Here is a 125,881-nt window from a genome sequence, read left to right as displayed (position 1 = left end):
CCCCAGTCACCACTGGACCCAACCTCCCATTTGAGCTATGGTATTCAACCATCCCTTTGGCTAAACAGTACAATCTGGTGTGCCAATTGTAACATTTCAACGGTTATTCAAGTAACCATTAAGTTGTTTACCACATAAGAGGCATTAGCAATATTAACAGATATCATACAAATGGAATAATGAACAAGACATTTGTTGTACTAGCCATTAGTCCACCTACTCCTACAATAGGGTAGTCTCTTGATTTAAATTCACTCTGTCACAGACTCTTCAGCGTGCAGAGCCTAGAACTGCCATTGCCTTTTCCTGGCCCCGCTGCTGCGTTCTTGGGCAGCCCAGTGGGGTCTGTGCTCCAGCTTGTCTCAGCTCCAGCACTTGTTGCATTTGCTGATACTTCTGGCACTGCTGTGGCATCCGCCAGGCTAGGCACCGACTGGGCTGAGGCAATGTGCCGTCCACTACAGCCACCTAGCAAAGCTCTGCTCCAGCTGCCTTCTAGTCCCAGCTGCATTCGTTCTGGGTCCAAACTGGTGCATGAAGTGGAGCAGAACTCAGGGAAGCAGGCTTGCTGCTCTGCAACCACTGAAGGGGCCCCACTTAGGGAATTTGGGCATTGTCAATCTGTCTGGCTACTTCCTGCTGAGCGGGGACGCTGCATTCTTGGGGGTATTTACTGTAACACTTCAGGAGGTCTCCGTGATTCAAACCACATGAATCTCGAATAAATCCTCAGGTTCTCATCGTCTTTGGAGACAAAAAACAGAACCTCTTTTCCAAAGCATCAAATTCTTAAGCCCATATTTTAAAGTCAAAATACCTTTCTTAGTAGTTCCTAGAATCAAATGTCTTTCTCCAGTCCAGAACACAAAAGACAACACAATCAACATATCATACATCTGTACACTTTATCTTTTTTAAAGCTAAATACATTCTATCTTTTCCCAATATATATGTCCCCTCCGGCCAGGGACAACCCTGTTCGTTTACCCCTCTTTCTCCGTTGGAGTTCCACTTGCTGCCAAACCAAGCGAAGGACGTCAGGATTAACACATATACCCCAGTCCACCCTCACCTTCTGAGGGCAACCTCTCAGCGTTCCCTAGTTCCCAATATCTCGGCTGGGACCTCCAATTGCCGAAATCTTGGTGGAGACCTTCAATTGCCGCACACCGCACCCCCGTGTCTGCGCTCCGTGTGCTTGGACCCAGTTACCGAGCTTCGGGCAAGGGGCTGGAGGTTAAAATACAGACACACACAGACCAAGAGACAGCGACACGGGTCATCCTTGAATCCCCAAGAATGCCCCCTTTATTGTGTTCAGGAGCAGATTATACAGAGATAGCCATGCCCCAGCCAAACCCACCAGAAACCACTCTCCTGCCATCAGGAACTCCTGAAGGTCTCGTGCTCAGAGCAGCTGTAGGCACTCAGATCAGGGGAAAACAAGTTGTTAACAAGAAATTCAGGATCTGGGGTCTCACTGCTCCCAACATAGAAAGTCCTCCTGATTGCTAAGGCTGGAGCCCCGGCATCAGGCCGCTGAAGTTTTCCCACCCACAGCGAGATGTAAATCAAGGAAGACTTGAGAGGCTGGGTAAAGGAAGATCAGGAGTTGAAGGCCACCTGGCATGTGGCTGGTTCTGCACTTTGGCTAGTCTGGTCACTCATGGAGGCCACTGTCGTTCTGCGTGTGTCTTGAGTCATAAAGAACAGCAATGTTGATCTTCATTTTGCATCCAGGGACAGAGAGCTGTTCTTGGTAACTAAGTGTGATCTGTAGACACCGTAACACGCCTGAACTTTTCACCTGTTGTAGGTTTCAGAACTAGCCCCAGAACGGACAGGCAGAGAGAGAAGACAGAGACAGAAGCACTGGAGCCCCACACTGGGAGCAACTGCCCTGGGTACAGTGTCTTCTGCTGTTTGTGGTTCAGTCGCATGCCTGCAGTCCCAGGGCTCCCTGTGGTTCAGGATCACCTTTGCACTGTGTGACCTATCAGTGGGTGTGTTCTAGTGTGAGGGGAGACAAAATGAATCTCCATGGTCAGTAAGTCCCATTATCAAAGGCTTCTGATAAGATACACTGATGGCCAGTAAGCACATAAAAAGGGACATATCCTAGCTGGGCATGGTGGCACATGCCCGTAATCCCAGCACCTGAGAGGCTAAGAAAGGAGGATCGTGAGTTCAAGGCTGTCTTGTGCTGCATAGTGAGACCTTGTCCCAAAGAAATTAAAAATAAATAATAAAGTAAAAAGATGTTCCTCTTTAGTCATCATGGAAACCGAATGTAGACTTGATGGAGGAGAGTTATCTGTTTATGTTACTTTCATTGGTTAATTAATAAAGAAAACTGCCTTGGCCCTTTAAGAGACAGAAAATTAGGTAGGTGGAGTAGACAGAACAGAATTCTGGGAAAGAGAGGGGAGACGCTTCAGGCAGTCACCATGATTCTCCTCTCTGAGATGGACGCAGGTTAAGATCTCTCCTGGTAAGCCACACCTCGTGGTACTACACGGATTACTAAATATGGGTTAAAGGAAGATGTGAGAATTAACCAATAAGAGGCTACAGATAATGGGCCAGGCAGTGTTTTAAAAGAATACAGTTTCCGTGTAATTATTTTGGGTAAAGCTAGCCGGGTGGCGGGACACAGCCCCGCTGCTCCCTTCTACATAGACCCACAAGGAAACACTGCGGCAGAAAAATAGCTAAAACCAAGGTCAGACCGTTACAGGTGCTGACAAGGGTGCGCGGAAATCAGTCCTCTTAGGGGCCAGCTGGGAGTGTAAAGTGGTGCTGCCCCTCGCGGAAAGAATCTGGCAGTTCCCTGAGCAATTCAGCATGACGCTACCAGCTACTTACTGCTGGGCACTGGGCTTTTTGAATTAGGAATGCTCGTATAAGAGACTACAACTCAATAATAGGAAATGAAACATGATGAGCCCAGGAAACTATGCCAGTCAAAGAAGACGGCCACCAAAGATCACAGGTTATATAAGGTCACCCCTGTGCAATGTCCAGAATGGAAATCTAGAAGAGGGGCAGTCAGGATGTGGGCAGAGGGAATAGGAAAGTCACAGCTAGTAGACATAGAGATAGCTCAGTTGAGCGTGTTCGCTGGTCTTGAGGTCGCAAGTACAGTTCCCAGCAACCACACTGGGAGGCTCAGACCTGCCTGTATCATTCCAGCTCCGGGAGGTCTGAGGGCCCCCTTTCTTGCCTCTCTGCACACCTGCATACATGCTTGCATATACACAAAGAAACACGCATAATTAAAAATATGTGCAATGGGAATCACATCTCAATAAAGATTGTTTCTTTAAAGGTCACTCTTAGCTAATGCATCCACATTGTTCTGAGCCTCGAGCCTCTGGTCACGTGGCTGTGGGGAGGAAGAGCTACTGCCTGTCTGGTCACAAAGTGTGAGAGGCAAGACTGCTGCCTTGCTTTCAGGCCTGTAGCCAAGCTATTGGGGACCGTGACACTAACAGGAACATGGCTGGAGAAAGAACTTGGATGGGAGATAAGAGACCACTCGTGGCTGACTCTTATGTGGCCTCAAGCAGAGCTTCTGATCCGAGTTTGACAAGTTGAAATGAAGACTGGGCTAGACGCCAAGGCTGGCATGGAAATGCTAATGAAGGTTCGGGGTTTGGTGAGGGAGAGAGTGTGGACACTCCCCTGGAAACACTACAGAGGTGACCATGGAGGCGCCAGGGAGGCAGGATGGAGGCATGCCAGTATGCCCATATGGCAGATGAAAGACTGAACAAGACCAGGAAGCTAAGGAGGTGACCCTGGGCTAAGAAAGCTCCCATAGGTAACGCTGGGGGCATACAACAGAGGAAAACCCGACACTGCCTCCTCACATCCAAGGACAGATGCTGAATTCAACTGAGTCCTGGATTTGCTCTAGGTGGATGAACACTCATCCGTTTTATAGGTTTTCCTTAGCTCCTAGAGCCTGGGACAACAGAACCCAGAGCTCGGGATGAGCCTGCTTTGTCTGCTTGGTACCCCCAAGACCTTAAGAAGCTTGTTTTATCATCATAACACATGGAATTTTGCAGAACCTCCCAGAAGTCCCCAGATAGCCCTGGTACACGCTAAGACAGTTCCCTGTTAACACCGATATGTCACCATTCTTGTTTATAAAGCAAGGTCAGAGATGCCATGGATTCTGCCCAATCATCAAATCCCAAGAGGAGGCTGGGGAAGAGAAGGGGAAACCAGCCCTCCTGAGAAGTACCTGAACATAGTCAGACATCACAAGCCTCGCTGCTACCCGGAAGGGGCATGGTACTGCCCTGCACACCTGCCCTTCACTCCTCCATGTGTCCAGGTGTGGAAGCCTTAGCGTGCATCAAAGAGCAGAGACACTGGTGGGACATGCCAGTTTCCAGTAACCCCAGCCACTGGACAGTGGAAAGGACCTTCAGCCAAGCAGGGCATAACCTGGGGGAGCCTGGAGCTCGGACGCCCTAGAGCTGGGTGGCCGGCAGATATTGGCAGACCCAGCAGGTTTGTGATTAATTTATTATTTTCGAAACATCTGCCTCCTGCCAGCACAGCCCATGGCGTCCTGCTGTTCTGCAGATTCCCTAACTTCCCAGCTGCTGTGCTGAGACATCCTGCTGGCCTCTGCAGGATCAAAACACAAACCAAACAAAAACCTAGGCCTTTCACAAGGCTCCAGAGTGGCATCGACAGCCATATGCTCCTGCAGAACCAGGAGACAGCAGTGGGAACTCTGAGTTCATCCTAACTACGGCCTGGGCCGGGAGTCCCTGGAGAACCAAAGCCAAACTACGTGACCTACAGACACCACTCATAGCGGTGTGGTCAGTGATCAGCCTCCTTTATCTCATTCTGTATCCTGGGTGTTTCCATGCGATTGCATCACCTAGGGACACCGCACCTGTCACGGCTGTGTAAATACACACGCAGTTTGAAAATGGCAAAATCATGTCATGGCTCATTTCTCAGAGCAAACACCTGTTCTTAAGCAGTATCTAACTCTGCACACATACACGCACAAACACATTCATCGAAACTTTTTTCCCCTTATTTACAGTCTCCTATCCATACACAATGTGGGTTTTTTCATTTTTATTTGTGTGTGCATATACATATGTGTATGTGTGAGTGTGTGTACACAAATGTGTGTGTGTCTGTGTGTGTGTGTGTATGCGGTATATGGGCACCTATTGGAAGGTTACATATGTGTATGCGTGAGTGCATGTATACATGTGTGTGTGTGTGTGTACGCTGTATATGGGCACCTAGTGGAAGGTTACATATGTGTATGCGTGAGTGCGTGTATACATGTGTGTGTGTGTGTGTGTGTACGCAGTATATGGACACCTAGTGAAAGATTACGTCCCTGAGCACAAGCAGAAACCAGAGAAGGTCACCAAGTGTCCTGTTCCCTCAGTCTCTGCTCTATTCTCTTGGGACAAGTTCTCTCACTGAACCTTATGCTAGCAGCCAGCAAGCTATAGTGATCCTGCTGTCTCACTCCACACAGCACTGGAGTTACCGGGATGCACAGCCAAGACTGCATGTCGGGGAGGGATGGTTTGAACTTGGGTCTTCATTTTCTGAAGCAAGCCCTCTTGACGCTAAGCCAGCTCCCAGCCCTACATTGTTGGTTTGTTTTTGAGTTTCATATACACAATGTATTGACCAGATTCATCCTATTCCCTGGTCTGTCATTCTTGACCAAACCCTGTCTTCCAACTACACCCTCTCCTACTTTTATGCCTTGTTGTGGTGGTGGTGGTGGTGGAGGTGGTGGTGGTGGTGGTGGTGGTGGAGGATGAGAAGGAGGAGGTGGCAGTGGTAGTGGTGGTTTTAAAACAGTCTGTGTAGGCATGACTGGCCTGCAGTATGCTAAGTAGACCAGGTTGGTTGTGTCTTCTTTAACGCTGGAATTACAAGCATAAATCAGCAGGTGTGGTGGTGCACACCTGTAATCCAGTACTGCAGAGGAAGGGCAGGCAGACCTATGTGAATTCAAGGCCAGCCTAGTCTACAGAGTGCATTCCAACACAGCCAGGGCTATATAGAGGGATCAAGTCTCAAAAACAAACAAGAGTGAGCCTCCATTCTCCGTAGGAAAAAAACTCATAAAAAGAACTGGCTGGTGAACCTACAGAGACTGGCAAGTGCGCTCTGCAGACTCTGCTGGTAGGATGCAGACCTGGGAAAAGCTGAGGTGGCCGCAGGAGCCCAGGGCTTGTCTGTGAGAGACCTCCATGAAGCATCAGCCTTGGAGGGACTGCTGGAGGCTCAGCCACATGACAGAGGACAGTTTGCTTTTGTCAGAGTCCACCAATTTAAACCCCGTTCAGAAGAGCCCACACAGACAGCGTGCATGCCGCTTAACCAAATACCGGGACGCCTGAACACTGCAGCATGTTGACACAGAGAATGAACCCACATGCACTCACCACACTCATGTTTAGCCCGGTCGCAGATCGCTTTGGATGTTTCCTTCTGACAGCACGGACGCGTCTGCAGGTCCTGGCCGCGTTCTGTCTAGCATTGAACTTGCTCTCCAAGCAGGCATTCTAAAATTCGATTAACCACATTCATGACAAGAGAAAATACTATTCCTGCTTCTTCCCCTTTAATCCTAAATATTATGGTAATTCCAACTGTCATGCTTTAAAAAAAATATCCAATTCGTCAACTGGAAAAAACTCAACACCATCTGATAAAATAAACTAATATAATCAGTAGGACTGAGAAGCCCTAAATGAGATTTTTTTTAATTACATTTTAGCACTGTTATTATGTACTGTTGCGGGTCACTTGGAAGAGACAGGCCAGCATTCTAAGGCAGAGGGCTCAGTTTCTCATGCAAATCACAGGAACCCTTCATGGTCTCTTCCAGAGAGATTCTTGAAACTATGGGAATGTGTTTGGAGAATCAGTAAGGACCCTCTTTATCCCAAGAAGGTGGTTGCTACCTAGGAGTGATATCATCCTAACAGGGAACATTTGGCAAAGTCTGGAGACAAATGTGTCACAGCTAGGAAGCTGGGGGAGGGGCTAGTTGGTAGCATCCCCTTGCACAGAGAGGGCCCCACTCAAAAGGTCAGCAATGCCAAGACCATCAAAGTCACATGTGTCTGCCCTATTCTAGAACCCTCTAGTTTATTATAATGTAACCAAACAGCCAAAGGCAATTTTCTCTTGATCTGGAATCTTGGAAACACATAATCCGTGTTTCCATAATGGAGGCACGTTCAGTGGAAGCGGCTGCCACCACCTTCCCAGTCCTGGAAGCGCGGGGAGCAAATTGCCGTGATACAGATTCACTCCTGGATGCTTTAGATAGAGCAAATCTCTTCCTTCTGGGAGAGCGTGCAGCAGTGCTACACTGTAACGGCTGTTTTCTCCGATGCAGATACAAAGAACCGAGATAAATGTCCCCTGGTGGCTTCCTCAGCCAATTCGCAGAGGGCAGGCAGGACAAGCTGAAGAGCTTTTGGCTCAGCTATTTAAATTTTCTCTAAGAAAGGTCTCAAAGCCTCTTTTTGAATGGTTGCCGCCTATTTTCCAACGTGAACGGTATGCACTCAAGATGATTAACCTCAGGGCCATCAGGGCTCACTGCAAAAAGACAAGCAGCTAAAGAACACAGTGTCTCTCTGTAGAACGGGCTGCCCGGAAAGACGCTTGAGTCCCTGCAGATAGAGGGGTCGTTGGCCTTGGCCTGGGTCCTTGTCTTCTAGCAGAGCCCTCGCTTCTGTCCTGAGGAGCAAAGACTATTCAGGAACTGAAGAGATAAGAACGAAAACTTTTCCACCCCCGAGAGGGCACAGGTCACAGACCAAGGACTTGACTTCACCCAAGTCAGCTTGGTGAACTGAGATTCCTGGGCTTCCTCACAAGAGCATGGGTGAGGACTTCCTTACATGAAGTGATATTTCATGTGTCTTTTAATAAGTAAAGCTTGCCTGAAGATCAGAGAGGAGAATAGTTCCATTAGTCAGCCTTACAGACCAGGCAGTGGTGACACATCTTTAATCCCAGTAGCCACACCAGTTTACCACAGAAACCAGGCGGTAGTGGTGCACGCCTTTAATCCCAGTACTAGAGAAGAATATAAGATGGGAGGAGACAGCTCTCAGTCAGTTTCATTCTGAAATTTCTGGAGGCAGGATCACCATTTGAGACTGAGGTAGAGGTAAGAGCCAGTGGCCGGCTGTTTTGCTTTTCTGACCTTCAGACTGAACCCCAATATCTGTCTCTGGGTTTTTATTAGCCCTGCAACACTCACAGGTGTGCAGGTGAGCGCTTCCTCGCAGGTCCATGGGTGAGTTGGCAGCTGTACCACTGACAGCCAACCCCAACGTGGATACCACTCATGAAAACGTCAGCCCAGGAGTCCCCTCCACAGCCTGCAGGTATCACTAAGATTTGCCTCTCTTCTTACATATCCCTGGGGAGGTTTTACCTTTCTCCTGAGTTCTCCTAACTTTCTTTTGTTGTTTGATAAGCCTCCCCTTTCTCCCTCCAGGAGGAGGAATCTAGTAGAGCCAATCTAGCCCACAGAATTCTTGGGGAGAGTGCTCACTTAGCCCCACACCACCTGAAGATGATCATGGAACTCGGCTTCCTTGACAGTGCCCCTGCAATGAAGTATACAGCTGTTCTAGTTTCAGCTGCTAGGTATGTCCGCACAGCCGTAAATGGCAAGTTTCAGAGCACCGGATAAAGCAAACTGTAAAAGCCTACTGTTTTCTCATCAGCTTTACTCCCCACCATGATGCTGCCTCCACCTTCACCTGACAAGACTGGAAGCCAGTGCAGGAAAATTCCCTCCTGAGGCACGCTTCATCTCAGACCCTCAAAGGAAAGAGGATGGCAAAACAAGAACAACTGTGAGAAGCAAGGCGCAGTTCCATGCTGTGTAAGAAGGAGCCCTCTTTGAATGCCTTGCAGTGTCCTTCCAATGATTTGCCGTGCCTTCCTACTCATGTAACACCCCGGGGGTGCCAACATAACTGTGACAGCTGGCTGTCCCCCAGAAACCGGCTGCTTTGATGTCACAGCTTAATACTAACATTCTTCAAGATAGCAAGTTAGACTCGTTAACTCTTCTTAAAGCCATTCTCATCACAAAGGGAAAAATGCCCAGTTTTCCCAGGACGGTTGGAATGATGGCTCGGGGAGTAAAAGTGCTTACTGAACAAGCCCAGCGACCTGATTTCGATCCCCAGATCCCACTTCGAGCTAGAAGGAGAGAATTGACAATACAGAGTTGTCTTCTGACTTCCACGTGTGACCTGTGGCATGCATGTCCACACATACCACACACACATACACACACACACACACACACACACACACACACAGTGTAATTTTTTTAAAAGTTAGCCCAGAAAAGAACAACAAAACCAAAAGACCATGACATTGTGGGCACAAAACAATTAGCATCCTTAAGACCGGGAGCTGGCATCAATTCAGTGAAGAAATTATCTTCTCCAACGACATCTAGTCGACCTAAGCATAAGGAGATGATAAGGAGTGGGCACTTATTTGCTTTGTTTAAACAGCGTAAACATAACACTGTATTTTGTTAATCACAGACACGTTGAACTAGACAGAGCACAGTAAGTCTAGGGGTACACCACCTCTGTGATCAGCCACACAGTGCCACCATCATCGTTAGCGTATCATCAGAACCCTCAGACCACCAACGCTGGCATCTCCGTCTTCATCATCCCCATCTTTATCAACCTTCCCACATTCATTGACCTTACTAAGTGCCAGACCTTCTCAGCAACCCTACTTGCTACACTTTGTCATTTTGCCAATGAGAAAGACAAAGTTTACTGAAGTCAAAGCCTGACTCACACAGTTAGGTAGCAAAGCTTTGGCTAACCTAACACAAAATTCTATGCTTTCTAATGCTAATGCTTCACTCCCCCCCCATCTCTCAAGACAAGAGATCATGCTAGCCCAGGCTAACCTCAAGTTCACAACTTTATTATATAGCCCTAGCTTACCTCTGTCTTACACTGACTCTCTTGGCTCAGGCTCCCCTGTGCTGGCATTATAGGCATGGACCACCACACCCAGCTGTCCAGCACCAAAATACAGGCTTTGAGACTGAACACCGAGCTGCTTCTCAGCATCTCCTTTTATTAGTACCAAGATCTCCTAGGTACTTGTCCTCTTTGTCTTCAGTTCTCCCATCTGTAAGATGAGACTAATAACAGTCCCTGGATTTCAGTATTCTAACATGCCTGGCCAATGGTCTGTGTAGAAGATACTTTTTAACTGTATTGTTGTTATCTTTTACATGGAATTGGCCCTTACCCGACCTGATACAGATGCTCAAAAGGCCCAAGTTTCCTCTTAAAGAATGAGGAGATACTGCTACCTCCTTGCTCCCTTTCAGCTTCTCTATGGAACCACAAGGAAAACCAGCCAGAGGCTCCCTGCAAGGAGGACGCTCTAGTGTGTGACCTGTTTCACCAGATTGCCCAGTTTCACACAAGAGAGGATCTTCAAGGGTGTGTGAGAGAGGAGGAGGAAGAGCCAGGGACGAGGCTGTGGGGAGCCAGGGCCAGTGGAGAACGGCTGGTGGTGTGTCTCTGGGGATGCCTGTCATACACCACACATCCCCATCCCCCTAAGCTTGCACCAGTTCCGCAGCACTGGACGTGAGCGTGGCTCCCAGTTCTGCTTCAGCTTCCTCTGCTCTCTTCCCACATCCTGACCTTAGGGTGTGACTGGAAGGGATCAGACAGCCTCCTACGACTTCTTTCTTTCTTCAGCACGGAGCCTGGTGTATAGCGACATCTCCACCTGCAGGTAAACAGTTCAGAGCCCCTCGCTGACACCAGAGTTCATACAGGGCTGAAACCAAGTGGGTCTAGCCTCTGTCTTCCCTGAGGATTACAATTCAGGAAGCCTTTGAAACACACATCTCTTTCTGCTCCCTGCGGGCCATATTTTGCTACCCAATTCTCCATCAGGTATCACTGGGGCTCTTGAGAGATATCCCCGGTGGTCTGAAAAGCTTGAGAGCTGAGGAGCTTTGGAGACTCCCTGAGCATCCCAAAGACACTGGACACTGAGGCTATGCTCAGAGTCACTCCCAGAAGGCCACTCTCCGGGACTCAAGAATGCGTTCAGGATTCACAGCTTCACTAACAAAACACATATCACAGAGGAAACATATAATCAAGACTGGCCTCCCGTCTGTCTGCCTCCAAAGGCTTCCTCACACAGCTTAGAATATGCGTGGTGTCATCTGGTTTAATTAAGCAAGGCAAGCATCTCCTTCCCCGTATGCCTTTCTGGGAGAAGAGCCAGGCTGGGTCTAATAAAGCTGGGTATTTTCCACATTGTGTCTTCAACTGAGCTGACTTGGCTGGTTTTTATTATTGTCCAACATTCTCCTAGCAAAATGCCAATGCCCTTATTAATATAGTCCAATCTGCAATGTCCAGGCAGGCATTTCATAGGACAGTCACCAAGTCCATGCTACTGTTTGGCGAGCCCCTTCTCTGACTCCTGGGTAGAAGAGGTAGGTAGGCAATGGGAGCCTTCCTATGAGAGTTCACCTCGGGGAATGATGGGAGCTCTCTGCTGGCAATGCTGGGTGCCAGAGAGAGACGCGCAGAAAGAACAGGATGACCAGACAGGGCAGGGCCACGAGGCGGCAGTGAGGTAAGGGGTTCCCATTACGCACACGGGCTAGAGGAGAAGCAAGCCACGTGCTAGATTTCTGGTGTGGGGCTGGGTCTTCCGGCTGAGGTGGAGCCATGAGCATGGTCCAGCTTTTGTCCCGTCTGCCTCCGGGCTCATGGTTTTCAAAGGACTCCGCTCACAGTGCACAGACACAGTGCACACAGTGGGACAACTGCTACTCCTCAAACCCAGGAAGGACAAAGATGTCATCACCCGCTTAGTGGGTATGGGGGGCGGGGGGCAGACGGTAGGGGACATGAGAAGGTAGGGTGTAGGGAAGACTGGTGGGGCCTCTGCTCAGTGGCCAGTGCAAACCAACAGACACTGAGTGAAGGCTGAGTGAGTGACTGACCCGCAAGATCTGAGCGCCGCTGGCTCGGGGACAAAAGATTCCCGTCTACGCGGAAGAAAAACTGTTGCATCCGTATGACGTCATGGGCGCAGGAAGGGCTGGGAGCAGGGGGCAACGGGAGATCTGACTGCCTGTGGAAAGGCTGAGAGATGATAGAGCCTTCAGGAAGTGGGCCCCAGCAACCGGGAGTGCGTCCTTGAATAGGATCTCTCTTACCTTATTGGTTCCCCCTCCCTTCTCCCTCTTCTACAGCTTCCCTACCTTGACGTTCTGCCTCTTCATGGCCCCAACACAACAGAGCAGCTGTACATCGCTCTTCCTTTAAGTTGACTTTCAGGTGTTACTGTGTCTAGTAGCCATACTCCAATCTACCTTTTGTGTTTTATAGTGCTTTGGTTTGGTTTTTTGTATCATTGATTTACTTGTTTTAAGTTTGTTTGTTTTGGTTTTCAGGTTTTGGTTTTTGTAGCTTTCTTTGGGTTTTTTCTTTGAGAGGGAATAAGAATGTGAATTTGGGTGGGTAGGCATGTGGGGGGATCTGGGAGGAGTTGGGGAGAGGACAGAATATGATCAAAATATACTGTATAGAAAAAATTCAATTAAAAAAATTAAAGAGAAAGTAAAATGCCTTATTTCCTTCTACCTAACAAGTACTGTTTCTTTATTCATACAAATACACACACACACACACACACAGAGGATATTTTATTATCTCTAAAGGGTAATATCCAAGAACATTTAACATTCCATCAATGAGGAGATGGCTGGCCAATCATAGTTCACTTCCACTCTGGACTTTTATACAGTAAAGAAAATGGAAAAGATCTAAAATGTTCCCTGCAAACAGTGTGTTCACAAAACAGTGTGACAGGGACCTTGTTTGACAACAAAGGAAAAACACTCCAAGGACACAGTTCTAGGGATGACTTAGTGATTAAGAACACTTACAACCATCTGTAATAGAGTCTGGTGCCCTCCTCTGGCCTGCAGGTATGCACACAGACAGAATATTGTATACATAATAAATAAATAAATATTTTTTTAAAAAAAAGAACACTTGCTAAAAAAAAAAAAAAAAAAAAAAAAGGAAGACACCTTGTTCCTACAGAGGACCTGGACTTGATTCCCAGTACTCACATGGTGGCTCACAGCCATCTGCAACTCCAGTTCCAAGGGATATCATATCATATTCTGACCTCTGAGGGCACCAGGCACACACAGTTCAGATGGACATGCCAGCAAAACACCCTCTCCTAGGGTTTCTATTGCTGTGAGGAGACACCACGACCATGGCAGCTCTTATAAAGGAAAAACATTTTAACTGGGGAGGCTTAGTCCGTTATCATAGTTACAACACACCAGCTGGAGTGTTCTACATCTTGGCTTGCAGGTAACAGGAAGTGATCTCAGACACTGGGCATGGCTTGAGCACGGATGAGACCTCAAAGCCCACCCCCACAGTGACACACTTTCTCCAACAAGGCCACACCTCCTAAGAGTGTCACTCCCTTTGGGGACCATTTTCTTTTAAATAACCACACACCGATACACATAAATAAATCTTTAAAAAATTAAAACCACAGCTCTATACAGTATAAGCCCGTGTCTACATGTAAGGGACAACATTCATCTATATGCATATGTACACACACACATGTATGTATGTATATATGCATATGTATTAACACATATATGTATGTGTGTATGCATATGTATACACACATATATGTATGCATGCATATGTACACACACATACACATTAATCTGTGAGTGTGGGTAAAGTCCCAAAGTTTAGGAAGGACATTGAGAGGATAATAGCAGGAAATGAAGAAGGATGGGGTTCAGGCAGTACACGTGGGACATGAAAGAAGACAGACAGCTAATGTTTTTCTAGTTTCACAGTGCATTTGTGATTTCAACTTTCTGTGCATTGAAGCAGCAAGAACCATTTTGCATTTCAAAAGAATCCAGCATATGTTATTCCTCTGAGCCAGTGAGTGTGGAAGCTAGGCTTCCTTTAATTCCATTGACCGTTCATGAAAGAGGAATTAGACATGACTAGTCACACGGACCCAACTTTGTAAGATGGTTTGTAAAAATTCGCTCTGGGGGAGGGGTTTTGTAACCTGATTTTTTTCTTTTTTTTCTTCTATTCAGAACTGTATCAATGCTATTATAATGTTATTTGACATCTAAGTTGTATTATATGTAAAATACAGTTTTTAAAAATAAAGACACATGGCTGGAGAGACGGTTCAGCTGTTACTGGCTCGTCTTCTAAGGGTCCTAGGTTTGATTCCTAGTACCCACATGGCAGCTGGTAGCCATCTGTAACCCATTCCAGAAGATCTGAGAGCACCAGGCATACAAAACATTCATATACATAAAGTAAAATAATAAATTTTTAATGAGAAGTTAAAATGAAGATCCAGTTCTAGAAGGATCACAGCAGCTGCTCCGGAGCAGCCTCGGGTGCTGAGGAGTCTCTTCCTCACAGACCCTTCACCGTGGTTTCTTGTCCCCCCTCAGGGTGGCTATCTTTGGTTCTGTGAAAACTACTTTTTAAAAATATTTTAAACAAGCTGTGGTAATACATAAAAATAGAACATGCTGAAGGGGCAGAGGCAGGAGGATCGCAAATTTGAGGCCAACCTGAAGTACATCTTTAGACTGGGAAGACAGCTGTGAGCCAAGGGAGCAGCCAAGCCTGGTCACGTGAGTTTGATCTCTAGTAACTGCCTGGTGGAAGGAGAGGTTCAGCTTCCACAATTGTCCTCTAACCCACTACACCAAAGGCAAGTGTGTCACACACGTGCGCACACATACATACACACAAATAAGTCATAAATATAAAACTACATTTCTAAATTACTTTTAAAACTCCACAAAGAAATATTAATGATTTTTAAAAATCCTGAATGATAACACATATGGCGTGCCACTCAGGTAAAGGGAGACAGGAAACCTGGGGTGCCTTCTGTCTGAGGGGTGTGCCTTCTGGAAGGGGTGGACCATGGTCCTTATGAGGTACAAGGAAGCACTCACAAGAAACACCCATGAAAATAACGTGGAAAGCCGGGTGGTGGTGGCGCACGCCTTTAATCCCAGCACTCGGGAGGCAGAGGCAGGCGGATCTCTGTGAGTTCGAGGCCAGCCTGGTCTACAAGAGCTAGTTCCAGGAAAGGCTCTAAAAAAGCTGCAGAGAAACCCTGTCTTGAAAAACCAAAAAAAAAAGAAAAGAAAATAACATGGAAGAATGTGGAAACAAAACGTATAGAACCGCTTCAGCCAAAGCAAATGACAGGAAAATACCATACATTCAATAGTATTTTAAAATAATACATTTATTCAAATATCACAATTTTATACCATAATGTTTATTTTACAGGTGATTTTTAAATTTTTTTACCATTGGTTTATTTTTTTTCTATTGTCTCTTTTTTCTACACTTTTGCAACAGAATTTGTCAGAAGTTGAAAGAGAGAAACACATTCCTCTTACTGAATAATATATCACATTTAACTTCGAGATTATAGAATTGAAGCTGCTGGGGGTGGGGTCACACTTATTAGTGGGTCCCAAGTTCCCTGAGGTCTAAATAGGAAAATATCCCATTATAAACTGTAGCAAAATTCTCATCTCAAAATAAACCACTCTGAAATTTACAATGATATCCACATTCAACATCTGTACAGCATCCAAAAACTCACGGGGGGGGGGGGGGGGGAGTTAGGATGACAAAGGAAATGGCTTCACATTCAGTAAACAGAGCTCAAACCAGAAGGCAGACCCTGAACCCTGGCGGTGCAGAAATCGGCTCCATTCCTCACCGTCCGTCTCCCTCCGCTGAAAGCAGAGACTCTCCCACACCAGCAAATCCTAGGCCCAACTCTCTTCTTGTCGTTGCTTGTTTTTAGAATTATTTGGACCAAGAAAGCTCCGGTCGTCGTCGGCTTTGCCATCACTCGAATGGAGCCCTGGGCTCTAACTCCACAGCAGGCCCCAGGTCGGTGGTAGAGAGGATGACAGTGCCATTTCTGGACATGTGGTGTCCACTCACTCTCCCCGTCGCGTGTACCCAGAGTCACACCGTTGTGAGCTAGTTTCTAGAACCTTCTAACTGGTGTGCGTTAGGTGCCTGATTTACTACTCCTCAAATCCATACAGGGTCAGGTCAGCACAGCCTGCTGCTCTGCCTGGGATGGACAGCTTCACGTCTCAGCCATCTAAACAATGCAAGTCACGTGACAGCCAAGAGAACGTTTTTCCAGAACCAGAGCTAGCCAGCCGATCTAATACCAAGGCAGACTGGAAAATCCCAACCCTTCCTTAGAGTACCGTTCTGTTCTAGGGCTTCACCTGTGTCAAGTCCCACAGAAAATACGCCCCCTCCCCCAAGCAGGACAGCAGCTATGGGAGGCCATGGGAGCTCTCCGGGGGGGTGCTCTTGGGTCTGGGCCCCTCACACAATTGACACGCATCAAAGCCAGAGTTGACCCATACACAACTGAGTTATTTGCTCTTAGCCACCTGGGACAGCATCATTTCCTAGTAGGACAGCCTAGGGTGTAGAAACTCCAGCCAAGTCAGGCTTCACGTTGTTTGGGGAACTCTGGGTAGACCCGCAGGCCTTGCAATCCGCTTGAGTACACACACACCTCAAACAGGTCACAGAGACTCTCCCTGAGGGCCACCGTGAGCCACTGCAGCTAGGACATTTACATGCAGAGTTCTGGCCTCCAGCTTGCATTTTTAAGTGGATGGCATGCACGGACCCCATTAATATAACCTGCTGCTGAGGGCAGCCAGCAGACAACAGGGGTTCACCTTTCATTATGGTCTTACTTCAGGTTGGGGCAGGGTGTGAAAATTGCATGTGCAGCACCTGGCCTCCAGCAGCCACACCTGAAAACCAGCCAAACCCATCCAGCCAGACCAAAGCAGGTAGCATTCCCAATAGCACTGCTAAGTCTTTAAATAATAACAATCAATAAAACAAAGCCTCCGGAGAAATTTTCAGTCATGTATCGAAAATGTTAAGGAATAAACATGTGAAGTTGGGGGCTTAGAATTTAGCTCAGTGGTAGAGCGCTTGCCTAGCAAGCACAAGCCCTGGGTTTAGTTCTCAGCTCAAAAAAATAAATAAAAAAGGTAAATAAACATGTGAATTTAACAGCAAATAGGTGAAATGACTCGGGTTACATAGATGTGCAGAGTTGCCCAGGGTGACTAAGAATTTGGGGCAAACTCCACCCTCACTCTGACAGCCCCAGTAATTCTTCTGTTATGTGTGACTTTGTTGTTTCTTTAAGGATCCATGTGCTCAGTGTTCCTGCCTTCACGCTCTAGAAGCCATGGCCCTCCACACTGTTGCCTGGCTTGAAGGAGCCAAGGGCTAGCAGCACGGATCAGAACCCAGACAGTGACCAGCACTGGAGAATTCACGGAGAACCTGCTGGAATTTCCCAGACGCTAGAAAAGCCCCTCACCGTATGAGAGGAGGGAATTTATGGTGAGACACCATCACTCTGGGGAATAACTATGGATGCTTCCAGACGCCTGGGGACTGGAGCCAGCCTCCTCCCCACAAGCCTCTCTCTTGTCTAACAGCCTTAGTGCCACCCCAGAGACCTGGTTCCAGCTGCCGCCGGGATGGAATGGGCACAGGCCTCCTGGCACACCCTTTCTGAGTCTATAAAACCCAGTTTCTAGCCCACATCATGAATCCTCTCTTTCTTGATATATGAGATGAGTCTGGGGAATCCAAAGCCGAGATGGAAAATACCTTGCCATTCTGACTTTTTCCCCCCGAGGTATCAGGAGTGGCCCAGGAGCCTGGAAGGAGCTGAAGAAGGAGGTGCAAAGTCTCTCCTGCCACCTACTATCCTGCTCCAGCACAGCAAGCACACTGTCCATGGGGGTCATTGGCGGACCAAGGGTACAGAGTGTCCCTCACCCTTCCTTCCTGAGGAGCCCGATCCTTCCTGAGGCACTCTGTGAGCTCCCGTACAATGACTGTGGCCATCTTATCCTAAAAGCAAGGAGAATAGACCAGGGGCTCAGAGAACAGCTCTGGGGGGTGGGTACAGATTGCCCATCTGGGCATCGGTCACCTCTGCCTACCTGGAGGCAACTGTTAACACAACGGTCACAGCTAGAAGCAGCGGCTGAGAGACACAACTGTGGTGTCATATGCACAGCCATTCCTACCGCCGAGGTCCCCATAAATCTCTACAGAGACAAGTCCCAAGATCTCCCTTAGAAACAACAGCTTTGACACTATCTTGGAAATATTTCTTTCATCCAGTTTAACCCTAATCGACTTCACCATCAAAAAGATTTAAACTACACTTCAACTCCTCCCCTAACTATATTTATGTATAAATCCCTGAGAAGACACCTGTCCACTTGGCATTCACTATTTACAATTAATACACACAAGGCCAAGCAGGCCCCCAGGCCTGTGCCTCGGCTCTGCCAAGTCAGGAAAGCAGACCAGGTCTCCTTTCCAAAAGCAGAAGGCAGAGCCAATGTCCTGTTGTCACAGCCCTGCCTTCCGTCCTCTCCTGGGATCTAGAGGTCTCAGCCTCATAGTGCAGTGGGAAAAGCAAGGGCTTTCTCAAGAGCCTTTGTTTCTCTGCCTTTTTAGATCTAAGGTCTGACTGTCCTATTTTATAGTGTTTCGGGGAAGGCTAGTGGGAGAGCTCTCGTTGCCCGATGCCTAATGGCACCAAGTATGAAGGATTAAGTCAGTACCACCCTCATTCTCCCCGCAGTGTAAGACGGACCTCAGCAAAGGGCTTCCATATCAGTCTGTAATATTCTGAATCTATGGCTACCAAGTAGTTACATTAAATATCCAAATAAAGTGCGTGTGTGACTGATATGCTAAGACTCAGCTGGTTTTTTTTTTCCCAATGCTTTGGAGCTAAAAGAAAGAAAGGTATAGAAAGAAACCTTCCACTGAGAGATTGGCACCCAAGGCAAAGCCCATCCTGGCCTGAGTCTCCACATATTGGAAGTTCTACAAAGTTGGCGTGGGGATGAACTGAACATTGGGGCTCATCAAGGGGAAACTAACTCAAAACACATAAGGGACTCCCTGGAGGAGAGGACCACCCGAGTGTAGATCACTGCAGGGAAACCTTCCCCAAACTGCTGTCCAGTATCCAGGGTGTTCCACCTGTCCTAGAAGTCATCTGTCTGCCCTTCAACAGTTTGCAGCATCCCTGCCCTCTGCATCTTGGACATTGTTAAGGATACCCACATTTGTTTCTTCCTGGGCATATATGATTGTGTTTCTACTTCTCATTTGTTAAATCTGCCCCCTGCTAAATAACTGTTTTCCTCAAATCACCTGGAGGATGGTCTGTCTATCCAAGCCTCTTGCTTTAAATGAGTTTGGTCCCAGCAACACACGCACTTCTGCAATGGGCCGTGGTCACTTTCAATGACTGACGGTGATGACGGCGGTCGGAACAAAAGGCTTAAGAAATGAAACGAAAGGAAGACTTCCATCTCACCTGGGCATTTGGAATAGAAGTCAGTGCCCTCAAGTAGGAGCAGGCGTTTGGCCTCACTCAAGCCAATAGGAAAAGCCAGGTGTGTCCATGGGACACAAGAAGGCAAAAGCCAGAATCCAAGGGCGAAAGGGGAGAATCCCAGAGTTCTGTGTGATTCACACAATCATTACAAGTATTTATTGCTAGAGGCAGCATTTTAAACAAAGGGTCTCCAAACACAGGTATCAAAACTGCCTTAATTACAAAGAGCCCATCACTTGTAAAATGCTGCAATTTTTCATAAATAACAAAATACAAAAGTATGCGAAAATGCCCTTTGATAAATTAGGTTTTTTTAATTTTTAATTGGGGTCCTTTAAGGGGTGACTTCTGGTAAACTGCCCTTTGGGTGTATAGACTGCTCAGGGAACTAGTTTTAAGCAAAAGCCATCCATGCTCTTCAATTCTGTCTTGGGGAAACTGCTTCGTGAGTCTAGGGAAAAATGACCCAGAGGTTGTGTAATGCGGCAGAGAGGAGCACCCCTCTCTGTGGTGCTTCTACACCACCCGCAGTCTCCCAGCTGGATCCCTGCGCTGCCTCCCACACCAGGCACACACGCAGTGGGTATCACGGCCCCTTCACGTCCTTTTCCTCCAACGTGGCGCCCGCTTTTCCTTCTGAGCCTCTTCCTGGCGTTTCTTCTCCGCCTCCTCCGCCTTCCTCTTCTCCTCCTTGGCCTCCTTGTACCGCCACTTGGGGATCTGCAGGTGTACACTGTCCTTGGTATTGCCTTTGGGGGCTGGGCGCTCGGGCTGGAAGGTGGGTGCAGGGGCCTTGCTGATGCGTACCCTGGGAACCACCACTCCTGGCCGCACGCTGCTCCTCCGCAGCAGCTGCAAGGGCAGGAGGCTGGCCTTCCGTGAGACAGGGGCAGGGGTGGGTCCTGGGACCCCAGAGGGCTGGGACGACCAGGGATTCACTCTGGGAGTCCCCAAGGTCTGGGATTGCAGTTCAGAGCTATCCTGAGCATAGGTGTCCGGGTTCCCCCTAGCTGCTAGGATTTCCTGCACTGCCGGGCGCCGTTTCCCCACACAGGGAGGGTTCTCGGGGCACACAGTCTGGCATACGACAGCAATGGCGGGGCTATAAAGGCTTGTAGTCATCCTGACCATGTGATCAAGGACACCTCCATCCGCCAGACCCTGGCCTGAGCGGGAGGTCAGAGTGGACCGCAGGAACTCTGTGAATCTCTGAAAGCAGTTTTTGGAACGTGCTGGTTTCAAGACTGCCTCAGCGGGAAGCGGCAATTCTGGCTTGTACTTGTCCCCAAACTGCTCTGGGCAGGGCCGCTCCATCAGCCTCTGCATGACACGAACAGCCTCCACTCGGCCAGTGTATGCAGCCCACTCCTGTGGTGACATCCCACGGCGGGGATCCCTCGCTTGAACATCTGCCCCTGAAAAACAAAAACACACATTGCTCCAGTGGGTCAGGCGGCCAGGAGGCTCTTCCACAGATGAAGAATGGTGGCAGAATCTGGAACAGTTATGCTGGTTAATTTTGCATTCTCTTGGCCAGGCCAGAGTAACCAGTGGTTTGACCAAATCCTGAGCTGGGCTTGTGCCTGGAGAGATTGGACTCAGAGTCACAATGGTTACTTACTTTCCAAAAGAGATGGAGCGTCATCATATCAGCTGCAGGGTGTAAGAGCAACCAGAGGTTTCCTGGAGCGCCGAGCTGGTTGCTCCTGTACACCCCCTATCAATTTCAGACTCCCCAATTCCCACGATTACATAAGACAACTCTTTAAAAGGAACCACTTATGTGCCCTGTTGGCTGTTTCTTTAGAGACAATGGTCACTCCCTGGAAAATCTCTCTTCCATGTCTCCTTCCCCAAAAGATACTGCAGACTTAAACCCCAGCTCAGCTGAGATTCCAACTGTTGCCTACAGAAATGGATGCAGAACCGCAGTTCGGTTCATCTCGGTCCAATCTCAGCTCAGCATAGTTAAAAATCATGCAGGAGTCCAAGTCCCATTACTCTCTGCTGGCAAAGCATCCAGAACTAGGGCAATTATCTAATCTGTGAGCTCCCCAGGGTCCCAGTCAGCATGGGCACCTTCATTTAGATCTCACACAGACCCACGTGTCTAACATGGTGGCTGATCAGTTGCTCTGAGTCAAGAGCATGGGGCTCAACCCCACCCTGCAGGCCCACATCAGCCTCGTGGCTGGAAGACCACCTCCCTAGCTCACCTGCTAAAAGCCTTAGTCCCGCGACACATTAAATACCAGTCTTCGGAAAGTGGCAATTACTTGGAACTGGAATTCAGGAGGAACTCATTAGCTAGAGCACAATTTATAAACTAGGAAAATGGAAAGGGGGCAGTAAAAATGCCACCGCAAAAATAGATGACACATTAAACCTTAATTAATTGCATGTCACTTTAAAAGGGAACAAACTGCGAAATTAAAACTTTAATGAACACTGCATGAAAGAGACATTTTTTAAAGGCTAATGAAAAAATGAAAGGAATGGCTGTCCAGAGCTTAGCCGTCTTCCTCCTACCTTTTAACATGATCAGAAAACAAATGGTATAAATCAAGAAGAGGAGCCAGTCCTACTACAGCAGCAGCCCCGGACACCCTGGTCACAGAGCTCCATGTTAGTGACCCACCTCCTCGGGGAAACTGCTGCTAAGGGTAACAGCAACTAAACCATGAGTGATAGCACAGCTGTCCCTGGCCTCCACGAGGGACTGGACCCGAGACCCCCACTGGATACCAAATTCTAAGGTGGCTCAGTCCCACATATAAAATGTCACCTTTGCATAGAATCTATGCATATCAGCCTATATACCGATACACTGAAACATCTTCTGATTACCCATAATCCTAACTCAATACAAATGCTATGTATCATTGTTACACTGTGTTTAGGGGATGGCAACAAAAGAGGTCTGATCGTGGTGTGTGTGTGTGTGTGTGTGTGTGTGATGTGTGTGATGATGTGATGTGTGCGTGTGTGTGTTCTATCAGAGCCAGCTGAACCCACAGATATAGACTCTAAGACATGGAGCTGGAAGAATGTGTTGCAGTACTGAGGATTGAACCTAGGACCTTGCACATACCAGGCAAATGCTCTATCAACCTAAAAGATGATTCACACTTTACATTGATACCTTTCAAAGAGTAACAGGAACTTGGGAAATGCTGCTGGACCCATCTCCTTACAGTGGCTCACCTGAGTTCCACTCCTAGCCAGCATCATTCCACCCACTGAACAAAACTGGAGACATGACTTGGGCTCTCACTGTGGTGGCTACTGGCTGCCATGCTGTATGCCGTAAGTTACCTGTACAAAATGCTCTACTACACTCAAGAAAGCATTATACTCAAATATACACACTACATCATGATTGGTCTAACCTAGGCTTCCTCAGTGTTGAAATACTGGAATTTTTGGCCAATTACTTCTTTGTTATGGGGTTAGCCTGTGCACTGTGGGAACTCTAACACCACCGCTGGTCTCTGACTAAAAGATGCCAGTAGTAGCTCATTTGCTGTGACAGCCAAACTCTTCTCTGGCCATTGTCAAATATCACCTAGGAGAAAACACTGCCTATCTCAGAATCACCGGTCCAACCTAAGGTCCTGCTTCCCAGCCAGCCAGCCTCCTGTGGCCCAGTACCCAGGAGTGATCAGTAAGTCTTAATGAGTTGTTTGCCTCCTGCTGCTGTTGATTTCTACCTGAAACACAGACCAGGAGCCCAGAGGTCTAGTGACTTCCACAGAGACCAGGTGTTAAATGGGGCTGGTAAGATGGTAGGGTAGATAAACCGTTACCACGTGATCATAAAGACCTGAATGGATTCCCAGCCCATGTAAAAGCCAGGCACTGGGCATGTTGGAGAGCACCTAAAACCCCAGTGCTGGAGAGGCAGAGACAGGGGGATCCCTGGAGCTCATGACTAGTTAATCAAGCTAAATCAGAAAGCTCCAGGTTCAGCAAGAAACCATGCTCAAAAAGCAAGGTGGAGAGCAAAAGAAGACACTAAACACCAACCTCTTACCTCTGCACACATTCACATGTATGCACACCCATGCACGAATGTGCACACATGTGTAAACACACACACACCAATGTATACATATACATACATACATACACACCAACGTACACACATGTATGTATAAACACACACAAGAGCAAGGTGATAAGTCGACAGACTAAGGAGAACTGGTGAACAAAGGAAAAGAAGCAGGGTGTGTGATGTCATGGAACCCAGGTCAACCCTGGGTAGGATCTGCTGACCCATGGCTTCTACTGAGCTGGGAGAAACCGATGTATGCCTTCTTTAAGTCATTCCTAGGATGGGATATCTTGTTACCGGAACCATTGAAAGTGAGCACTATGGAGAACAGGTGGGCCTTCTAATACTCGTCTCAGGGACACTCTCCCCTGGGAGGCGTGAAGACCCAGGCCCAGAGGGCCAATGAGAGGGAGATAGAGCAGGAAGCAGGAATGTGTCACTTCCTCTTTCCTTTTCTGTCCCAGTAGCTACACTCCACGCTATCTGTCCTACAGAAACCCAGCTGAGGCCTCCCTCCTGGCACAGCAGACCAGTCCTTGACATCATTGCCAATGTGCCTGCTCTGACCTATAACTTAGGCCCTGGAAGTACAGTCAATTGTCATGCAAGGGCCACCTGCCAACACAGTGGGGATGGCAAGTCTCCCGTGACACTCAGCAAGTGGGGACCTGGCACTACCGGGAGGTAAGCCGGAGGATGCACCACACAGCTTCCCTGGGCCTTCAGCTGGCATTCCTGGGGGGTCAGAGCCTCTCAGAGTCCAGGCTGCCATCCAGTGGCCCACAAGGGAACCGCCGCTCTCGCCTCCCTCCCCTCAGTGCCTCTTCCTAAGGTCGCATTCTATAAAAACTACTCCAGGGTCTCTTCAGCGCAGAGTCCGTGCCAGCAGGCATCTTCTGGGCTCATAACTTGAATAGGCAATTTCTGTCTTCCTTATAAACTGAAAGCAACTTCTGTGTTGACACAAATCGCCTGGTTTCTGAGAAGCAAGCCATGAGGGTTTGTCTAAGAGGAGAGCACACACACAAGGACTAGTGTCTGCAATATGCTCCTCATCTCCCTTTCAATCTGTTTGGTTGCCAAGAACCACAGGGGGATGCTAGGCTTCACATTCTTCCTCCCGAGGCTGCAGCAATTACATCACACTTCAGGAATAAAGTGAACTCTGTTAAGCGGGTCTGGAACCTGGCAACCTCCATGGGGGGAAGAAATCACATCGTTGACACAGCTCCTCAGAGCCACTTACGGAAATAGACCTGTCACTTCGACGCATTAATATTCCAGCAGGTTAACAAGGTGCCGCATGTCCCTTTCGATGCTTATCAGAATGGCTGACATTATCAGGAAGCCTGTCCAAACAGCCACTGGGTCGGTTTGCAGAATTGGCTGCATCTGTCATTAAATTCAGAGTTCCGATAATCCCAACATTATTTTATCCTACCTGACAATGCAGATAAGGGCTACTGTGTGCCCGTGTGTTGCCGATTGTGGAAAAAGCTAAAGGGTTTAGGAGGTCAGCCAATTCAATCATTCATCATCCTAGGAGAAGTGGTTACAACTGAACGTGATAAAATTGCAAGCCAGAAACTCAAATCTGGTGTTAAAAGCACCCAGGAACCAAAGAATCCTGCATTTAAAAAAAAATGAGATACATGTGTTTTACACTAGTATGTAGTATTGTGTGTGCCTTTAAAAAAAATAACCATGGGCCGGGCGGTGGTGGCGCACGCCTTTAATCCCAGCACTCGGGAGGCAGAGGCAGGCGGATCTCTGAGTTCGAGGCCAGCCTGGTCTACAAGAACTAGTTCCAGGACAGGCTCTAGAAACTACAGGGAAACCCTGTCTCGAAAAACAAAAAAACAAAAAAACAAAAAAAAAAAAACAAAAAAAAAAAAAAACCATGGGCTAATTCTGCTTCTGAGTCACTGTCCTCTCCTGTACTTAAATGCACTCTATGCTGAGGGGTTAATTTCAAGAAAAGCACGGGCAACTGGTTCTTAGGAATGCCTCCATTTTCCTAATATTACTGTATTTAAATGGTAATAAGAAATCAAAATAGTGGTGAATATTTGAAAATATCCCAGCAGGCATCCTTACTGCTGTCTAACAAACCCAGGGAGGCTATACATCTCCTCAAAAAAAAAAAAAAAAAAAAAAAAAAAAGCAAAGCTCAGCTTCCTGATAATTATAAGCTAAGACAGGTGCGAACGAGAACATTCCAGAGGCTAAGCACTCCTATCAGACTTCTCAAGGAGCTCAAATGCACCCTAAGGGAGGTGGAGTCCAGAACGAGCTGGCTGGCCAAGGAGGAGGATGGCAGACAAGAACAGGAAGGTCTCTTCCTCCTTTTTTTTTTTTTTAATTTATCGTATCCCACTTTAATTAATTGTATCTGTGGCTCTTGGTGAGAGACAACCACATCCCTGGGGGTCATCTGCAATATTCGTGGGCATTTTTGGGGTGTCCCAGCTGGGGGGTGCTCCAGTCATCTGGTAAATGGAAGCCCTACATTGGCAAGATGGGCTCCACAAGGACTGAGCTAGTTCCACGTGTCACTAGTGTCAAGAAGCTACGCTCTTCTTAGCATGAACACCTTATCCCAAGGATGATTTTCAAAGAGAAAACTATGCTCTATTTTTCATTCATTCACAAGTAACTCCTGACCGTGTAAATGTACCAACAATGAAAGCTGATTGTATCCAGCATGTATTCACAGCTTGCTCCAAGGTAGGCACCCTGTCCTCACGTGAACAAAATCCTACCTACAACTTCCTGTGATACGGCTGCCGTCAGGCCTCTGTCTTCATCTGAGGCCCGGAGAGGTAAGAGACAGGTCCACGCACAGGTAAGCAGCAGGCTGCACAGGAAGCTGCACTCCTGACAATTATTCTAGACTTCAGTGGAGGGGAGAAGCTCGCGGTGGTTGTGGAGGTCAATGGGGAAGAGTTATGTTTAAAGACCTTATGTCAAATCTGTAAGCAAAGAGCAGGCAGGGGTGGAAAGAGTGATGTTAACATGAAGCCCAAAATGGCCTCATCTTCTAGAGGCTTTGTGAGGCATTTCTGAGAAACTTTAAAGGCTTCAGCTGAGCCTGAAACTGCAGGACAGGAAGAAATGACAGGAATAGTGACTTGACTTCCTGCCAAAAGAGAATCGATAGTTCAAATTAATTAATTGTGGGGAATGCACTTGATGAGATTGACACCCTAACTTTTGGGTTGAAGAACATAAAATCATTAAAGATCTACATCTAGCTATAACTAGATCTTGACACAGTGAAAATGGACAAAGCTTTCATCCAGCACAATAGCCTCAGATAATCACCATTTAATTAGAAATGACTACTTCTCATTGAAATGGGACAGGAGGACCTTACCTCTGCTGACCCTGATATCTAGCTTTTAAAAACTGAACTCAGTTGAATGAAAGGCACAATCGGTGGGATTCATTTTAAAATACCCTTTAACATGTATGTATTTATTGAATGTGTATATGCACATACATCCACACACACCAAGCTTGCATGTGGAGGTCAGAGAACAACTTGCAGGAATTGATTCTCTTCCACCATATGGGTCCTAGGATCTAATCTGTCCCAGGAGTCAATCCTAATTATGATTTTTTTTTCCAAGAGAGTTTTCTATCTTCTAAGCTTCTTTTGCTGTTTATTAAATCTGGGGTGTTTTTCTTAAAGTATTTTCAAAGACATATAGATTAAAGCAGGAGGGAAAAAATCCAAGGTCGTGAACCCCTGGACAACTGCAGATTAATCACAAGAATAAGGTGGAGAGATGCTGCACAAGGCGCAAACAACTGGTACAGACAGAGCAACTGGCACAGACAGAATGGAACAGAGGACATGGGACCCACACGTGGGAGCCAGCCAGGGACACGGAACAGAAATAGGGACCAATGTCTAGAACAATGTCACCACCCTTGGGTAACTAGGGTCAGAGGAGACTTGTGATCTGACCTTGGTGTCCTCAAAAACTCACAGGCTGGGACTTTGTACCCACTGTGATGGTATTAAGAGCTGGGAACCTTAGGACATGCCCTGTCCAGAGAGTGAGGCCCACAAATGGGATTCGTGTCCTTTGGAAAGAATCTTCAGAGGGACAGCTTGACCCTGCTATGTGAAGACACAAGGACTGGATTCCTCGCAGACATCAGATCTGCTGGTGCCTTGATGTCAGGCTTCCCAGCCTCTAGAACTGAGAACAGCACTCAGAGACTGTTAATAAGCCCCAACTCTTCATTAAGTAACAGCAGCACCTTCTGCAGTGTTAGATGTTAACTCCGAACCCACTATTGTGTGCTTTACGTTCTTTTTTTCTCAATTAATTCTCAAAGACACCTGCTCGTGTTGACCTAGCCATGATCTTTTTCAGGTTCGAGTCAGGAAAAGGACTGAAGAGATCAGTCCCAAGGACCTTCTCATGGGGGGTTTATCAAATGTCTACAAAGTGCTATCATATTCTGTCTCAGGGAGAAGGGAGAGAAAGATGAGGACAGGGAAGTCTTTGGGGATCAAGGACAGGTGGCATAAGGGTACAGTCTTGCTGATCCAGCTTGTGGCCTAACGATAGACCCATGGAGGTTCTGCAGGAGCAGCCCCCCCAACCCATCCCCATCACATAGGTCATCTTCCTTAGGACACAGGTGAGGCCAGAATGAACATTTCTTTCCATGTACATGTGTGTTCCGGTGCATGTACACACATGCACATAAGGAGGTATGCATGTGGAGGCCCACTAGACGTCAGGAATCCTCATCCTGGAGCGCCTCCATTCAGCTAGTCTGGCTAACCAGCTTGTTCCTGAGATTCCCTTCCTGTCTTCATCTCCCCAGTGTGGAGTCCCAGTTGGGCTGCCATGTCCATTTATGGGGGTTCTTGGAATCCCAATCCCAGTGCTCAGGCATGTGGCACATCGCTCTGCCCACTGAGCTATCAGCCCAGCCCCCAGAATATTCACTCTTGAGGAATAAACCTGAGCACAGTTAGAAGGCCGATAGACTGGTGAGAGAAGATGTCAGCTGGGAGCAGTGGGGGGGTTCAGGAAACAGCCAGGGCTGTGGTCACCCCTCATTGGCCAGCCCTGACGTCATTTACTTTGGACTCTACCACATGTAGACAAGATCTCAGGTATCTCGGGCTGGCCTTAGACTTGCTTTGTAACAGGATTGCTTTGAACTCCTTATCCTCCCGCCTCTGCATCTTGAGTGCTGGGGTTGCAGGCACCCATCACCACAGCTAGTTTTGTATTGTGCTAGGACTAGATCTCAGGGGTCTGTGTGTGCGGTAAAAACGTGCTGCTGACCGAGCTACATAACCCAGCTTACTTTCGGCTTTTCAAACTCAAAGGATGACAACCATACAGTGTGTGTGTGTGTGTGTGTGTGTGTGTGTGTGTGTGTGTGTGTATATATCACTGTTTCTGTGAATGGCACAGGACTATTGGTCTATTTAAGATGAATTCTTTCAAGGAGCTCCCTTGGTATATCATGAGCCTACTGACCACACTGGACAGGCGGACCTTACCTGCCAACATCAGGGCTCGCACACATTCCGTTCTGCCCTGCATGGCCGCTTTCATAAGGGCTGTGAAGCCGAATATATTCCGTCGCTCTAGGTCCAGACCAGGGTAATAATTCAGCAAGTAGTTGGTGATGGTGGCATGCCCTGAAAAAGAATTAGACACACATGTAGATCCAGGTAACCACAAAGGTAATCACTTCTGTGTGGCAGAGAAAGACAGAAACTGCTCATCGCCAACCGTATTGGCTGTCACCTGTGTGTGTGCTCACTCGATCTCCATCACAAATCTCCAGGTCATAGGGAGCCGAGGAGAGTGGGAGACACTGCTCAGCACACACAGTGTAGGTCACTTGCGGCCCTTCAGTTTCCCTCCCGGGAGGCAGGGGCAGAAGCAGAGGCAGACTGCACAGCCATGTGGGGAGAGGAGTTGACTTCCCCACAGGCACGGTGCAGTCAACTCCCAGTGGGAGTCACCATGGCAAACAGAAGCCAGGCTGAAAGGGAGCCTGGGAAATGTCTCCAAGGATGGAGCTTCAGTGGGAAAATCCATCAAAGCAAGACTGTATCTTAATTCATGCTGGGCACCGCTGGTTACCACCTGTAATAGGGTGTATTTCTGCCTCCCTTTGCTCCTCCTCACCCCTACTACACACTACCGTATGTATGTGCATGTACACACACACACACACACACACACACGTACACATACACGTATACACACAAGCAGGCACGGCCATGAAAATCTTTCTCAGCTTGTTCCTCACAAACAGAATATGGTTTCTGCTCACTCCCCAGAACTTTTGAACACCAGGCACTTGCCAGCAGACCTGCATAGCAGAAATGACTGCTGAATCTCCCACCCCAGCTACTCTCGGCCGGCCAACTCGCCCACCTTCCCTAGTCCTTCCGTGATTTATTCCTCCCTACCCACCCTAAGGGATCAAAATCAGTTACAGTAGCCTTGTCACCGGAGCTGGATAACCACAGGGGCTGACTTACACACTACAATCTGGCTAGCCGTATTCTTGGCCTGCACCCCCAGAACACATGAGCAACCAAACACCACTCCTCCACAACCAAGAAAGTAGACATTACCTCGCGCTCTCTGAAGGGGGCTATGGAAGGTCACTTCCATTGCTATCGCTATTTCAAGACCATCCACATCAGACAAAACGACAGTTTTCTTTGCCTCCCTCCCTGTGTTCAAGGGCTCCCCCTCCCTTTACCTTCTATCTCCATCCTGACCCTGCAGATGGCAGGCAATGAGAGACTGTAGAAGTCCCTCTATCTTGGGGGAGCTTCCGGGTACCCAAAACCACTCCATTCTTGTGCCGCTCAGGCCGTCTGAGTCTCCCTCCTCTACCCCACTCTACCCACGCTCTTTTCAGCTCTACTGTCAGACCCACAGGCACGGGGCCTCAGGGGCATCCCCACCCTCTCTGTACATCACCCTTCCCTAGACCTCTACACTTAGGGAACTCAGACTGCTGGGGCCCAGAGTCCCCTTCCCAGCGTGATTCTGGGGCAGAGGCGGAATGGGTAGTACAGCACAGAACCAAGAAACACCTAGGGGGCTCCCCTGCTTGCCATACACGTCTCAGTCTGCAGTTGGTGGCAGCTCTGAGAATCCGACTCCCTGATCTGGCTGCAATCCCAGCAAAGCGTGTTTCAGGATGGAGGTAGAAGGGAGAGGGGGCACATATGTCCTCAGCCTTCATCCCCTTCCCAGTCCTTCCACTGTGAGCACAATACTAAATCAACCCAATACACCGAGTGCCTTCAGTCAGTCCAACCACACCCAAGTGACACAGATATCCAGACTGGAACATCTGTGACCCCTTGCATAGGACACTGTATACTCCAGGCCACTGTCACGCTGTGCAAACTTAATCCTTGGAGTTGGCCCGTTACCAACTTAAAAGTTAAAACAAACAAGCATGTAAACCAGAGTTTTGATTCTTAGGAAGCAGGGCTATGGCTTACTACCAAACTCAGCCACAGCGTGAAATGGTGGGTCCCAATTACAAAGCCAACAAGACCCAGGCTGTGGCTCCAGGCTATCTAGCACACAGGTTCCTAGTTGACACTGCGCTTTTAGGACTCACTAGTCCCTAGGCCTCCTCTGTGCAAGGGGGTTAGGATGAAGCTGGGGTCACGAGACCACGGTAACGCAATGGCTCTAAAGCCAGTGAAGTAGTAGACAACCTTCGATCTCAAGTTAGCTTGTGTTCCGCGTGAACGCTTGTCACACAACAGTCAGACTTAGACCGAGTCTCAGTGAAACGAATTGCCATTTGTTTCAGTCTTTTTCTATCAAAGTGTGACACTGTCCATCACAATCTGCAGCAGGTGCTGTTTGTGTACACACATACACACCCTTGGCAAGTTGAATGGGCAGAGAGAAGAAAACAAAATCTAGAGCCAAAAGCCCATTATACGGATATTTTATGTATACTGTGTTAAGGTCAGAAAATCTAACATGGGGAGCAGACTGCAGTCTGGAGCTCTGATGGTTCAAGAGTCACTCCCCTGCCCCAGACTTTTCCAGAGAGGAGAACAGCACCTCTGCTGTTCAGTAGAACAGTACTGAACACATGGCTGCGTTCAGTGCGCTGGAACCCTGTTCGTGAGCTTCGGGCAAGGGACTGAAGGTTAAAATACACAAACACATACAGATAGAGAGACAAACAACACGGGTCATCCTTGAATTCCCCAAGAATGCCCCCTTTATTGTGTTCAGGGGCAGCTTATATAGAGATAGCCACGCCCGAGCCAAACCCACCAGAAACCACTCTGCCATCAGGAACTCCTGAAGGTCTTGTGCTCAGAACAGCTGTAGGCACTCAGATCAGGGGATTACAAGAAATTCAGGATCTGGGGTCTCACTGTTCCCAACACACCTACACCTACACACACACACACACACACACACACACACACGGAAGGCAGAGGCAGACGTTCAAGGTCATCTGCAGTTAGTCTGGAACACATAGAGGTCAGCCTCAAAAAAGCAAATAACAAACAAAAACCAAACAAGCAAAAAAAAAAAAAAAAAAAAAAAAAAAAAACCAGGCATAGAAACTGAAGAACCTGAACAGGCCCCCCACTGTCACCAGGCAGAAGTGAATTTTCTTACTCCTGACTTGAGGGCTGAGCCTGGAGTCAGCTCTCCAGAGTTGTATGACACCGGAGGGGGAATGGGAAGAGCAAGCTCACTGTGGAGAAACTGGTCGCTGCTACTGAGCCAGGTGACCCAAGTTGTTATTGTAGTGTGTGTGTGGAGGGGGGGGGACACTTGTCAACTTTAATGGGAATACTACAACAATAACAATGTTTTTTCTTTTCCCAAGCATATTTGTGTGAGACACATGGGTATGTGCAGCTATGTATGTATTGGTATGGTGGTGCAGATATGCAAATGTGCACATGTGTGGGCGTGCATGTAGCTACCCAAGGTTGGCACTGAGGTCTTCCTCAATCACTCTCTACCTTATTTCTCGAGATGGGAATCTCTCAGTTGAATCCAGAGCTCACTGACACAGTGAGCTGATGGCTCCAGGGACCCCATTCTCTGCCTTCTGAGCAGAGACTTACAGGTGGATCACCACACCCACGCAGCACACAGTGAGTTCTGGGGGTCCGAACGCTGGTCCTCACACTTGGACAGCAGACACTTTAACAACTGAGCCATCTCTTCCAGCAAAAATACCATTAATCAAAGATGCCAGCCTCCCAACTCTACAGTAGCAACAACAGCCACGACCATGATGACACGGTTATTAAGATGCCAACCTGTCATCGTACACCTCCTGGGCCTGAGAGCCACCTGTGCCCGCTTTCCTGGAATATTTCACCATCATTTGCCTCTGCTCACCAATCACACCCTCCTTGCAGACACATTCCCACCAGACTGCAGGATGGCCCACAGTTCCTCACCCTGTCCCTTGCTGTGTGACATATTCCCTGGGACACAAGGAACTCAGTCCCATGGGATATTTGCAGGTAGGAATCCAGCAGAAGTTCAGAGGTACTAACCCAGACTCTCCTCATGTTGGGGCCTCAGCTCTTCCCCAAGAAGATCCTTCCCCAGATGGCTCAGTGCTCCCAAAAGGAGCATGAGAAGAAACACTAGAAAAACACCAGCCTTGGATAAAGTGACCAAGAGCAGGGTCCCCAGTTTAACCACAGGTGTGAGTAATAAAATCAAGACCAGTGGATCTCTAGCCTATCCACAGAAGTGTACAACAATAATGTCCCAAACTCAACTCTGTCGGGGCAGTAGCTAGCTGGCACGCATGCTCCAGGCACTCATCTTTCTGTGGCTAGGGAGATGGCTGTGCTGTTAAGAGTGAGTACGGTTCGTATAGAGTTCAGTTCCCAGCACGTATGTCAAGCAACCCACAACCACTTGTAATGGTCTCTGGGATCTACTGCCCCCTTCTGGCGTCCTCGGGCACCTGCACTCACATACACAGATCCATACAGTGGTGAGCCCACAGAATTACACAGTAAATGCACAGCTGACATCTACTGAATTATCTACGAGACGTGTATACGTACACTCTCCATGGACTGACCCACTTTTGCAGAGCTCCGGGAACATCTGTCCTTTAGATAAGTCACTGTCAATTCTGTAAAAATCTTGTGAAATCATGGCTTGCCTTCTCCTGTAGTCTCCCAACAGTGTATAAAACCAACTTTTCCTGTAGGGCAATCCATACCTCCCCCCACACCATGAAGCCGCGGTGTGAAAAGGAGTCAGTCAAGCCTCGGTTCTCATAGCCAACATCTACATAACAATAGCCTCCCACAAACTTTCTTTATGACAGAACTCACCGATAAGAAAGGAACCTCACACAGGAGGCAATGTGTCTGCTCTAACAGCAGATGCAGCAAGGTGTGAGCTACTCCGGCTCTGACTCAAGGGGCTACTAATATTCTGTATCCACCCTTCACCTTGGTTTCAACTAACATAATATCATAGCCCAGGAAATTAACTGTTTATACAGGAAAAAGGCCTGAGTCACTAAAACTAGCTTCAGAGAGAGAGGAATTCTCACCTGGGCACTCCGCTGGAGTCCCCAGAAAGAGATTCCTTTTAACTCAGAACAGCTAGATGCTAATGCAAATCAAGCCCTCAGGTTAGCACAGCTGCCTAGGCTGAGTTCCCAGCCGCAGGGGAGCGTCACAGCCACGCCCCATCTGAGACTGAAGGTGCCTTCTCCTTACCGGATCCACGGGTTTCTTGTGACTCTGGGAAAATGCATGCTTGATATTATTGTTACCACCTACGGGACTGTTAAATTGTCCGTAGCCTATATAAATTGAAAGCTTTGTGGAGACCACCCCCTTTCTTCAGGCCCCCTTTTACCCCTTTCTTTTACCCTCATACCCTTATCACTTCAAACCTTATGCTCTTATTCCTCCAAGGAATAAAGAAACATGCAGGAAAAGCCTGCAGTGAGCTTGTTCTACCCCTCAGATCCCGTGCCCGGGTCAGTCTTCGCTGGTCGGAAAAGTCCTATTCTGACCCCTGAGAGAGTGCTGAGGCTGGAACTCAGCAGCTCTTGATAACATGCATATACGTAATTAATAGTAGAAAACATCTATTTCCACCAATAACCCTGTGGGCCTGTCTTCACACACAGCCACCCACCAACAATTATTTCACTCCTTTCAGTCCTGTGCTCACTTGTGGTAATATTGTTTGTGCTTTAGCAGATAAAGCCTGCCTGAGTATCAGAGCTAAGCCACTAGAGGCCTGGCAGTGGTGGCACACTCCTTTAATACCAGGACTCAGGAGACTGGGAGACAAATCTCTGTGAGTTCAAGGCCACCCTGGGCTACACCAGATTGTCTAAAAAAGAAAGAGCCAGGCAGTGGCGCTGGCTCACACCTTTAATCCCAATACTTGGGATCACATGCCTTTAATCCCAGCACTAGAGAGGTGGAGACAGGAGTACTAAGGCTGGGTGGAGAAAGGAAAGTAAGGTGGGAGGAGACAGGAGCTCCGATGCAGGCTGAGGCAGCAGTCTGAAGCAGTCAGTCTGAGGCAGCAGTCTGAAACCACAAGTCTGAGGACAGGATGGCCCCTTTGGTCTGAACATTGGTAGAGGTAAGAACCAGTGGCTGACCGCTCTGCTTCTCTGTTCCTTCAGCTTTCACCCCTATATCTGTCTCTGGGATTTTACTATAAAGACCAATTAGGATTCAAGCAGCATTCACCTGGTACTGACACCCCTCAAACTCTGTCGGAATCCTCCCAACAACCCTCCAGCGACCCCTTGTGGCGAACTCAATGGCTGTCCATTCTGATACTTGACATTCACAGAACGGTCTCCCCTGAGTACTCCAGGATCGCTCCCTCTGCTCCTGAGACGATGCAGAGGCCCTCTCCTCATCCCACACGCTCTCCTGCCATCAGCCCCACGCTCCATGCACTCAGTTATTATCCCCAAATCTCCAACTCACCCACATCTCCTTCTGTCCTTTCTTAGTTTCGCACCTAAATATCTGTCTACCGGATATTTATCACGGGTGTCCCACGACTAAGCCAAACCCGTTGCATCACATCCCAAACACCTTCCTTTCCGACCCACTCCTCTCCCCCAGCACATCCTCCGTGATGGATAGCACTAGATATCTAAGCCAGAAGTCTGGGCTTCATCCCAAACCTTCCCCATCTCCCACGTGCCACCAGTCAGCAATTCTGCCAACCCCACCCCCATTCCCTGTCTCCCAACACGTCCCATCCTGGCTTCTCTGTGCCCGTGTCTACCCACTGATCTGGGCTACTGTATTTCCTCTGTCTGCAGCCACTCCTCTGACTTGCCGCCCTGGCTTCCCTGCTGCCCATTCTCCACCTATAGCATGTGCAGTCCAGGAAGAAGCCTCTCTGACCACAGCAGCCACTCAGAACCCTCAGAGGCTTGTGCACCTCGGACAACATTCACCTCTGTGGTGAGCGCCTCTTCTTCACCCTCTGTCCCCCAACCACACCCGCCTGGTGACCTCACAGCTCGCTTTTGTGTTACGGTTTGGGTTCTTTCCCAAGTCTACTCTCACTTCTCCCACCCCTCCCCCATTCCGTTAGCTCCCTTAGAGCAGTGGTTCCCAACCTTCCTGAAGCTGCAACCCTTTAATACAGTTCCTCATGCCGTGCTAACCGACCCCCAACCACAAGATTATTCTATTGCTACTTCATAACTGCACACCTGTTACTGTTATAGACACCTGATCGTCGACCCCTGTGAGGTCTCGACCCCCGGGTTGAGAACCACTGTTGTTTATTTCTGCTTTGGTGCTGTGGGTGTGTGCATGGCCGTGTAGCCGCTATACAGAATAAGGAGCCATGACTGAGAAATGCATACAAGATTTGTCTTTCTGGAAATTTGACTCCAGTCGTATCCATTTTCCTACCAAAAATATAACTTCCTTTTTACAGCTGAAAAAGGTCTGTTATGTACATATACCGCATTTCTTTATACAGCCCAGTTGCTGCACGCCTGGGTTTGGTGTATAACTTTGCTACTATGAATAGCGGCCCCATGGGCGCTGATATACAAGCATCTCTGGGGTGTCTACAGCTCCTCTGCTAAGCCCTCAGGAACTCTCTAACCTGTTGTCTCTGTATACACCCCCCACCCCGGGCCACAACACCCAGCCTCCCTTTGCCTGGCTGCCTGCTGGACCGTCCTTCCCAACACTCCTTCTTCCCTGGGTTTGCAACAGGACTTGAACCCACTGGTGACAGGGTGAGCCACAGCCCTCCAACTGGCTGCAGACTCCAAGCTCAGTGAATTCCTGTCCAATAAGAAGGTCAAAACATGCCCACTTCTCCCTCGGGAGGCGCTCCCTCGTCAGACACTTCATGGTCACCAAGCCATGAGTTCCATCATTTAAGATTAAATGGCCACCAACGTAATTAATCACCGTCTCATTCAACATTGTCACAAGCACCAATTATGGCTGGGTCTTGCTGTCACTAAGAACAGGGGCAGGTGAAAAATGTCTTCCTTTATTCAAGGCTGCTTTCAAAATGGAAAAGGCTGTTGGAGAATCTTAGAATCTGGGTGGTCCGTAGTCTTGTCTGGTTTGACTCCCTGCAGTTCTCCACAGCAGGCCAGTAGAGGGAGCTGTTGGCTTTGGAAACGCAGCCTCCTAGCCGGACAGGGATTCCCGGGGAACCCCTACCAGAAAAGGGGAGATACCAGAGCTGGGGCATCAGGGGCTGGAGGAAGACACGCCTCCCGTCCTGTCTTCCAAGGTACAAGAGGAGAGCAAAGTGGCTGGAACTGCCCTCGGGCACAGGGGCAGTATGCCATGGGTATGAAAGCTGGGTTTACAGGAAGCGGCTGGGCAGGGCAGGGCTAGGAAAGCAAAGGCTTGCCAAAATTCTAATCTGTTCTTTAAAACAATAGAAGAGAGAAAGAGGAGAGAGAAGGAGAGAGGTAAAACAAGACCCTGACGACTGGAGGTGATAGGCAGATTATTTTAAAATATTTTAAAATGCATGCATGAACATACACATGCACGCATGCACGCATGCACACACCATTTAAAAATGATAAAAGGAAATCTGCTTTTTAAATAGGGCTGGAAAGATGCTGGATGATCAAGAGTATGTACTGCTCTTGTAGAGGATCCAGGGTTGGTCCTAAGCTCCTATATCGAGTGGTTCTCAATCACCGTAACTCCAGTTCCGGGGAAATATAATGGATGTCTCTGGCCTCCCTGAGTACCTGGGCTTGTAAGCACATTTGATGGAGGAGAGTTATCTGTCTATGTTTCTTTCATTGGTTAATTAATAAAGAAAACTGCCTTGGCCCTTTAAGAACAGAAAATTAGGTAGGTGGAGTAGACAGAACAGAATTGTGGGAACAAGGAAGTAGAGTGGGGGAGACACTTCAGGCAGTCGCGATAGTGAGTCTCCATGCTGCGCCTCTCCGAGATGGACGCAGGTTAAGATCTCTCCTGGTAAGCCACACCTCGTGGTGCTACCCAGATTACTAAATATGGGTTAAAGAAAGATATGAGAATTAGCCAATAAGAGGCTGAAACTATGGGCCAGGCAGTATTTAAAAGAATACAGTTTCCGTGTAATTATTTCGGGTGTAAAGCTAGCCGGTGGCTGGGTGGCCAGACGCAGCCCTGCCGCTTCACACTACAGTTTGGCGCTCCAACGTGGTGACTAAATCCACGTAAAAACCTGAAAAAGCTTCAGTTTAACACAGCTTTCTGCTGTTTGCCTGGACGTGCCGTAGAGAGATTTTCTGTTTCGGCAATAGCAGCAGAGAAAAAGCTGAGTCATTTTAAAACGCGGCTTCCTGGGCACAGCCAGTGCGAACTCTGGCTTTAAAGCATTTCAGTGGCTTTTATGGACTGGATGTTTGTGTGCCTGCTTGGGATCGTAAAGAAAGTGCTCTGAGACCATGCCAATGGCTCGCTGCTCCCCGCCTGCACCTGGGCAGATGGCGGAATCAGGCTTAGGCAAGCGGGAGAGCATGGCGGATTTCTGCCGATGTTTCCAGGCTGCGCGGTACTCTGCGCGTCAGATTTGGCTGTAACTTGGATGAAATGAGTTTCTGTGCCACACACTCAGTCTCAGAATTAAAGTGCTGAGTGTGGCTCCTACCTGGAGGCCCCAGAGCTAGTAGAAAATGGTACATCCTCCATTTTGAAATTGGAGAGAGGTGGAGCCAATATTCAGAACAGCCCAGCGGCTCTGCAGCTCAGAGGTGCAACCGATTCAGAGTCACAAGTGGCTCCGCCATGTTGGACTGGGCGGGGCAAGCCCGCAGTACCTGTTTTTGACCTAGGAATGTCACAGCTTAGAGTCTTAAGCGCTTAGCAATGTAAAGGCTCAAATCAAACAAGTTTCTCGACAGTAAAAAAATTACAGATTCACAATAGGACAGATTCAGACATAAAAGACTTTTAAATGAGTCACAGTGTTGGATGAATGTATGTAGGCTTGAGAGAGAGAAGAAGAAAATATAAAAAAATAAAGTTAATGCCTAAAAAAAGGCTAAAGTCTTTAAAGAGACAGAATAAAGTAAAGTGATAGAATGAAAATAAGCCGCATAAAAATGGAAAATTCACAGAGAGTCTGGATTATGTATTTTGTTGTGTTTTCTTTGATTTTTTTGACTGTAAAGGAGCTAAGTACAGAGAGACATTTCATTATATGGGCTGCCAGTCTAGACCAGAATGGACATTTTAATGGTATGACTTCAGGATTTGGATCTAGGAACATGATGCTTTGGAAAAGAGTTTCTTCTTTTGTTTTCACAGAGGACGAGACTCTGTGGATTGCTTCTATCCCAATATGGTATGATAGACCACGCCCTCCTGAAAGGTTGCTGTGAACATCTTCAAAAAATTACTTCACTCAACTGCCAACTGAGAGGAACCTAGCACACAGGTTACACCATGAAAGACCTAAATAACAGCGCCCCCATTCAGCAGGAAGCAGTTTGGAGAGAAAAAACTGCGCCCATTTTCCCAAATATTGCTTATAATTGTTCTTTTACATTTAAAGGGGGAGATGATATAGATATGAATTTGCATTGGTATAGATTTTAAGGTCAATTTTGTTATATGTATATGTATTTCTGATCTTGATTAAGCTATTGTGATTGTAGTTCATTTTAAAAACTGTAATGTATAATTAGGAAATATAGGTTGTTAATGGTTAATCATTGATAATGGTTAAGCTTGTAGTCATGTTATTAGATTTTCTAGATATGTAGATATATTTCAGTTAGATAGACATTCTTCATATCTTTCAAAGACTACAGAATATGGCATTTAATGTTTTAATAACTTAGGGTTTTTCATGACAATGAGACACGTCTGCTCCTGGCAGCATCAATCTACTTCAAGAGGAAGATGGGCATCGAAGAGGCTACTTATGGAATTTGTTAGCCATTTGGGCAAGAAACTGCTCTTGGCTGGACTGTTCCATAAACTGGACACAAAGAACCCGCAGAGAGAGGACTGCTGAACTTGCCTAAAGGTGAGATGGTCTTTCGGGGTTCCTGATTCATGAAAGAGTCTGCGAGATGTTCTGCAGGACACAGCAGAAAGTGACTGAACTGTCTTTGGAATTTCCTGCTTCATGAAAAAGTCTGCTGGACACTATGGGCCTGAAGGCTGAAGATGGATGCCCCAACGGTACAGAGGAACTTTGGGTGACTGTCCAGGCAGCGAGTTGTCTCTGTCATTTCTAGAGTTTTATAAGTTACTTATTTCTTGTTTACTTAGGTAGCATTATATCCTTCTGGAGTCTTTGATGGAGTTGAAGAATAAATAGATAGTTATAGCTTTCCTTAGTTATGATAAAAGATAAAATAGATTTAAATATTGTAACTGTAATACTTACTTGATAACTGTTTTGTTATATGTAATTTTGCTATGTTAAAGTTGAAGCCTTTCTTTTTTGTTTAAACAGAAAAAGGGGAAATGATGGAGGAGAGTTATCTGTCTATGTTTCTTTCATTGGTTAATTAATAAAGAAAACTGCCTTGGCCCTTTAAGAACAGAAAATTAGGTAGGTGGAGTAGACAGAACAGAATTGTGGGAACAAGGAAGTAGAGTGGGGGAAACGCTTCAGGCAGTCGCGATAGTGAGTCTCCATGCTGCGCCTCTCCGAGATGGACGCAGGTTAAGATCTCTCCTGGTAAGCCACACCTCGTGGTGCTACCCAGATTACTAAATATGGGTTAAAGAAAGATATGAGAATTAGCCAATAAGAGGCTGAAACTATGGGCCAGGCAGTATTTAAAAGAATACAGTTTCCGTGTAATTATTTCGGGTGTAAAGCTAGCCGGTGGCTGGGTAGCCGGACGCAGCCCCGCCGCTTCACACTACACACATTATTACACACACACACACACACAATTTGAAAATAAACCTGTTGTACAAATGAAGCATCTGGCACAGTGGAACAAGCCTGAAGTTTTACTAGGACAGCAGTTAAGTCGAAAGTCAGCTGGCCTATGTAGTGGGACCACGTCTCAAAGGAACAAGAGGGCTGTGGATGTGGTTCAGTGACCTCCGGCTGGTCCTCAGTTCTCCCCTCCTAAGGGCATGGGAGCTGGAGAAACAGCTCAGTGTGACAAGAACTCTGCTCTCCAGAAAACCTAAGCTTGGCCCCCAGCACCCACGTCAGGCAGCTCTCTCCCAACTGCCACCAGGCCACGTGGTCATTTCTTGTCTATGACTGTGGTAAAATGCCCTGACAAAAGGCAATTTGGAGGAGAAAGGGTTTATTCAGCTGACAATTCTGGGTCACAGTCCATCACTAAGGGGAAACTGAGGCAGGAGTTCAAGCGGCTAGTCACATCACATCCACAGTCAAGAGCAGAGAGAATGAATACATACGTGCTTTCTTCTCTCTACATTTCTACGCTCCAGAACCCACACCCAGGGAATGGTGCCACCTGCAATCTTCCTGTATCGATTAATGTAACCAAAACAATTCCCCACAGACATGCTCACGGGTCATCCTGATCTAGACAGTTCTCCGTTGGACTCCTGTCTCAGGTTATTCTGATAATTTGACCCTTTAACACAGTTGCTGCTACTCCCTGACTGCAATTTTGCTGCTGTTATGAAGGGTGATGATGTAAACATCTGATATGCAGGAGATCTGATATGTGACCCTGTGAAAGGGGTCATTTGACCCCGAGGGCTTTGTGACTCACAGGTGGAGGAACCACTGTTCTAGACTGCGTAAAGTTCGCAAAATTAACCACTGCTCTAGTTCCACACTTGACATCTAGGTGAAAACAGACGTGAGCCCAGCGTGCCATGAAGACCACACAATGCTGGGAGCGGTCCATAGAAAGAGCTCAGGGCCAGATCAAGGGGAATGGTTACAATCACAATCGCAAGGGCATTATCCTAGTCATGTATGGTGGTTTGAATGAGAATGGTCTGGTCCCCGTAGGCTCATATGTTTGAATGTTGGACCACAGTTGGTGGAACTGTTTGGGAAGGATTAGGAGGTGTGGCTTTGTTGGAGGGGGTGTGTCACTGGGGGCGGGCTTTGAGGTTGCAAAGGACAGAGAATAAAGGATGATGCTATAAAGCCGAACACTGAATGGCATGGTTACCATGGTTACGGGGGGACATGCTGAGTGCAGATTTGAAGAGTACTAAACGGGGAAAGGAGTTCTCTCCCATACACAATTTGTAGTGACTTTACTGCAAGCAGCAATTTCTAAATAATGGTTGAAATCAAGAAATCAAGCAGACAAGAGGCTCTGGCCTCCCTGGAAAGCCACGGCAGCCTCACTTTCCTGTTTTGCATTTGAAATTACCAACGCCTTTGTGCCCCTCTAAAGTCATGGGGGTCAATGGTGCTGCCACTGAGTGGCTCCCTGGCAGTCCCCCCCCCATGACATCTGCTAGGAGATATCTGAGCGAGCCAGGCCCTCAAAGCGGGTCCCCTAATCAGGACACTAGCATCCCCAACATTGGCAATAGGCCTGGAGTGTTAAAACACAAAGCCCATCTGAGAGGAGGGAGCCTCCACTGAGCTAAGGCCTCCATGGGATCAGGCTGCAAGCAAGCTCCCCTCCGTGGCCTCTGCATCAGCTCCTGCCTCCAGGTTCCTGCCCTGTTTGAGTTCCTGTCCTGACTTCCTTGTGATGCAGTGATGTGGAAGCGTAGGCCAAATATATTAACCCTTTCCTCCCCAAGTTGCTTTGACCGTGGCGTTTCAACACAGCAATGGCAACCCTAAGACACCACCCAAGACCCCCACACCCTTCAGGGCACAGAGGCCTCTTCCTCCTGGCTCAGCCACAGGCAGCTGTGTTCCTTGCCGCTAAGAACCTGACTGATGAAAACAGAAGGACAGGACCAGGACCCTTGTGGATACCAAAGCCCTCAGGTTCTCAAGGCTGGAGAGACGGCTCCCGGGTTATGAGCACTCACTGCTCTTCCAGAGGACCAAGGTTTGTTTCTCAGCACCCACATGGTGGCTCATGACCAACAGTAATTCCAGTCCCAAGGGATCCACCGCCCTCTTCTGGCCTCCACGGGTACTGCATGAGTGTGGCACACAGACATACAAGCAGGCAAAATGCACATAAAATAATTTTTACATTTTTAAAAAGAGCGTTGTACTGGCATATAACCTACGCAATCCTCTTGTGAGCTTGAAACATCCCCACATTACCCACAATAACGAGTGCAGCATAAATATGACATGAATATGTGTTACACTGTATTTTAAGCCGGTAACGACAAGGAAAGCCGTCTGTATGTGTTTAATGCTGACATACTATTTTTATTTGCGTGGGGTTTTGTTATTGCTGCTGTTTGTTTCATTCAGGCCTTATATTTGGTTTGCAAGCGCTTTATCACTAAGCTATCTATAGCCCCTGCTCTGGATCCAGTTAAAACAATGTGTTGTCTATCCATGTTGAATATGCAGACAAAAAAAAATCTCAAAATACAATGGGCTGACTATGATCTATAGAAGCTAAAAATGTAGGAAAGATCAGTTACACAACTGTTTGAGACAGTGTAAGCATTTATGTTAAAGTGATTGGAATATATATATATATATATATATATATGTATACACACACAAATTTTTTTATTTATTTTCTTATTTAGCTATTTGGAGTCAGGGCCTCACATATTCCAAGCTGGTCTCTAACTTCAAATACAGCCAAGGATGACCTTGTGATCCTAAGCTTCGACCCCAGGGCACCCACCTCCTGAGTGCTGGCGTCACAGATAAGCACAGCTGAGCCCTGGCTTGGGCAGCGCCAGGGATCGAGCGCAGGGCATTCAGCCTGCTAGGCAAGCATTCTACCAACTGAGCGACATCCCCACCCCCTGCATGCAGTGCAAGCAAAGCCACGGAAGCCGCAGTGCATTAGGTCCTGGTGGAGACGACCGTGACACGTACTTGGAACCACATTCACACGATTCTAATTTCGTCTCACTCTGGTACCTGAATTCTCTGAAGCTCGGAGAGCTGTCCCTGGTGTTTCTTTATAGGTGAAGCGTAAGGTCACCTTCTCAGTGTACCCAATTACATAACTGTTAGTAAAGCACGTGACTGCGACGCCTGCCCGCCGGCACCATGCCACCCCGTCTTGGAGGGTCAGTGCTCTGAGTGGCAGGCGAGCCTGCCTTCCAGAGTGTGGTGAAGACGCTGGCTGGGGGAAGCTCCATTCTGAATCCTCCCTGAGTGGGTAAACACACTATCCCAGGAGCGTGGGAGAATGGGTGCCCCCTCCTGGTGCCTGCTGCTAGCAGATCAGTTTCCATCTTTCGGGAGCCACGGGCGCCCACACTACCCGGGGAGATGAAGGCCGGCTCTTACCTGCCTGTGCAGCCGTGATGAGAGCTGTGTTCCCTTCGCTGTCCTGCCAGTTGACGTCGACATGGGGGCACTCCGCTAGGGCCACCACAGTGTCCACGAAGCCATGATAGCACGCAACAATAAGGCCAGTCTAGAAAGGAAGAGGGGACATGGGTCAGAGGCACACAGCCCAGGCATGATCAATGAGCTCTGGGGACCCTGAGGGGAAGAGCTGTCCTCCCGGAGCTGGAGAAGAGGCAGCAAGGACCTCAAGTCCCCAGTTCTCAACGTTTTCAACTTTTAGGTCAACCATTTACTTCTCCGCAAATGAGCAGAGACCATCACCATGAGGCACAAGGCTAGATCTCTGCCCTCAAGAGTGTTTCCCCCGATGGGAAAGAAAGCGCGCGCACTACTGGCTTCATGTGTGTTAGACGGCTGTGGGTGCATGGCAGGATCTAGGGGTGCAGCAGACTCACAGGGAGTGTCTGGACCCAGTTTTGAAGGAGGCAAGGGAACACATGTCCCTGGAACAAGGATAGGAAACAACTCAGTCAGAAAAACAGCAGGAGCAAAGCCAGACCTGGGCAGGTCCACCAGAGCATTCCCAGGTGGCCCAGAGGCTGGGGCAACGTGAACTGAGGGAGGGGTACCCAAGCCCTCTGGGCAGCCAAGAGCCCTGCAGCACTTTCGACTGTGGGTGGTCAATCTTCCGCATTAACTCTGAGTGCTGGGCAGAAATTGGCCCCAGGAGACCAGAGAAGCATGTACTATAGAAGCTGAGCAGGTGGCAGTGGCCCAAGCTGGAGATATGTATGGATTCTCTATCGTGAAGACAGATTTGCTGTTAGAATAGACTCAGGGTGTGTGAGAGGACACAGAACCAAGATGACGCCAAAGTCTCATCCTAAACAATTGGGTGTCTCCCAGGAGGAGGCTCTGGGGAGAGCAGCCATGCAGACCACAGCACACAGCATCTGAGAGGAAGAGCTAGTCCCAGGACAATCAGGATTATACAGAAGAACACTGTCTCAAAAACAAAAACAAAAAAAGAATACATAACAGTAAGAAACTTCAACATTGCCAGAGGAGTGCAAACAACTGAAATCACTATGGAAATTGGTGCGAAAGCTCCTCACAAAATCTGAAAACAGATGCCAACTGACTCAGTTATACCTCTCCTGAGCACATGCCCCAGGGACTCAAGGTCAGCCCTTGGCAAAAATCTCTGCACAGCCATGTCATGCAGTGCTATTCATGGTGGCCGAGACAAGGACTCCATTTTTGTAGCTCAGCGATATTCTCTCATGTGTCTGAGGAATTACAAAACCAAGGCTTAGTTAGCTTCATCTGTAGATCAAGTCAGAAGTAGACCAGGGGAGTGGTGATTCCATGCTGCCCTTTGAAAACATGTAAGAGAAATATCCAGGCATGACATCTTACACACACACACACACACACACACACACACTTTTGAGAAAAGTATTGGGTAGATAACTCAAGAAAGTACAAACCCGAGACCCAATGCAAGGAGACACCTCTCTGTCCCCAAAGGCTTTACTGGAGGGCGGGTGCCATAGACAGATGGCTTGTGTCTTCTTTCCAGTCACCTCCGGACTCCTAACCCACCGTGGGATGGCATTAGAAGGTAGGACCTAACATGAGGATGGCACTATCATGAATGGGATTAGTGCCCCCAGAATAGGGACCTCAGACAACTCTCTGGACCCTTTCCCAGCATTCAAGGACATAGAAAGAAGGTGGTCATCTGAGACCTGAAGAGGCCCTCATCAGAACAGAGCCCCCCAAAACGCTGACCTCTGGCCTCCACAGCCTACAAAACTGCAAAGAAACGTCCACTGTCCATAAGTCACATTCCACAGTGTTTTGTTACAGCAACCTCAGCTGACCAAAGCATGTCTAATAGCCAAGACATGGGGTTACCATCTGACACCCAAATTAATAATCTCCTAATATGGGCTCTCGGGAGCCAGATTTGATGATTACAGCTCTTTCAGCCCAGCCAATGCATGTTCTGCTGCATGGAGGTTGTCAAGTTGAAGTTCAGAGCAATCCCACGGTGGCCCGGCACTGTTACAACCAGATTGTCAATCAAAATGTCATCCATACATAAATTAAATTTTTTTTCAGTTCTTTACTTTTAAAGAGAAAGAGCACAGAGCACTGCAGGAAGCCTAGATGAGCAAGCTGCTGGAGTTTGCAGTCTTCCTGCCAGCCCAGTCACTGTACCGACTTCTTCATCCTCCTTGCTCAACTGTTAGTTCACATTTGCACGAATGAGCCAGGATGCTCTCTGCGCCACCTGGGAGCACCCGAACTCTTCCCAAACATCTCTGGGTAGAAGCATTGCTCTAGTATTTGACAGTTTCCTGACTTAGAAATACGATGTACTGAATACACTGTAACTTCCTCTTTATGTACTAAGTGTGTGTGTGCGTGCACATGTGTGAGTGCACGCGTCCGTGTCTGTGTGTGTGTGTGTGTGCGCATGCGTGCGTGTGTGTGTGTGTTCTTCAAAGTAAAAGAAGATTCTTTGCTATATGCTTCTGGCCTTTTTACATCGGCAAAAGCACCCCTGAAAACAACTCGTAGATCTAGAGGATTAAACTCAGTTACTGAAAAGCCCTTCTGTTTCTCCCTTAGGAGTGTATGGAAGGCCATGGGCCGAAGGCTTGCTGCACTGGGTCCTGCTGCTCCTGGGAGTCATCCATGCAGCATGCCTGGATTAACGGAACAGAGACTAACAGCTTTGTACACACAGCCCAAGTGCCCTTGAGAAAAGTCCTCGGCAGCAGCTGCAGCTGCCGCCCCAACAGGATCCTCCTCCAGTAAATACTCCATCCAGTTCCATAGGTGGTTACCTGTCTCTTGGGGTCCCTGGGTCATGACCAGCCCTTCTTTTGGGACTGCTGTCACTGCGGTGCTAACACTGCGGGGTCTGTTCCACCCACCACCTGAGGAAGAGTTCTCAGAACAGGAAACAGGCTTGGATGACGACAGCCCGATGTGTGGTCAGAAATGAAGACTGCCAGAGAAGAAAGAGATGACTAAACACGGGGTTCGGGATGAAACAGCAGGAGACAGGAAGCAGTGACGCTCGTCTCTACCCCAGGGCCTTGGTGACTACGCAAAATGAAGACCTTCGTTGCCTGTCTTCTTGGGCCCTGGTCCAAAAGACCAGCATCTCCACGTTTAAAACTCTAGTTCACACTCCAGAAGGAACGGGGAGCTGCTCTCGGGGCCCCAGCTCTAGCAGAGGAGCTACTGATAATTGAAGACTTCCGGAGAGGAAGAGCCAGTTTTCTTAAAGGACGCCAGCCTTAGTGGGCTGCCTATGCCCCAGTAGATGGCCCTGCGTCCACGCACGAGGCAGCTCAGTGCATTGCACAAAGGACACGGGTGTGAGAGTAGGGAAGGTGGAATTACAGGGAGAGAGATGATAATGCACACTGTAAACACAACTGAAGTTCTCAAAGAATAAAAAAATCAATTCGTATTCAACTAGTTTAAATCCTGTCTTGGCACCTGTGTTCTTGTGATTCTGGTTTGCACTGCCCCAGTTTTAACTAAGACTAAACACCTCCGAAGTCTGTCGCCTTTGTCCATTTCTGACTGGCTTCTGCATCTTTTCCTCATTGATCAGGCTAAGCTCTTCATGTGCTCAAAGTCAGCACTGTCCAAGAGAAACAGAACAGGTGTGGCCAATGAGAGTCGCATAAAATGTTCTAATGGCCCCATTGATGAAAGCAGTTATCCTGACAGTGTACTTTATTTAACTCAACATTTCCAAAATATTTCCATTTCAACAGCAGTCAATATAAGGGAAGAGAAGGACCTAGCTTCCAATCTTCCTATTTACCTTATATTTTGCCATCAACTTTTCCACTTAATGTAATAAAATGATTAGTGTTTTCCAGTATGGTAATGCTTTTTGTGATTTGAGAAATTCTGCTTGGGCTGCAGAAATGACTCAGTAGGCAACGGCACTTGTCACGAAAGCCTGACAACCCGAGTCTGAGCTCCAGAGCCCACACATGGGTGGAAGAAGAGAACTGACTCCTCAAAGCTGTCCCCTGACCTCCACATGTGTGCTGGGTCACTTATACAGACACACACACACACATATACACACATACACATATACACACATACACATATACACACATACACACATACACACATGCACACACATACACATGCACACACACATACATATACACACATGCACATACACATGCACACATGCACATACATATATACACATGCACGTACACATACACACATATACACACATGCATTCACACATACACATACACACATATATACACACATGCACATGCACACATGCACATACGCATATGCACACATACATATATACACACATATGTACACATACACACGTGCACATATACACATACATACACACACGCATACGCACACACATACATATATAAACACACATATACACATACATACACATATACACGTACATACACGTGCACACACGTACACATATACACATACACACATGCATACACACATATACACACACACACATACACAAGTAATAATTTTTTAAAGACAGAAATCCCTTCTGCTTGGGCATGGTGTATATATATTCCTGTAACCCCAATACTGAGAAGGTGGAAGCAGAAGGATTGGGGATTCAAGGCCAGCCCCAGTTATATGAGAACCTAACAAAAGACAAAAATAAAATACCTCCTTTGTCCTAAAGCACCACAAAGGTACTCATATTTCATTGGAAAGATCCAGAGTTTACTTTCAAATCTTTAGGTTTAATCACTATTGCCTTGTCTTCTACTGGTGATCTTTGTAGAGGTCTAATTTCCTTCTTCCACATGGTGAGCCAATGTTGTCATCCACCATTTGTGAACAAATTCACCTCCACTGGCCAGTAACACTACACTCAGGCGTGTCCAGTGTCACACAATGCCAGTGCACTCAGGCGTGTCCAGTGTCACACAACGCCAGTGCACTCAGGTGTGTCCCAGGGTCACATGGATGCCGGAGTGCTCTCCCAGCCCCTGACTTCACACTATAGTCTGTAGTGAGGAGCTGCGGGCAGCTTCCTGCCACCATGCTCTTGGCCACTGGCTAGCTTATGCCGCAAAATAACAACACACAAACTATATTCATTTAAACACTGCCTGGCCCATGAGTTCCAGCCTCTTATTAGCTAATTCTCACATCTCTTGCTTTAACCCATATCTAATAATCTGTGTAACACCACGAATGGTGTCTTACCGGGAAAGATTCAGCACGTCTGACCTGGTGGCTGGCTTCATCGCATCTCTCTCCCTGAGGAGAGGCACTGTGGTCTGTCCCAGAGAGGAGAGGCGGGGCAATTGTCTGAGCCATCTACCTCACTTCCTTTTTCCTGTTCTGTCTACTCCACCTATCTAAATCTTGCCCTATCAAAAAGGCAAGGCAGTTTGTTTATTAGCCAATGAGAGTCCTCCATCGATAGTCTTGCTCCTCTCCACTCTCACACTGTGTCAAAAATCACTATGAGGTTTGACCGTGTTGGAAACTAAACGTGCAAAGTGACAGCGTGAACCGGGACACTCTCAAGTGTGGACTGATGCCGGTTACGTGAAGGCAGCAAGTGGAACTCTTGCTTCTCAAGCAAGCAGGCTCGTACGCACCTCTCCATTCTGCCACAGAATGACATAGCAAGAAAGCCTCTGCCGAACATGGCTCCTTGACCAACAATTACCTGCTTCCCAAAGCCCAAAGTCAAAGCTTCTATTGTTTATATGTTACTCAATGGATATCAATTTGTTACAGTAGAATGAAACAGACTAAAATGAGGACCAAGTTTTGGTTTTGTTTTTTAAGTCAAATCACCTGAAGGGTGGAAAAAGTAAGTAAGCCATGTAGAACACCAGGTCACAGCCATGAGAGGACAGCCCGGGATGATGCCCGGGCTGCACGAACAGGCATTTTGGACATCTCCTAGGGAAGGACAAAAGGAAGGAACTCTTCAGAGTCACACTATAAACACGAGGGGTTCACAGAATCTAGAGACAAAAGTAGTAGAAAGTCAAACCCATCCAGTGTTTCTCTCGGACCCACGCAATACTCAATACAGTTTTCCTAGGAGTGTCTCAAAGTCACGATGGAGACCCCAGAATACTGAAGACGTCAGAAAAATGGGACATTCGTGAGACAGGCTGCAGACAGTGCGAAGTGCCTCAAGAGAGAGGCCACAGGTGCCACGGGCAACACTGTCTGAGACACAGGGCTAGCCAAGTCCAAGGAACCCAGATGATGACACCATAAGCCCTGATAGACAAACGTGGAGCCACACGTTGGTGGTCTTGCTTCAGTCAGCTCTGTCCTCGCTAACCTTCTGCCCCACCCCCTTTCAGAACGGGAATGCTCGCTCCGCACCTCTGTATCCTGGAAGTGCACACATGTGTTAGTCGCTTCTCTTTCCACTGTAACTGAATACCTGACAACAGTCAACTTCAGAGAAGATGAAGGGATACAATCAACTGTGGTGGGGAAGCCACAAAGGCGGCAGGAGACAGTTGATCACATTGTACCTGTCACTGGGAAGCGGAAAGAAGCCAGCAAGAAGAGCCAAGCTCTAGAACCTCAAAAACCTGCCCCCAGCAATGAGGTTAAACCTCGAAGGTTCCATAGCTGGGGACCGTGAGCTAAACCAAAAGGTCTACAAACCAGGCATGGCAGTGCGTGCCTTTAACCCTGACACTCTGGAGACAGAGGCAGGCAGAGTCTGTGAGTTCCAGGATAGACGTCTACATAGTGATACTCTGCCTCAAGATCAAATACCATCAAGTAAAGGACCTATGGCACTGGTTCTCAACCTGTGGGTCTCAAATGACCCTCTCACAGCGGTTGCCTAAAACCGTCAGAAATTATCAGATATTTACATTATGATTCATTACAGTTATGAAGTAGCAACGAAAACAGTTTTATGGCTGGGGGTCACCACAACATGAGGAACTGTACTAAAAGGTTGCAGCATTGGGAAGGTTGAGAACCACTGGCCTATGGAGACATTTCACACTAAAACCACAATGGTATCTAGTTTGGTTTTGATTTTCACAAGAGCTGACAGCTGAGAGACGACTGTGAGTCTCGGAGGTGACTTTGGACTTGGAGTTTTGAATATGTTAGGATGGCTAGGACTCTGGGGACTTGAGAGATGGACTAAATGCATATGGCATTGAGATCAATACGAGACTTTAGAGCCCTGGGGTAGGAGTCAGGTTGACTAAAGGCAAGGCTTGTGATGGTTGGCTCTGACTGTCCACTTGACTGGACTAAGAAACACCCAAGGAAGTGGTTCCCAACCGTCCTAATGCTGTGACCCTTTAATACAGCTCTTCATGTTGTGGTGGCCCCAAGCAAAAAGTTATTTTTGTTGCTACTTCATAACTGTCATTTTGTTACTGTTATGAATTGTAATATGAATATCTGTTTTCCGATGGTCTTAGGTGACCTCTGTGAAAAGGTCGTTTAACCCCCAAAGGGGTCACAACCCACAGGTTAAGAACTGCTGGCCTAGGGCATTAAGGACATATACTTTGGTCTTGAATGTGAGGGTGTTTCCAAAGGTGTTCAACTGAGAGGTGAAGGTCTACACTAAATGTAAGTGGCACTACCCCATGAACTGGGGTTTTAGGTTGAATAAAAAAGAAAAAATACAGTTGAACACCAGCAATCCCTTCCCCTGCTTCCTAATCCGCCCAGATGTGAACAAGCAACTCCCACTACTAGGCCTGACCTGGTCCCTCTGCCAGTCCTCCACTGCCTAGATGGATGGCCTCCCCTAAACCAGGAGCCAAAATGCTTTCTCCCTTAAGTTGCTTCTTGTGGGCTATTTGGTAGTAATGATAAGAAGAGCTAACATACTGAAATACATAATCATTGTTGTCTTGTCAATAATCATAAATTTTACTAGATGTTATATCCGCTGTGATTGGAGACATATAACTAATTCCACTTATCAGCTTGGAAAATTTCTCTGGGCTTCAATCAGGACTTTCCATATGCTTAGACAGAGAGCATTGCAGTTTCTTCACCCAAAACAGTGATCTTCTTTGGAAATTAGGACAAAGAGTTAAAGAACTATTTTTCTATTGTATAATCTCATTAAACATTTAAAATGAGATGTATGAAGGATTTTAATAAAAGGAAAGTACTAAACAGTAAAATAAATTAAAAATAGCTAAAACTTTTATATAAAAAACTGAAAAAATAACTTAATGCATAGGGTGGGGGGATGGGAAGAAAGACAACAGGATTTCGGTTTGACCGCTCTGAATGAGGCTGCTTACTAGGTGTAGTGGGCTAGATGAGAATGTCCCCCACAGTCTCAGACATTCAAAACTGGATTCTCAATTGGTGGCACAGTTTAGGGGGTCATGGAGCCTTTGGGGGATGCAGCCTTGCTGGCGAAGGTACATGGCTGGGGCCAGTTCCCAGAGTGTCTCACTTCATCCCCTCCATAACCCACTAAATAAATACCCACTTTCTCTGCATGGTGTGCCTACCCATCTCGGTTTCTCACCCACCATGGGGCTCCGTGCCTAGGACCCGCGGGCCACTTGGGGAAGTGTCATTTTATTTATTTTTACAGTTATAGTTTTCCCCTTCTGTAGCTGCTTCCAGCTGACCTACTGCAGGCTTCTCCTTAGTGATAAATAAAGCCCTGCTCTGTGTGTGTGTGTGTGTGTGACTGTCTAATGTGTGTTAGTGTATGTCTCTGTGTGCATGTATCTGCATGTGTGTATCTGTGTGTGTCTGTGTATGACTGTCTATGTGTGTGTCGGTACATGTCTGTGTGTGTTGTGTGTGTGTGCATTCTGGCGCATAAAGACCCATGTATGCACATGTGGAGTTTAGAGGCTGATGTCACGTGTTCTTTTGGCACAGGGTCTTTTCGCTGAACCTGGAGTTCACTGGTTGTCTGGTCAGTAAACCCCTGGGACCCATTTGTTGCCTGTCCCACACTTGGAACTTAGGTCCTCAGGAGGCTAGGCTGGCCAGCCCTTTGTACATTAAACCTGTCTCCCAGTTTCCCTGTTCCCACAATGTTTTAGAAGACTGTTTCCACAAATCCCGGGCTGGATTCGCAGACTCTAGCTTACACCATATGAACCTGTGCAAAGGGTGGAGAATGGACAAGTTGATTGGTGATTCCCTCAGACAACTAACCTGGTTGGTTCAGCTTCTGCCCCAGCCACTCAAGGGAGGTCTCTGGATCCGAAACACCAGTGTTGCCAGGAGTTGAAGAGAAATGCAAACCTCAGGTCCCAGCTCCAGCCTCCTGAGTCAGAACTTACACTTTTAAATAAGCTCCCAAGTGGGCTGTGGGCCATAAGACAGGAAGGTGCAGGTAAGGGTACTGGGTGAGTGAGACTCTTGGCAGGGCACACTGCCCACACTGCCCAGGAGCCTGGGTCCACACACCTCTCCCTCATTCAGCGATGCCAGACATAGCGTTCACCTCACTTTTCTGTTCTCCTTTGACTGTGACTGGTTTCTTTTTTCTTTGAATGAGGAGGCACACCCACTCTCTTGCCTTGTCCAGTCATTCTCGTGGTGTATTCTAATAAATGCTTGCCTAGTTCCAGCCTAGGTACCCAGAGTCACCCTCAAATGCCTCCCTCATACTAGTGCCAACAGACTACCTCCTTGAGAACACATGAAAGTCCCTTGTGACAGGCGGGCTGCAATGGTCATGAAGAAAGGCAGGAAATGGTGGCTTATACTTAGTCTTTTAGATTTAAGAATATATAGGCATAGTTCCATTTGCTAAGAATAGGTAACTAATCAAATATCCACAGAAAGAGGCCCCAGGGGGGGAAAGCCTGAATAATCTTCATCCACTACCAACAGGCAGGCACTGGCAGGAAGTGGAAACAGAAAGAGGAGCCAAGAAGACGGACACAGAAGGTCCTTCCTGTGGGTACACTGGGCCTAGGGAAGGAGCCCGGGAAGCAAACAATGCAATGTGAGCGGGGCCAGGGGACAGTGGGTGAGGCAGAGCAGGAGGAAATCGTCCCATGCCTGGGAAGGGTTGGCACAGTGCAGGTCACCAGAGGAAGAGGGAGGACAGGACCATGTCACAAATGCACAGAAGCCTCCAGGTGAAGGTTGTCACAGTGTGTGGGCTGAGGTGACCTCATCAGGGAGAGCCACAGCGCGGTGAAGGGTCTTCACAGCATGGAGTATCCCCAAAAGCCTGGTTCCCCAGCGGGAGAAGAAGATGAAAGACAGCCTTTCATTTTCTTTTATTTTCAAAATAGTCTCTAAATACATGTCCCTCCCCGCCTTTTTTTTTTTAACCAAGCTGCTGACTCATTTGTGATCTCAGATATAACTGAAACTGACACCTGTCTGTCTGACTCATAACTGTCGGGGCAGATGACCGGGATGGGACGTGCTGGGCTTTGGCACGCCTGTGCTTTCAGGTGTGCGCTAACGTCTCCTAATGTGATTCCCTTATGTAAAAGCATTTAAATTATAACCTTTCCCAAATGTGAAGGTGCTCGATATCATTAGTCACCAGGGAGATGCAAATGGAACCCACAAAGAGACAGCACCGCACACCCACCAGAACGGCTAAAATTAAAAAGACTGACGATCCCAAATGTTGGCGAGGGTGTGGAGCGCTCGTGCTCCCGCAGGTGGGGGTGTGGAGTGGAGGCCACCACTGGAAATCTGGTTGCTCTTCAAGCCTACACGTGCCTACCTCATGACACAGCAATGCTCACAGACACACTCTGGAGAAATACCACCTTGTGCTCAAATTAAGACAAATACAGGGACATTGGGAGCCTGATTCACAACTCACAGGCCCAAATGGCACACAGTGTCAACATTCATGGTTAAGACACCTAACAAAGATGGGTACAACAGCTCATGCTTGCTAGCCTATTTCTTGGGCTACATGGAGAAGAGAAGAGGAGGAGGAACAGGTAAACCTGGAAATACACAAATTTACAGAACATGCTTAAGAATAAAAGAACAAAATCTTGCTACATGCAACAACTGATAGACCTTGAACAGTCCACTGAACAAACAGCCAAGTCCCAAGGAGTGTTTGCTGCCATACAACTCAGCAATTCCAGCCCTAGGTACACATCCAAGGGAGGTTAAATCGGAAACACAAAGAGGGACCTGCGCACTTGGGTTCAGAACCGCTTTATTCACAATAACGAAAGCACCCAAGGCTTTGGCAGATGATAAACAACATGTGAGGTACACATAGAAGGCGATTTTCCCATTCTATAAAGGAAGGGAATCCTAATACACGCTACAACATAAGTAGTCCTTGAAAATACTACACACGTGACATACTCCAGGCACAAGAGAGCACATGGACCCCTCTGTGCATGAGCTGTTTCCATTGCTGGGATAACATAGCATGGCGGAAAGAAACCTGTGGAAGTTAGGGTTCCTGTCAGTTTGTGTTCCATGGGGGAAGTCTATAATGATAAGGAAGGCATGGCGGGGGTGGGGGGCAGCAGGAGCATGCAGCTGATCACAGTTTGTCCCACAGGAAGCTGGGAGAGCTGATTGATTAAGGGGTGAGCCTAGAAACCCTCACAGCCCACTCATAGTGATGTGCTTCTCTAGCAGGACCGACCCTCCTAAAGATTCCATGACTTCCCCCAAAGTCCCACCAACTGGTGACGAATGTTCAAATGCCTAAGCCTGTGGGGGACGCCGCTCATCCACTGCATTCTGTCTGTGTGAAACACGGCATAAGCAAACCGTACAGACAGAGTAGGTTAGAGAGCACAGACCCTGAGTGGGGAGGGAGTTGGTGATGGCTTCCCGGTCACAGGGTTGCTTTTGGTGACAAATCTTTGGAAACAGGGGTGATGGTCGCATAGCTTAACGCCACTGATGAGCACTCTCCCAACAGTGGTTAAAGGGGCCAGTTCCACTACACATATTCACCACAACGTTTAAAAACAACAAAATAGGCAAAAAAAAAAAATTGAACATTTCCTTTAAACAGGTAAACTAACATGTGAACTGTTTCTCACTTCAGCTATTCTCAGAGGGCACACCTACGTCAGCGGTGCACGACCAACCTGTTGAAAGCTTGCAGCTGTTAGAATACACGCGCTTTGCTGTGTGTAAGCAGCACCTCTGTAAAGCACACAGTGGGAAAGACCAAGCGCAGTCAGAGCTGGCAGAGCAGGGTTACCAGCCGGAGCTAACAGCACTGTGGCCACTGAGTGAGAAGGCAGCATTTCCTCAGGGTAGAGAGAAAGCAACCAAAGAAAGAGAGTGAGCAGGGTGGGGAACAGAAGGCAGAGGGACCTATCTGACTGGGCCCCTGACAAAGAAAACATTGAGGAAAAAAATCTAGGTCTCTTTGTAAACACACCAAGGTCCAGAAATCCAAAACCATTAGAATGCCCATGTACACACTCAACATATATCAAGTTGAAGTACAGGCTCATACTTAACACCCAGTTGAAGTAGGGCTTCATAATAGCAAGTATAATTAATGCTGGGATTACAAATGCACACACAATGACGTCATTCTTTTGCTTTGGTGTGTTTTCTTCCTTGCCTGGAACAGGCTGTCCAGCTCACTCCAGGAACAATAGATGCCCCAGGCACAACCAAGAAGTTGCCAACTTGTGAGGTCTACCATGCCCTGGATGAATTTCCCTCAGAAAGCACTTCCCCCTCCAAGAAGGGTGCTCCCCACCTCTCAGCTCTTCAGCTTCAGGCTGACACCATCCATGGAAAAGGAAAAAGCTGGTGATTTCCAGAGTTAGAATTGACTAGAAGGTGATGACCAGGACAGACAGGAAAATGTCAGGGCAGGGACTCAAAACTGAGGACAGAACCCTGGGAAAGCAGGCATGACCCTTGAGGGGTGCATGTGAAACCTTGTTATCCAGGGTTCTCAGCCTGCTCCCCTCTCCTTCAGTCACTACGGAAGTAACCATATTAGACATAGTTTAATTTACTGCTCTGGAATAGTAATAAAGACATTTGCAGCAGGGCACAATGGCACAAACGGGGATCTTAGCCTTGGAGAAGCCAGTGCAGGAGGATCCCAAGTTTGAGGCTAACTTGGGTTTTCTGGTGGGGTACTGTCTCAAAACAGAGGGATATCTTAGCCCTTGGTATCCACGAATGTGATCTTATTTGGAAATAGTCCCTTTGTGGATAAAAACATATCCAGGAGGTCTGAGAAAGAGAGAAAACAACATGAAAATCGGGGTGGTTTTTGGAGCAATGCCACTACACACCCAGGAGTGCTATGCTAGGGACAAGAAGAGACACAAGAGCTGAGCATAGGAGACAGGGAGTGTGGCTCTGCTGTCACCTGGATTTCTGACTTACCAGACTTCAGAACTGAGGGTTCAGGGCCCAGTCTGGGAGAGAGTAAGGAGAGAGGCCGGAATCAAACCCCACCCAGCACCAGGCTAGCCTTAGTTCCTCCCCTGAACCTCATCACATTTTCAGGGTGTCCCCGTTGCCCCAGTTCAAGGCCCTCATCCCAGACTGTGGGAGCCAGCCATGAAAAGCTAAGTATGAGCAGGTCACCTAAAAGAAGTTCTTTACTCCCAACCTTTATCACCTGACAGAGAAGAACTTTGACATGGATATATTTAGAGGCCTGAGTCTCAGGAGTTTACCCTGAAGCAATACCTGGCTGCAGAATCAAACCGAGATTAAGGAAATGCCTAACATTCCAACCACTGTAGATAGGACCACCTACCAGAACACACTCACCAGGACACTCCCAGACAAATGTCAGCCAATCAGGGGTCCTAAGCCTCAGAAACCCCTCGCCCCAACCTTTACTACTATAAAAACCCAACTCTAACTGAGCTCAGGGCTCTCCATTTATTCCAAAACGTTGAACATGCGGAGATTTTGCAAACTTGCTGAAAATAAAGGCTCTTTGCTTTTACATATGGGACCTGGTCTCCTTGTTAGTTTTGGTGGGGACTTTGTGGATTTGGGCATAACAGACACTGCTCAGCTCCCTCTGTGGGCTCACAGACACACACAAACCCCCCTCACTGAAACTTACTCCTCTATAGCCCCTCCCATTAAAAGGCTGCTCACTTCCCCTGAGTCCCAAGTCCCAGGCCTAAGTATGGTTGCTCATCACAGGGTTCCCAGCAACAGTAAGGATTACAGGTGATTTGTTCAGAAGTCCCCTCAAAGAACAAAGCAAGCAGACCGAATGGTGAGTGACTACCCTCCAGGGGCCTCAGAACTCTGGAGGGTTTCCCTTCTCACAGGGCCAGCGGCAGTGCTCTTGTGGCCTGCAAACACTTTTCTCACTTCCCAGCGAGCCAGCGAGGGAGGGCATGTCTAGAGACAGCAGCTTTTAAAAGCACTATGGATCCTTTCTGCTTGTCAGTCCCTTCAATGCAGTTATTCAACCCCCATGAGCCCTGGGAGGCCTTGGGAGCCACGAGGGACGTGGGGGCTCCTGAAGTCCCTAGAGATGTTTCTTTTACTGGGTAGGGTAAGTCAGGAAGCTATAAAGAATGACTTCTTGGCAGAGAAGGAGGTGACCGGAAAGGAGTTTAGAGAGGGATGCCAGGAACCCAGAGCTGCTGGGACTGGGTGAGATCAGCGGAGAGCCCTGGTAGGGAGGGTGCAGAGTGGGCAGGATCCAGCCACAGAGGAGGGAAGGGAAGGGAAGGCGGCTTTAGAGCACTGGTGGCAGAACTGGAGGTATTCTGTCAGGGTCAGGCGTGGGCCAGGGTAGGAGGGTGACTGCAGGAGGCCACAGGGGACAGAATTTCGGTCTAGGAGAGCAAGCTGGGGAAACTGAGCCATAGTGCAGGTGAACGGGGAGATCGGCCCAGAGAGGGGCCAGGGCTTCTGGGTTTCCTGGTTTCTGTTCTTTATAGGAAAACTTATTGTAGAGATAAATGTATATATGAGACACAAAGGAGGTGGAAGAGGAAGAGAGAAACTGGCGAGTTGTCTTGTAAATTTTAGCATTTTAAGAGGCAAGATGATTAAAAACCTGAGGCCAGTCTGGGCTAAACAGGGAGTTAGTTCTACGCAGAGAGAAACTGTGTCTGTAAACACAAGTCTCCAAGAACGCCAAGTGAGTGGACAAACCTGCTTCCAGAGGCGATTTCACGGCCCACCTGAGCGCCCTGCTAAAACTACCAGGGAGTGATCGATGCTGTTCCCCTCTGCATACCAGGGGGCGGATTCCTTCCTTCACCCCACTGCCCTCTCAAGGGGGCACACCTTGCAGCCGATCTTACCTTTCCTCTTTACCATCATGCACCATGCCACGCTTTGCCCGTTGTTCAGCCCCTGGAAACTCTACTCTTTCTAGCAGGCGCTCCAAACACTCCACCCTCTTCCTTTAGTCAAGAGATTTTTTTTTTCCTTAAGGGTAATATAAATAGTAAACACAAGTACTTATAAATTAATCAGCTCAAATAAATATATCAGTTATACATAAAATAAACCAAAATAAGGGTCTTAAAAAAGTATAATTTAAAAAAAAACAGCAATTCACTCAATGAGTACATAGAAAGAGAGACGTCTCCCAGCTCCCATGCCCGTGGTGGGTGGGGTCCTGTCAGCCTCAGCGGTCCCCTGTCACTGACACCTGTTGTAAAAGTAGGTATTTGTTTGGCACATATGCAAAAAAAAAACAAAAAAAAAAAAACAAAAACTAAAATCTGACTGTACGACACACGCCTATACTCAAAACACTTGGTCATTTGCCTACCTTTTCTTCTCCAGCTACCGGAAGGCTGGTAGACGGCCAACAAGAAGGACAAGCAGCTGACTGAGGAGACACACAGGACAAACACTTTGCAAATGTCACACACACACTGCCCCCTTTCAAACCAGTAAAGGAAAATGCAAACGAAGCCAGTAGGGCAGCACAGAACAGCATCAGGGAGATCCCGGGGTTCAGCAGGGCAGGTGATAGCACCCGCCACCAGGTCTGGTGAGCAGAATTGTCCTCTGACCTTCACCCATGCACCACGGTGATGGCGTGTGCACACACAGGCCATCTGTTTAGTCTAAGACCCTCACTCAATACTTAGAGAGTTCTACTCAAGAATCACCTACGCACGAGCTGCTAGTGACTCCCCGAGGTAGTACTGTCTTCACCTCTGGCTACATCTGCCTGCTTGCGGCTGTAACACATCTGTGTGTGCGCCCCTTAGGTCATGGTAGCCTCAGGGACATGCAGGAGTTGATCACGGGCCTCAAACACTTGCTTTCTAATACCTGAAGCAGTGTCTGACCTAAGGGAGCTTCCTTCTTTGTAAAGAATACTGAGTTAATAGCTATGATTTTATAGCCAAAACAAGGATAATGACCACGTAAAATACATGCTGTGGTAATTTAAAATGTATCACCAAGGAGAAAAGAGAAGGGGATACTGTCTCGCCAGGATCCCCAGCAAAGTGATGGACGCTGAGTTACAGCAATACAAATTTTACTTCCTAGTTTGTAAAAATCAACCTAGAAGTTGAGATAAAAGCATGGTTAGAAGTCAAGAAAACGGGGGCTGGAGAGATGGCTCAGTGGTTAAGAGTATTGCCTGCTCTTCCAAAGGTCCTGAGTTCAATAATAATAAATAAATATTTAAAAAAAAAAAAGAAGTCAAGAAAATGTTGCTAATCTTCTCCACAGGAGAGTGCTAAAGACAGAATGAGAGGTGGACAAGGAGAGAGGTGGAGGATTAAAAATGGCGTTAACCACCAGAGAAGCTGGGAAAACAAAAAACGAAAAACAAACAAACAAACAAACAAACAAAAAACCAGCCAGCACTGGTATGGACAGACAAAGGTGGGCGGGCATGGTGGCATGCATCTATGACTCTGGAGCCTGACACCAAAGAATCTCAAATTTGAGGCTAGCCTGGGCCATATAGGTTGCAAACATGTCCCAAATACACACATACATGCATGCGCGCGCACGCGCACACACACACACACACACACACACACACACGCATGCGCCATACAAGGATTGAGAATAACACATATGAAATAATGCTGATGGGTGGCTGGGATCTGACTCAGGGTGGGGGGAAACAGGGATAGGAACAAAAAACTCCATCTGCCACCACAGCAAGTCATGAGCGTCACCCCAAACTCATGACTCAAGACTCATCATGAGTGAGCAGGTTCCCTGGCAGAAGGGCATCCGGTTCTTGCCACATGGAACAAAGTGAAAGTGAGAACGGTAGAAAAAGTGGCCTGGCACTGTAAGCAGCAACCACGCCAGAGGTCCGGGGCAAATAACTGCCACTTTCTCCCGCAAGCTCACGGGCTTCTGAACGGTTTTCTGAATGCATGTGTCGGTTACTTGAGTGAAATGGGGCAGAAGAAAACAAACACAGGAATAAGAACACAAACGAATGGGATGTGGGTAGAGCAGAGGACCCAGAAAAAGTCCTTTGTCTTTAAAGGTTAAGTGTTAAAAGAAACGACCTGGACCATGGATTGAACACACAAGCAGCTTTGCTGGGCAAGTTAATGACTAAGTAATAAAATTTGTATAAAGCCAGGTGTGGTGGCGTGTGCCTGCAATCCCAGCGCTCAAAAGGAAACAGCACAAATGAGATGTCTAGGGTATCCCAGGATAAACACTGAAAACTTGTCTCCCTCCCTCCCTCTCTCTCTCTTTCTCTCTCTCTCTCTCTCTCTCTCTCTCTCTCTCTCTCTCTCTCTCTCTCTCACACACACACACACACACACACAAGCATGAGAGCTCACATCTCTAATCCCAGTACTTGACAGGTTGCACTGTGAGCTAGAGACCATCCTGAACTACACAGCAACTTCCAAACCAGCCTGGGCTACAGGGCAAAACCTTATCTCAAAGCAGGAGAAAATACTTGAGGTGCTCAGTAAGACGGTTCGTCAAGGAGAGGTGCTTGCCACCAACACTGGTTAGCTAAGTTCCATCGCCAGGACCCACATGATAGGAATATAGAAGGGAGTCCCTGCAGGCTGTCTTCTGACACACACACACACACACATGTGCCACAGATGCCATGGCATGCACCCCATCCCCCTCTCCACAGGCTCATGAAAACAGCATCAATCAATGTTTAAAACTTAAGAGCAAAAATAAACGCATATACATACGTACATATACACATATATAAATACATATACACATAGTAAAAAACAATTCATTCATCAATGAGACAGAGACATTTTGAGAGCATAGAAACAATGAAATAAATAAAATATATAAAAATAAAATAAATAAATAAAATATATAATATAAATGTACTAGACAAAAAATATAACATTCCTTTGAATAAAAACAATTAAAAGCAAAATTAAAAGGCCATTGAAGAACAGCAATCAAAATTCACAGTGCACAGGGGTTTATTTGAAAAATCTACAGGAGCATATTAAATATCAGCCTGAAGAACCAACTGTGTAATTATGATATTATAATTATAATCACCCAAATGGGTAAAGAACAGAACAACCAAAGACAGGCAAAGAGCTAACGAGCACGTGTGAGCACACCGACTCCTCAGCAGGCAGAGAAGGTAAATTAAAGCATTAACAAGATGACGAGTACTCACAATAAAGATAAAATAGCACGGAGAAATCACATATCCAGTGGCTGGTGCTGTCTCTGGGGGGAAAGCGAGGCCGGATCTTTACCTGGTGTCTAAGCCCAAAAATGAATCAATAAACATACGGCCACAAAGACACTGGGGGGAAATTCAGGCGACTCCTTCCGCAAACATGGCTTACAAAGGGTGGCTCGGCCTGGCAGTAATGGTCTTTGGTCCTTTAATCCCAGCACTTGGGAGGCAGCGGCAGGTGGATCTCAGTGAGTTCAAGGTCAGCCTGGTCTACAAAGCAAGTTCCAGGACAACCAGGTCTGTTAGATAAACCCTGTCTCAAAAAACCAAAAAAAGGAAGGAAGGAAGGAAGGAAGGAAGGGTGGGTGCCTTGAAGCTCAGTGTCAAACCCCAAACCCTAAAGAAATAAAATTCTCCTCAGCAAGAGACTGCTGGTTTCAGATGCTATACAGGGCAGCACTCAGACCCTCTCCTATATAAAGACGACTCAATATTTTGGTCCACAGCTGAGGGTGCGGTGCACGCCGTTAAGAGGCAGATGCAGAGGAACCAACTTAGTCTACATAGTGAGTACCAGGCCAGCCAAGTCAGCTACATCGTAATGTGCTAGCTCAAGGAAACAGGAATCTAGTGGAGACATCCACCTTCCAGCCAAGCAGGTCTGCAAGCCCGGTCTGGGAAAGGTGAAATCCCTGAGCCCAGCTTCAGGCTCCCTCCGGAGGGCTGTTTACTCACAAGGCTGCATCAGAGAAGCCAAGCAGGAAGCCAGCAAAAAAGGATCAGAGGAAAACAGTCCGGTGTGGAATTAACGACAGAACGACAGCAAACATGCAAAGCATGCCAGTGCGGTAGGAAACCCAAAGCTAGACTGCCGGATAAGGCAGGCCAGGAGAATGCACTTGCAATGGTCACAAGCTGGCCTGCAACAGTCTGCCCTGTTCTGTCTGCCTGTGGCAACTCTCTGGAGGGAGGTCAGCCACCCAGCGCTACAATATAATAGAATACAGGGGAAGAAATGACCAGACAAACCAGGAGACAAGACCAAGAGAAACCATCTCCAAGAGACACTGTATACTAACTAAAGCTGTTAGACTTTAAAATAACTTGTTACATTAAAAAAAAAAAGAAGAAACACAAAAAACTGATCAATGGAAGAAAGCATTTTTCTAGCAAAGACTGAAGCCAAAAAGGGCAGCGGGGACAAAATAATGGTTAGAAAGATACCTTAGTGGTTGAGTGCTTGTCAGCACACACAAGGTTCTAGAAGGTTCAGTGCCCAGAGCTGGAAAGGGGGGAAATAAAGGAGGGGGAGAAGAAAGAGGAGGAAGATATTATAAGTGAAATATGGAAGTAATTTTAAGAATTTAAAAGCAGGTGAGAGGGATAGGGAGAGACTAGTCAGTGGGTCCTGAGATAGTTACTCCAGGGCCCGTTGCCTAGTGGGGCAACCACAGCTACAGTAGGGAATCTTGAAAATCCAGAAGGAAATGTCTGAAAATTATCTGTCATAAGGGTGTGGCATCTATGTGAAGAGACCTCACCGAGACTTGAACATCACACATTACATGAAGGCACCAAAATGTTGCTTTTATTATGTATAATTTTGGTGGTCCATGTATCAGTCAAAAGCAACTTTTTTAAAAGGATTTAAAAACCAAGAGAAAATAAGGCAGGAACAGGAGAGAAGATAGATATTGGGGCAGTACTAGTCTGAATAAAAGTCGTGATAATAAGCACGGCGGTCCCTTTCTGGGGGAGGCAGTTTGTCTTGGTCAGTGCGTGCTAGGTAACAATGGAGTAACAAGCAAGCCCCAGACCCAATGGCGTGAATGACAAGCATCTCCTTCTTGTTCACACTGCATGCCACCTGCAGGTTGCTTCTACCTCTTTTCCACACTGGCTCAGGGTGGTGGAATAGACTCTACCTGGAACTGTAGGCCTCCTCGAAGAGGGAGGAGAGAGATGACCCAGAAGGTACTGCCACCAGGCCTGGGTAAGGCCTCAGCAGCAGAGGAGGTGGGAGGGGTGGAAAGTTTGCACATTCTGTTCTTTTGAGGGGAGGGGAAGACTACTGCAGGAATAATCATGGATGAAACTCAGGTAGGGGGATCATGACTGGGACCCCACAAGGTCCCTTCGGAGTTACAACCTAAAGAATCCGTACCACACTAAAAACCCTTTCAAAGCATTAACATCAGTAGCCTTTTCTTGCCAAGAAAACTTCACACACCCCAAATGTCTCTCAGCAAAAGAGTGTCTCCCCACTCCTTAGACAAGCACCCACCACTAGTGAGCTAAAAGTCAGCAACCATGTGAATAATGTCCTGGTACATGTAGATGTATGGGAAAGATACCCGTTTACACTGTGAAGTCAAACACCAGATGTGAGTCATGCCCCGGGGATGTAAATGGATGAGGCCCGTATTTACCCGGAGAAGATCGACATTTGAATCTGGCTCTGACTGCAGGAGACAGCAGCTTTCCAAATTATGCATCCCAGTGCCTCACAGGAAGACTTGCTCAGCACTAAAAGACGGATGAGAACAGTACTTTGATCTAAATGTCATCTTACGGAGTGTTTGGAAAATTGAGGGAAGAAAGTAACACACACACAGGCACAGTAACGGGTGTCCCAGGCACACTTTATTCTAACATTGCATCAAATCCAGTGGTTTCTAAGCAAGTAGCGGTCACTGGCTGTGACACCAATGCCACCTTCCTCCTTTCTTCTCCACATCCAGCTAGGCTTTTCCACATCATCACCTGGTGGCAGAAACAGCAGCAACTGGCAATGAACACAGACAACAGAGGAATCTCATGAGCCACTTGAACCAACATTATCATAGAGAGGTCATCACAGGGACTGGCTAGAAGGAAAACTGATAGATACCCTGGGGATGGAGGAGGGGTCGGGCTACAAGGTGAGGCTAGAACTACAGCTGTCATCTTCTGCCTCACACGCCCCTGCGGTCAGCTATCACAGGTGACTATTGCCTGCCACACGCCACAGCCCGGGGAAAGCGGTCACCAAGCACGCCTGGTGCAACCGGCAGCCAGGCATGCCTTCAGGCAGCAGGCTATAGGGCTGGAGAAGGCAGGACACCCACAGAGGGCTTTCTTGTCTCAGGCTCCCGCCTGCTTCTTTCTCCACCCAGAGCAAATGAAGCCTCCTCATCCACACACACAGTCACACCCCGAACCCTTGTATGTCCCACAGCGGTGGTCACACCACTGGAAGACACCACTGGAAGCTACCACCGTGAATCCCAGGTCCCTCCTGCCTTTGTTCCCGCCAGTGTCTCTGCTCCACACCAAAGCCTCTACCTTTCTTGTCTTTTTAGAAAAGTCCAAGCTCTCCCATCAATTCCTCCAAAAATGCTCATTCCCTAGATGCCACGCACCGCACCCCCGTGTCTGCGTTCGCTGCGCTGGCACCCAGTTCGCGAGATTCAGGCAAGGGGCAGGAGGTTAAAATACACAAACACATACAGACAGAGAGACAGAGACACGGGTCATCCTTGAATTCCCCAAGAATGCCCCCTTTATTATGTTCAGGGGCAGATTATATAGAGATAGCCACACCCCAGCCAAACCCACCAGAAACCACTCTGCCATCAGGAACTCCTGAAGGGCTCGTGCTCAGAACAGCTGTAGGCACTCAGATCAGGGGATTACAAGAAATTCAGGATCTGGGGTCTCACTGCTCCCAATACCTAGAAACAACATGGTGAGGTGTTTCTCTAGCTTCTGTCTTTCATCAAGGGTTTCTTCCTCAGCAAAGAGGGGAAGTTTCATCATGAACCAAACCCTGCAAGAGCTCCAAGTCACTGCCTGCTTATCTTTTGTTCTGAGAACTCACCACCCTCCCCAGGGAAGCAGTTCTCATGTTTTACTTGAGCGTTCCAGTAATCCCTCACAACAGCACAGATTGCGTGAAAGCAGCAGGGTCCTCTGCTCAGCATCCTCCCCACCAGAACCGCCCAACGTGGGTACATACGCTCAAGAGAAAATAAACACATTAAACTCAAAAGGCGACTGTATGAAAACTCTAGCATGTTTATGCAAGCCCTTTTTGGCTTCAAGTAGTACTAGTTATTAAAAATCCATTTGAAAAAGTGAAAAAATAAAAAATAATGTATGCCAGGGATGTAGTACATGTCTGTAGTCCCAGCATTTGGGAAGGTGAGGAAGGAAGATGGCAAATTCAAGAGGAGTTTGGGTTACACGGTGAGACTGCCACACACACACACACACACACACACACACACACACACACGTACACAGCAGGGTTGCAGCTCTCTTGGGAAAATACAGATCACACAATCACAGAAGGGATGAAGCAGCCACCTACAGCTTCTAGCTAGCTCCCCCATGAGCTGCAGCCTCCCTGAGCACAGGCTGGCTGCCTCCGCTTGTCCTCTGTGCCTGCAAGCACTGGAGAACTGTGGAAGGGTGAGAAGGAAATCTGGAGTGTTTACAGAATTAAGAGGAGAGGTTTTACGCCTCCAGGGACTAATCCCCTCAATTTGGGAGTTTCGCGCGTTCTTTTACTCTGTTACAATCCCAAGAGGAAAATATAGTCTAGCGTCAATATTCAAACAATAAAATTCCAAATAGTGCACGCCCTTAATCCCAGCATTTGGGGAGGCAGAGGCAGGCAGAACACGCCTTTAATCCCAGGCAGCTGGATCTCTGTGAGTTCAGGGACAGCCTGGTTTACAAGAGCTAGTTCCAAGACAGGCTCCAAAGCTACAGAGAAGGACCCAGAAGCATTCACAGAAAGGGGATATCTGAGGGCAAAGTGAAGCCAGAGGAAGAGGACGTGTCCCATGGTGACAAAGAGGTAGTGCCGGCTTCTGTGACAGGAAGGGAAGCTAGGAGCCACTGGATGAAGCTGAGTGAACAGTAGGACGTGGCCTTGAAGGACGAGACTCCGAAGACAGTCTTGTTGACAAAGGCTGGAGGTAAATCCAGATGTGGAGGCAGGTCAGATCAAAGGTCAGGGAGGGAGCATGAATCTAAGTGACAGCCCATTGAACACTGGGAGCCCAGATGGTGGAATTACTTTGAGGGACCTGAGAAAAGGTGGGTGATCTTCAGGGTTGCAGCCAGAGGCAGGGACGTAATCAGAACCAGGTGCGAATGTACACTTCAGGGCAAGGTAAAATAGCAAGCCCCACCAGGCACCACGTTGCTTCTCCGTACTCCCAGGTGTGTGAAGTTGAAATAGAAAGACCAGAGTTTGGGGTCAACCTGGACTACACAGTGAGGACCCACCTCTAAAAAAGGGGAAAGGGGAAAGGAGCTGGGGAAGGAGAAGTGGGAAAGGGAGAAGAGGAAGAAGGGAAAAAGAAAAAGAAGGAGGAAGAGGAAGGAGGCGGCAAGGTGGACCCCAGTCTGAAATCATCAAGAATTTCTAGCAGTTACAGCAGAGTATTGGCCCAGGGGTCCTGGGAAGCCCAGGCCAGCCGCACAGGCCACACCCCCTAAGCCTGGGGAAGCAGCAATATGGGAAGTGGGAGAAAACAGAGAGGAGAATCCTGCTGATCCAACTGTGAGAGACCCTCAGGACAGCAGCCAGGGCTGAGCAGACAGCTTGGAGGCTTGGCCAGCAGCAGATCACACTGCTAAGCTAAGGCAGAACCAGCCAGGGCTCTCCAGAGACTCAGAACCAATAGGAGGTTCAGGCGTGGATTGATTTATTTTAAGGAGCTGGCTCACATGATTGTGAGGTCGGCCAAGTCCAAAACCCACAGGGCAACCCTGGAGGCTGAAGATAGGCAGGAGTTAATGCAGCGGGGCTGTTGGGTTTCGGGTTGTCTGTCTGTGCTGTGTTATGGGTGTTGCATGTGCATATTCCTGTAGGCATGTGTGGGTCTATGTGGGAGGGCACATATGCATGTGTGTGCATGCAGGTGGAGATCAGAGGTTGATAGAAAGCGTCATGGTCCAATTAAACATTGAGCTCACTGATTTGGCTAGGTGGGCTGGTCAGTTGGGTCCAGGGAGCTGCCAGGGTTACAGACTCGCACCTTCCACGGCCAGCTTTTGCACAGATGCTGGGGTCTTAACTCACTTCTCCGTGCTTGTGTGGCGAGCCTTCTCTCGCCGAGTCATCCCCTAAACCCTGCTTTTGTTTTTATACATTAGAGGCAGGGTCTTACTCTAACTCACGCTGACCTAGAACTCAGGATGAACTTGCCCAAATTCTCCTGCCTCAGCCTCCCAAATGCTAGGATTGAAGGCTAGAGCGGTCATAGAGTCTACTGATCAGATGAGGCCCCCCCCCCCCCCGCCGCCCATTACAAAGGTGACTATTGATACTGATAGACCACAGCTCCAAGTCCCTAGGAAGCAATATCTAGACCGGTGTCTGATTAACTGCATCACTACTACAGCTAGCCAAGCTGATTCAGAAAATGAGACTGCACAGGAAGAAGAGCCTAGACTCGGGAAAGGGCCTCGGAGGGAAGGAAAGAACTGAAGGCCTGTAGACCAGGTGACCCAGGAGGGGCCAGGAAACAGGCAAATGGGAAGCCAAGCAAGATACAGGGCTGCAAGCAGGAAGCAGCAGAGAATTGAATTTCTGATTGAGACTATTTCTGGGGGTGGTTGTTTGGTTTTGCTTTTTGTTGTATTTTGGTTTTGTGACTTTCAGAGCTGGAGAGAGTGGAACACACTTGTGATCCTGGCACTCGTGAGGAGGAGACAAGGGGATCATTCTGAATTTAGGGCCATCTGTATTACCAAATCAGTTCAAGGCCAGTCTCAAAAATAAAATAAAGAAAAAATAAAGAAAAAAAGAAAAAGAAAAATGGCTGGAAAATCATGCACATATCATTCTAGTGATGTGTTCTCAAACTGCACGTCTCTTCTGCAGCAGAGATACTTAAACACAAACACACAGTGCTCTTCTTATCCCTTCAGCGTCCGATGCTGTTCTCGTAGCAGAAGCTTTGACACAGCCATTCTCTTTACGAATGCCATAGCTCAGCAGTGACTTTCCATGTCATTGAGAAATGCAGAGGCTTCCTGCATTTGCTGGTGTGCACACCACACACAGTCCAACCCACTGCAAACAAAGCCGGCATGATGAAAGGTCCCCTCCGTGAACTAAGGCTAAGGAATAGAAAGAGTGTCTTCAGGGTTGAAGATCCCAATATAATTGTTCACAGAACTTAGGTCCCTGCGAGTGACAGCCTCTAACAAGTAAAGTAGGCTTTATATTTTTATGATCGCCCCAAATGCTTCCACACCTCCCTGCAAATAAACCCAAAGGATTCAGATTCATTTATCCACAAAAGGAAACTAAAAATGATTTTTTTGTTTGTTTTGTTTTGTTTTTTTGAGACAGGGTTTCTCTGTGTAACAGCTCTGACTATCCTGGAACTCGCTTTGTAGACCATGCAGGTCTCAAACTCACAGAGATCCACCTGCCTCTACCTCCCAAGTCCACCTGCCTCTACTTCCTGAGTTCTGGGGTAAGGGCGTGTACCACCAATGCCTGGCTAGAGATTATTATTTTTATTAAAAACAGAGTCACCAGTTTCTCTAGTGTGTCTAATGTCAGAGTGTCCTACAGAATCTATTTACTTCTCCTGTGACAGGAGCTAGAAGCCTTAACTCCCCTCCCCGACTCTTACCAGGGCTCTCTACCCCCCAAGAAGACAGCTCTGCTCTGTGTCCCCCTGCTGCATGATGGCTTTCGTATGACAAAGCGCACGCTGTAGGGCTGGAAGAAGGCCCACTGGGGATAAAGTGTTGGTTACATAAGCATTAGGACCCGAGTCTGGATCCCAGTCCTCACGTAAATGACAGGAGTGATGTGTGCACATCTGTAACCTCGGTGCTGGAAGGATGAAGGGCACAGAGGCCAGTGGATCTGGACTCACCGGCTAGCCAGTCTGGGTAAAATGGAGAGCTTCAGGTTCAGTGAGAGACCCTGACTCTAAAACTACAGTGGGGTGTGATCAGGTGATCGCAGAAGGCAGCCCGACATACGTCCAGTCTCCACGAGCACAGACTCAGTGAGTGTACGCTCACAGATGAACGAACACGTACGTGCACACACAAACACAAAATCCCAGTGTAAACTGAATGCCTGGTCCTGCTGGTGCCTGCTGGGGGAACCCCCACCATCACAGCCAACCAATCAGCAAGGCCTGGTGCAGCCCACCATGAAACAGGACATAAAGATGACACAATGTGCAAGAGTCTCTTCTTCCCCTGCCTCACAGTGCCCACTGAGGGCCTTAGAAACTTCTGGAAACACGCTCCGGCCTGCTCAGGGTGTTTGTACACCAGGGAGAAGAAGGTCACCACAGTTCAGCAAGCTGGGCTCAATTATTAACTAGGTGAGTGAGCCTGGCTTTTCTGCACCTGGGACTCACTTTCCAGAAACCCACCCATGTTCTCAAGCCAAACAAAAGAAGCTAGCGCCACTACAAGCCACAGCTGGGGGACAGCCAGGTCAGTGCCTGCTATTTTAGCAGATGACTATCGTCCCATGAGTTGTCAGGCAGTGATGTTGAAGCATTAGGCAGAAACGGTGGAGTGGGCGGGCGGGAAGGGTCCTTTGGGGCTGGCACTGGGCCCACACTGAGGGAAACAGAAGTTGGAAACTTCTAAACTCCACCGCAGCCGCTCGTTGACCCCAACCTCAGACCCAGGATGGGTCAGTAAAACAGGAACCTTTGCTCTGACTGATACTCAAGGAAGATGAAAACCTGTGGCCATCACTGACAGGACAGCTGCAGTCTCTCAGCGATTCTCCCTCCAAGGTCTGGGTGCCTCTGGCTGCCTCCAGGCCCATCTGCCTCTCCTCTGCTTACTACAGCAACACCTCAGTGCCCACTCGCTCTGAGTCGGGGTGCACCCAGGTATGTGCCGCAGCTGCCCTTTCTAGGAGAACAAGAGTCCTTGACACATGACTGTGCAAGAATTCCACTCTCTGTATAACCGAGGATGACCCTGAACTCCTGGTCCTCCTGTCCCTACCTCCAAAGGGCTGGTGTTAGAACATGTACCACACCAGCTTACATTTTTTTCCCATCTATCCATCCTTCCTTCCTTCCTGACAATGTCTCTCACACTACAGCCCAGACTGGCCTTCAGATTCACAGCAAGCAATCCTCCTGCCTCAGCCTCTTAAATGCTAGGATCACAGGTGTAAGCCACCACAACCAGTTTCCTTAATTACCCCCTTTGGCTTAAACGTTTGCTTTGCTTCCACCCGATTCCAGGCTAAAGTGCAGCCAGCAATACTGAGAAACAACCTGGATAGTAATTCACTCCCAGAAGCCATAGCTGTCGATTGAACATCTACCACCGAGCGAAAGCTTCCTATTTAAGGACCTCACGTATCCCCACAGAAGCATGGGAAGGTGCTGCCGTTCCCATGGACCTTTCCGTTTCAGACCTACAGAAAACCAGATCAGAGAGCAGGTGCTGGGTGGGAGAAGACGCTTGTTGTTAAGCCTGACGACAGAACTGATACCTTCTTGTGGCTCTCTGACCCCCACGGGCACCGTGGTACACATCTGTCCACACACATACAAAGAAAACAAATAAGTATAAAAAGTATTTTACAGGGCTGGAGCATTGGCTCAGCCACTAAAGATGCTCGTTGTTCATGCACAGAACTGGGCTTGGTTTCCAGCACTCATATGGTGGCTTACAACCATCTTAACTCCAGTACCAAGGAACCCAAAGCCCTCTTCTGGCTTCGAGGGCACCAGGCATGCACATGGTTCTCATACATACATGCAGGAAAAACACTCATACCCACAAAATAGCAAAATAAGTCAATCTTTAAGAATATATTTTAAGGTCTTTGATCCATTTGAACTTAAGTTTTGTGCATAATGATAGATATAAATCTATTTGCACTCTTTTACGTGTTGATATCCAAAGACCTCAACATAAAATCAACCACTCTGAACCTCATGGAAGAGAAAGTAAGATGTATACTTGAACGCATTAGCACAGGAGGCCACTTCCTAAATATAACCCCAGTAGCACAGACACTGAGAGCAACAATTAATCAATAGGACCTCCTGAAACTGAAAAGCTTCTGTAAAGCAAAGGACACAGTCAACAAGACAAAACGACAGCCTACAGAATGGGAGAAGATCTTCACTAACCCCACATCAGACAGAGGTCTGATCTCCAAAATATACAAAGAACTCAAGAAATTGGTCATCAAAAGAACAAATAATCCAATAAAAAATGGGGTACAGACCTAAACAGAGAACTCTCAACAGTTGAATCTAAAATGGCTGAAAGATACTTAAGGAATTATGTTCAATATCCTTAGCCATCAGAGAAATGCAAATCAAAACAACTCTGAGATTCCATTTCATACCTGTAAGAATGGCCAAGATTAAAAACAATGATGACAATTTATGCTGGAGAGGATGTGGGGTAAAGGGAACACTCCTGCATGGCTGGTGGAGTGTAAGCTGGTACAGCCACTTTGGATATCAGCATGGCAATTTCTCAGAAAATTAGGAAACAATCTACCTCAAGACCCAGCAATACCACTTTTGGGTACATATCCAAAGAAAGCTCATTCATACCACAGGACATGTGCTGAACTATGTTCATAACAGCATTATTTGTCATAGTCAGAACCTGGAAACAACCTAGATGCTGCTCAACGGAAGAATGGGCAAGGAAAATGTGGTACATTTACACAATGGAGTACAACTCAGAAGTAAAAAATAATGAAATCTTGAAATTTGCAGGCAAATGGAAGAATCTAGAAAAAAAACACTGAGGTAACCCAGACTCAGAAAGACAAATATAATATGTACTCACTCATAAGTGGCTTTTAGACATAAAGCAAAGACAAACCAGCCTACAATCCACAACCCTAGAGAACCTAGACAACAAAGAGGACTCTAAGAGAGACAGACACAGATCTAAATAGGAAGGAGAAAAAGACAAGATCTCCTGAGTAAATCAGGAGCGTGGGGGGTCACAGAAGAGGGTAGAAAGGGAGAGGGGAGGAAGGGAGGGGAGTGGAGAGAAATGTTAGTGCAATAAAAATATTATAAAATCATAAAAAACAAAATCTCTTTCATATATATTTCACATATATATGAAAGAGATATTTTTTATATATAATTTTAAAGACAGATTAAAAAAAAAAGAAGATGACTGTTTTTGAGCATTCCTGCCAAAGCAGTCAGAAGAAAGACCTGGGAAGGGGGTATGAGAAGAGGGTGCGGGAAGGGGGTGTGGGAAGGGGATACGGGAAGGGGGTGCGGGAAGGCGGTGCGGGAAGGACACTGGAAAGATAAAGATCAGCACTCAACTGTGGCTTCACTCCTGCTCTGAGCCCACATAGCATCCAGCAAAGACAACAGCAGTTGGCAGAGACGATAAGAGGGCTAGCATCTGGTGGTAGAGGGCACCTGAAGCTGCAGCATCTGTATTCAGCGGTCTGGGTTGGGGTGGCTCTCCGTAGCCAAGAGGCCGCTTCCTGGGTCAGCAGCCTAGGGAGGCTCGAGACACTGAGCATAGGAACGCCACACTCTGGGCTGGGCTCATTTCAGTCACGTCACCAAAGGTAAATGTAAGCAGAAAGCGAAGGTGGCATCAAGGGGGAACCCCCACTAACATCTTGAAATAGTTAACGGGCCCACAGGAAGTTGCGCTCTTCAACGTTTGTCCTTGATGCCAGTACCCCTGCGTATGACACAACAGCACTACCAGGAACTTGACATTGCTGCAAACCACAGATGGAGTCAGGCTGTACCTGTACTGCAAGTATGTATGTGTGAGCATATGTGTTAATGTGCGTATATATGTATACATGCACGGTGGGCAAGAGTATGTGCATATACACTATGTCAAAGTGTGTCCACGCATATGTGTACTGGAGTATGTGAATGCATGTGTATTTACACGTGGATGTAAGGATGCAAGCCTGCATTGTGTGAGAGGGTGCGTGCATACATGTGTATGAGTGTGTCTGTGTGTCTCTATGTGAGGGTATGTGCACAAATGTGTGTGAAGGCATGTGCATGCCTGTGTTTAATTCCATGCACTTTAACCCGCATATGTTAGGTGCAGAACAGTCCCATCCCCGGGGCTCCTCCAGTTGTCTTTCTGCAGCAGCTCCGCCTTCTCCAACTTAGAGTTGTCCTCCGTCTCTACAGTCACACTATTTATTCAAGAGTGTCAGTCTTTAACGAGCTCTTTTCATCAGAACTGGATACTGGGCCCAGGGCCCCACATGCTACATGAACTATTACCACTGAGATGCACCCCTCCTTTGACTTGAGATAGAGTCTCAGTAAGCTGCCCAGGCTGGCCTTGAACTTTTGATCCTCCTGTCTCAACTTTCTCAGAAACTGAGATTACAGGCTTGCACATTAGGAGTCTCAACTTCTCTATTTTAACCAACTTTATGGAAGAACACTCTCCTAGCATGAGGCCCGAGGTTCCAACCTCAGCATCACTAACTAAATAAACAACAAATACATATTGTTGGAGAAATGGGTACTATAAATGCAACACCCTTAACTGATACTTCCCAAGAGCACAAGGAGATGGATACTCCCACTTCATCATCCACACACCCGTCTGTGCCTCGCTCAGCTGAGACATCCCAGGACGGGTGCTGGGAACTAAACTCAAGGCTTCTGGAAAGGCAGGAAGAACTTTCAACCTCTAAGCCATCTCTCTTCCCAAATCCTTAATATCTTTTTTTAATATTTATTTATTATGTATACAGTATTCTGTCTGTGTGTATGTCTGCAGGCCAGAAGTGGGCCCCAGACCTCATTACAGATGGTGGTGAGCCACCATGTGGTTGCCAGGAATTGAACTCAGGACCTTTGGAAGAGCAGGCAATGCTCTTAACCACTAAGCCATCTCTCCAGCCCCAATCCTTAATATCTTATCTCATCTACAACGCAAGCTCCTGAGAGTGACAAAAGGCTCTAGGATCACATTCACACCGTCTTTCCCATGTTCCTCACAACTCTGTGGCTCCCACCCGTCACCCTCCCTGCCAGTCCTTTTCCTTAGCATTGCTAGGTGTCCACATAGGTATCTGCACACTTGACAGGCATTGGGTATGGATGGACCCCTCCCTCATAGTTAATTCCTTGTAAAAACCAAGAAGTGGAGCAGTAAGACTCAAAAGACCCACCAAAGGAAAGGGACCTGAGTTCTAGCTCTGGCCCTGGGAGGAGACATGACATTCTGGACTTCCTGGAAGGTCACCAATCTATCAGTATCTAGCACTGCTTCCAGGAATTCTGACTCCTTCAGGACACTAACAGGAGATTTTACACACCATTGTTCCCTCCTGGGAGAGTCAAGCCAAACATGCCTGTCAATCACCTGACAGGACAATGACCATTGGGAAGGCTGTTCCAGAGACTTTTTGCAATAGTATAAAATCTGCCTGAAATATAAGCTGGGAAAATGACCTCTCTGGCCACTCTTCATGCTCACCCAGGAAGAGTGTCCTACAGAGTAGTATCTCTAGCCATGGCCCATGCTCAGCCATTGAGAGAATTCTGCTCTGCAATGGTCTCTTCGGCCACTGGACAACCTCACCCACTGAGAATGATGCAATTTACTCTGTAATAAATTCCTACACCATACACACCATTCTGTGTATCTCATCTGAATTCTTTCCATGGAGATCAGAAAGCTAAGGGAAGGCAAGAGGATGGCACTGATTACACATGGGTGTGTGTGCGTGTATACATGTGTATATATACTACATACACACACATGAATTATTTCCCAACCTTCTTGAATGAAAAACATTGCCTTTGCTCAATTCAACAACTTGTTTTCTTCTTATTCTTTCTAATAAAAAATAAGATAACATATTGTTTTACATAAGGGATTTATTTTGACTTATGTATGCTCTGTGGCTATGATTGTAAAATTCCCACCCCAATAAGCTGAAACAGCAGTCCACAAGAAATTAAAAGAGAGAGGCCGGGCGGTGGTGGCACACGCCTTTAATCCCAGCACTCAGGAGGCAGAGGCAGGTGGATCTCTGTGAGTTTGAGACCAGCCTGGTCTACAAGAGCTAGCTCCAGGACAGGCTCTAAAGCTGCAGAGAAACCCTGTCTCAAAAAACCAAAAAAAAAAAAAAAAAAAAAAAAAAAAATTAAAAGAGAGGGCTAAAGGCAAATCTAAGCAAAAAGACTAAGGCCTCTGCATACCCAATCTCAAGCTAAACTACAGAGATATAGCAACAAGAACAACATGGTATTAGCACAGAAACAGACATGTAAATAGACTAAAGAACCCAGATTTACATCCACACAACCACAGTCACCTAATTCTTTACAAAGACCAAATTTAACAAGAAGAAAACAACTTCAACAAATGATTGTCGGAGAAACTGGACAGCAGAAGAAAGGAGCTGAACCCTTATCTCTCACTGTATAAAAACCAACTCCAAGTGAATCAAAAACCTCCATGTAAAACCTGAAGCTGCTGGAAGAGACAGGAGAGAGTGCACTGTAACACACAAACACAGGTAAAGATGTCTAAATAGGAATCCAGTTGCTCAGGAAATGAGGCCAACAATTGAAAACAGGACCACATGGAACCCAGAGGCTTCTGGACAGCAAAAGAAACAGTCAATCAAGAGAAGCAGCAGTCAACACAGTGGGAGAAAACCTTTGCCAGCTAAGATGGATGTCTGTGTGCTAACATCCCAGAGCCCCTATGTAGAAGTCAGGAAAACTGAGATTCTTGAATGTGGCAGCAAGCGGCTCTATCCTCTAAGCCTTCCTGCCTGCCCCAGCCCTCCTGTTACCAGCTATGACATGAAAGGGGTCTATACATGATCTCACTATAAAATGGACATTAAGTGTTCCTCAAAGGTTCATGTGTTGAAGGCTTGATCCTAGCTTGGATCACTACTAAGATGTGATAAAACTTTAGGAGGGGGAGCCTACTGGGAGGACGTTAGAGCGTTAGGGAAAAGTTTTTGAATGAATAATAGCACCTCAGCCCCCTTTTCTTTCTCTGCTGTTTGACAGCCATGAAGTGAGCAGCCTCCCCCACCTTATGTTCCCACCACGCTGTACCATGCAGCCCAGGCCTAACCCAACAGGCGCAAGTGACTGAAACCTTTGAAACTATGAGCCAAGATAAACCATTTCCTGGAGTACGCGCGACTCGGCATGCATGTGGGGAGGGAGGGTCAGAGGACAACGTTTTCCTGTCAGTTCTCTCCTCCCACCCTTATGACAGCTCCCGGGATTAAACTCAGGTTGTTAGCCATGTGTAGCAAGCGCCTTTCCCTGCTGAGCCATCTTTTCAACCCCTCACCTGTTCTGAAATAACCACCCACTCATCACTGCCTCTTGGAAGCTGAACTCTGAGTCAAAGGCTGTTTCAGTGGCCTGGAAGTCCCAGGCATCCTCGAGACGTGGAGATTGAATGAGCATCATTAAACCAACTCAGAGAAGCCAACAGAGAGCAACCCCCACCAGCGCAACCACACTGCTCTAACAGGGTTGCCCTCGAGCCATGACCTCCTGAACGCCCAAGTACCTGCCCAGAACTCAAATAGACACACACATACACCACGGCTCAGCAGGTAAATATCCAAAGGCCTGAAATCTGATGGAGACACCCAGGGAAGGGCACATCGTAGTCCTATTAACCTCATCTTCCCTCAGGAAGTCTGACAGCAATAAGAGCCTCTCTCCCCTGCACCCCCAGCGCACAGTTCCCCCACTGAGAGAAGTCTGTTGTCTCCACTTGAACTTGACCTGTGACTTACTTCAGCAGAAGTGGAATTAAACCTGGGCCAAAATTGGCCTTCCTGAACCTGCGTGTCCCACAGAAAGCCAGCAGGACCAGCCTGCTGGAAGCGGAGCGGTCACGAGGAGCAGAGATGAGTCATCAGCAGGGACCATCCTGGTCCTGCCATCTGCAGTTCGCCACCAGCTGGGAGCAAATGGAAAATCTCGCCTCCATAGGCTGCACTTGGTTAGCCTCAGCAGAGCGGTTACTACTGAACCCCTGGGGGGGGTGAGTTCCATGGTGCTATCTATGACTGTGTAAATGTCCTATACAGCTCCTGGGTTAAAAACTTGGTAGTACTCCTACTAAACAGAAGGTGGGGCCAGGCATGAGGTTCTTATAGTCCTCAAAGAAGACGACAAGACTGAGGGGCCTCCTGCTGCATCCTGGGAAACTTCCTGGACCATGGCCTTGCAGTCCCGGCCATCCTGCATGCAGAGACAAAAAGTGATAGGCCTATATGGGCTTGGGCTGGGAGCTGCACAAGGATGAAGCCAGAAGAATATATTTTTCTCAAATATGTTTTTGTAGGTACACAGGTCTGAGTAACATATATATCACTACACAGCCACAGATAACTGATATTCTCATACCTAACCTATAAGCTCCTCTCTATGGATGGTAGGCCTGGACACAGCCCCAAGGTCACCAGAAGGAAGAGCTGGCCACCTACCACAGGCCCAGTTTCCCTAGGCTCACTTGAGCTGATTCACGTTTATTATATTATTATTATTATTATTATTATTATTAAATGTTTTCCTTTATTTTACATACCAACCAAAGTTTCCCCCCTTCTCTCTTCCTGTTCCCTCTCCCCGCTCCCATCTACCCCCACCCCAGTCCTCTCCTCCTCCGTTCCATGGGAGTCAACAAAACATGGCATATCATGCTGACCAGGACCAAACTCATCTCCCTGCAATGAGGCGGAAGGAGGCTTAGAGAATAGGTTCCCAAAAGCTGAGCTGATTCACTTTTAATGCAATCCTTGGAGTTCCCAGTACAACATTATCCAATGCCCCTTTCTCTCCTTCCTGGCACTTCAGGGTGAAACCCAAACAAGAACACAGTGGGCCAGGGAGGAGGCTCAGTGGGTAAGGTAAAGCCTTAGCCACACAAGCACAAGGACCTAAGTTTGAACCCCTTGGACCCACATAAAGCCAAGCTCCAACTGCGGGGCTTGCAATCCATCACAACGTTCCTACGACAAGATGGGAGGCAGACAACAGCAAAGGAAGCCTTTCCCTATGTGCATGGCCCCTGGCAAGTGCTGGAGGGTCGAGGCCAGAACCCACTCTCCATTGTAACTAGCACAGACCTGAAAGCTCAGCTTCCCTGTGAGTAAGACAGTTTCTCATGCGCAGGTCATTTGAGGCCTAGGAGGATGGAGGGCTGGGCATGAATCCCAATGCTGTGACCCTCACTTTAGGAAGAGGAGAGTCCTACATTCATCACAAATCCTTCATTAAAAATATGCAACAAGGGGCTGGAGAGATGGCTCAGTGGTTAAGAGCATTGCCTGCGCTTCCAGAGGTCCTGAGTTCAATTCCCAGCAACCACATGGTGGCTCACAACCATCTACAATGAGATCTGATGCCCTCTTCTGGCCTGCAAGCAGACACACAGACACACAGACAGAATATTGTATAATAAACAAACAAATAAATAAATAAAATATGCAACAAATTTCTCAACTGCGTTTCAAGGGTTGATCACACCCAAGTATCCTGTAAAACAGGAGATACAAGCCTCTTGCGTGAGGGGAGGCACCCCACGCTGGAGGACTTTGCTGTGCTTGTAATAAATGAACAGTGACTTTGGGAAATTTCCTGAGATGTCACCATACAGAGGCACTTTAAGCTTTACAGACATAGTCTGGCCCAGGTGTCTGACATCAGACTGCCCTTCCACCACAACTACAATGATACAAATATGTCTTCCGTTTTGTTGTTAAGGAAGGAGAGCCGCCAGGGCTGCAGGAGTAAGCCTGGCTTACACGCTACAATACGAAGAAAACCATTAGGGAAAGGGTTTCTGGAGAGTTTCACCGTCCTTTAATGAGAGGAACCAAACAACCTCTGCCCAAAACAGGAAGAGCATGTGTTCAGTGCTCCTGGAAAGTTAAGTGATAAATATTTAAATGCTACACAGTCGATCCTGAGATCCTTCCAGAACACTGATTTGGCAACAAATTTGCATGGCCAGTAACATCCCCTAGTTTCCCATGCGGTTCTCAGCTACCTGTAGCTCAGACTGGGCCTCTGAAGAAATGAGCCATTCAACAACTTCAACAGCCTTCAAAAGCCTCCACAGCCATGGTTCCCAACCTTCCTGATGCTGTGGCCCTTTCATACAGTTCCCCATGTTGTGGTGACCCCCCAACCATAAAATTATTAGTTGTTATTTCATAACTGTAATTTTACTACTGTTATGAATCATAATATAAATGTCTGACATTTGACTACCATGAAAGGGCTATTCAAAGGGGTCTCGACCCACAGGTTGAGAAGCACTGCTTCAGAGGCTCCTGTTGGAAGCTGGCCCTAAGCAGAGACATTCACCAACTGTCACCCGCCCCATTATTATTCTGCCAAAGCTCTTAGACCTGCTTTAAAGTTTACATTAGGACAAATGATCAACCCATAGACCAGGCTGGGACACTCACTGCTCCTGCCTCAGGCAGGACCTTTGTACTTTTCCTCTCTGCCCAAAGACAGTCCTCCTGGTGCCCAAATGACACCTACCAGCAAATGACCATCTTAGAGACAATCTCAGTCCTTGGTGTCTCAACACATGGCTAAGCCAGCTCTGGGCTTAGATGGGGGGGGGGGGGAGAGGGTGGAAAGGCCTTCCACAGAAAGTACCTTAAGACAGAGACATAGTGAGGAAGTGAGTCACGTGATCACTAGAAGGCACGTGAACTGCTAGAGACCGGAGGGGTCCCTGGTGAGCGGACACTCTAGTTTCCCGTATTTCTCAGGCAGCTAGAGAGGCTGGGTACTCTTCACCTTGCCTTGGTGGCCCTGTCTAGCCTTAGCTCCCACAGGCCCTCGTCTCTGCTCCAGGCCATGACCAAACCACAGCTCACCTGCCACCAGCCCCTGACTCCACCTGCCTGACCAAAATGTCTTCTGACACCCGACTCCCTAAGTCTCTTGCTTTCTCCTTAATAACTAACGGTAAGAATGCAATCTGGGGGCTGGAGAGATGGCTTAACAGTTAAGAGCACTGGCTATTCTTCCAGGGGACTCAGGTTCAATTCCCAGCACTCACAGGGCAGCTCACAACTGTCTGTAGCTCCAGTTCCAGGGGATCTGACACCTTCACACAGACATACATGCAGGCAAAGCACCAATGCACATAAAATAAAAATAATTTTCTTAGCCGGGCGGTGGTGGCGCACGCCTTTAATCCCAGCACTCGGGAGGCAGAGGCAGGCGGATCTCTGTGAGTTCGAGGCCAGCCTGGTCTACAAGAGCTAGTTCCAGGACAGGCTCTAAAAAAAAAGCTGCAGAGAAACCCTGTCTCGAAAAACAAACAAAAAAAAATAATAATTTTCTTTTTTAGAAAAAAGAATGCAGTCTGTTGCTTTCACAGGGTCCACAGAACACGGTTCTAGTCCTCTGACACAGAGATTAAAAAGCCCAGGGCCCTTTCCTCGGGTGTCCAGGGGCATCTGATGGGTACAAAGAGGTGGAGGCTCAAAGCAGAACCAAGGCCCTTCAGTCTCAATCTTCATAACCAAGGGAAGGAAAAAAAAAAAACGAGCAAAATACCTAGCACAAGGCTGGACTACATTCTCTTCAGAACAAGAGAGAAGCAAATAACGGAGTAATGGGGAGAGAGAAGGTAAACGAGGGCTGAGCCTGCCGGACTTCTCCGGGCTCCGCGGTAGGGCGGACTTCAGCCTCACAAACTTTGCAGAAGGGACTGTCTCTAGGGGAAAACAGGAACTGCTCGGAGGCTCCTACCTGGCCCCGGGCCTCCGGGCGGGGGAGGGGCTCTACAGGGGTCCTGGAATTAGATCTGCCCTGCTCAAGCCTCCCGGGTGGCTTGACTTCTCAGCTTTTCTCGCGGCTTTCAAACTTTGATTATTGTTTGTTTGTCCGCCCGTCCCCCTAAAGAAAGCACAATAAACCTCAAGAGGCCAGTGGTCACTCACAGGTGAAGGCTTCCAGTGAAGACGACCCCAAACATAGAGACCCTAGGTTACAGGCGATCGTTTCAAGACGTGGCTCTGCTTGCTCAGAAAGGAGAGGTTTCTACTGGGAACACCTGACCCGGAAAACTCGCTTAGTTAAACTGAAAGTGGAGCAGAGAAACAGCCTCTGGAGCCTTTCCTCCTACGGCATGCCAGCTGGAACAGCCACCACAGGGCACCAGGGTGGTACTGCCTTCCTCATACAGGTCTCCCTGACATATCACAAGCACGAACCGTTCCTCCAAGTTCAGTGCTGCCGGGTTATCGAAAGCCAGAAAGTGACACACTGGTTTCATACTTGCCAAAGTCTGACCCAGACTGCAGTCAGGGGCAAACCACTGCATACACACAGCCCCAAGATAAGCCAAAGGCACGCACGGGGTCACCACGTCCCTATATTAAAGCGCTTACTGTCAGCTGTGACCCCCAAGCAGAAGCACAGGCGTCCCTAATTTGTGCAAGGCTGAGTCTGCAGAAACCCCGGGGCCTCCGGGAACATGGAAATCAGGTGAGCTTGTTTGTCCACCCAGAAGAGACTAATGGGGTCACTTTCCTTGTCCGTGATCAGTGGGAAGAGCTCTCCAACTTTTCCTTTCCTGCTTTGAAACTTTCTTGCTTTTTCTCTGAACCTTGGCGTAATTAGTGGAGACTGACTCGCTCCCTGCTTCCCTGAGTGCCCACCACCAGTGTGCGCCGCTACTGTGCTGCGCAGCACCGGACCAGCCTGAAGGGTGGCTGTGAGGGCTCGCAGGCTTCGACCTGCAGCGGTGACCGCAGATAAGGCTGGCAGGTCGCCGCGCGGGCCGTTAGGAGAAGCAAGGGAAGACAGGGCGGTTTGGGTAGGAAAGGAGCTTTCAGAGCTTACTCCGGACACCAACGTGTTAGGCAAAGGCAGCGGGAAGGGCCGAGGGGACAAACGAGACTGGAGAGCGAGGTTAAGAAAAGGTGGTCCCCTGCAGAGGAGCAGAGACCGTCACCTACCTGGGACCTGGGGAAATGTAGCAGTCATTAAGGCACTGAATAGAAGGGACTCCGGGACCCTCTCCCAGCCTCCAGGGAGAAGTAGGGGATCCCCGGGGCGGAAAAGGGACCGGGACCGGGACCGGGACCGGGATACATTTTAGGAAGCTAGGATAGGTCATCTTCCGCAGGTTCCGCTCCTGAGCAGAGCAAATAGTGTCCCAGTACCGTATGCCACACAGGAAGGAAAGGGTGCTCTGGGCGGCAGTCGATCCAGAAATGGGGTGCCACGGGGGTCTGGGCGAGGGAGGAGAGTGGAGGGGACCCAACCCAAACCCAGGCTTACCCGGCCGTTGCGGTCAGTCTCTCGTACCTCCTCGGAACTCGGCCCGCGCAGCACTAGCGCCCGCAGCAGCCCCACGTCGTTGGTGCTGGCGGCGCGCAGGAGGGTCGCCGCCTCGGGGACGCCCTCCGGGACGCACTCGGCGCTCCCCGAGCCGCACTCCTCCTCGCCTCCGGGAGGATAGAAGGAATCGTCTGATGCTATGCTGCGGGTGTCCGGCAGACTCGAGAAGTCTTCGTACTCTTCGTAGTCCCCTGGGTCGTCGTCCCCTGTCTGAGCTCCCCGGGGTGGCGTCGGCGACTGCGGGGACGACAAGCAGCGTGTCCCGCCGCCCTCCGGCCCGGGCCCAGCCAGCAGCACCATGCTGGAGGCTTAGGCGCGGGCCGGGGGCTGGGGTGCGGGTTAAGGGACCCGGACTCGGGGCGCGCCCCGAGGTCACCGATTCTTGCCCCTTGAGTTCGCAGAAGAGCCAGGGGCCCCTGCGCGACCCAGCCTGGAGGAAAGCGGCGCCAGGCGGCTGCGCTCCAGAAGCAAACTCGCTGGCGACTGGAGAAAAGCCCCTGGGGTGGGAGGAGCCGCGGGGGCTTTCCCCGCGCTGCCGCCGGGAGGGGTGGAAGCTGAGCGGCGGGCGGGGCGCCTTCCCAGCTGGTGTCCGGAGCTCAGCGGGGGTTCTCTCCTGACCGCGCCACTGCCGTCCCGCCGCTTTTGCCCGGAGCAAGGAAAGGCACGCGCGGGAGAACTCGAAGCTGTAACTCGAGAGGCTGAAAGCCAACGTGAGGAACAGAGGGCGCCCCGCCCCTCGCAGGGCGGCTCCCTGGGGACCCCGGTGTTGAAGGGGTCCCGGGACGCCAAGAGCTGAGCGGGTTTCCTAGCTTCGGAAAGTACCTGTCCCGGGAGAGCCACCCCCTTCTCACCCCACGGAGTGCTCTGTAACCAGCCCCGGGGCGGGAGGAGGAGCAATTTCTCCTGCAGCAGCACGACCTGTCACCTCCCGGGAAGCCAGAGCTTTAGGGCCAGTTGCCACCCAGGAGACTGCCTGAACAGGCTCATGGAGCACCAAAAGGCGTCCGTCCACTCTGGGGCGGGCGGTGGAGCCGTTCACATTGGAGGAAACTCCCCCTGGGGGAGAACCTGCTCCAGCGACGATCTTGTTCCAAATAGGAACTGGAGGCTGATTTGGTACGACTTACCCGAAAGGGAGACTGGGGTCTGTAGACTCTTAAAATAATGCAGAACCCATGCAGGCTGGTTGTGGCTGGCTGGTTGGCCTGAAAGAGATCTTGGAGAGATGAAAAGGTGACCAGGACCTCAGGGGAGGACGTCTGGATGAGGAGGGACAGCACCCCAGGGTCAAAGCTGTGAGGGGCTTCACGGGATCTAATGGATCCTGGCAGATTGAAAGAGAAGGGTTTGATCCCAGGGCTGCAGCCAAACAGTTTAGAAACTGCAACCACGGGCCGCGGATACCGCCAAGTACCAATGGCACCCGAAGGCCCTTGCGTGTCTGTCCCGGGGGCTGTCTGTCGGAAACGTCTTTAAGGATTTGCCACCTGGAGTCCCTCACTTTGAAGAGGAGGAGCTGTGGCCTTGTTCTAGGGGTCATCCCGGCTGTGTCTCACGAGATGATGAGAAGCCCCTCACTTCTCTCTCACCGGTGACACTGCCTCCTCTTCATTTCCACCAATCCTGACAACGCGCCCACCAAATGAACGTGTGGGAGGCCGAAAGGTGAATAAGACTGAGACATGGGAAACAAGACGAAAGGACCCTGGTTGCAGGCGGGCAAGTCCAAGGGCGTCGTGGGAAAGCGCATGCATTGCGCTTCTGACTGGCACTGTAGGTCGAGAGACGTTTGACCCTCGAGGTCCTAGAGCAGTACCTGGTGCCACCGGCCCTGAGCCAGTCACCCTGTGTGGTGCACTCGGGGCTTTCTTTCCGAACCACCCCACCCCATCACGGTTCAGCTTCTCTGTGTCTGTTACTATCCGCAGCTGCGTGAATTCCCAAAGGAAATTTCCCTTTCCTTGTCGACTTACGTTACAGGGGATTTACAAGGGGCAGTTGCCCCCCTCCCTGCCGCACCCCGCCGTGTTCTACAGTGGGCTTGCTGGCTTTACTCTCCTCCCTGCTTGGCAGAGGGTTGTTTTAAACTCAGAATCCACAACACCACCGCAAGTCCAGGGGACCACTTGGGCGGGGGCTTGGGGAGAGGGCTGTTTCTGAGGATGGGGGAGAAGATAAACGCACCGCAGCCTGGAGCGGGGAGGTGTTACCCTGAAGCCAGCTGCAGCTTATCACTGAAGTGGAGGGGCTGTTGGTTTTCCACTTCCTTTTTTCTTTCTCGGAAATTTAGGTCCAAATAGTGCTGGAATCATTCGCCAAATAAAGATAAACTAGAATGAGACTAGGGTATAGCTCAGGGGTAAAATTCCTGTCTAGCATGCCGGAGGTTGTACGGAGGTTACAGGTTTGGTTCCCAGCACTTGAGGGGTGGAAGGACTAAATAATACAACTCCAAAGAGAGTCCTGGTTTTCTTTTACTTGCTTTTCCCAATGTCGTTAAAAGCATATCCTTGCTCAGCCTGGCATTCACTGTGCCTGGAACCCCAGTAGGGCGCTGAAGAGAGAACAGTTCAAGGTCATCCTCAGCTACAGGGCAAATTTGAGGCCAGCCTGGCCTCCTAAAGACAATCTCAAACAGGGCGGTGGTGGTGCACGCCTTTAATCCCAGCACTCGGGAGGCAGAGGCAGGCGGATCTCTGTGAGTTCCAGACCAGCCTGGTCTACAAGAGCTAGCTCCAGGACAGGCTCTAAAGCTGCAGAGAAACCCTGTCTCGAAAAAAAAAAAAAAGACTCAATCTCAAAAAACAATCATGTATATATGTGTGATATATACACACTCCTTTATCACGAGGGCAACAGATGCTTCATCTTTGAGAAGGTAGAGAAAAGAAACACAAAATCAATATATAGATAGATGAGAGAGAGAGAACTTCTATTCTTTTCAAAGTCAAAATTTATATATTGTGTGTACAAAATTCATGTGACAAGGAGGGAACCACTTACCAAAACTTTAGATAGACACAGGCTCATTTTAAGATCAATAACATTGAGGGAAATTGTTTTGTGTTTCAAAGGTGATATGTCATATCATATATATATGTATATGTAATATACATATGTATACATATATGTGTGTGTATGTATTCACTTTGACTATATAGTTTAATAATTTGTCTTTACAACTTTGAAGTATTTTCAGCACTACCTTGGTAAGAGCTCTGTATCAGGCTTTTCAAACTCAGAGTATGAGGCTGGGGAGGTGACTCAGTAAAGGCCCTTGCCTCTAAGCCTAACAACCTGGGTTTAATCCCTGGAATACATGTGGTGCAAGGAGAAAATCAGCTCCAGAAAGTTGTCCTCTGACCTCTATACAAGCATGCACACACACACACACACACACACACACACACACAAATAAATAAATGCAAAACTATAGCGTAAAGCCAGGCATGGAGCTGCACACCTCCACATAGGAGATGGGGGTAAACAGATTGCTGCAAGTCTCAAAAAAGAAACGGTAGGGGTGGGGAGCTGGCTCAGAGGCCCAGCAGATAAGAACTGTACATCTCTAGCAGAGGATCCAAGTCTGGATCCCAGCACCAGTAGTGAGCAGTTCACAACTATTTGTAACTCCACTTCCAAGGGATCTGATACACTCTTCTTGCCTCCATGGGTGCTGCTCTCGTGAGCACAGATTCTCACGTTCACATACACACTCCCAAATAGGAAAAAATCTTTAGGGCTGAGAGGTGGCTCAGTGACTTCCACTCTTGCAGGGGACTGGGGTTTGGTTCCTAGTGTCTTATAACCACCTGTAATTTCAGGTCCAGGGAAGTTAGCATCGTATCGTGGCCTCAGGCACCAGGCACACACATGCTGCACATACATAAATGCAGACAAAACGTTCATACATGTATAATAAAAACAAATTTTTTAAAAATAAAAATATCAAAATGGCAATGTTTATCCCTGGAGATGTTGAGCATGCGTACCCCCTATACTCCTCTTTCCCCCTTTGTTTGCAGGGGGCAGGAAACCCTAGCAGCAGAGCAAAATGCCCATCCTAAATTCATAAAATAACAACCTACTGGTTGGTCATGGTGGCACACTCCTGTAATCCCAGCACTTGGGAAGCTGAAGCAAAAGGCATGCTTGGGGTTCAAGGCCAGCTGGGGCTACTGAATAAGACTATCTCAAAACATTAAAATGGAGAAACAATAATGACCCCCTGTGGGGGCTGGAATTCCCAGCCTTTGAAGCTTTGCTCCTAGGTGGAATTCAGCCTTACCTTCAAGGGTTAACTTTGCTATTGTGAGGGTTAAAATATCCCACCTCCTTGATGGAGTAAGTCACTCTGCGGAAGCCTTCTCCACGTTGGTGAGTTCTTTCGACAAGAAAAGCATCCCACCAGAGTCAATAAGAAGTATTTTTTATGTTATCCTATGGAAGGCAGCTTGACCGGGGCCAAAAGCACATTATGCCGTTGGTCAGCCTGGCTGGCCAGTAGCACCATTGCGAAGCCACCACGGCAGTGGGCCTAGTTTCTGTACGTACGTTCCTAGGAGTTTACAGCGTTTGCTTGGCTAAATCCCCTACTCATTTTCCCTGTAGGGGAGGGCGGGGGGGGGTGTGGATGACGGGTCTCAGGTAACTGGGGCTGACCTTGAACTCACGACCACCCCCCCACCCCCACTCCCCCCCCACCCCCGCCTTCTTTTCTGAAGGACTGGGTGTACAGGCAAGCATCACCACACCAACAGATAGCCTGCTCTGGACAGTTAAGGTGTTTCTAGCATTCCCCAAGGTGTATGCAATTTTGCAGGTATTTCTTTTGAAGAACATTTCATCTCATCTGAAGTGGCTTGGTCTCCTTAAACCCCAACCTGCTTGTTTGTTTGGATTTCACTGTTGTTTTTTTAATTAGTTCTTTAAGAATTTTTGTTTGTTTGTTTTTCGAGACAGGGTTTCTCTGTAGCTTTGGAGCCTGTCCTGGAACTAGCTCTTGTAGAGCAGGCTGTTCTCGAACTTACAGAGATCTGACTGCTTCTACTGCCCAAGTGCTGGGATTAAAGGCGTGTGCCACCGCTGCCCAGCTTTTAACCATCTTCACCAGCTCCTCCCAAATCCATGCCTCCCTTCCCTACGCACTCAACTGTGTATCTTTTATTTTTTCCTCATCCATCAAATCCAATTTGTGCTACTCTTTTATTCCTGGATATATGACCTTTCATTGGTGCATGGGCAACTTAGGATGTATTAAAGAAAACCGACTTTCTGGCCAGGCAGAGACAGGTGGATCTCTGAGTCTGAGGCCAGCCCGGCCTAAGGAGTGAGTTCCATGACAGCCAGGGATACAGATTCTCCACCTGCCAGCAGTTACCAATCACCAATAGTCCCTCCACTAGGGGTGGGACTTCACGACCCTTCTCCTCTCCAGGCTGGGATTTGGTTGGTGTGAAACTGCATGGGACTTTGTGCATGCTGTCATAACTGCTGAGTTTGTATGTGCAGCTGCCCTGCTCTGTCCAAAGGACAATGTTCCCTTGAATTCATTCTCTGCCTCTGGCTCTTCCTGTCTCTGCTTCCTGTTCCCAAAAAGCCTTGGGGGTGGGGGGGGTGTCGCTGTGGTAGATGTTTCGCTTAGGGCTGAGCTTTCTGAAGGCTCTCATTCTCCACACCTTGGCTCTTTGTGGGTCCCATGTGGCATCATCTACTGAAAACAGAAGCTTCTCTGATGAGGATTGAGAGGTGCCTGGATCCATAGATGAAACCATGTCCGTTTAAAATTATGTCAATTAGCAGAAAAATAGGAGTGGGCTTTCCCCTCATGCCTCTGACCTGTCTCGCTACAAATTCCTCACCCAACAATAGCAGTGCCAGGTATGAGTCTCATTTTGTGGGTCACAACTTAAATCCAACCAGAAAGTGGTTATTTTGTGAAATCAAGTTTTGCTGGGTAGCCTCAGCTTGCTTTGGATTCTTAGCAATCCTCCCACCCTGGCCTTAAGAACCCTGAAATTTCAGACATGCACCACCAAACCTAGCTTTACCTCGATTATTTTGCACATTGCTACATTTAAAAAGGTAAGTCCAGACTAGGGTACTGGAAAGGCTTGGGGCTGTAATCATAAGTGTCTCACGCTGTTCTAAAATGTAACCAGACTCCAGGGAAGACTCCAAGGAAGCATGAAAACAAAATGAATCCCAAGCAGATCCCCCGAGATAAGGTGTTTCTGACAAGCCCCTGTGTTGATAAGTTGTACAGTGTTGCTTTGCCATTTCTAGCAATGATTTTTAAAAGTTAACTGGGGGGGGAGGGACGACAATTGTTGGGAAAACATTCCTTGTGCAGTGTGTTAGTGGGAGTTGATTCCTAGCCAGATGCAGGGGGATGGCTTGCAGATCCAGAGAGCTGAGTCTGTTTACTCCTTCTGTTAGCCCTGCCATCTCCAGGTGAGCGGGAGTTCAACAGGACCAAGCCTGGAGCTCTCAGATGGGAGTCTGACACTGGAGGACTGCCATGAGTTCAAACCCAACTTGGCCTACAGTAATGAATATCGGGATGAAAAATGGGGGGAGGGGCTGGGCCGCCGGCTCAGGAGTTAAGAGCCCTTGTGCTCTTGAGGAAGACCCACTTTGGCTCCCAGCACCTACCACCCACACTATATAGCTCACAACCAACTGTAATTCCAGCTCCAGGGAACCTGATACCCTCTCCTAGCCTTTGTAAGCAGCCACATGCATGTGGGCACACACAATTAACAATTTTTATTTTTTTAAATATTTATTTATTTAGTATACAATATTCTGTCTCTGTGTATGTCTGAATACCAGTAGGGGGCACTAGATCTCACTACAGATGGTTGTGAGCCACCATGTGGTTGCTGGGAATTGAACTCAGGACCTTTGGAAGAGCAGGCAATGCTCTTAACCTCTGAGCCATCTCTCCAGCAACAATTTTTAATGACATAAAAAGGACCTGTTGGCCGGGCGGTAGTGGTGCACACCTTTAATCCCAGCACTCAGGAGGCAGAGGCAATCAGATCTCTGTGAGTTCGAGGCCAGCTTGGTCTATAGAAGCTAGTTCCAGGACAGACTCCAAAACTACAGAGAAACCCTGTCTCAACAAAACAAACAAACAAAAAAAGGAACTGTTGACTTGCCTTTGAGGCTGGTAGCCAGGCATGCAGAAAGGAATGCTTTTTCTGTTTTGTTTTGTTTTTCGGAACAGGGTTTCTCTGTGTAATAGTCCTGACTGTCCTGGAACTCACACTGTTAGAAACAGCCCAGGTTTAATGGATGCCAGCGCTCCTGGGAGGCCCTCTGGGAAAAGGGGAAGGAAAATCAGAGAGACTACGTGTTTGTTCTCTGGGGTGGGGCTGGGAGCTTAAATAGCCTGTGGGAGTGGTCTTGACCCTCTCTGGGGAGAGGTCACCATTTGGCGTGCTTTCTCAGAGATGGAGTTTGGACTGAGGCAACTCCCAGGGGAGGGGGCTTGAAATGGAGCTTCCCACTCACACATTCCAAAATGAGTGTTAGGGGCTGGGGTGACACTTCCAACCAAACAGAACCCTCTTAGAAGAATGAACGGAGCAGTGGTCTAAGCAGAAGAGAGGAAGAAGGGCGTCTATGGAGTTGGACATCAGAAAAGCAACGGGGACCTGGCTGAGAAGCTGACCTGGGGGCTCGGTTTCAGGAAGGGGGTCATCCATTGCTCACACTCAACTTCCTCTCAGCTTCTAGATAATGGGGCTGGGGGTTCCCCTTACCCTCCCAGATGCCAGATGCTCCCCAGCTCTGGCTGCCTCCAAAGAAGCAACAAGGCAGGGATAGGGCACCTCAGTCATCCATGCATGCAACTCGAGAATTCCACTTTCTCTCAGGATAGAAGATACAGTTCCTATCTGAATCAAGATATGGATTTTAAAAACCAGTTTACGCCGACTGGAGACAAGTGGGGGCCTATTAAGATCAGCAGGAGACTCTCCGTGACCCACCTCCTCCAAGATGGGTTTGGGCATGGGATAGGAAGGGGGCTAGGGATGTACACCTTCCCCCATCCTAGCGCCTCTCTACGAGCTCTGTAACAGTTTTTGCAAAATTTCCCAATGATTTTTGTGCAAAACTATCATCTCTTGTCACCAGGTCTCATTCATCTCCCTTAGCTCCATCATCCGCAAAGGACGCTTGCCATCTTGGAGGCTTGCCATCTTGGGGGATACTTAACAAGTCCCAGCTGGATGAACGAGAAGGCGGTGCCTCCTAAGTTCTGCTACTTCCTCCCCTGCACCTCATCTTGAGCAGCTGGTTGGGAAGACACCCTTTCTTCGTCATTTACATTTCAAAGTCTTTGGATCATCAGGAATGTATCTGAAGCCTATCACCGTAACTAGCAAGAGGGAATGCCCCAGGGTTACACCAGATTGTGGGACCACTTCTTTTTTTTTAATTTTTTTAAACTTTAACTTATCATATTTTACGTATGCAAGCTCTGCCTGTATCTACAGGCCAGAAGAGAGCATCAGATCCTGTTATAGACGGCTGTGAGTCACCATGTGGGTGCTGGGAATTGAACTCAGAACCTCTGGAAGAACAGCCAGTGCTCTTAACCTCAGAGCCATCTCTCCAGACCCTGTGGACCACGTCTAGAATCCGGTGGTTCTCTATAAAGCCAGGTTCACATCTCGCCACTGTTTGTAGACTACCAGAGATGAACAGAAAGGCTTGGGCATCGCCCAGTGCTGATGCTAACACCCCCTGGGTGGATGAGATCTGTCTTCTACCTAACAGTATCAATTCAGTAACCAAAGTCAGGCTGCATCAGAATTTAACAGTCACCACTGTGAACTGCAATTTGCCTTATTCTTTCTTAAGTTTGAAACCAAATAGTGTCCGTGGAAACGAAACTCAAGATGGGAGAAACTTGGCTGGATTGCGATGTATATTGGTTGGGAAGACCACACTCTCCATTCCCGACCTCTCAAAGACCTCTCCATAACCTAAGTGATCTTGTCTAGAAGAAATTAAATAAAATTTAAATAATTATCTGTCATCTCTCCGTCTGGGGTTTCCCTAATGAAACACCATACACCCACACACTGGTGCTTTAAACTGTAGAAACCACTGTCCCTTACTTGAGTCTCAGGGTTCAAAATCAGGGTGTCCCCAGTTTGTTCCTTCTGAGAACTTTGAGGGTGACTGTACCCAAGCTATCTTTCCACAACAGTTTGCTGTCTACCTTTGCTCCACGGCTGTGTGAAAATATCACCCCAGCCTCTCCTTTCATCTCCTGTGTGTCTGTGTCCAATCTCCCCTTCCTGTGGGGATGCAGCCAGGCAGGGGGGAATCCACTCTAATGGTGTCTGCATGGCCCTCTTTCCCAGGGAGGCCATGCTTTGAGGAGGAGGTTGTTGAAATACAACACGACTATGAAAAGCCTCCAACTGAGCCCACAGCATCTGCTTTTGGGGGGCTTCCGTTCTGTTGGGGTTTAATAGAGAAAAGCAGGGTCCCTTTTGTATTCTCGACTTCATTTTAAAAAGAATTTAAAATCAGACTCAGAAGGAAGTTCAAGGGTGATTTTATTAGCATTTGAGAGAAAACCAGTAGCACAGGAGAACCGAACATCCTGGCAGGCTCCAGAGGGAGGAAGACGGAGAAAGTCATGCTTTTCAGAGACACGGCGAGAAGGCCCCGGTTATCAGGGGCAGCATGCTTACCGCTGAAACAGAGCAAAGGATTGTGATGGGGGAATAGAAATAAGACGGAAAGGCCGGGCGGTGGTGGCGCACGCCTTTAATCCCAGCACTCGGGAGGCAGAGGCAGGCGGATCTCTGTGAGTTTAAGGCCAGCCTGGTCTAGAAGAGCTAGTTCCGGGACAGGCTCCAAAGCCAAAGAGAAACCTTGTCTCGAAAAACCAAAACAAACAAACGAAAAAGAAATAAGACAGAAAGAAAGGAAAAGCACTCCCAGATGGGATGGGCTAGCAGTTGAAGAGAGTGTGAGAGCCCACAGGTTAGGATCCGTTCCATCTTGACTAAAGATCAGAGAGTTCAAGCCTATTCTTACTCCTCAGGGACAAACAACAGGATGTTGGAGCAAAGGTGTGGCTATTAGGTGTCTTGCTATTTAAAAGCCAGACAACAAGATGTTTGACTTAAGGCATGGTTACCAGGTGTTTTGTGATGTAAGGGGGTTTGTGATATATGGGGGTTTGTGATGTAAGGGGGTAATTATACGTGCTTGTTCTTTGTATCATGAAAGTCTGTGCCCTACCTGTTTGATTGGGATATATAAGGATGTGTGTAATAAACTCAGGAATATTTGTTATAGCATTTGCTGGAAGCCCTCCAGACTCCTATCTTCTGTCTCTTGGTTTCTTTCCTCAATCCACACTCCCCTTCTCAGGAATGTATGTACATAAGGACCTGTCTAGCTGGACCCAACAGGAAAGAGCCTGAAAGGTATGTGGTCACTCAGAAAATAGTACTTTATAGGGCCCTAATAGTCCTCACCTTTCCCATTTATATGCTCTGATCATGAGGGTAAGGGAAAGGCTTCCAGTCTTCCTCAGCAAACTGGCTTCTTTGATATGTTAATTTTTAAAATATAATATTTTATTGTGTTGTTATTGTTGTTGTTGTGTAACAGTTTCCAATGAGATCGAAGCATTCCATCTTTCAGGGAAGCTTCTTAAGCAGGAAAGTAAACAAATCGCGATAGCTTCAGGACGTGCCTGAGACTGACCAAATTCCCTCTAGGCCCTCCCTGCCAGAGTAAGCAATAGAAAGAGAGCTTCAGGACAAAGGGTTTATTTCAGCTTACTGTTTTGAAGCTTCATGTTTGGTCAGTGTCTGGCTGGCCTAATTGCTTTGGGCCAATGGAGACGCCATGGTAGGGTACTTAGTAGAGAGAAAGAAAAAAACACTCATCTCATAGCTGGGCAGTGGAAGAGATGAAGAGGAAGAGCTCAGCTGCCACAGCCCCTTCAGGTGCACGAATCCCGTGACCTGAGGAGCTCCCACCGTGTGACACCCCTTCAAGTCTACCGCCATTCGATAGCACCACCCCAGGGACCAAGCTTTGCTGCACAGGCCTCTGGAGGTCACGTGTGTGTTGTCCTGCAGCATATATGTGTGTGTGCACACATGTGCATCGGTGCCCCCTGAAGAGAGAGCATCAGATTCCCTGGAGTTGGCGGTAGTCTGCTGTGAGCTGCGTGATGTGAGTGCTGGGAACCAAACTTGGGTCCTTGGAAGAGCAGCACACTCCCCTACTGCTGAATCATCTCTCCAGCCCCTGGAGTGTTAATGCTGATATTTCTCAGGCCACTTTGACAAGACCTGTAAAGTAAAAGATGATAGGTCATTAATTGTTGGGTTCTTGAGTCAGAGTCAAGTTGGACATCTCACAGTAGTGAAGGACGAGGGGGTACCGTAGAAGGCAGGCCTGCAAGGCTAAGGGAGAGTACCAAAGCAGCTCCCTGCATGCAGTCAGGAGGGGTGTTAAGAATGAGCATATGGTTGTTGTTGCCTTTTCTTTGGGGGTGGTTGATTTTTGACTGTTGGCTTTAAGTACATTCTTTTATCAGTCATATGTAAAGTATGCATTGCTATGAACTTGATCTTCATTGCTAATGTGACTGTTGATGGAGAATAATGATTGTGTGTTGGCTCCGATGGGAGTATAGACTTAGGAAAGCCGGGTAAAATTTTCCAACAGGGAGGAAGAACCAGCCAATGAGAAAGAGAAAAGACTGAACTCAGTGCACACGGTGATGGTCTCCACAGTAGGTATTTCCGTTCTGAGCCCATTGACCAGGCAGAGTTTATGGTGGAACCTGGTCTAGGAAATGACTTTGGTTCTCCCGGGGAGGTAGATAGGTTGTCATCTTTGGGCCTGTAACTTTGGCCACCTACAAAGCTTACTCCTAACTCTAACTGAAATACACAGTGTGTTGAGTAACGCCACACGCCCAGGGGAGGACTGAGCAGGGATGGAAAACAGGAGGATCCATGGCAGGGTTTTAGACGAGAAAGCCAGGAGAGGTCCCATGGAGAAGATGGTTTAGGATCAAGACCCTAATGAAACTGAGAACAAGCCACGCCGGTGTAGGAATTCCAATCCATCCCCACCCCGTCCTCAGGGTCATCCTTGGAAGTATGTGTTTGGAATCTCCAGCTTGGGAGGCTTCCAGGCCAGGCCTTCAGCACACCAAGCAGCAGCCTCATTCCAGACTCTGCCCCTGAGAAAACCCCTACCATCACTGGCTCCGCCCCCAGAGACGCCAGGAACCACGCCTACCAGCTATTTTAGACCCAGCCCATAGATCTGCCGCATGCGCTCTTGTGTTCTGTCCCCTGCCTTCCTGAGGGCCACCTGGGGGTGCCCGCATTGCATTGCTGTTTATTAAATTTGGATTTATTAATTTGGCTTGATTTGGCTTATTGCATTGGCGGTGGAGGAACCCAACAACTGGGGGATCCAGTGGTTATCAATAGGCAGAGTTAGTCCTAATCCCTCACTCTAGCCCCGTGTGCCTGTTGGCCTCGCCCCAGACAACCTTAGCTCAGGCAGCCCTAGCTGCCAGTCCCCAAGGTGACCTTCTCACAAAGCCCCACTCCCCTCCCACCTAATCCCCTTCCACCTAAATCCTCCCTCTGGTTCTGTGGAGAGGGTGGAGGCTGACCTCCTATATGAACACCTGGAGTCTCCTCAGGCCAACCGCAGTCCCCCTTTGTCGCTTCTTGAACTCCAAACCCCAAACCCTCTGGATTCTGGATGGCCTCACTCACCCCTTCGCGGGGTCTTTTGCCTCAGCCACTCACTCAGACAGCCTCTACTTCCGCCTCCCTTCCCCCAGGTTACCCAGAGTCACGTTTGAACAAACTCTAATCTACCTCCCTAATCTTGTTTATCTTTGAGGACAGAATATCTGGAGACCCGAAATCCCTCTTCAGGTAGGCTGGCTGAAACTGGTTGAGTCTTAGGTGGCTTGCCAGAGTGATTGATACCAGACAAACGATTAACTTCATGATAATATGATAATCCCCTTTGCATACAAAACAACACGACCCCGACCCCCTGCGTATGCCGAGACAGTTGACAACAGCCAAGGCTATAGCTGAGAAAGAAAAAAAGAGAAATGAGCAGAGCCTTAATTCCAGAAAATCCATTTATTTCCAGGAAAGACAAGAATATTCTTCACTTTTATTAGCTTATCCCTTCCCCAGACTAGCCTCAAACTCATGACCATGCTCCTGCCTTGGCCCACTCAAGTGTTGGGATTGCCAGAACGTGCTACTATGTCTGCTTCCCCGTATTTTCTCATTACCTTGTATCTGTAATCACCATCATCCCCTCTGCCTACTCCTCCTCTTCCTTCCTCTTCCCTCACTGCTCAGTTGGTGCTCCATTGGTTCCAAAAAGGGAAGAAAAAGTCCACTTTGAAGGCGAAGCTGTTGCAGCCGGCCCTGTGCAGAGCACATCCGCCCCACAAGCTGTACCCCTGTCTTTCAGCTACTTCTTTTAAAATATATTTGGAGATTATAAAAGTACTCCATGCTTCTAGGGACCCTAGCAAGTGTCATGGTCTTTAGAAAAAAGAAAACAGTCTTCCCCTTGCTGTTTGCACCTGCGTTTTCCAGCACCTGCTGCCTGCTTCTGCGAGGCCCTCCCTCCCCTCGGCTGCTCCCGGAGGAAGCCTGAAGCTGCTTCCCGGTTCTGCGCACATCTCCAAATCGGAGCCTTGTGTGACACTGAGCCAGTTCCTGTGTGTCTATACAGTGAGAAAATGCCATACCGTGGTCGCCCAGTTCTGTTGGGGACTCGCATACTTCTTGTCCTGAGGTTGCTGGACCGAGAAGGGAATTAGTCCATTTCCTCCCACGGGGCTACGGAAGGGCATGGCCGCTAATCTGGAATTAAACTGTCTTCTCAGACTCCTTCGTATCTGCAACTGTGTGTGACCCCCGATTCAGAAATGTCCAATGAATCAGTAATGAATGGACAGCTGAGCAAGCCCAGCCTTCTCAAGCAAGCGGCCCCACTACCCAACGGGCCAGCGCAGCCGCTGAGAGTTCTTGGCAATCCAGGAACCAGGGTCCTGGCTTGAGGCAGGAGCCAGGCTGAGAATTCACAACTCTGGTTTGGCGCTTTCTTTGCACTGTCGCTGGTCGTTTTATGCCTATAAGAGCTCTTAAACAACTTACCAGAACATTCCTGCATTTTATTTTCAGGACCAAAAATATCCCGTCAATAAAGATAAATATGCCTGCCGCCTATATCCTTCCATCTCCTAGTCCGTAAGCACCCAGTCAAGCGGCTTTGGAGCACAGCAGATGCGCGGGCCGCTCTAGCGGACACATTTCTTTCCTCGCTGATTTCCTCATCCTCCCTCCCCCAGTGACTCACGCCCGCGTTCCCTGCAGGCAGCTGGCTCCCTGGCCCTCCCAGCCTGCAGGGAGGCCTCAAAGGCTGGCTCCCTTTGAGACTGGGCTCTCCATTAATGCTAGACCTTTTACTCCTTCCTCCCTGAGCCTCTTAACTGTTATTAATTAAGCGCTGATTTACTGCTTATGTATTCCTCCCAATGTCCACTGCAGGCAGGGGAGGACAGAGGAATGTCCCGACAAGCCCTGCCTATAGTTGCACAAGGTGGAAGTTGTCTGAGCCTGCAGCCTTCTCCCAAGGTGGAAGCTAGAAATCTGAGAATCACTGTGTCCTCAAATCCGTAAGACAGGAAGAGTGGACAGGTTCTCCTCAAGAGGGACAATGCTCCTGAGAAGAACAGGACCCCTTAAAGTCCTAGAGAGAAGTAGTGTTACTGAGGTGATCTCAAGAAAAGGCAGGCTGGGAGGAGCGTCATTACCCCAGCTGGAGGCGTGGCAGGTGGACATTGGCTGGCTGGCTGGCCATCATCAGAGTCAGAATACACACAAGCCAATCCCGTGCCTCCTCTGCCTTTACTGAGGCCCAACTTGTGCCTTGGGAATGTTGGTGGTGAGGAGGGCTAAGAAGACTATTCTTGTCACACTGGCTGTTCCTCCCCATCCCTCAGCAGTCTCCAAAGAGCTCAGTGAAGTTCTCCTAGCAGTCTGAAAGAGCTATGTCACACACATGTGGACACACACACACATGAAAGCATACATGTGCAGACACGCATCCACACGCACTCTTTGTAAAGACTTGGTTTGTTATGCGTCTGCCACTCCTCCGTCTCTCTGGTGCTGGTGAATTATCTACTTGCCCAAAGTAGCCAGTTCTTGAAGATTGAGATGGTGGTGTTCTATAGTTCCAGAGTGTTCCGGGGAATGTGGAAAAGATAGGATTTTGATTTAGTCACAGAAGTCGGGGGAGGGCATGTGGCACCCTCTTCTCGTGATGCTCAGGGGATCAGGGCTTCATTCAGCTGACCTCTTGCAAAGTTGACAGCTTTGCTAAGCTCTGCAGTCTCCCCTCTGTTCCACACTCTTTTTAATTTTTTTTAAAACTTTATTTAATTTTTTATGTATGAGTACTCTGCATGTGCACCTGCGTGTCAGAAGATCCTGTTGTAGATGGTCATGAGCCACCATGTGGGTGCTGGGAATTGAACTCAGGACCTCTGGAAGAACAGCCCGTGCTCTTAACCGCTGAGCCATCTCTCCTGCCCCTCTGTTCCACACTCTTATTCTTGTCTTTTTTCCTTTTTCTGCTTTAGCTTAATTTTCTGAGGTCTCCTCTGAAGTCCTGTTATCCAACTCTGTTTCATTGCCTTATCCTTGACTCTCCCTGCGACAGCCAGATCTCTGCTGTGGAGCAACCTTTTTTCACTGTAAATATGTATTACTCTCATTGGTTAATAAAGAGCTGACTGGCCGGTAGCTGGGCAGGAAGAGATTGGGCCAGAGAGTTAGACTAGGAGAACGCTGGGAAGAAGAAGGGCAGAGTCAGAGTGAGCAGGACGGGAAGGGCGTACATGAGATAAAGGAGCCTCCTAGGCTCGTAGGTACCACATAGATTAATAGCAACAGGTTCATTTAAATTCTAAGAGCTAGCTGAAAAAAAAAAGCTAAGCTATCAGCTAAGTGTTTATACTTAATAATAAGTCTCTGCATTGTCATTTGGGGAGCAGCTCTGCCTACAGATTCCCCCACCCCGGGGCTCATACTGCCCATTCATCCTTTCCACACATTCTCACCGTGTGGTGGCACCAGCAAGACTGTGCCCACCAAACAAGCGCAGCATTGTATGTGTTCTGTACACAGGGAGGTCAGGCCCATAGCCTGCCTTGCTTCCCAAGCCTGCAGGGCTCTCCCCCTGCACTGTCTGGTCTGTGCTGTCACCTCATCCTGACCTATTGGTTCCTGGCTCTTCTATTTCTGTCCATCACTCCTGGGTGATAGCATATCCACACCCATGGTTCCAGAGTCCAGAATATAATCCTCTCAGTAGTACAACATAAGAAAACATAACACTAGATGTATTTTGGGAACAGGGCAACTTCAGACTAAGTCTCCTATAGCCCAGGCTGCCCACAAACTCTTTGTAAAGCTGAAAATGACCTTGAACTCCTGATCCTCCTGCCTCCACTCCCAGATGCTAAGCCTCCAGACACACACCACCACACAGGCATCTTGAGACTCTCCAGGGTCAGACCAAACTCATGTTTGCCCCACAGTGGCTCCTCCTGCCACCCTGTATGTCATGTTTAGGGATCCCCCCATCTACCGAAGACCCCACTGCTATTCCTCACTCTCTATAACCCTCCATGCCCCCAAGGCTCGAGATGCCATGGTACCCAGTGCCATCTGCAGAGTTCTTGAGTTTAGAGTGAGCACATCAGGGTCCAAAACACCATGTAGTGTTCTCACTCACGGGCCTCAGAGTTGCTACTGCAGCATACACCCAGTCCGAGATTCATGTGTGACCCGCAAAACATAGGCTCTGGAATAGTCACAGAAGCTCCATCAGGTGGTGCTGAGGAATGTCGCTGGGGAAAGAGCAAATATTGTACCCACTGGTTACATGAGGTAGCTGTGGCCTCTTCATACAGCGGAGCTCTGTGCAGCAGTGAAACAAATGGGCCTCGCTGCCCATGACTTGAATGGGCACCACCATCAAAAGTTTGGACCCAGAAAGGCCAAGCCCAGGAGGTCACGTGATAGACGATTTCATTTGCATAACATTTAGGAACTTAATCAAAACTAATGCCTAGCATTAGAAATGCAGTAGTGTCTACCTCAGAGTGGGTAGGAGTGAGTGGGATGGAGGAGGAATGTCCAGGGAACGCTGAGAATGGGATTGGTGTGAGCAGTGGTCATGCGGGTGAGCTCAGGATGGCTTATCTGAAGCACGGGACACATCAAGCCAGCTTTTTTTTTTTTTTTTTTTCCGAGACAGGGTTTCTCTGCAGCTTTTTTAGAGCCTGTCCTGGAACTAGCTCTTGTAGACCAGGCTGGCCTCGAACTCACAGAGATCCGCCTGCCTCTGCCTCCCGAGTGCTGGGATTAAAGGCGTGCGCCACCACCGCCCAGCTCAAGCCAGTTTTTAAAAGCTTAGTCTTCCATGCCTGTCTCTGCTTTCAGGGCTGAGAAGGGCAGTGCATGTAAAAAAGGGCCAGGTAAAGCTGGGTGGTGGTGGGGCACGCCTTTAATCCCAGCAGAGGCAGGCGGATCTCTGTGAGTTCAAGGCCAGCCTGGTCTACAAGAGCTAGTTCCAGGACAGCCTCCAAAGCTACCGAGAAACCCTGTCTCAAAAAAAAAAAAAACAAAACAAACAAAAAAAAAACAAAAACAAAACAAACAAGCATACAAACAACAAAACCAGGGTGGGGTCAGGTAAAACCCCTAATTCACTAAGCACTTGATTAATAGCTGTTATTAATTGGTACTCGGTAAACATCTAAGGAGTTAAACTGTATGTAGCCAAGCTCTCTGCCACTCTGAACTCAGTCTCCATGCTAGAGACCTGCCCTTCTAAAGGTCACTGTACCTTCATCATTGCTGCTCCCCCTGTATCCCCAATCCCTATGGAGAATGGTGCCTCCACCCCACCCAGCAGTTCAGAATGGCCTCCTCCAGGTCCCTGACCCCTGCAGAAGGGGTTCCCTGAACTGGTGCGTTACCACCTAGTCATTCCTCCTAGGCTGAGCCATAACTGTGACCCATGGCATTTCTACTCTCAATTTCCCCAAACCAGATATCAGATGAGGAATTCCTGCCCTGTGGTCCCACAAAGTTCCTGATGTGCATTTAACACAAGGAACAACTGATGGAGGAGAGTTATCTGTCTATGTTACTTTCATTGGTTAATTAATAAAGAAAACTGCCTTGGCCCTTTAAGAGAACAGAAAATTAGGTAGGCGGAGTAGACAGAACAGAATTCTGGGAAAGAGGGGGAGACACTTCAGGCAGTCGCCATAGTGAGGCTCCATGCTTCTCCTCTCCGAGATGGACGCAGGTTAAGATCTCTCCTGGTAAGCCACACCTCGTGGTGCTACACAGATTACTAAATATGGGTTAAAGGAAGATGTGAGAATTAGCCAATAAGAGACTACAGATAATGGGCCAGGCAGTGTTTAAAAGAATACAGTTTCCATGTAATTATTTTGGGTGTAAAGCTAGCTGGCGGCCGGGTGGCGGGACGCAGCCCTGCCGCTTCATTCTACAAAAGTCCTGGGAGCTTCCTCATCTGCACGGAACCCTTGGGGAAACAGCATCCAGAGGATGCAAAGAAACTGGAGGGGCAAGGAGAAACAGACCTGTGAAGCCTGGGTACAGGGGAAAGGGGAGGGGAGGGGAAGGGAAGGGAAAAAGAAGGAAAGGGGAGGGAAGGGGAGAGAAAGGACAGGAAGGGAAGGAAGGGAAGGGAAGAGGATAGAAAATCAACTTGGCACACGCTAGAGTCCTTTGGGCAGAAGGACTCTCAGCTGAGAAAATACCCCCATAAAACCTTTCTGTAGGGTGAGTCTGTGGGACATCCTCTTGATTATTGATTGATGTGGGTGGGCCCAGCTCACTGTGGGCAGTGCCATCTCAGGGCAGGGGACTCTCGTAATATAAACAGGCAGACTGAGTAAGGCTTGCAAAGCAAGCCAGTAAGCTAGTTAATGGTGCTTCTCCATGACCTCCGCATCAGCTCCTGCCTCCAGGTTCCTGCCCTGACTTCCGTGTGTGATGGACTGCATGCTTTAAAATAAACCCTTTCCTCCCCAAGTTGCTTTTGCTCACGGTGTGTATCACACCCAGCAACAGGCCGCCCTCACTAAGACAGCCTGCAGACCCAGCTAGGGCCAGAGCAAAGCTTCCCAGAGAGAGTGTGCCAGGAGCTGGGGGAGCGAGGAAGGTCCTCCCTTGAGCCTTCAGAAAACACGTGGTTTCTGAAGCTGGGAGGTGGGTGATTTCTGGGATCTCACATCATTTCTGGCACTGTGGTATGGTAACCTGGGAAACTGACAATTACTAATAATTATTCTCTGAGATCTGAAATAGCTCAGAAATGAGACTGAGGACCTGGAGCCAGGTAACCAGGCAATCTGCTGTTGGTGAGGCATAGTAGGGTTGTCCCCAACATTCAAACTGCCGATTTATCATTCTCTCAGGAATGTGTCCGTATGGGAAGCCCACTGACGGCCGAACATTCACTCACTTGTGTGTGGGAGGTTGGTGAGCCATTGCCTGTAACTGTGTAACGGAGACACGATTCCCCATTCCAAATAAATCTCTCACAACATATGTTAAGAATCACCTTCATTCATAACCTGAGATGCCGTCCTGTTTTGGTTTCACATCCTTAAACCAAAACGACATTACTGAGGCTCGCAGAACACCTCTTGCTTCCACGAGACTCGTTGCCAAGCTGTGACGTACTAATCGCGCCTCCTTCCTTACGCCCTGTGAGGAGGGGACGTGATAGAATACGGGCAACAAGGCAATAAACTTTGATGAAACGTAGTATTCCTAGCTACTACACACAGACGCCCCTCCGTTCATGATGGGGTCCCCACAGTCCTCTACATGGCCCAGGGTAAGGTGAATACAGAGAAAACGCCGTTAAGTCACCAGCAATCCTAGCTCAACAACACTGCTCACCTGCTCACCTCGGAGCTCTGGGTCGCTGCTGCAGTTCCCGACCCGGTGAGGGCGTGGCATTTCAGGCTTAGCACCCAGAGAGCTGGCAATTCCAAGCATTTTCTGGGGAAGGAGCGCACATCCGTCTTATGTAGTGGCTAGGCTGAGAAGTAGAAGTTGAAGTAACGTTAGGTGGTCATCTTTCCACAAACATGGCACCGGGCATCTGACCATTTATCTCCATGATCTTCTCAGAGAGGACAAGAGAGCAGGGATGGTGGCGGGGCTTGAGAATGTCCCACAAAGACTGAGCACTGCGGGGCTTGAGAGTGTCCCACAAAGACTGAGCACTGGAAGCTCGGTCCAGTTGTGGAGATGTTAGAGGGCAGAGCCCAGGGGAGCCATGGGAGCACCTCCCTCGGAGGGAGTCAAGTCGTTCTTCTCACAGGACCCCAGTTAGTTCTCATGCTATTTCATTATTAAAAACCTCCGTGCCACTCAGCAGCTGAGTGGCTTCCTGTCTGTGGTATGACCTCTCTCCCTCAAGGGAGCACCCATCATCGTGATACCAGCTACTATTTGGTTGCTAATATCCCCACACTGATGCTCAGGTGTGTGCTATGAACCCAGTCAGAGAAAGAGAGAGAGAGAGAGAGAGAGAGAGAGAGAGAGAGAGAGAGAGAGAGAGAGAGAGGTTCTGGAGAGCCAACAACCCAGGCACCACATCCCTGCACTCTGCCACCAAGCTGTACCCTCTGCCCAAACCTCCTTTCTTTTAATTCATTGTTTGTTTTGTTTGTAGAGGCGTTGGGTAACCCAGGCTGACTACAAACTTCTCTGTAACAGGGAATAGCCTTGAACTAAGCTTTGAAACCCCCTGCATCTGCCTCCTATGTGCTGGGATGACAAGTGTGACCACCACACCCCGGTTATGTAGTGCTGTGCATCTTGCTTGTCAGATGAGCACCTGCCCACAGCTACCTCTCCAGCCCCAAACTTCATCCATTGATAAGTACTCAGTTTCGGGTATTTTGTTATAGCAGTGGAAAGAACTAACGTGAGGAAGGCATTGAAGACAGCATCAAAAAGTTTGACACTGTTTCTTGTCATTCATGGATTCATGCAGAAGGATGGATTATCTTATTATATGTAGTATAATTATGCCAGAAATTCTTGATTTAAATAACGCCTGAGTCAAAATATTTTAAGAAGGAGTATTTTGTGTTTACAGCTTGTGTTTCCTGAAGACGCACGTTCTCAGCAGCACGTGAGATCGACAGAACTAGAATTTAAGACCAGTCACCTGCAAGGTACAGAAGGCTCTGCCTGGTTCAGCTTTTTCCAGCACTGAGCTCACAGCCATAAAGCCACCATTTGTCGTGGCAGAGGAGATGTGTGAAAATCTCCATCCTGACAACTGTCAAAGCTCCTTGGAGAGGGATCATACAGAAAACTAAAACAGGTGTTTAGCAAATCCAGATCTTCAATCAAATAATGGTTCAATCAATTATCTTATCACAGGAAGCTTTGGATCTTGCAAAAGATTGAATTGACTCCCCTTTTCTATCTGTTATTTAGGATTGAAAAAAATACAGGAAACTGAGCATTGAATTTGTTTAAGAACCAAAGCCCAGGGCTGGAGAGATGGCTCAGAGGTTAAGGGTACTGCCTGCTCTTCCAAAGGTCCTGAGTTCAATTCCCAGCAACCACATGGTGGCTCACAACCATCTGTAATGAGATCTGATGCCCTCTTCTGGCCTGAGGGCATACACACAGACAGAATATTGTATAAATAATAAATAAATAAATAAATAAATAATTTTAAAAAAAGAACCAAAGCCCAGAAGTTTTTTTTTTAAACGAGGACTTGGGGGATGGCTTAGTGGAGAGGGGCTTGCTGGGCATGGCAAGTGCATAGGTCTGAACCCCAGTACCAGCACTACTGTGTCTGTCTGTCTGTCTGTCTGTCTGTCTCTCTCTCTCTCTCTCTCTCTCTCTCTCTCACACACACACACACACACACACAGAGAGAGAGAGAGAAACAGAGACAGAGATAGGCAGAGACATAGAGAGACAGAGACAAAGACACAGAGCTAGAGATACTAGAGATACAGAGAGATTGTAAATGGTCATCAAGAAAGGGAAAGAGACTAGAAAGCAATTGACTTAGGACAATTCAGGCCTTTATTTGGGGGAAACTTTGCTGAGGGGGTCTCTAAAAATCAGAGCCCACTGTGGGCTCACAAGCTGGGGAGCTTATAGACAGAAGCAAGAAGGGGGTTGAAGTTTCCCTTTCGCCCCAAGTTTTGCCGTAGCTAGGGGTAACCAACGAACAATCAGAAAACATTAGATGGTCCATAAGCATCTTTTCTGGTCGACCATTGCTGGAGCCCATGGGGCAGGAAGGCAAGAGACTCAAAACATGAGTCACTTCAGTTGTGGGGATCAAGTTGCTGTAGTTATGGGAATTATTACCGCTAATTACACGGAGGAGCTCCACAAAACACTGTGGCTTGCGGATAATGGATGGGGGGGGGAGTGTGGTTTTCTCGGGTCTGAAGATTATCACAAAAGCTCATGTTTTTGAAGTGATCTGAACATTCTTCAAATAAACTTGACCAAATAGGAAGAGAAAGAGAAGTAGGGAGTGAGGGGAGAAAGGAAGGAAGAGGGAACAGAAATAGGAGGGAGGAAGGAAGGACACTACACACACACACACACACACACACACACACACACACACACACAAATAGAGTCTTGGTTGACTGTGCATCAGAAGTTCCGAAGTGCTGGGCTTTGCAGAGATAGTGAGGAAACCAAGAGGAACTACTCATCTCTGGTCCACACTGCATCAAGCTTGATGTTCTCATCAAAAACTGCCCAGGAATTCATATGAAACCTGCCTTGTGTTAATCAATTGTATGAGCAGCTCTCAGACCCGCTATGACTTGCCTTACTGAGCAGGGATTGGAAGCCCATCTGAGAGCCCTGGTCCACAGACAGCTGTGGAAAGGCAATAGACTTCTTCACCTACTGCAGACGGCAGGTGCCCTCGTCAGGGAACACTGGAGAAAAGGGAAACAGCTGGCAACTCCTGCATGTATTTTTCAATAAACCATATTATATCAGACAGCTACACCCCTTATTAACATATCCAGACCCACACTGAGCCATGAATGTTGGGAATTGTTACTAAAATTACCTTTTATGTATGTTTTCACCTTTAAAACTTAAAAAACAATGTTCTTTAAATAAATTTTGTAGGAGGGGGAGAACCCTTTCATTGACTGCATATGGAGGCTGAACATGGGGGTGCGTTCCCAGCTGTAATCTTCCTTTGAAGTTCAGCAGACTCTCCTCACTTTCCCTAATATCCCATCTGCTCGAAAATATCTCCAAGGAGAATTTTCAAAGTTTGGCCTTCTGCAAAAGGCAACTGGCAGAAGGTCACTGGAAGTCCCCTTTTGTGGCCTGCTGAGAATGTCTATTGACCTTTGCCCCTCTTGGGCCTAACTATATTTTCATTTAGGTTCACACCCTCCTCCCCGGGGAGCCCAGGCAGGGCTGGGACTCTAGATCCTTGCCAATAAACACAGCGTCCGATCCGGTGGCAGTCATCATTTCTAACGATGTCCACCCTTCCCACTGCACGAGGAGAGTGAGGAGGAGGGCTGTGAGCAAACAGACCTCAGAGGGAGAAGGAGAGGGAGGACACCAAAGACATAGCAGACAGACGGGCTGTGCTGACAGGGTAGTGACTGCGGTGGCCTGCCTGGAGATCTGACGTGACCTCTGGGCTTCCGCTAGCCGGGGCTAGTGAGCCCTTTGTCATCCATGACAGATTAGGGTTCAGTTATTTGCCACTTAAAGAACTCACGTGGAACAAAAATAAGGCATTAAAAAAAAGAAGAATTTTGCTGAATCTGAATTTGGGCGAGGAGGTGGTGCATCCCAACAATAACCACTAAATACTAAAATCCCTTCACTAGCAATGACAACACCTTTTAACCTCCTGTTCTCTTCAAATAGTAACGGACACTGAACGTGGAGTCTTGTGAACTAGCCAAGCACTTACACTGAGTGTATCAGTGGTATCTTTTTTTTTTTGAGACACAACTAAGTTGTGCAGTTCTGACCAAGTTATATAGCCCAGACAGGCCTTACACCCCCTAACTTGCCACCTCAGCCTCCAGAATAGCTAGAATTACATGTGTGTGCCATCAGGCCTGGCTCCCCTTCAGAAACTGGCATATTTGGTTATGTTCTTGCAACACAGTTAATTAAACTCCCTTCAATTATATCATAGAAAACAGGCCATATGTGTACTGTGATAGCTTTATGGGATTTGGTAGGAAATGTTCTAGAATATGCTGGGTAACTCTTGATTGAATTTTAAGTTAAAGATGAGAAGAACTTTAGCTTGGACTGAAATAGTGTTAATCCCACCGGTCAAGAATAAGACCGTTACCACAGTTTAAAGCCAAATCTGAAGCAAGCTTTAATGAAATACTGGTCAGGTAGATGGACTTTGGCCAAATCCATACCTAGGTTCCCAGAAAAATGGCCCCGAGTCATGCTTTGCGGCAGCTTAAGAAGGAAAACCCATAATTCATTGCATTTCCATCAGGTCCACTCAGGGGCAACCATGCATCCTGACTACTTCCAGTCTACATCCAGTCAGGAGCAAATGCGTATCCTTAATACTTCCTGCCTGTGAAGGTCCCGCCCACACGCGATCAAGCACATCTGGTGCAAATGGGTCAAACAAACTTGCTTAGGAGACGGAAAAACAGAGACTTGCTATCTCCCATAAACTGCAGCCTCCAGCATTTCAGGAACTGTCTGTCCTTGGGCATGGGGCTGGCAAATCAGAGGAATTTTTGTTTCATGGATCCCTTAGGCATAGTAATTAAAACTTAAAATGAAATGTTGACGGTCACTCTGTAGACCAGGCTGGCCTCAAACTCACAGAGATCCTCCTGTCTCTGCTTTCTGAGGGCTGTAATTAAAGGTGTGTGCCACTACGGCCTGGCTAAACTGTTTCTTTTAAGACTTAGATATGTGTGTTTCAATCCGAATAAACACAGAGGTTGAGTAACTAGTGAGCACTTGAGGGAAAGGGGATCGTCCAAGGATAAGAAACAGAATATGGTGTTGTAAAGAGGTAAAGGGGACACTAGAATAGAAGATTAAATAGGAAGGGGTGGAAGAGAAGGATATATGGGGAGGGACAACTAACACTAAAGGCCATTTGAAAAATCACATAGAAACCTACGGCTATAGAAGATTCCTGAAATATATACTATATGAGAGGAATTTAAATGGAGTGCAAATATGAGGGAGACAATGCCCCAGCCAGACATCATATACCACCAAATAGAATGTCCAATGCAAGAAATGGTTACATGTTTTTGAATCATTTGACCACATGGGTCTCTTAGTCACCCCCCACCAAACGGCACAGGCGACTGACAAGACTATTAGCTACTCTCTACAACTTCATGGTAAGACCCTATTGCTGAAGAGTTCACTTAAGTCATTGGAGAAATTGAGCTTGTGCCCATCTAGAAGCTTCACCCCTATTGGCTAGCATTTATAGTGCTGGGAGGTAATTTGCATGTCTCCAGAGGAGACAAGTAATCATTAATATCACCCAGCTACAAACTCTACGACATTACAGCAGAGACCTATCTGCAAGATTTACTGGTGTAATAGTGGCACAAATGTTATTGGGGTAACTAGCCATTTTTTAAAAATCGAATTTAAGGCCCATTCCATGAAATAGAACCCATTCCTTACACGGCTAAAGTGGCCAAGAACCTGAAACTATATAGGTCATGGGTCCTAGGGGAAGATCTACTGCTGTTATTCTGTTAAAGCACATAGAAATAAGATGAATCCTAATGACATACTGCTATACCCATAGGACTGAGCATCTCTCACCCTCCGTCAAGAAGCTTCTTGTTGAAGTCGGTTAAACTCACACAGAAGCCCACAGCTGAATGACACAGAGAGTGAGAGACTTTTGGAACACTCGGCCCTAAATGGGTCGTTTTTAACAAATCTGTCCCACAGGACTTGGGGATCTGGGTGGAAGAAGGGGCAGAAATGTCAAGAGCCAGAGGTGATGGATGACTCCAAAGAAACAGTGTCTCCCAGAAAGAATAAACTGGTGTATAGATGAACTCACAGAGACTGTGACAACATGCATAAGAACTGCACAGATTCAAGCCAGAAAGGGTCCCTGTGCTGAAAAAGGAAAGTGGACACTAAGAAGCTGTTTGCAATGGAAAAGGAAAACCCATTTTCTCCAGTGGAGTGCCATTGGGTACATGAGCCACCATCCAGGGCAGGTCCCATGTACAGGAGTAGTTAGGGAACACAAAATGAGCTCCACAACTTTTTTTTCTGCATGTTTTGTTCAGGTATTTTTTTTGTTCTTTGTCTTTTTGATTTTTATGGCTAGTTTTTTGTTTGTTTGGGGCTTGGGGAGAGATAAAGAACATGAAGCTGGGGGCTGGAGAGATGGCTCAGCGGTTAAGAGCATTACCTGCTCTTCCAAAGGTCCTGAGTTCAATTCCCAGCAACCACATGGTGGCTCACAACCATCTGTAATGAGATCTGGTACCCTCTTCTGGCCTGCAGGCATATACACAGACAGAATATTGTATACTTAATAAATAAATAAATATTTTAAAAAAGAACATGAAGCTGGGTGAGTAGGGAGGTGGGGGGAATCTGAGGAGTTGGGGAGGGGAAAGAATATGATCAAAATATATTGTCTAGGAAAAAATGGATTAACAATATTGTGTCTGCACCGAGCACATGCAGACACTTGCTCTGGTCCTTGCTCCCTATGCAATGCAGCGCAGTTGCTGCGAGCACCGACTTACGGCAGGGTTTATAAGTCCTCTAGAGAGGATTTGAGCTGTGTAAGAGAATAAGCAGAGGTTACATGCAAATGCTGCACTTTTTGTTGTTTTTAGAGATAGGCTCATTAGCCCAGGCTGGCCTACAACTCATAGTGATCCCTCTGTCTCAACTTTCCAGCTTACCGTTTTGCTTTGAGACAGGTTCTTGCTAAGGTATGTAGGCAGGCCTGAATTTCCAATTCTCCTGCATCAGTCTCCCAGGAGCAGCACATGACCCAGGGAGCACCACACACCCCAGGGAGCACCGCACACCCCAGGGAGCACCGCACCTGTTGCAGGCTTTACCTCACTAGTCCTGATCCTACACCCAAGCGCCACACCCACCTGAGCCTGCCTATCAAAATGATTGCAATGCAAATGAACCTGATACCGAATCTCCCGCTGTTTGTATTTAAATGTTGCCTGTGTACAGCAAGGGTTAATTCACCCGGAGTTCCGGGTTGCAGGCAACAAAATTCTGCCAAAACAAAACTGCCATCAAGAGAGGTAGAAAGTGGGTTATTATGAGGCTGGATAGTTTGCAGAATGTCCCCAGAGCTCCTGGGTCATAGGCTGATCGTCCCAATGCTTATGGCCCGAGGTTTTCCTCTTTATGACTAATTTTTAAGTGTGTGTGGGGAATTGGGTGTGTGCAGGTGTGTGCGTGTGAGGAGGAGGAGTCAGAGGTGTCAGACCCCACTGGTGGAACTCTGGTCAACCCAGGGCTCTCCCAGCCCCTGCTCTGCCCTTGGATGATGTCTCGGTTTCCATTTCTGTTCCTGCCACAGGCACCTTCAAAACCAAGGCGCTGGCAGCAAAGCCCTTCCCTGGCTGGGCAGAGCTCCCCATGCCAGCCCTCTGTAGCCCTCCATGTGTGGTCTCTAGCTTGAGAGCCCACCCACCCGCAGCAGAGTCAAGTGACAGGGCCAACCCATGGTACGAGTTCTGTGAGATGAGGCTGTGGGCATCGCAGGAAGCGGGGGGTCAGGCGGCATATGGTCAGGGAGGATGCACACCTTGGGGTGTGGAGATGGTGGGTTCCTCAACACAGGGGAGTACGCTGAAGTCTTGACAGCAGTTGCCTGAACCCCAGCCACATCCCCATGAGCTAGATCTGTCCTGTGGAAGCGATGAACAGCATTCATCCTGTTAAATTCTATATATACATGCTTTATAAAACCACCCCAAGCTTATTGTCAAATGTGTCCTGCTCTGGGTTGAATTTTACCCAGCTATTTTTAAATGCATGTTTGCTAGTGTAGGGGGTAGGGAGCCCAGAGTGATCCTACAGTGATGCTTGCAGCGGCTCATTGGAAGGAGACTGACATCAAATAATGAGGAAGAGCATTAATTAAGCCTTGGAGTGATGGAGCCTTGGCTGGGGTTGCTCCCACATCTGCCTAAAACTCAGCCGTCAGTCACCCTCCCTCCGCCTGCCGCAGCCCTGGGCGTGGGAGGCGTGGGAGCTTCTATTTGTTCCTGTTCCACCTTGCACAGCATGTTCTTCTAGCAAGAAGTTCATTCCCATCTTAGCACCAGGGTGTCCTAGATGGAGCGTGTAGCTCAGACTCACCCTAAGGGTATGGGGCACCTGCAGATGCCACCAAGGTCAGAGGCCCAGGAAGCCTTGAGAAAGGAGCCTGATCCCTCACAGAGGTGTCCTTCATTCAAGGGTGACGTGCGTGCTGCAGAGTCACACACTTACACATGCACACACGTGTTCTCACGCCCTTGTTCTACCCCTCTCAAATATGCACACTCAACCTACACTTGCTCACCTGCATTCTTTCACACTCAAGCACACACTGAACACATTCACACTCCAACACAATCCTGCATAGAAGACCCCAGGAGGAAGGAGTGTGTGTATGAGAGAGAGGAGAGAGAGAGAGAGAGAGAGAGAGAGAGAGAGAGAGAGAGAGAGAGAGAGAGAGAGAGAGAGAGATTCAGAGAGAGAGAGAGATTCAGAGAGAGAGATACAGAGAGAGAGAAAGAGAGACAGAGACACAAACAGCGAGACCAAGAGGGACACGGAGTGCATGCGTTCAAGTATGATTGTGCATGTGAGTGTTCCTAGAACTGTAGCCATATGTACATGACAGAGAAAGGGTGTGACAATGTGGGTGGCTGTGACAGTGAGTGTGGAACTCATAGTTAATATAGGGACGGCTACGACGGCCCTGTTCAGAGCAGGTGCTGGATTACATAAGAATCCATGTAAAAAAGAAGAGGAAAGAAACCCTGGCAGAGATGGCTGTGTCCTGCTTTCTGCTCCTTGTAGCTCATGAACCAGGCAGTGATTGACAAGAGACAACAACAGCCCTTCAGAAGATTGTGACACCAGGCCCTCACAGAGAGCCTTGGCAAAGGCAATGAAGGCTGCTAGGGTTCAGGAGAGCATGGCCAGTGACATGGACGTTTTGCTGAATAACACCCAATCTGAAAGCAGAAGCAGACCTCCTCTTTTTGGTTTAAGAATGCCCATGCCCAAAGCCGGGCGGTGGTGGCGCACGCCTTTAATCCCAGCACTCGGGAGGCAGAGGCAGGCGGATCTCTGTGAGTTCGAGGCCAGCCTGGTCTACAAGAGCTAGTTCCAGGACAGGCTCTAAGAAAGCTGCAGAGAAACCCTGTCTCGAAAAACCAAAAAAAAAAAAAAAAAAAAAAAAAAAAAAGAATGCCCATGCCCAGAAGGTTCTGTGAAGCACGTGGAAATTAAGATATCACTGGGGAAGAGGTAGGACCCAAGTTCAGCTCCCAGCCCCACATCAGGCAGCTCACAACCACTTGCAACTCCAGCTCAAGGGGATACGATCAATCCCCTCTTCTAGCCTCCCATGGCGACTGCACTCCTGTGTTCCTGTCCTCACACAGACTGCACACATGTAATTAACAAGGGTGTCCCCTGTTCATGGACATTCCTCTAACTGCAAGGGAGATCGGCTCAGAAGCACATTCTCAATTGTGAGGGTGGAGTCAGCCTCAGTTAAAGCTGGCAAACAAAATCATAATGAAATCAGACTGGGGTACACATGTATTTAAGCTTAGGAAATATAAAGTCTGGGGGATGGAGGTGAACACAGAGAAAACTGCGTCCTTGAGGTCTAGAGCCAGAGCTTGTGATCGGATCAGAGGTTGTGTGTGAGTGGGGGATGAGGGGGTGCCGGGAGCAGGCTCCTCCAAAGGGGCAACTGGAAGCACAAGACATGTTTTAGACTGTCATTGGCTTGGCGACACGGTTGATTAGCTCCCTACAAAGTAACCAGTGAAAGTGATATCGAACTTTGGAGACTCCCTCTGCAGCCCCCGCTTCTTCTCAAGAAAGCATCTTTCCTGTGTGATCCTGAGGAGAGATGCTTGTAGAAGGGCGTGTTTCCTCCTCTCTGCCAGGACACAGGCTTCAGATCGTTCACTGCCCAGAAGTCAGGAGTCAGAAGCCTCAGAGCTGTACTTTGAGCAGCAGCCGCTTTCCAACAAGAGCTACGAACCATGTGGAATGAGATTGTTCTAAGGAGAGACGTGCTGGGAGCCGGGCATGCAGACAGAATTCTTAAGGCTTAGTCACAAAAGCACGTCTACTTAGCTAATACGTTTATGTTGGTTGTGTATCGGAATGCTCATCTTCTCAATATTTTGAATAAAATAAACTATTATAAGCAAAGAAAGTCAGTGACTAGGGCACCGTACTGTCACATCGTTGCTGGGTGTCGATTCGGTGGTAGTTAGAGTCACCTGGGAGATGGGCCTCCGGAGGTGTCTGTGGGGGTTTATCTTGACTGCGTGGGAAGAAATGCCCACTGTAAGCGGCACCATTCCCTAGACAGGGATTCCAGGCTGTGTAGACTTGGAGATTGAACGGAGTGCCAACACTGAGTGCATCTGTGGCTCTGTTCTTGACTGTAACGAGACCAGCTCCCTCAGGCTCTTGCCACTGTGGCTCCCTGCCGCGATGCTCTGAAGTACGGAACCACGAGCCAAAGCAAACTCGTCTCCCTTAAGTGCCTGCTCCTGAACATTTTATCACAGCCGCAAGGAAAGAAATAAAGGCACCAGTACAATGCGTAAGTCATGCTATCCTATACAAATTAACACATACAACCATTACACCCTAGCATTATATACAAAAGATAGATATACATACATCATACTATTTTCTTATTATCCTATATTTGATTTCTTTTGTTTCTATGATGCAGAGAATTGACCCCAGCGCCTCACTAACACATGCCACGGGAGTGCTCTCGTGCTGGCCTGAATCTCTGTCCGTGTTTGTTACTGTACAGTATTGTGTGACACCACAGAGCGTATGAAGCGTAGAAGTCATTGTACTTTAGAGAGTAGGTCGCCACAAGACAGCCTTTTCAAAGAGCCCAAGCATCTCACCCCGTCATGTCCACCACTCTCCATGAAGACTGAGTTAAGGATGCCTTTGCTAATGGACAGCCTTACACTGCCTTTGGTCCCCAAGACAAAGTATCAGAAGACAAGGACACCCCCACAGCATCTGCCTGTGCTGGAATGTCCCTGGTGCTACCACTTCCTGCTCCCACCCTATGACTGCCCGGGCCTATGTCAGAGAGGAACAGTAGCAGCAGCAGGTCTCAAGAGGGCTGTCAGAGGCTGTTGGTCCTACCACACTGAGGTCCCCAGCCCGGGGGTTCCCTGCTGAGTCAAGTGGTGACATATGATCAGGGCTGTGGTTCTTCTGAAATCTGGCTTCTCTTCCTGCCATCCGGGGTGTTTCAGAATTGCTCTCAGTAGCCACGCAGCAGATATTATGTCCCCAAACAAACACCTGGAATTTAATACTGAGCTCACCGGGGTCTCTTTACAGCTAGTAACCTTCCAGAAAGGAATGTTCACCTTACGTACCAAGTATACTGTGATGGACAGGAAAAGAGAAAACACAGTTTGGGGTTTAATCTAAAACATACAAAAACAAAAATCTATGTTACACATTTCCTTCAGAGGACCTGGAATTGGCTCTGTCAAGGTCAGGGTTTAAGCGACCTGCTGGCCAAGCTGGAGCTGAAATAAACTGACTTCCCTGGAAAGTCAGATGGCCTTGTCCCTCCAAAGTCCATGTGATACTCTGACGGACAGAGAGAAATACCCTTCCATTCAGGTTTACACATCTCTCTCTGACACTGAGAGGAGACATCTATGATGTTCCAGGTGCAGAGAGAGAGAGACAGACAGAGAGGCAGAGAGAGAGAGAGAGAGAGAGAGAGAGAGAGAGAGAGAGAGAGAGAGGCAGAGAGAGAGAGAGAGAGAGAGAGAGAGAGAGAGAGAGAGAGAGAGAGAGAGAGAGGCAGGCAGCAGAGGAGGAGAATTCGGGGTGATTTTCTCAGGGTCCCACTAGAAAGCCCACCCACTACAACTCTTCTACAAAACTTAAAGATTTTTTTTTTTTGACATGCCCATGTTCCTGGTGGGGACATCACAGTAGGACCAGCCCTCTTTCTACTTGTCACTTCCTTGCTGCCCGCTTCAAGCCCTTTCAAACTTCCTCCCCTGTTTCTGGGTCCCCAGATTCCCAGAAGGACAAGTAAGGTGCTGGCCTTGGACTGAGAAGCCTGAGTGTGTCCCCTCTGACCCCTCCATCCAGAACTTCTGTAGCAGGGACATCAGTGAAGGTGGGAAGGGCTCAGGGAAGGTGCTGAGAGGATCTTAAGGAGGAAAGGTGCAGAGAGAGACAAATCCCACTGACTTCATCCTTTCTGTGTGTGGGATGCATTTCTAAAACGGCTTGCAGATCCCAAAGCCTCCTTGCTTTTTATAGCACATCAGTCCTGGTCCCAAATTAGCAACCCCTAATCTCCCTCCGCTCTAGTTCTGAGGGGACACTAAGCAGCCAGTGAGGAGGCCTCTCCTCTGCACATCGAGATCATCCGGCCAGGGTGGGAGACTGCGCGTGTGCGAACCATACAGGCGGTGAGCTGCAGGGGAGGCTGGTGTCCAGTAAAAGCGGTGGAGGCCGGGAAGCAGGGGCACTGGGGAGTGACTGCCATAGGGACTGTGGCTCTGCATCTGGGCACCGGAACTAACCATGTTCTGAATCTGTGGCTCTTTCCTCTGCTGACCCAGGAAGAGGCTGTTGTGTTGGCCTGGACCCCTTCAGTCGTGGTTTCTGTCCTTGGTCCCTGTGTAGTGAGTTGGGAGACCCTGTTTTAAAACAAACAAACAACTAAAAAAACCCAACCAGAACAGACTGGATCTCCAAATTCTGGGCACTGTCGTCCCTGTCCTACTTGATCTGGGGCAGGGGTTTGCTTCTTTTAGCTTGGCATTCCCATGAGCCCCCGCAGCTCCTCGGCAACATCCTTGTCTAGACAATCTGTTTGAGCTGGGGCAGCAAGCAGAGGTTCCTGGCCTTGACTCGATGTATACATACCCTGTAGATGCCAGAACAAAATATCACAAGCTGGTGTCTTGGGAACAGCCAACTTATGTTCTCTGGGCAGTGGACACTAGAACTCCAAATATCAATGGCACTGAACCCTGCAGAATGACAGTGGGAAGACCCCGTCCCTGGCCTCCTTCCATAAGGCTGATCTCACTGTCACACTTCTGTGTTCCCTGTGGACACACAAACCAGGTCACTGCCACCCGTCTTTGGGATCATAGGCCCTTTCTCACTATTCGTTGGCGGCTCACCTGAATATCTTCAAGACATGTCTTAAGGTCACTGGTCATATTGTGTTAGAGGCCACCCTATTCCAGTACAATGTCATTTTAACCAAAGACCCTATTCCAAATGAGGACCTTCTCTGTTACAAGAGGCCAGGAAATTTGGGGATGCCATTCAATGGCATACAAGCAGTAACAGCCGCTTCCCAGGTTCAGATAAGAAATCTACCAGCTTTCCTCTCCCTGTATCGGGGCAACATAAAGCCAACAACAGCAAGAAGAGAAGGGGTAGTGAAAATTAAGTCACATAAAGGTGAAGACCAATGAGGTCCTTCACAGCATCTTCTGGGGGGGGGGGCGCTACCTGGGGCTTCCTCCCCTGGGGGATCTCCTGTCCTTGCCTAACCAGAAGACAACTTCCTTCTAGAAATGTTTGTCTTTCTTTATCATTTTCATTTATTTCTTTGATAAGGGGTTTCATCATGTAATCTCAGTTGTTCTTAGCTCATGATGCTCTTGCCTCAGCCTCTTGAGTGTTGGGATTGCAAACCTGTACCACCAGATACTTGGAACCAGAAGTAGCCACCAGGATGGATGAATTTCTCACGATCCGGCACATAAGACCACCATCTTCACAGACACCGAGGATTCCAGCATCGTGTTGAGCTGAGCCAAGTCGTCAAGGCTGTCCTTAAGTGGCTGCTGATGAGCCGTGGCCGTCCAAGGATAGCCAGCTCCTTGATGATGGGAAAACTCTGGGGAGTGTGACCAGCCAGCCAGTCACATTCCCCAGCCACAGGGGACTCGGGTTCTGAGCAGATGACGCCTTCAAAGCCCTGCGCTATGAGCCCTTCTCCAACCCTCTGGAGCTTCTGGATGTGATTAAGCCACGGGATTCTGGAGGCTGTGCCAATGAACAAGCTGTGCAGGGAGGCCCCAGGCCCACCCTCCTGAGGCCCAGCTCCCTAACAAATAAGTCTGTGCCACCATGGCTTAAACTGACTGATTATATCATTATAAGATGCATAGTGCACTACCTAGAAATTTCCTCAAGCTCGAGAGGAGGCATCATTCTGCCACTCTCCACACTTCAGTGAATCCATTATCCATATACACACTTTTTAAAAACCTAAAACTGGGTTAATCCCACTGCCACCCATCACACGTTGAGATCAGAGTAGTGTTACTTTTTTACTTGTTCTCATTGGCTTGTCCACTGCAACCTCTGCCTCTACCTTTACACTGCATCCTCGTGTGTGTGTGTGTGTGTGTGTGTGTGTGTGTGCATGCAAGCATCCTCTTTCTAGAAGGGCAGCAGGCATACTGCATCAGGCCCATCCTAGTCTAGCACAATCTCATGCCATTTACCTACAGATCAACCTTTTGCCCCCTGACCGAGTGAGGACTTACTTCAGCAGGGAGTGGTGAGCACAGGTCACCCACAGTAGGATCTAGTCTCCGCCACTGCTTGCTCATGGATGCCACGTGAGACGGTGACATAAGGAGGTGCAGGTTTGGACATGCGAAGCTCTGATGTGTTCTCAGCCTTCCTACACACATCCTACAGATTCATTCACTTGGCTACAGCGCAGCCTTTGGGAGGCTTTGGGTGAGAACGACGCTAATTAGAATGTGTTTCAGGTTGAGGGAATGCTCACTCCTGTGGCATATCCAAATTTCTGACCTCAGGGCGGTCTCTGTACATTGCCTACAAGAAAGGCGAATCTGTAACTGCCCTCAGAATGGCTTAATCATAGCTGTTATTTTCCTTTCTGACAAGAGCATTAGACAGATGGCCCTGGGTGGGTTTCTCATGAACACGGGATTAGTGGAGTCATTATAGCTCCGCATCCATTACTGTCTCTTTAAACAGCTCCTAACTGACAAGTTCTCTAGCAGTCCAGGGCAGCCGCCCTAAATTCACACAGCAAAGGCAAGGTTATAAAGTTAACCCCACAGGAAGAAAAGAAGGAAGATGGGAGGAGGAGACAAGAGGGAGGGAATCAACCTCCCTAGTGACCCGAAGCCCTTCACTGACCATTAAGAACTTGGGAGTTGGGTGCAGCCATGCAAGGCAGCGAGCTGGTGCTATGGGAGAGCTGGGAGGCCAATCCGACCCACCCGCTGTGAGACTTCCGAAAAGTTACTCAGCCACTCTAAATTTGGGGGTTCCAATGTATGAAAGAGGGAGATTAAGACCTTGCTGTCAAGGTTGCCATGGAAATGGAATGAGGTGATGAACATAGCAAAGCGGAAGACTCCTCATGCCCCTGACAGGGGCATTGACCAGCACTGTCCAGTTCCTGGCTCCAGCTTATGGGGCACATGCAAACTCCAGCCTGGCTTCAAACTGTAGCTTCTCCTGTCTCAGTGTCCCAAGTGCTGCGATTTCCAGGGTCATCCTTACCATGGCCAGCTCAACACTGCAATGTTGAGTTGCTTTGGTGTGTTTTATAGTCAGAGACTAACATTATATTAGAGCCACTGATCCCAAAATTCTTTAACAAGATCTGCCAGTCTTATGGATCTCTGGTTCCTTCCACCTTTCCTCCGAGTGTTTTGGGGTGTTTTCATCTTCCCCAAAGCTCCACTTAGCAGTTACTGAATGGGGAAATAGTCGGTGCGTTAAGTCATTCTGGGCCTGATGCTGGGAGAAGGGGCCAGCACAAATTCTCTTTGTCTTGTGTGTTGTCACCAAGGACCCAACCTTGTCTTCATCCTTGCCAGTTGGACTCTTTGTTCTAAGGCTTGTTTCTTGTTTGCATAAGGGCTACCGTAGCTCCAGACATTGTACATACCATTGGAAATCAAGGAATGACAGGAAGACATGTACATTTTTGTGCCTCCTATCGGAAAACCCAGATTTCAGAGAAATCTGTTGGCTTTAGCTTTCACTTAATATTCCTCTGGCTACAAGGGGAATAAATTTCACTATGGTAACTAGAGGCCCTCTCAGAAGATAGAGGGGGACATGGACTTGGCTGGACTGATAATGAGTTTGCCACAGAAACTCAAGGTGACCTGAATGTCATTATTCAGGAGAGAGTCTAGGAAATAAATCACAACTTTAATCTAGCAAACGCTTTGTCCCAGTAAATAAATCCCACCTTTGTCCTGTGGCAGGGCCAGAGTTGGTGGTTCAGCAGCAACTCCTTCTGAAGACAGAGGAGACAGAACGTGGAACCCATCAGCAGACACCAAAACTTACTGCTTTCTGAAGCTAAAATGTTTGGGGTGACTTGGTATCTCTTAATGGGAGCCTGGGCATGCCCTCAAAGAACGTAACTACATTGCCACATAGGTAGATGTTGTTCCCAGCTGTACAGAGACAACCACATTTAGTTATTTATTTATTGGGAGGCGGCATCATACCATAGAGTGTGTGTGGAAGTCACAGAACAATATGTGGGAGTTGGGTCACTCCTTCTACTGTGCAGGCACTAGGGATCGAACTTAGGGTGTCAGACCTAGCCATGAAGGCCTTTACTCCCTGAGCCATCCCAGTGCCCCAGGAAATGCACTTTTGATAAACATACCACCCCTGTCAAGGGAATCTGCATTTGATTTGGAAAATCAGGCTGGGAGTCACAGAAACCAGTTTGATGGCTGTAAAGGCATTCCTCAATTCCCACCTAAAAATGCATGCTCTCAAGCTGATCACCAGCCTGGCTCCCCAGACATAGCTCTTTCTAGAACTTAATCAACACTCAGAGAATGACACCGTTTCTGTTTGTTTGGTTGGTTGTTTTTTTGTTTGTTTGTTTTTTGTTTAGTTTTCTCCCATGGGCACATATGGAAACAATGTGTCACAGGTTTGAAAGCAGCTCGTGGACTTGGACCCCTGATACACACATTCTCCTGAATCCTGGGTTCTTGAGGCAGATCCAGTCTGAGGTCTATGCCACTGAGACCCATTCCTGGCGGCGGCAGGAGACCCACACATCAAATCCACAGTTCCACAGTTGGAAACTGACGATGGCGCCTGTCCTTGTTAGGATTTCTGCTGCTGTGAGGAGACACCAGGACCACAGCAACTCTATGAAGGAAAACATTCAGTGGGATGATGTCTGTTTTCAGAGGTGTAGTCCAGCATCATCGTGGAGTGACACGGTGGCGTGCAGACAGACATGGTGCTGGAGCTGAGCCCTGCATCTTGATTGGCAGGCAACAGGAAGTGAACTGAGAACACTGGCTGTGACTTGAGCAGATATAAGAACTCAAAGCCCACCCCCACAGTGACACACTTCCTCCAACGTGTCCACACCCACTCCGACAAAGCCACACCTCCTAACAGTGCCACTCCCTTTGGGGGCCAATTTTTTCAAACCACCACAGTGCCTGTATCTGAGGCCTTAAGAGTATTCCCAAATGAAAGCCGAGGGAACCAGCGTCCTCTAGGCAAGCTGCCGTCCCCCAAGCGCTCCAAAGTGTGAGTCCAAGTGCTTGACAGCCCTCAATTAGGCTAGAGCAGAAGGTGCCTGCTAAGTCCAGGGATGCCACAAATAGGGTCAATGACCAGAAAGGTCAACAATGGTGGCTTTCCCAGGACAAGCTGCCACAGGGTCTGTGGTTGCCAAAGACAAAGGCTACTCAGTTGTCTTAGTTTTCTGTAATGTCAGAGGCCAATTCCAAGATTCTCATGGTCTCCACCAGGTATGACAACTGCCAGTCATATACATAGGCTTGTCGGGGAGGCGTTCTTGGGGGCAGGTGCCAACCCAACCCTGCAATACAAAGGATGGCAGGCCAGCCAGCTGTTGCTATGTTCCCCAATGCCTTCCCTTCCAATCTACAAAACCAGGGACTGAGCCAGCGCAGCCGTGCAGGGGTGGCGTTTGAAATCCCAGCTGCCTCCAGCTGAGAGGTTTAAATTGGAAAGATTTTAATTAGGTCCTCATAACTGCCTGTGCCTTTATCCAGTTATTCATTCACCCCCTTATTAAGAACCCACTAAGTGCAATGATGGGCACAATGAGGCTTAACCATTCGGGAGCCCAGAGTGATTATAATATAATCTCCTTTCTGGTGGAGCAGTGGCTGTTGCAAACGTCTTTTATGGGACAGCCATCAAATCATGGTCTTTAATAAAGGCAGATGGCTCACACAGATTTGCTGTGCAATAGGAGTTTATTGTAAGTAGGGGTTTTCATCAAAGTAATTTCAAGGTTCTGAAAACTGCTCGCCACCTCCCTTGGCTTGGTTGTCTTGTATGACCGAGGATCGCCTCTCCAGGCTGTGTTGCTGAGGAGAACCTAGCCATAGGAGAGAACTGTTGCCATTCGGGGACCAGAAAAAGTAAGGATAAAAGCTGGAGGCCACTCACCTGCCCAGGACGTGTGAAATCAACCCGGAGAGAGTTAACAGACTCTAAGAGACACACGCATGCATCTGCACTGGGGCACGGGGTTCCAAACCTTCTGATACCTGCCCTGCAGGTAGGTGTAGAAGGTGGGAGAGAGCCCCTGTCCTAGCAGGTGATCTGAGGGGCAGCAGAACCCTGAGAACAGTCTAGATTGTTCTAAGCCCACCACATATGTTCCCACCCACTGTCTAGGAGGAGACTTTGGTGACAGCCTGGTGGTTGTCATTGGATGCCCAGCCTACACTGCAGACTCTCAAATATCTATTAGAGACATCACCTCTGTTTTCCTAGGGCCACGTGTCTCTCGAAACACACTACAGACTCTCATATACACAAAGAACTAAATTAATGTGCACCCAAACCAACCTCGCTGTCTTCTCAATTCCTGACTTCTCTCCCTCTGGAGAGGCACTGTCCCCAACTCCATCAGGCCCCTTGGCAGAAGCCCCGCAACTCTTCCAGTGTAAAGGAACACTGGGTCAGCGAGAAGCAGAGAAACAGAGAAACATAGCCTGTCTTTCTCAACTATCCCCCTGTGGGACAAAGACATGTACAAGGGCCCTGAAGCTAGCATTATTAAATCCTCCTGTGGTCAGTCCCTGGCTAGCCTGTGCTGGTCACCAATGGCAGAAACACTACTGCACTTCTAATGAGCTGTTTGTGCGTGGATACCCTAAGCTCCACAGCTGGAGGCAACTACTGTCCTAACTGCACAGAGAGGTCAGGTCACTCTCCTGAGGCTACAGAGCTAGGGACTGGAGCCAGGTACTGTGGCTCTACAGCTTGCTGTGTTCAGAAGGACCCCATCTCACCAAGGGCCTATTCCCAGAGTTCCCTCAACTAACAATGCCCCATGCTGGCTTGTGCCCTCTCTGCCTATGCTACATAATGACCATGCCCAACAACTCCCAGAGGCAAGAATGAGATCATCGGTTCACAGGTTCCAGGGGTCAAGGGTACAGACTTTGGGTGAGGCACAGTGGGTCTACCTGGGTCCCAGCAGAAAAAGTGAGGGTGACAAGGGCTGAGCATAGCAGGATCCTTTACTCTCAGCACCCAAGTGGGCTGATCTGAAGGTGGGGTTACCGGAGCCCCTCTGTGAAAGGCACCTGCCTTCCTCCCCCAAGTTCAGAAGGAAGAATGTTCCAAGCAGGAGCGTCCTGAAGACCACATCGAGAGGCATCAGAGCCTCAGAACTGTTCTGACCTCGGCCTTGGGAGCCGTGAAGCCTCTCTTCTGTCACACTGCCAGTCTGAGTTCCAGAGATAGAGAGGAAACAGCACCCTTCCCTTCCTCCCTCCCTCCTACCCTCCCTCCCTCCTTCCCTCCCTCCCTTCCTTCCTCCTTCCTCCTTCCTTCCATTCCTGTCCTCCCTCCCTCCTTCCCTCCCTCCCTCCTTCCCTCCCTTCCTTCCTGTTTCTTCCTTCCTTTCTTGACAAAGTCTCATGTAGCCCAGGCTGGCTTCAAATTAACTAAAGATGACCTTGAACATCTGGTCTTCTTGCCTTCCACTTGCAAGTACTGATTACAGATGGGTGTCCCAGTACATGGGTAGTGCAGTACTGGGGCCTGAACTTGGCCCTTGCGCATGCTAGGCAAGCTCTTTACCAACTGAGATACATTTGCTTTTTGTTTTTTATTACATTTTATCCACTTATTTCGAGGGGGTGAGTTCACACACACCACCACCCACAGCAGAGGTTAAAAAAGACAGCTTGGAGTCAAACCGTGTGGATATTGGCATTGAACTTGGGTCATCAGGCATGGGTAGACAGCACCTTAACCTGATCAGCCTTTTCACCACCTGAGGGGTGAAAGCTATCACCTGCTCACTTCAGTCATGTTAATGGGGCAAACTTCTCGAGGTCACTGGAAACAAGGGGAAACCCAATCACTCCCAGCAAGGGCTCCCTCCCCATGCTGTTCCTGAGTCTGCCCTGCAGTTGGATTTGAAAACAGCCAAACTGCACTTGAGCTTCCAAACTGTTCTCTCCTAGGTCAGATGGCTTTGAAACTTCTCTGACTCTGTAACACCAGAGCCTGAAAGTGCCTGTCCAGGTAGTGGCTTGAGCCAACACTTGAAGCTCTGTCTCCCAAATGAGAGCCTGTGTCGCGTGCTTGCTGAAGGCCTCAGCAGATGCTGGCACCATGTCCTTGAACTCTCAGCCCCAGAGCCCTGAACTAAATAGGTCTTCATTCTTTATAAACTGCTGGTCCTGTGGTATTTGTCGCAGCATCAGAAAATAGTCTAAGGCAGGTGGAGGCCTTCACTGCCCACCAGATGGGTCATTGTTTGTCTCCAGAAGCCATGTAGGTGACAGTTGCTCAGGCCAGGTCCCAGTCAGCGACAACATTGTCTTTTTTAAAAACTAGGGCATCTGATTTGTCACTTGCCCATTAGCCAAGGACAAGTCGCTACC

The 125,881-nt window shown here is 48.2% G+C and overlaps 1 protein-coding gene, 1 long non-coding RNA gene and 1 pseudogene across 6 annotated transcripts; 2 read left to right on the top strand and 1 right to left on the bottom strand.

The window, feature by feature from the left end:
• Positions 1-19,754: 19,754 nt before the first annotated feature.
• On the bottom strand, positions 19,755-85,432 carry Ankrd33b (ankyrin repeat domain 33B). Of its 5 annotated transcripts, none has more exons than XM_038322297.2 (4): positions 84,451-85,386; positions 44,554-44,683; positions 29,208-29,348; positions 19,755-21,029 (listed from the first exon to the last, which is right to left on the bottom strand). In XM_038322297.2, exons 1-4 carry the CDS (start codon positions 84,808-84,810, stop codon positions 20,212-20,214), a joined length of 1,449 nt encoding a protein of 482 aa, XP_038178225.1. In that variant the 5' UTR covers positions 84,811-85,386; the 3' UTR covers positions 19,755-20,211. The 5 variants fall into 5 exon arrangements, with proteins under 5 accessions (XP_038178225.1, XP_038178227.1, XP_038178226.1 ...); XM_038322299.2 differs by lacking the exon at positions 84,451-85,386 and adding an exon at positions 84,126-84,237; XM_038322298.2 differs by lacking the exon at positions 84,451-85,386 and adding an exon at positions 83,106-83,425.
• LOC119809493 lies at positions 83,417-93,555 on the top strand. The gene is made up of 2 exons (XR_005284637.1): positions 83,417-83,652; positions 92,656-93,555. It is a non-coding gene; the product is annotated as an uncharacterized LOC119809493 (long non-coding RNA).
• Positions 93,556-118,689: 25,134 nt separating this feature from the next.
• On the top strand, positions 118,690-119,196 carry LOC119808889 (annotated as a pseudogene).
• Positions 119,197-125,881: the final 6,685 nt, after the last annotated feature.

Source organism: Arvicola amphibius, chromosome 3 (genome assembly GCF_903992535.2).
Source record: "Arvicola amphibius chromosome 3, mArvAmp1.2, whole genome shotgun sequence".
NCBI classification, from domain to species: domain Eukaryota; kingdom Metazoa; phylum Chordata; class Mammalia; order Rodentia; family Cricetidae; genus Arvicola; species Arvicola amphibius.
The sequence above is the reverse complement of the archived record's forward strand: the minus strand, read 5'-3'. Positions and strand labels throughout refer to the sequence as shown.

Coding starts and splice junctions, on each gene's coding strand:
- Ankrd33b (XM_038322297.2), bottom strand. CDS start 84,810: ATGGTGCTGCTGGCTGGGCCCGGGCCGGAGGGCGGCGGGACACGCTGC. Junction 44,684..84,450: donor AGACTGACCGCAACGGCCGG/GTAAGCCTGGGT, acceptor CTTCCTTTCTAG/ACTGGCCTTATTGTTGCGTG. Junction 29,349..44,553: donor CATCACGGCTGCACAGGCAG/GTAAGAGCCGGC, acceptor ATTCTTTTTCAG/GGCATGCCACCATCACCAAC.